At 43.4% G+C, this 141,395-nt stretch overlaps 5 protein-coding genes and 2 long non-coding RNA genes across 14 annotated transcripts in view; 4 read left to right on the forward strand and 3 right to left on the reverse strand.

The window, feature by feature from the left end:
• Nucleotides 1–537: 537 nt before the first annotated feature.
• On the reverse strand, nt 538–33,315 carry CFAP91 (cilia and flagella associated protein 91). Its single transcript, XM_051779961.1, has 18 exons — nt 33,226–33,315; nt 32,483–32,554; nt 30,230–30,381; nt 27,291–27,374; nt 25,967–26,029; nt 24,856–25,037; nt 23,981–24,158; nt 23,478–23,635; nt 23,053–23,238; nt 22,741–22,883; nt 15,886–16,002; nt 12,749–12,820; nt 11,115–11,261; nt 7,808–8,029; nt 6,456–6,604; nt 5,155–5,246; nt 1,713–1,978; nt 538–1,633 (listed from the first exon to the last, which is right to left on the reverse strand). The coding sequence occupies exons 3-17, from the start codon at nt 30,355–30,357 to the stop codon at nt 1,731–1,733; spliced, it is 2,169 nt and encodes a 722-aa protein (XP_051635921.1). The 5' UTR covers nt 30,358–30,381; nt 32,483–32,554; nt 33,226–33,315; the 3' UTR covers nt 538–1,633; nt 1,713–1,730.
• A 10,540-nt stretch (nt 33,316–43,855) lies between these two features.
• Nucleotides 43,856–47,770, reverse strand: LOC127467724 (uncharacterized). The gene is made up of 2 exons (XR_007903270.1): nt 47,655–47,770; nt 43,856–44,844 (listed from the first exon to the last, which is right to left on the reverse strand). It is a non-coding gene; the product is annotated as an uncharacterized LOC127467724 (long non-coding RNA).
• Nucleotides 47,771–47,858: 88 nt separating this feature from the next.
• Nucleotides 47,859–50,235, forward strand: LOC127467722 (cytochrome c oxidase copper chaperone). The gene is made up of 3 exons (XM_051779979.1): nt 47,859–48,001; nt 49,544–49,654; nt 50,027–50,235. The coding sequence occupies exons 1-2, from the start codon at nt 47,883–47,885 to the stop codon at nt 49,626–49,628; spliced, it is 204 nt and encodes a 67-aa protein (XP_051635939.1). The 5' UTR covers nt 47,859–47,882; the 3' UTR covers nt 49,629–49,654; nt 50,027–50,235.
• A 5,173-nt stretch (nt 50,236–55,408) lies between these two features.
• On the forward strand, nt 55,409–66,829 carry POPDC2 (popeye domain containing 2). 2 transcript variants are annotated; one of them, XM_051779973.1, is made up of 4 exons: nt 55,409–56,436; nt 58,756–58,864; nt 62,157–62,661; nt 66,416–66,829. In XM_051779973.1, the coding sequence occupies exons 1-3, from the start codon at nt 55,946–55,948 to the stop codon at nt 62,613–62,615; spliced, it is 1,059 nt and encodes a 352-aa protein (XP_051635933.1). In that variant the 5' UTR covers nt 55,409–55,945; the 3' UTR covers nt 62,616–62,661; nt 66,416–66,829. The 2 variants fall into 2 exon arrangements, with proteins under 2 accessions (XP_051635933.1, XP_051635934.1); XM_051779974.1 differs by having other exon boundaries at nt 55,413–56,436; nt 62,157–62,523.
• A 2,120-nt stretch (nt 66,830–68,949) lies between these two features.
• On the reverse strand, nt 68,950–85,562 carry PLA1A (phospholipase A1 member A). Of its 2 annotated transcripts, none has more exons than XM_051779962.1 (11): nt 85,213–85,562; nt 83,444–83,645; nt 81,992–82,169; nt 81,256–81,364; nt 77,805–77,906; nt 76,946–77,035; nt 75,947–76,126; nt 74,841–74,930; nt 74,275–74,383; nt 70,737–70,901; nt 68,950–69,413 (listed from the first exon to the last, which is right to left on the reverse strand). In XM_051779962.1, the coding sequence occupies exons 1-11, from the start codon at nt 85,283–85,285 to the stop codon at nt 69,329–69,331; spliced, it is 1,383 nt and encodes a 460-aa protein (XP_051635922.1). In that variant the 5' UTR covers nt 85,286–85,562; the 3' UTR covers nt 68,950–69,328. The 2 variants fall into 2 exon arrangements, with proteins under 2 accessions (XP_051635922.1, XP_051635923.1); XM_051779963.1 differs by having other exon boundaries at nt 68,952–69,413; nt 75,947–76,114; nt 85,213–85,561.
• Nucleotides 85,563–90,601: 5,039 nt separating this feature from the next.
• On the forward strand, nt 90,602–119,385 carry LOC127467238 (SLAM family member 5-like). Of its 4 annotated transcripts, XR_007903023.1 has the most exons (12): nt 90,602–90,720; nt 99,420–99,716; nt 100,341–100,595; nt 102,626–102,725; nt 104,508–104,563; nt 104,751–104,807; nt 107,399–107,446; nt 109,061–109,132; nt 112,514–112,582; nt 113,166–113,228; nt 114,988–115,651; nt 116,990–119,385. XR_007903023.1 is itself a non-coding variant. In XM_051778956.1 (11 exons), the coding sequence occupies exons 1-10, from the start codon at nt 90,663–90,665 to the stop codon at nt 113,222–113,224; spliced, it is 1,071 nt and encodes a 356-aa protein (XP_051634916.1). In that variant the 5' UTR covers nt 90,602–90,662; the 3' UTR covers nt 113,225–113,228; nt 116,990–119,385. The 4 variants fall into 4 exon arrangements, 2 of the variants coding, with proteins under 2 accessions (XP_051634916.1, XP_051634917.1); XM_051778956.1 differs by lacking the exon at nt 114,988–115,651; XR_007903024.1 differs by lacking the exons at nt 113,166–113,228; nt 114,988–115,651; nt 116,990–119,385 and adding an exon at nt 105,836–105,902.
• A 7,861-nt stretch (nt 119,386–127,246) lies between these two features.
• LOC127467576 (uncharacterized) overlaps nt 127,247–141,395 on the forward strand; it is a 22,857-nt gene continuing 8,708 nt past the window's right edge. The window contains exons 1-3 of one of the 3 annotated variants that reach the window (XR_007903187.1): nt 127,247–127,329; nt 130,239–136,404; nt 136,944–141,395. The exon at nt 136,944–141,395 is cut by the window's right edge and continues 3,852 nt beyond it. This is a non-coding gene — a long non-coding RNA (uncharacterized LOC127467576). Of the gene's footprint in view, nt 127,330–127,370; nt 127,723–129,841; nt 136,405–136,943 lie in introns of those variants that run through there. The other 2 variants (XR_007903186.1, XR_007903188.1) reach the window with 2 other exon arrangements.

Genomic DNA, 141,395 nt, shown 5'->3' on the forward strand with positions numbered 1-141,395 from the left:
CTAAATTTGTCCAAGGTGGCCTGAGGCAACAGAGCCGATCCCTGCACAGCTTCTCCTCCCACACTGTGGAGTGTTTTGTTCTATATTTTTGCATTTGCAACCTTCCCTTTTACTGACTACCTGTGTGTGCCATGAGAATTGTTCCAAATCCACAGTCCCTAATGGGATGACCCTTACAGAATCCTAACCAAAACTTATCACCCATCTCTGACTCCTGCCAGAAGTTGGAATACTTACAGAGGCTGCCTGACCTCACCAGCCCCTTGGTGTCCCTGGTTCAGTGACTTGAAGACCAGCAATGCTTTGGTGCAGCTCTGAGTTTCCTCTCTCCAGCTGTTATTTACAGCCCAGTGTAATACAGGGTATTCTCTCCCCTCCCTGTAATTCCTTTCCCTGTACTCTGCCCCAGCCCAATCCACAAAACAAAAACCTGATGCAAAATTTTTTCAGGAATGCACTAATGAGCCTGAATTTTTGACCAGCTGCTGGTTTGTGTTTTGTAGGAGCAGCACCATGGTCAGGATTAGCTGGAGCCCACCTGAACTTTACAGACCCAGCACAAGGATCCATCACTGAGAAATGATGGAAGCAGGGAGAGATGAGCCAGTTATCCCATTAGCAGTGAGGGCTAATACTGCCGTTAGTTGTGTAAGCTGTGGCTATCAATGAGTAAGCATTTTGGGTGTGGTGCCTGCTCCTCCAAAACGTGCATCTGACACTGGTATTGGTGCAAATGTACCTCTCAGGTGCTAAAGCCACAGACCTCGAGAATTTTGACAGGTGAGTGCTGAAGAGCTCAGCGAGCCCTGAGAGCTCTCTGACCAGATGCACCGTGCCTGTCTGCAGCCTGCTGCTTTCTGACATACTCAGCTGGAGCACCCCCGTGCTTGCAAACACGGCAAAGCCTGAGCATCCTTTCTGTGTGGCCCCCTGGAGCTGGAAAGCCAGAGTGACTAATACTGTTCTAAGAAAAATAAGATTCTTTCAAGAATTGTTCTCCTTCGGGATGATAAAAAGCAAGAGGTCAGTCCAAAGAATACTATTTCTGGAAAATACATCAGCCCCTCTATGCCCATGTCATTCAGCTATCACCTAGCCTTAACTGTTAGTACCAGACACTGCCTGCTTGGCAGGAACCACTCTGCTGAGGTCAAAGGCACTTTATGGAAGGACTAATTATGTGAAAAGATGATGCAAAATCTGACCGTTTTCATTCACCTCCAATGCTTTATCAGTAGCTGTGCTAATGCAGGAAGCCACGTGGCCCGACACCACTAAGGAAATCAGTGGGACATGCTTGACTGTGTATGGTCTCAACTGAAAATTTCCCACTGATGGAGTATTTTTTCATTTAATGTTATTGAGGCAAGGAAGTACCATCAAAAGCCCAGGTGCAGATTTTTATTGGTCTGTGCCAGGAAAACAAACAAAGAGTGCTAACACTGCTTTCTCAGTCAAGCTTCTCTTAATAATCAGAAGAGGAAAATGAGCTAATGAAGTCCAAAGCAAGCTGGGGAGGGAGTGGAGGGAGCTGCCACACCAAAATGTATACAGAGTGGCTCCGGGACAACATTGCTGGCAGGCATCAGGAAGGAAAGCCCAAAGGAGAGAGAGGATTTCCATTCTGGGTGCTCTGAAAAAGTAGATATAATGTGCTTCCCTCACCTTCAGCATGCTCTGAGCTCAAATCATGGAGGGGAAGAGAAACTCACCTCACGCATCTTCTATCTCTAGGAGGCTGGGGGATCCTTGCTCTCTTTGCACAGAAGTTTATCTACTTCACGTGCAACTGTGGCAGCTGCCCCTGGTCCAGCAGCTGTACCACTCGCAGCAGTGCTGGCTGTCCCAGCAGGAGGATCTCCCTCTATCCTGCTGGCAGATGTCTCCTGATGCAGTGCTGGATCAGCCAAAACCCTCTCTGTGCCCCCATGGATGATCTGATGAGCAGCGTAGATGTGTTTTCTTTGGGACTGCCTCACTGCACATAAAAAGAGGTAAGGCTTTTACTTGGAATTGTACAGCCAAGTGTTCTCTGCAGGGGAGAAGGGAGGGATAGTTTTAGCAATCCTGCAGCTGTGGAAAAGTCTATCTCAGGAAAAAAATCACGCCCTTCTAACTTTGGCTGAAAGTGTTCTACTGCCACCTAATAGCAGCAACCAACTTTGCATTTCCCTTTGAAGACTAGCCCCCACAGTGGGAAGCACAGCCCAAGTGTTTTCCTTTCCACCTTTGGGCACAACTGCCCAGGATATATATATTATGCGGCTTTAAAATAACTTCTCCTTCAGTGTCTCCTAATTGCAGCAGGCCTCTGGAAGACTCCAGCTGAAATCTGCCTTCTCCTGTGCTATGATTTGGCCTGCACTGAGAAACTGTTACTGAGTTCAAAGTAAGACTCAAGACACTAAGTCACCCACCTTATCATCTCCCCTCAGCTACTGCAGGATTGGTCCTTACTTTTTTCATCCAAAGTCATTTATATGTGTTTCCAAACCTCCTCCTGGGAAGTAATTACCCAAGCCTAAGTATTCACCCTACAGTTCTCTTCACTGTTCTTTGGTCCCTCTTTCTCTCTTTATTTCAGTCATGGGGATTGAAATACTGCCTGTTTTTAGGAGAGTGTGGGGAATGTTGCAGGAACAAGCTGTGGTTCTCATTGTTCACTTCCCTGTGAAAGTCCAAGACTTGCTTTGGTCTGTTGTAAAGCTGAGCTGTACTTTGTGAATTTGAAGCACTGGTGGCCTGCATGCTGTCATACAGTTCTGCATGCTGTCCCTGTTTCCGTCACTACATATTACTAACCCACCCTGTTTATGTTTATCCATCTCCCAGGTCCATTTTGTCAACAATGAATGCAACCAGATCTCACTTGCATTTGAACAGCTGACCTTCACCAGCCAGCTCTCAGTTCCCAAGAGAGGTTTCTCTACCCAAGGCATTTTGGCTTGAATCATATTTGCTTGAACTGCATCAGCTATACTGGCAATACTCTCCTGGTATTGCTGCAGTCCCTTCCTCCATCCCCAGTGAATTCCATCTAAAAGAAAACAGGCTCAAACTGGTGAGTTTGTTCCTTTCAAAGCAAGCTTTTTCGTATCAGCACAGCAACTTCTACTTCCAGTGAGGTAGGGTTCAGAAGAGGGGTGTAGAGGGGTATAAGGATGAGCCAAATATTGGATAATCTCTGCTTTTACACATCAAAATGTGACAAAAAGAGGAGGAAAAAACTGCCTAACAAGTAGGTAATGGCAAAATAGAGATATTTAAGGGGAAGCTAAAGTGTAGGCAAAGACTGAACTTGCAGGCCCTCAAATCTTTGTTCTAAAAATGGATTTGCTCTTTTGACAGCCCAGACAACTGTGCTCTCAGATCACTTCCTGATAGTTTCAAAGAAGGTGAATACTCAAGCATGGGCCAGGTTGCTAAAACAGCTTCCTAATAAATAATTTGGCTCACTGCAGGGAAAGCTTTAAAAGCCACCACAGAAATGCATCTTACACGATCTAATGCCATTCTTTGATACTATTTCCTCTGTATTTACATGGAATAGTTGATGATTCTGCTTCCCTGAAAGTATCGCTGTGCAGGGGGTTTACAGCAGGGTGTGTTCATCAGAGTGTACATCTGATAGAATTCAACTGTCTCTTAAGTGTATGGAGTCCCCTCTACCCCATGAAGCAATAGCAGGAGAGAGTATTAGCCAGGTCTCTTCCTGATATTTGATTTCTACTGTCACAAGAGTATTGTGACAAATTTCACCTGATCACAGTTAAAGGAACTCTTGTGCTTTATCGCCTATTGCTCTAGTCCACCAGAATCCACCTTAATTTTTGTCTGGGTCTAGCTCTGCTTTCCAGGCAAACCGACTGTAGCTCTCACAGATTTTGAAGATTCTTTTTGTCTGTTGCTTGGGAGTGCTTTTGAGGTGCTTTGTTCATTAACTGCTGTTGCATTTAAGCTCAGTACATATTTTGTTCCTTGATGTATGTCCTCTGTGTGTTGAGAATCCTAGGCCATCTCCAGGTCTTCTTTATCTTCTCCTTTCTGAGACAGGCTAACCTGCATGTGTTAGTGCCTCAGCTGCAGGCTTCACTGACTAACATTACATCACCTGCTTCGGAAGGCTGGCAGAAGCAGTGCTAAAGAGAAGGGAGCTGATTTAAGCTTATGCAGAATTGCTGAACAGGTACTGCTGCTGAGGCAAACACATGAATTAGGGAGAAGGAAGTCTGCACAATTCAGAGGCCACAAAATGCGTGTTCGGGGTTTGTGTTTTCATTCACAAAGCAGCAAAAAAGGCAGTGAAGAAGTGCCTTTGTTCTCAAGTCAGAGAAGTGCACTGCGGCAAGGACCACGTCAGGCTCTATTGTGATATCATTGCTTTCCGTAGGTCGTACCCACTTGCTATGGGTGACCGTTTAGTCACGGTCTTCTGAGTGTGCTGGTCAGTGGAAACATCCCAGTTAAGATTTATTCATTATAATTACTGTAAGACACAGGTTTCCAGGGTCTTCCCCCCTGTATTTTGATGCTATTCCATTTTTGTTAAATAGAAGCATCCTTTACAACTGCAAGATTATCTGCTTACCAACCCTAAAACTTTATCTTTGCTTCTAGTTCTCAACCAACTGGGGAGGAGGGGGAAGCACAGGAGTATATAACTCCTATTATAGTGTATAACCCTCCTTCCACATATGGCATATATTTGAGTATCTCGTGTTAAAGATGTCCACAGTTTTCAGAAACTGCCATAAAATAGACAATTCACAGTCATGCCACTTAAAAACTTCTTCCAGTTTGTTTTTGAAGGTGCAATGGGCTGCTTCTTTTCATGCAGTTTTATTGTTGCAGATACCTCAAATTTATAATAGAATAACAGGGGGAAGGGACCTCAAGGATCATCTGTCCCAACCTTTCTTGGCAAAAGCACAGTCCAGATCTTACAGCAGGTCTGAATTCTGGTCACCATTTAAAAAGACTAAAGCTTATGAGAAATTGGTGAAAAAAGAGTCAAAGGGCTTAACTTTCTACCTGCATAATGGAAAAAGAGAATCTCAGAGACCTGAGACAACTCTTGGCACCGCATCTTTCACAGAGCTAGAATGAGGAGAGTGAACCAGTTCACAAAGAGAATAAAGCTACTAGACTCCTTACCTCTTTCTCTCATAGCACTTTTCGCAGCTTCTGGAATCAGGAAATCATAAACCAGCTCTGCTACAATCTCTTCGGACTGTAGGTGAGTTCGACTACAAAACAGATGCACAATGGTATTAGTATTTTAATCTTCTCTCCAGATCACCTCTGCAAACACAAGACTCCCTTGAAAACATTCTCACTATTTCCAAGGGAGTGCATTGTCCTGGCAGTAACTGTCACCTGGGTCTCTCTTTATCCTACAAATAGGTGACAGTGTGACTATTCCCCTTCACACTGCACTGCCAGTGTGTTCAATACTGCACTGGAAAGCAGGAAGAGGATCACCCTAGACTCCCTATCCTCAAAGGTATCTAGAAGCCCCATTTTCACTGATGACAAACAAAGTTAGACACACAGATACCTCTGAACATTTCTGTCTTTGTCAGTTTAGTCTTTGGCCCATTGCTGAGTTTGCTAAATTCTTCCCTTTTGTGACTCTGCACTTGGCTGGTCCCCATGCTCTTTTCCATGCCAGTGTTTGTTGGGCTTCCAGTTGGCCCAGGGGCTGCATGCATTATCTACGCTTCATTCTCCCCAAGGATTCCAACATTCTGGTTGTATTCATCTAGATACAAAATACACAGCTGCTGTACCATAGGAGAGTCACTGTGTCATTGGGATTTTTATGGCTCAATTCCAAAAAAAGAGCATAGAAACTGAACTGGAGGTTTGGCAAGTCCTAAAAAGTATTCACTGCTGATGCCCCAGCCAAACACAAGACTGTGGTGTTTTCAACAACTTACTTTACTCAAAGTGCCTTGTCAGGCAGCCATCAATATGACTGACCTCCACGGAAATTGGCAGTTTCTTAAAGAACAGCCATCCCAGAATGAAAGGCTGTTGTATAGCTGTATCTTTTAGCATCTCTTTCAAATGGATTTTCTGTAGTAGTATAAATAAAGGAAAAGATCGGTATGAATGGGTATTGCTTTAGGCAGTTCCCAGATTCACTTAAAGCTCAGTCACAGCCTCCCATTGGCATGGAGAAATCTAAAAAGGGTGATTCACAGATTGCACAAGCGATTTGCAAAGGGAATCTGGCACATGCTGTATGGAAATAAGGCTTTGATGGATTTATATGCGTGTACCAGGTAGTAACAGTGTGGTTCCCATACAGCAGCCACAGTAATGAAGCGACCATGAACAGTACTGCTCTGCCCTTCCCATGTCTTGGATGATACACATAACCACAGATGCAGATGGTCAGGCAGTTTCTAAACTGCTGTGAAGAGCCTCTAATGTGCCATTTAATAACATACCGACTTTCCAGCTCATAAGCAATGTCATTGATTTCTACAGCCCTTCTCTGAACCTCTTCCCTGGCTTGTTCTTCAGCTGCCCTCTGCATGCTACTCAGGATAATGTCTTCCAAGTAGGTATCAATGGTTCTGTGCTGCACCTTCACCACCTGGAACAAAACACCAAAATATTGTTCCACTGCCTATTGCTGTGCCAGGAACGTAGTGGAAGAAGATTTCCAGAGAAGCACAAACAATAGACTTAATTTCAGGCAGACTAGCCTGGGATTTGTTTTCAGAGATGTTTTCTGTAAAAATTTATTTCCTAGTAATGTTTTCTGAGAACTAATAGCACAGAAACAAGTGCAGGAAAGAACCAGAGGTGGAAGAAAAACTTATCCGCAGCAGGTTAGTTCTGTGAAGGCAATGGTAGTTGCTTCCTCAGTTCTCACGGTCCCCTGAGCAACAATTGCCAAATAATAATCAGTGGTATTGACTTCAGTAAATTAATCAGCTTTCATTCAAGCAAACCCTGAAGGAAAGGGTTCCATCAAACCAGTCAAAAACCAAGACAGAATTATTGGTTTACTTATGAGAACTGTAGAATAGAGATTCTAGAAACGGGTGTTTTCCTTCTGCTAATCTGAAGGGCATAAGCTTATGGCACTTTGACCCTACCTGCTTCCCACTCAGAAATAGAGAAAAGATAAGACGACAGGCTAAAATTAAAAAAAAAATAAACATGATGCCAGACTCTCTTGGTATTAACCACCTCCCACAAAGTTTGAAAATTACTGGTTTAGTCAATTAGACTCCCACTCATGCCTTTCAACCAGGAGAAATATGCTCCATGCAGTCAAGAGCTAGAGAATAGGACTATAGAAGAATTATGGAATATGGTAATTCAGTATTTTTTCTGAATTTCAAGGTTATGTTATCCATTATCATAACTTCAAACTCTTTATTTGCAGTCCATTTGGTGTGTGTGTGTTGCAAAATCTTTCCAAACCTTTACTTAAAGGCATCCTTCCTGGGAAAGCACCTAATAGTTCTGCTGGGCAGATCAAGTGCTCCCAAAACATTATTTCTAAAGATGATCTAGGTACATCTAGGTACATCTGTTTTCCACAGGTGTTTGTTGTAGAAATTTAGAAACTACCTCCATTCATGACATGTCTAACAGGACTGTCTGTAGCAGTACTCAGATCATCATTTCATGGGCGTGACTCTTAGAAAGAAATCACCCTCTCTTCACTAAGCCTTTAAAATTAGCCATCACCAAAGTCCAAGCTAAAGCAGCTCCCATTCATCTGGACCTCCCCACGAGGAGGCAGCTCCTACAAACTGCCCACAGTCCCACCAGCTTCACTTGCCTGTTTGAAAATCTCATCTTCCTCCTGACGCCGCCTCTCTTCCACCTGACGACGTCCGCTCTCCTCTGCTTCCCGCATCCGCCTCTGCCTCTCAGCCAGCATGACCAAAGCATGGATCTTCCGTTCTTGTTGCAGCCTCACCAGCTCTTTGGACAGAAAATCAAGTATGTTCGCCAGTGTCCTTCCTTCTACCGTGGCCAAGTCCTTTTCCATTGATGACAGCTTTTAAGAGAAAAATGCAAAGAATTGTGTTACAACTCCCAGGAGCGTTGTACCAAGTCTCAGGACTACCACAGGCATGTGAAACAGCTCTGCAGCACCCACTCAGACCAGCCATGGGAGAACCCTAGGAGTCTGGCATTCTTCATGCATTCTTCATTCTACATGCACTGGCTGGTTTCTGCACAATGCAATGTTCCTGTGTATAGGCTCTGATGGCACAAAGAGGCTAAAAGACGGCAAAATGAGCCAGGGCAGGAATAGCCCTGATACTGTCACACTAGGACAAGCAGCCCTTATGCTTGGATGGGTGAGAGGAGATAAAGCAGTAGACATGCTGTATTCCAGATGTTATGAACCACTTTTGTGGCTATGAGTATGGCCAGAATAGTTGCTGAGGTGACCTGTTTGTTACTGGGTAACACTCCACTGCCCAGACCAAGAGAGGGGAGGGAGACAAGTGACAATGAAATCACTTCAGCTGCATACCTCCATCTTTCTGTGCTAAGCTTAGTCAGACCAGAACAGAAAAACAGGATCAAAAGCTGCAAATGAAGCTTCTTTCTACCATGTGGAAAGTAAACCCCAATCTTTATGAGTAGAAGCTTGAGTAGAGCTTTAGGAAACTGGAACTGTGAGTAATACCACACTTCTATTCGCTCCTAAGGGTACAAAATGTTACAGTTCAAAGGCCTCTCAGTGAAATGATACTTTCATTGCATCCTAATGTCCAGCCAAAGATGTAATTCAACTGGCTGAGATAATAAAGCAACCATGAGTCCTTACAGCTTTAGGTACTGTAATATTACTAAAACTGTACAAGTTTCTAACTGTTGCAAAATTCCAATTGACGGTAATTATATTAAGTTTGCAGAAGTGCAGATGAGACCTCAAAAGTACATGGAATGGAAAATCAGAAAGCCTGTGACAGAGCTGAGACTAGATTCCAGGTGTTCAGCATTGCCATTCACTTCTTGTTCCAAGCACATCCTGTTTTATGGGTATATGTGATTGCACTTCAGAAAGGGATAAGATCTATGGTACATTTATTATCTCCAATATGGACTATGAAGCCATAGCTCTTGGCAGGAGGGAATGTCTGGAACTGGCTGGGATGCTGTGTTTCTGTTGGAATAAACAGGCACTAACAGAATAGACCTAAACAGAAAACTCAAAATGGAGATGAAATATCCCAAACAAATAATAATAAATCAACTTTCTTATACTCCTGTGCCATTTGCTCATGCAGTCTTCCAAAGCAAGTGGGATTGCCAGTGTTGTACACATGTAGAAGAGACAGCACTCAGCCCATGGGTGTTTCAGATGGAGGACTGCAATGCAGTAACTGCACCACCCCACAGGGAGGGATAACATAGAACTAATGTGCTCCTTCCTCTTCACTGCTCCAGATGCCACGTCTAAAACTGGTGTGAAATGGAGGAAAACAACTGAGGAACATTCTTAGATTTTTGTTATAAACAAATTGGAAAATTTTAACTCCTTATCTTTGACCATTTTATCTGGAGTTTCCATCCTCTTTCTGCAGGAAGCATTTCTTTTTATACTGGAAAGGTCAAAAACCTATAACCTATATAATATATATATTTTTTGACCTATAAAAGCTCAAAAACTAAAACCACCAAAACCTATAGAACTGTGAGTCATCAGTGACTTTCTAAAATAGCCACACACATAGAAAACTCCTGCACTTGCATTCCAGAGAGTTTTACAGTTCTGAATGTTTGAAGACCTGAGCATTGGTCTATGTGCCTTCAGAGAAATAGTAAAAATAAAAAAGCGAGAGTAGAGGAGGTTGATACCAGCAGAGGGGGATAGTGGCTCTCCCAAAAGGAAATTCTGAATTTAGAGGTCAACATCTTTACCATTTGCTCTCTCTCCCTCTCTGTGAACGTCATTATGGTGTCTGAACTACTCTCTCCCTCACTCACACCTGGGCCTTCAATAGAACAGGAGCATTGCAAGTTTCCAATGTCTAGAGCTTTTATTTTTCTCTTAATTCCTCAGGAGAAAAATTCAGTCTTCCTGCACCTGGGCTCCCTGTACATGAGGGAGCATCTGGAAATGCTAAACAGTAAAACACTGTCACCTGTCTCAATTTTTACTGACATCTGAAGGGAAATTTCATTGCTTTCCACCCAGCAGGAAGCAGTGGACTGGCTTCCTCTCCACCAGGTCAACTAACAGCGGATGCAATTATCATAATATGGAAGCTGCAGGATTGCCTCACAGCTGGTCACTGAAAAAACAGGAGAGTAGTAAAAACTTGCAGGAATGTGAGAGATACTGTATATCTGAGATGCAGTGAACTCTGGACAAAGTCTCTTTATGATCCATTCCAGACCAGCATCTGCCATTTTATTCACTTTGCCCTGGAAGGTTGTGGCCCTGCAAGGAAATAGGATGGGAATTCACATTCCTGGCTCTCACTAGATCCTCCGTAAAGGATTTCTCTGCTCTGCATAACAGTGGCAGGTACAACAACTGTGACACCATTGCTGAGGTTCTAGAAGTCTTGAGCCCAGCAGGATTTACAAAGTAAGTTGGATTTGGCTTCCTTTGTGATGTTTTATGCCTGAGGAGTAGCCTGAGAGGGTGCCAAGCTAGAAAAGGATCAGAGAAATGACAGAGCAGTAACAAACACTCAGTAGAACATCTGACAGATGTGAGTGACAAGTATGTATTGTGATGCCAGGCCGCAGTACCAGTCAAATGGATTGAAATGTGGGAAAACTGAGGTTCATCTGACACTGCAGTTTGTTCAAAGCCTTGTAAATGTAAATAATTGCTCTGTCTGCAAACAAAGCAACCGCAGCCCACATAGCAGCTGCGGTCAGGGTGCCTCTGGTTCTGAGATTCCCCAGAGCAGCGAGAGAGCAATTTTAGCCCCCCAGGCACTCAATGCTTGGCCTGTGCTAGGACAGCATTATTGTTATTGGGGTGCCTTCTGTGCTGTGGATAATAGAAAACATAAAGAAATTAAATGCGAGAGTGTTGGTGGTACTGTAAAAAACAGAGTGCTTGGTCAGGACAGAGTGGTGAATCAACCTTCCCATCTATACAGGCAAACCTTGTGCATTTGTGACTCATGCTGTTGCTGTAGAGCCAGGATCCTTTGCTCCTCTGCCTTCAAGAGCAGCTGCCCATCCTCCTGGAGTGCGTGAGTGGTGCGCAGCTCTTGGATCAGATCCATTCGCTTCTTCTTCCCTTCAAACATCTTTAAAATAAAGGTAAACAAGTGAGCATATTAAATGGAGAATATATATCAACATGTTTGCCAGCAGAGCACACCCTTTTTCTCCAAGTTGCAAGGTCAGCTGTTTCGAAGGCCTAGTTCTCTCTAACAAAATTGTGGCTGTATTTAGGCAAACACTACAGCTGTCAAGTAAATCTTGCCTAAACCCTCCTGCACAGAAGATGAAAGTTGGAATATAGATAATCCCTTACTACTTTTATTTGTTTGTTCATTTGTTTGTTTATTGTTCTCTTTGGCCTTACCCAGAAATCAAACCACTGGAATGTGGAACAACACCACCAATGTCAAGTGAAAAGGGCAATAGCCTTCTGGATACTCTGTTATATCAGTCTCAATGTCAAAGCTTCACAGTGTTTCAACATCTACTATTCTCTGACCTTCATTTTGAGGGAGACCAGCAACAGCTCATAGCAATAAATTGATGGGGAGGTTTCTGAAAGTGCTGTCATCCCTGTTATGGGGTTATGTGGCCCAGTCCTCACTGACAGTGTTTTATTTCCAGTCCCCCTCTCTTCCAACAGCAACAAAAGATCTCTCAACCCTGCTCACATCATTCTCCAACTGAGTCATTTATTTCTGATCCAGCAGTATCTGGAAGGAGATTCCTAAAACGATGGGACATTTCATACTGTGAAAGTCAATAGTCCTTCAATGGCATCAAACTCCTTCTCACAGATCACCATAGAACTGGAGAAGACTTGGGAAGTCTACATTCCACCTCAAGCCACTTTCACAACATTACATTGTTTGCTAAAGTTCAGGTCAGCATCCCACATGGGAACACTTCACAAACATCAAATACTTACTGCAAGAGAGAATATCAATTATACTCCCTGCATGCATAAAAACAAACCTTCTGGACTGGTCTGATCAAAAGTGATAGGCTTGCTTAATATAATGCCCACAAGGCACGGCTACTCAATTTTTACTTAGACTCCGTTCTGCTCCACTGAAAGCAGACTGATGGGTCCTGCACTTGCTGGAAATCACACTGGTATGCTTCAGTTCCTCCTCATCTGTGGTTCAGCTCACCACCACAGGAAACTGGAAAGATGGTATGAAATACAAGCTGCCCTGCTGGGATGTGGGAGGTTCTTGTGCCTGGCATCTTGGCATAATCATGGCAAAATGTGCTCATGGTCCAGATCTAGTCTAGGATTTGCCATTTGAGTAATTCTGCTATGAAGCATCTAAATAAACAGCTGAGTGCAGGGAACGGCAAGAATGGGGGAACATTCACAGACGTGTGTAGGAACCTAGAAGTTCCTGTAAGAAATTTGGGCTGAAGAGCAAAGACTTCAGCCTTGAAGGACTCCAGATAACGTACAGGAGGATATGCTGCAGAATTCTCATTACCCCTGATTAGTGCTGTGAAAGAAAGACTGCAAACACCCTTTCAGTCATTCCCACTATCATTCTGAAGACAGATATAAACAGACACAGAATACCATGTTCTGAATAGCCCTCCCTCGGAGCAACTTCTGCAGACAGATCACCGCCAGTTCTGTTTCCTCTTCCTCCTGCCAAAACACAAATATCCACACAATAATTAATTATGTCTTTGGAGACTGAGATTTCTGTAGATTATCCATCTAAATATTAAATAGTCTAACTCACATCCTGCCTTTTCTTGGTTGCTTCAGAACACCATTCTTCTAATTTTTAGGGAAGGAAGGTGAGTCAGAATAACAAGTACTTCCATGTTTTGCAAGGGATGGGGAAGAAAGGCCATACAATTATTCTATTTCAGATTTTAAAGGGTCTTTAGAGATGAGAACCTAGTGATAAGGAGATGTTGAGGGAGAATATTACTCTATGCATTAGAAGTACCATTTGTAGCTTGACTGCATCTGAGTTTGCAAAATGAGCGCCAGCTACATTAATTTAACAGGTCAAGACACTAAGGGGACAGAATTATTATCAAAGGAGATTCAAGAGAGATGTTAACCATAAATAAAGGGATTAAATTAAAAGGGAACATATACAATTTTTCTTCTGATATTTGTTACAGCAGTGACCTTTATTAGAGTAAATGAGTAAATTTAAGACTTAGAAAGTGACAGTTTGGAAGTAAAATTACCTACATTCTGTTGTGATTTGTCTCTTTGAGAACTTTACTGGCCTGGCATTGTGTGATTGATACCAACTTGGAAGAATCAGGGAGCATAGTGGAAGAAGGAACATGACCACAAGAAAAAAAAAAAAGGGGGGGGCTTATTTTAAATAGAGGAAGTACAGAAAGCATAGATGGCAGCATTCTTTCTAGATGAGAGGTCTTCTAGTCTGGAGTTGACAGTAGCAGAAGGAAAGAGTCCATAAGGTGCCTGGGAAAGATAAAAAGAAATCTAAAAATTGGAAGTAAGTTTTTTTTTAATAAAGAACCTATAAGGTCTGCATTGAAATGTGGTATTTAAGAAGTGTCGGAAAAACATAGAAGAGTGTGGGATGAGAGAAGTTGTGTGGGCTTGAATCTTAGTTATCTGTTTTTTCTTAGGTGTTGAAGACTGAGTTTTCCAAATGCAAAAGGAAGCATTCCTGCCTTTCTACACTAGCACTCAGGAGAAGCAAAACAGAACTAGCCAAAGGACTGCCTTATGATTTGGTATGTTCTTTTTCTCTGGAAAGAAGGGATGATTTTCCAGTCCTAGAGAGCTACACTGTACCACATCACTTGGCTACAAGTGTGAAATCGCTCCAGGACAGAGTTTTGGAAATGGTGATGGCACATACACTGGTAAGCCAAACTGCTTGCTCTGATTTAAACTAAGATTTGGTTTAAATTTTTGTGAGAAGCATTTTTCTGTACTTCTGCTGTTCAATGCTGCAAATGATGCCTTAGCAAGTGTAATCATCAGCTTGTCCATCTGCATGATATACACCAGCAGGAAAGAATGAAGGGGGATGAAAATCCTATCATACCCTGCAGAAAAAAAAAAAAAGGAAAAATAAGGATATAGAAGGATGTAGGAGATGGCTGCAAATTAGAGGGGACTGGAAGAAAGTCAAAAACTAATGAAGGAATTCAGATGTGCTCTGTGAGCTTGTTGTGGCTAGTAAGTCCACTAGAAATGCCTGGGGGAGAGAAGCTGAGGAATCCTGCAGTAGTGCCTCGATTCTCTCAAATTTTTTTTATATCCCTTGTTGTCCACATCACCTGACTGTCACTCCATCAGTTTCTTTTTGAGATCCCCAACTCCAGTGGGAAGCACTTAGCTGTTGTTACTCGTATATGTGTAGGGCAGGAAGAGAAGTATTAACAACAGAGAAGATTCTTGCTTTCAGTGCTCCTTGCAGCCATCTGGTAAGAGAAACCTCACTTGGATTCAGCAAGGCAGGAGATGTTAGTGCTGCTCTTTGGTGGCTCAAGTGACCTGATTTTATAGGTGGAGTTTCACTGGAGATCTCCATATTTAATGCGTTTGCACATAATGATACTTGAAAATAAACCAAATGTTGACAAAATTCATGTAGGTGGAATTAAACTGTATTGGAATTCTTGAAAAAGAAAACCATAAGCTGTAAACACTCTCAAGAATTACTATAACTGGGAGATAAATTTTTCTGATTTCTTTCCATGTTACCTCAAAGTACTTAAAAATCTGCTAAACTGGTAAACCTAAATAGTACAAATCTACCACTGCAATACAATATCTCATACCTAGGAGTTGGTAAAGCTGTGGAAAGCTCTTCCCAAAGAGATAAGAGATTCTTGTTTCAGTCTTAAAATAGACTGTATAAAACATAAAATATCATACTGCACAAAGGAAGACAGCAGCATGGATGATCCAATAAGACTTTCTCTCACTTTCGTGGTTGTGTGACTCTCTTAAATTCAAAGTTTAAATGGTAACTGCGTCTGATTCTTAGTACATCATGAAAATGGTGTTAATAAGAAGATAAAGCAACCCAGTGGGGCAACCACCTCTTAAGTACGTTACTTTAGGAAAGGAAAAAAAGTTGCAGCTCCCCTAAAAGTCTTTTTTTTCCTACAGCATATCACAACCCCCATGACACATCATTACTGCTATTTCAATCTCTGCAGGAGAATCATTATCTGTGAACTGGAGCATGCTCATCAAACACTGCATCCTGCATGATGACAAGAGCTTCACTCCAGCAAATTAATGAAGTGCATGCTCAGTGCTAAGCAGCCAAGGTCTCACTGACTTCAATGAGACTAAAGTTAATTGCCTCACTGGATTATGATAGTGTTGTCAGATCAGAAGGTTGGAACTACTAAATAACAACAACAATAATAATAATAATATGATGATGATGATGATGCCTTCTTATTCCTCAAGAACAAGGGAATTACATGTCTATTAATTTATGTCTTTATAAAATAAAGTTTACTTAAGGATTTGGACAACAGATATTGTAAAATATTTTCAATTCTTTGGCTGCTAGTATCTTTATAAAATAGAGACTAGGAGAGTCTTAAGAAATAATGATGGCTATTTTTAACATGAATGCACACAAAAAAGACAAAACTCCCTTCTTTCCTTCTCTGGGCATCCCTTTAACAACTGTGTAGGAAGCAATGAGGGATCAACAGGGAAAAAAGTGCTAAAACCAGCTGACTTACAATTGATGGTTTTTCCAGAATTAGAGTGGGTGGCTTAGGAATAGGCTCTTCTACTTTTTCAGGGCCACGGATGGGCTTCTTTGGCTCTTCGACTTTATCCTTCTTCTCCAGTAGTGCCTGGAATAGACATACAATTTAATCAGAACATGGCCAGATAGAAGAACATAATAAGGATGCTGATTGTTGCTGATCACACTGACTACAGGGAGCTGAGAGCTGAGAGCTGAGAGCTGAGGCTTGTGGCTTCCACTTCTTACTGCACATCAACTGAAAAACTGAATATGGTGAGTAGATGAGGCTATTGCCTGGTCAGAAGATACTGATGGGAACGTCAAAATCATACGTTAGAAGGAAGAAGGAGTTATTTTACTGTATTTACTAGTAAGTCATCAGCAATTGCTTAGGGTGAGTTACCTAATATAATCTAAAATTGGCATGAACTTAATTTCTAACTCTCTAATAATTAATTCTCTAAGAATGCTTATAACTCTTTGCCTTTAACTATAGCTATAATGCTTGTTACTGTGGCTTAGAAACACTATGTATTCAGGAGATTTTATGAAGGGGTCACTTGAAGAGTGTATTGTCACTGTTCTGTGGCCCTTCCTCAGTGAAATGCCTTTGTACAATAGGCTATTACTGTTGAACCAAATGACCCTGGTCCCCTTCCTTGCAAAATATGTTTTGAAACTCTTCTCTGCTCATCTAAAACGGCCCAGCAGCCCAGTGGCACACACAGTAACTGTACAAGTGGACCAGGGACAAAAGGGAAACTAACTTGTCCAAGAACCTTTTTCTACCATGAAAACCCAAAGGCCCATTAAGAGCGGGGTTTATCTTGCTTGCGTCTCATCTTGCATCTGTTTGGTGGCAGATGCCACACCTCGTCAGCTAAAGCAGACTAGGAGTGGAAGTGCCATCACAGCCTCAGCTCTTCCAAGACCTTTTCAAACTGTTCAAAGAGCCAAAGCCCTGACAACTTCCCAACACAAGCCACTAAGAACTAGATATTTAGATAATTATTTCCAGCTGCACAACAGTGCTTGCCTGCTGCAGGACAGCACACTTCAGCTCACAAAAAAAGGGAAAAGAGTGCGTACATTTAAAGCTCCTTCAAAATTATAATCCTACTACTGTATGGGTTGGATCTGTACTCCTTATTATAGAAAGAACAGACATATTCCAGCATGGGAAAGTGTGCTTTTTCCTTTTTATTGCTTTCTCTCTCTCAAATGTTCAAATACAGTATTTCACTAGGGAAGGAAACAAAAAAAAAAGCTTTGGAAAAAAATTCAATGCTGAATTTCTCTCTCCTGTAATAGGAAATTGATGGCACTTAATTTAATTGTGAAATTAATCAAGTTTTGAAACTCCAGTGGCCATTGTACAAAACTCTTCTTACATATTGGATCTGATCTTTCAGGTCAGGATAATGAATTGCTCCAGAAAAGGAGAGAGGTTTCTAGGTGGAGGGGATAAAATGCTTGATTATGGAAAGCTTCTTAAATGGCCCATGCTAATAATACAAGAATCAAAGCCTATAAACTGCTTTTAAGCCATGTGAAATGGTTATAGCTCAAAAATGTTGGGAGATTTTCTGAGCTGTTTTTTGTATGTGATGACCTTACGGCTCTCTGGTATGAGGATTATAACAGTGCTTGCTATGACTAATAAGGTGATTTGCATGACAGGGTGAGGGAAACAGAAAGAAAAAAGCTGCTGTAATTCTTCTGAAAACAATGGCTCCTATGTTTATTAGTACAATCTTGCATTCATAAGAATTTTTCTAATAAAACTGTAGCCTCCAAAAATGTTTCTTGCTAAGCAGAATAACAAAATACAAGCAGCATAACAACTTTTAAAGACAGAAAAATCTATGAGCTCTTCTGACAAGAAAGAATTCTTATTAATGTAGATTCAAGATATATTGCAGTTCCCAGAAGTGGTTTATGTTTTCATGTCAGCACAGTCTAATGTCTGCTTTGCTTTCTTTACTAAGTCAAAAATGTTTACCATTTGCTTTCTCTAATCTAAGGTTTTAAGATATATTACGACTTTAACGTATGAAAAGAAAAATAAAGTATGGGTTTTTTGCATAACTGGTTCTGCTTAACTTAGCAAGTTATGATTTTTCAAAAAAAAAGAAGTGAGACCCCAAGAATCACTGTAAAATACTTGGTTTAAAAAGATAAAAGTGCTAAATTTCTGAACAACATACTCCAAACATTACTGCCTATATATTACTCTAATTTTTCTGAGATAGACTACATTACTTTTTTCAGGTAGTGGGTTCAGAGTCAATGTATAATCTGGTTGGATTGGACAGTGAAGGACTATGAAATTCACGTCCTTTTAATTTTCTTGGCAAATGCAGTGAACAGCAAATGGCACTCATGCTTTTGGCCATACACCTCAGCTTCTTAGCAGCTCCTGAGAGAACTCTTGACAGAACAGTGGCTTAAGAAAAAACTCTCTGTTCAAAGAAATCATTCTTTAGATTCCTCCCTTATCTTCTCTGTGATCCTCTTCTTGTCACAGACACCAGGTATGTTTGATTTTCACATACAGCACAGAGTATACAGTCATGTTTCTCCTTCTTCCTTTTTGCACGCAAACACCGAAGGTGGGATCTCAGAATCCCAGAATCATTATCATCATCATGGCTGGGCTTCGCGAACGAAGATTTGGGAAGGACTCTACCCACATTTGCTGCAAGTGCACTGGTGGCTAAAAAGGCCAATGCGAGATAGACAAGTCCAGTTGCAAAAGGCACAGCAGAAAGACTCCTTAGGTGGTATCAACCAGACATGGTTCTTTCTGCATTGTCTTTTCTCCTCAAGAGTGATCCTGCGTGCGTTCTCAAAAGCATCAGCAGCGTTATGGATCGTGTGTCTCCAGACCTCCCAATTGGAGGCCAGAGTAGACCAGTTATGTTGATCAATATGGCCAAGGCTGAGATGTTGTTTCAGGGAGTCCTTGTATCTCCTCTTTGGGGCTCCTCTCTTGCGGCAGCCAGTGGCAAGTTCACCACAGAGCACAATTTTAGGGAGGCGGTGGTCCTTCATCCTGGAGACGTGCCCTGCCCAGCACAGCTGTGTTCTCAGCAACATGGCCTCAATGCTTGTAACTGCTGCCTGTTCTAGAACAAACGTATTAGTCACATAACCTGACTAGTGGATGTTTAGGATTGTACGGAGGCAGAGGAATCCCAAAATCAATCAGGTTGGAAAAGACCTCTGAGATCATCGAGTCCAACCTACAACCAAATACCACCATGTCAACTAGACCATGGCACTGAGTGCCACATCCAGTCTTTCCTTAAACACCTCCAGGGACGGTGACTCCACCACCTGCCTGGGCAGTCCATTCCAATGTTTAATTACCCTTCCTGTGAAGAAATTCCTTCCAATGTCCAACCTAACCTCCCCTGGTGCAGCTTGAGGCTATGTCCTCTCATCCTGTCACTGGTTGCCTGGGAGAAGAGACTGACCTCTACCTGGCTAGAACCTCCTTTCAGGTAGGATCATCAAGGAGTGCAGCGTGGCTGCTGTATCTTGGCTGATCAAGACTGACATAATAGCTCTTAGAGCTTGTCTGAGCATGAGCCAACTAACACTGTGCTGGAGATCTGTTCTTGAAGAAATAACTGCTTAAACAAGCTTTCCTACACTTGGAAGTTGGCAGAGATTTTCTCCAGAGGCATTCTTGGTCCCTCTACACCTCTATCTCCTGCCAGCAACCAGATAAAGGAAAACAGATGTGGTGAGAGACGCACTTCATGCTGAGGTGAGAGGGTTTTTTGTTCAGGTCTCATCTTGATCCAACACTTTGAAACCACCTGACACTTCACCTTTTTTGAGTCACCACAGCATAGAGGGTCAGCCTAAAGTCATGTATTGTTCTGAACTAAGATGTCTTCTAGTATCCCCTCCATGCCTTGGTGTATTCACTTGCTAGTTGCATTTATTTCCTATAGTAGTTAGCTGTATTGGTATGTTATCTCTTTTAATGCCTTGGATTTTCACAAAAGGCTGTCTATATTATGGTTCACTGACATTCCTCTAAAGCACTGTTATCTGTGCTGGCTAGGAACTAGCTTTCCTTATCCTTTTACAGATCTGGCTTAGGATACAGATCGTTGTTTTTACTGTGAATCTTGGGTCACTCCTGTTTCTGCCATGTTTTCTTGGAGAATTATTCAAAAACTACTGAGTGCACATAATACTTATGCAAAAGGTTTCAGGATGGTCCTCAAAAAGTCTGCTTCTAAAATCACTTATTTTTTGCTTAGTTTCATGTCTGGAAGAAGCTGTTCTTATTCTCAGGAGGACACATATCCTTTTTGTAGTTCCCTGGAAAACTGCTTATCCCTTAAAAGCTTTAAGCTTAGGAATACTGTCAATATGTCAAACAAAAAGGAACATAATAAGGATGACTAGTCTTTCCACTTGTTTGGCCAGAGAAGCAAGCTTTGGAAACTTCTTTTATTAAAACTAAATCCTTCTGAGCCCAAAACCTAACATTCCTCTATTTGCTACTTGCTTCCACAGATTATCCAGGGAAAATGAAAGAAACTCATTCTGGAGCTAGATCACCATGTACTCTCTGAACTTTCTGGAGTTTCACTTTGTTTCTAGGATTATGGAATAAAAAATAGAGATTAAGTGTGCTAGAAGAGCACTAAAATAAAGCTTTCGAATAGAAAACTGGTTTGGCTGCTCAGCTATAGAAACAAGGCAAAGCAACACAGTGCCCTTCTAAGATGATCCCTAATTGCCTGCTTTAAACTTCTTTCTTACTGTGTGTGATGGAGGTTTGTTGGCACAATTGGGACTGCTTAATCCAAGAGGTCAGAGAGCTGTCCTCTCAGGGAGGATCCTCCTAAATTCTGTTAATGCAAGTACTCTGCACCTTCTGCTGCTCTGGTTTTGACAGCTCCCGTAGCTCGTGAGATGGACCTGTGTCAGGGAGGCTTTGCTTAGCCAGGACATGCTACAGCCACCAAACTTAAGAAGAAAAAGCCTGTGATGAGAGAAGTGACCAGTAACAGCACCACAGAGCTGAAGTGCTAATTAGGGCAGTAATATCTTATTGCTCTGAACAGAAACTTTATTTAAATTTAATGGTTGCTGAGGCAGTCTGGGTGTTTCACAGTGTCAGGACCAACACAGCTGTTTGTCTGGACCAACCAGTCTGGTGTCTACTTCTGTGTATCCAAAAGCAGCAGTTAAATTTTGCAAAATGGATTTATTTTATCACTTTTGCCTGCAAAGGAAATGGTTTGTGATTTTAAAACAATATACATTTTGCCATTTTGTGGTGGGGAACTGAGTATTTGTTATGTTAGCCTCTCAGTTGCTACAAATCAATGTAGACCAAGTGATCTACACAGATTTAAGAAAGAAAATGTGCAGAATTGTCTGCATTTGTTCTGCATTCCATCTTCCTTTGGCCACCAGTTTTTCTTTGAAGAGACATTATTGTGTGAGCAGCCAGCATTAGGGCATACTTCTTCTCTGTGACTACAGTTTAGACACTTCGCCGTAGTCTTTCAATGAGAAGTATTTTGAACAAACAGAATATAATTACTGTAATTGGAATTAGACTCTGAAAGCTTGGACTAACATTCTGCTGCCTATGAGAACCATGTTATGATCCATGTTATACAGTCACTTCCTGAATTTTATGCAAAATGCACTCAAACTCTAACCCCTTCAATACTACCGTGTCCATAAAACTATGAATTTTGTCCATAGTTCTTAAACAATTCCTGTGGCAATCAAGATTTTCTTTGAAAATTTTCCTTCTGGATAATAATGAGATGCAACATTTCATCTTTTACAAGATCCGGCACAATATAAATTTGAGAGAATATAACTGATTTTTCAGAACAAGATTTCAATTTAAAATTCATTAGTAGCAGGTTACTGTCTGCTTTCAAATCATTATTAAATTACACTAAACCAAAAGAGCTATACATACATGTGTGTGTGTGTGTGTGAAACTTGCCAAGCTTTACAAATGAGAATCACTATTTTTCAGGGATACAGCAGCCAGCCAAGAATATCCCTGATTTTTCAAAAAGGTAACCCTCGACAGCATCACAAGAAGTGTACTTAAAAGTACATGTAATTTACAAATATTGTGATTGCAGATGCAAATGAGGTACTTCTTTCCTCAGTGGTTAATTGCATATATGGACGCCTCATCTGCATGAACAATTGGGATAAATTAAGATATGCAAAGCACTAATAGCATGTTTGCAAATCAGATGCTGTTCTTAGGGAACAACAGTGATGTGCATCCACCATTCTGATCTGATTTTAAGAGTGGGGTCATTTTAATAATGCTTTGCTGAAGGTGTTTTTACAATAGGTATTTAAAATGTAAATTTTTAAAAACACACAGAATTTTTAGAATATGAATCCAGATTTGCCTTCTTTAATTATGAGTAGTTTGACAGTGTAGATAATAGGTTTACCACTTGTGTATCATAAAAGTAAGGGTGAAATAAGAATGAGAAAATGGCAGGTGAGAATTTCAAACTGGCATAACACATTCCAATCCAAATACCTGATCTGCAGGAAGACAGAAGCTGCCATGCTGGTTTCTATAAGATTGAAGCAAAAGCACAAATATTAGGGAGCAAGAGTATTGACAGACTGAGTTCCAGAGCAGTACTGGTCATACCTACAACAGTCCACATGTTTGGTCCATTCTGTCCTTGAAGTTGTCTTACAGAAAATAAGAATTTAGCACAAAAAATTGGGAAAAAGCTTACACGTCTTCCCAATTGCATTTATGAGCAGTTCAAATCTAAGAGAAATTGATATGCTGCTGGATGCAGCTCCATACCTGGTGAACCTGTGCCAGCTCTGCCTCTAGCCTTGCTGACCTTCTAATAAAGCCAGTCTTAGTGATAATGCACTTAGGTTTTGGAGCTTTAATCTTGAGCTGGATAACAGAATCTGGGAGAGATGCTTCCAGTTCACACAATCCTAAGATTATAATACAAACAAAGATTATAATACATTCAAAGATTATAATACATTCAAAGATTATAATACAATCAGTGATTAAGTAATGGAGTGTTGAGGAGAGACATTTGAGTTTTGTTAATATCTCAATTAAATATCTCACACAATTAAGTGTTCCAAAATGCCTTACCTGCAAAGGTGTTAAGATAGAAGTTTTTCACCACATAGCAGTCAGAAAAATTGTTGTCTGGGAAAAACCCAATTCTAGACAAAGGTGCGTATGTTTCTGATGAAAAGTCAGTATATTCTTTGATGATATCTCGTCTATCCAGCTTTCCCATCATATTCTTCCTGTTAGCTATCAGTTTCCTGAGCACTGAAAAGGAAATAGTAATGTGAGAAGGTTCATACAAATAGTTCTGTAAAAGCCATATCTTTGGAAATTCACGAGAGCTTTTGCTAGATAATACAAAGACGTGACAGACCAAATGCTGGCCATGCATATCAATATTGTGGATGCAATCTGTTTCATTTTGAACAGACTACAACCTCGTGAAAATAGAAATGTCTGAAAACTAAGTCTCATACCCCTCTCTCTCTGTCTTTCGAACTTACTCAATGCACAGTTGTGCCGAATCTTTTTTATTTTCTCTTCTCTAGCCCTCTGGCGATTTTGCCAGTAGTCACACAAGCGCTTGGCATCCACCTTATTCTGATTCTCCTCTCGCCTCCGCAGCATCCTCTTTAAGACTTCCAGTCGAACCTTCTGCAACCTGTAAGAAAAGAAAAGGTCAGGTATTATCTACTGTACTCTGCACTGGGCTGTGCAACACTGTCATCATCAAATCCTACACACCAACGGACTACTTCACAAATAGTTCATAGTGCACATCTCATATTCAGTCTTTCATTTTAAAAAGTGAGTTAAGCATTGGCGAAATGTAAGGCAGTAGCAGTCTCTTAGATTAAGTTTAACGAAAATATCCCTTCCCAAAATCAGGGATTTTCACAGAAATATAAGGCTTGTTGTACCCTTCAGCCAATCCCCTAAACCTCCTTGCTCCTTTTCTATTCAGCCAAAAATTAAAAGAAATAAAAGAGTATAATTGGACTCCTACTTTTCTATTTCCTGTTCTCTAAAGGCCCACTCCTTCCTTTCCATTTCCTCCATCATTTTCAACCTCTTCGCGGTGTTTGAGGGACTGTCCATGGGTGGAAGAGATGCTTCCCATGCACGTTTTTCCCGGGCGCGGTCGATTATCTCCATCTCTTCTAGTCCTGCTGGTAGCCCCCGGCCTTGCAGGGACAAGAATCATTAGCTCTTTAGGAGAATGGTAAATCCCACAAGTAGCCACCACCAAAAAGTATTAGAGGGTGGATGGGCACAAGCCCTTGTGTTAAACACAAGAAGAACTGCCAAAAGCCAGAAGTAAATACTTCTAAGGCTGGTAAAATTTACAGCATGAGGAATGGTAGGGCCTGCAGTTGCCATAGTTCAGTTGACATCAACACTGGCACTTCATTCCTCTACTGCAGGTTGCAAAGGAAGAAAACCTTCCCGAGGAAGACACTTTCTTTGGCATGTCCAGTGTCCATCATCATTGCAGGTGAGACACTGGGAGCTGAGAATCACAGGTATATTCTGGGGCAGCAGTCCTTATACTGTTTTAGGGGAGTTTTTTACTGATATTCAACTCAGAGCAGCTGAAGAACAGTAGGTAAACAGAAAAACTGCTCCTAGTTTGTATTTGTAAAACATGACCTTTTTACACTGAGTGTTCTCAAAACTGTTCATGGAATGCCCCAGAACGGCGCCATTAAGCAGGAAAATATCATACATATTTTAGAAATAGATAAAATAATTGCCTCAAAGGAACACAACAAAGGACTGCCAAAGCTGGCAATAGACTTGAAACCTGACACTGAAAAGAGAAGAACCTCCTCCTAAAGAGGTGACATGATAATTATAATTTATTTTAATTTCACAACTCACCCCAAGTGAGTGTAGCAAGAGTCAGAAGTTCGGGGACTGAGCCACCGTGAACTATATATTCAGGAGAATAGGGATCCGTCTGGGCTTCACCATCCCTGTAATCTGTTTGAGTACCCAAAGTTCGGAACATGGGGCCAAAGACGTGGCTGTCTTTTGTAGCTGAATGAACATATGGCTCTGTCCTAAAAAGAGATGCAAGAAGGAAGAACCTTTGTCATATTAATTAAAAAACAAGCGAACAAACAAACCCAAAAAAACCCAAGACAAAACAAAACAAAGATAAACTAAAACAGAAACACAACAGTCAGCCATAGGGAGGATATCCAAATGTGTTTTCTTTTATCTTAACATTGCTCCCATTGATGTTAACTCCATTATCTTTAGTAAAAGCAGACTGAGGCTTCACCGTGTCCTCTGAAACACCCTCCCTAGGTAAACAATCCAGAAATCTTCTGGTTTCAGTGCTCACAATTATTACATATAAATCTTTCCTATGTATCCATTCTAAAGCATTCCCTTTAATGGACACAAAAAGTAACTAATGGTTGACTGTAACATGAAGGACTACTTCAATTTAGCTTACATATTTTTCTTTCCAACAATTCCAGAATAGAAATTTAATTCTGATATAAGCATGTGCAATTTCCATTGACTCTACTAGGAACTGAATTTTCTTATGTGACCTCAAAATTTGATACCCACATTATACTACTTCATGGATGCTCTACACACTGAACAGTATTGTATCTATCACACAGATTGTAATAAAATACCAGATTTTCCAACAATATTGCTGTGCTGGAGAATCTTCTTTGCAACCGTATCTCTTCTAAGATTCAGAGACACTTAGCTTAGGCCTCATAAGCATAAAACACTTGAGGCACATGTCCTTTACTCACAAAACACTCTTTATATACTACAAGCAAATTCTGAAAAAGTCTATCGCCTGTTTCCTCAATAATTCTCAATGGTGAACAGACCCCCACCTCTTAAGAAGTTTTTCCCCTTGGTTCATTATGAAAAATACTGGTCACCAGCTAAATAGTTGCCTAATCTTTTTCTGGTGAGATGTGACCCATTCCAACAGTAATGTCCAGAAGTCACTACTTACTTTGTTATTTCATAAGCAACATCTAAGGGAACATTTAGTGGAAGCGGCTTATCAGAGAGAGTGCTGAAAAAAACAGAATGAATGTAAGAGATGAGTGTAAAAGATCATTATGGTTTAGAAAAACTGCAGTCCACTAATTCCAGTGGAGTTACACTGATTTTACAGGTTCTGTATTTGCATGTTTACGAATTGTACCTGAATATTAAGTAATTCTTTCATAGCTAAGGAATAACAGACTAGGATTAAGAATAAGATTCACTAGTAGGATTAAGTGTTACTGTTATGTTAAAGCAGAAAGTAGAACTGCAAAACAAGATAATAATTAAAATCAGTTTTGAGTGTGCTCACAATATTTTGTTCATGTTTCACTAATTAGTTTACTTTTTTCACTTTGAGTTTTTGAGAGGGCAGTTTCGGGTTTTTTAATAACTGCTTGAAACGCTGAAATGAATTCCTACGATTAGCTGATAAGGTAAACTGTTTTGGACTTATCTAATTTGATAGTTTCCTTTTTTGCAATATTTTATGAGGTATTTTGAAAGTGATGGGGCTCAATTAAATATTGATAATTCCTTCACAAGCATTCTTATAGTTTGCATATTGCAGTTCACTATCGATGCCTTTTGGAGACTTTAAAGCTTAATTTCAAATTGCAGAAGATAACATTGTTCTTTTTTTAATTGTTGTTAAAGGAGCCATAAAGGACTTCAATTTATTAAACTTGGCAATTTTTTTATATTTAAAGTGGACATAGTAGCCAATAGGTGCTGACTAAAATAGTGAATGTAATTCAAAGTGTATATGACTAAGTCAAGAATGTTTATATGCTAGCTGTTGGTTCAGATCTTGAGTCCATTCCTGACCTGCAGCATCATTCTGGAAGGAGCAGAGCAGTCCTGCAGTAGAGGACACTGATGAAAAGTTAATCACCCATTGCTGTTCCTGGCAGAAACTAGGAGTTAAAAGGTTCCTTCTTAAGAAGACAACTTTCTAGGGGTCTGGAGAACCACAATGGCTTTGTAAGTATCCTCCTTTGCACAGGAGGACCTACAGTCCAAATCTTTCTACAAATAATTATTAAGTACAGAATGTCTGGTATATCTGCCTATCTGGTAAATCAATGGCTGAAAATTTTGGCATAATGTAAATTTAAAAAAGATCTTGTGATTTAAGATTTGGTTACTATTTAAATTTTCTATATCAGTGATCAAAGAACTGACAGAAAATACAGAAAAAATATTAAAGGCTCTGGTCTTTTCTTAGGTGCTCTTTAAACTGCACAGAAGCAAGCTTCTGAACTGTTTTAAACCAGTTCATTCCTTACTGTACAAAATATTTGTAGCGATTCCTTCCATCAACTTCAGGATCTTCATACACAATCTGAGGTATCTGAAGAGAAGACTGAGCTCTGAAAGCCAAAATACAGGATATAATTAAAGAAGTACATTCAGAGTATTTCTGACCTTTTTTCTTTGTGCCCTTTTTTAAAATTTTCTCTCTCTCATCTGGTTGCACAATCCAACATGCATCACACTATTGCCCAAAATCCCCACACTTATATAAGCAATTATATTTTGCTTTTTTTCATACTGATCTATGTAACAAAACAGTTTGACACTTTATGTATATTGCCCACTATGTATTGTCCAGAAATGGTTATTTGCTGCCTTTATTAAAACTTTCTTATGCCCTTGTTATGGAAGGGATTGGCCACTTGTACGCGCTTGACTTTGTAAAGTAAAACTACTTTTATTGGGAGTAGAGGGAGTAACCTCATTTCCTTAAGAGTTAAATGCTTCCCATGACAGAAAACATGTGTAAAGGAGTAGAATGAGCAAAGGAGAGGACTACCACTTTCTACCTTTGAAAAACAGCTAAATGGATTTTGAGCAAATGTTGAAAATTTTAGAATCAGTACTTTCAATTTGAATTCTCCAATGAAGGAGAAAAATTAGGAATGACAATGTGAATGTTTCAAAACCTATGCTGGAACAACCATATCTTTTGCAAGAATCCTCTTTCTTCATTTTTTTCCCACCATTTTGAAATTCAAATAGGCAGACTTTAATTTTTTCACTATAACACCCTGAAGAGTTTTCTTTAAGGCTTTGGAAGACCATGAGGAAGACCTCATTAAGGCAGTCCGTGAGAGAATGGGAAGAATTGAGTAATTTGAAAGCTATACATGAAGATTGCTATTTGATTTTACAACCACTGCATACTCCTCTTAACCTGCAAGGTGGTTAAAGACAAAAAACAGAAGTTCTTCCCAGAGAAGCTGTGGATATCCCATCCCTGGAAGTGTTTAAGGCCAGGTTGGATGGAGCTCTGAGCAACCTGGTCTAGTGAAAGGTGTCCCTGTCCATGGCAGGGGGATTAGATGATCTTTAAGGTCCCTTCCAACCCAGGCCACTGGCAATCCTGAAGGATGGGTTTTTCCTAAGACCACTTTTGGCAACTTGTAAGACTTCTGACATTTAGATGTATGGGATTGTGGATGCTGGAGTTGGTTGCTGATGCCTAATTTTATGTACAAAGGTATATTTACAGAGATGCAATTGACAGTACATAACATTGCTTGACAGCTGGGATCAAAACAGAGGATTGCATGCTGAGATCAGGCATTGCATTGCATGCTTTTCAAAGACCTCATCTAAGTCCTGCAAACTGTGCTGTGGAATTTGGGGAGCCACAGTACGGTTACCTGCTACAGGAAAGCCTAGAGAGAGATACTTCATTAACCTCCCGTGACACACAATTTACTGCCAAGGTAAGTTTAAAGTCATCTCTTCCCAGGGCTTTCAGTCATATCACATAACGAAAGAGAGGGGAGTATTTTGAGATGCAGTGTGGTAACCTGACATACTTGCTCAGCACTAATCAAACTATTATTGTGAAGTTGCGTTTGTAATTCAAATGAGTTAATTGAGCTGATGGCTAGTTTCACTAGCTGACTCTTTAAATATCAGACTGTTGCTCCATCCAGATGGATTTGTGTTTCATTCAGCACAGGTGGGCACTTATTCTTATGATCTAACTTTATTAGCATAAGCTGTTCATCCTATTATGGTATAGTACAGGCACAATGGGAACCCAGGGAAATAGCCCCTTTTATTCCACAGATCCTGCCTCTTGCATGTCCTTGACTTATTCTTGCTGACTTGGCTGAAATAAATGAGCATTTATTCCTGGTAACCTTGCAGAGGCAATGCAACTACTGAGAAGACAGCTGGGAAATATTCTGTCTTCTGTATCAGCAGCGCTGTCAATCAGTGCAGGTTGAAACAGAGGGGATGTATTTCTCATTTTTTTTGTTAATTGCAAGACATTTTGCAAATACATGTTGTTGAAATGTAAATCAATTTTAAAGTAGCACAGATGCCAAATAAGTTGTTACAGAATAACAGGCAAAATATAAGAAGCCACTGAGGTTTCCATGTGCTGGGGACAGTTTGAAATACTGAAAACAGAAGTAAGGAAAAAATACTCTAAAAATACTTTATTATGTAAATAAGAAAAATATGCTTTTGAAACTGAACAAAACCAGGTATGAAATCCACTGTATCACTCTTAAAGATCTCTGATTACCATCTGGTATGTGGTAGAACTCAGTTACCAGCAACCCCAGAGCATGCATCATCTGAAAAGCCCATGGTCTAAAGTTAGTTTGTTAAAGCAGAAAAAAAACTTTGAAAACAACTACCTAGGCTGATGCCTGCAGTCTTTAATACAGCTGTATGAGGACTTAAAAAAATCATGTGGTGCAGCAAAACATATAAATGTTTTTTTAAATATTTGCTGAATCAGAAGCCCAAATGGTGATGCCAGGAGAAAGTTCAACTAAAAAACCCCTGCACCCAGCATGTGGTGCCCTGATTCAGACCCCAAAGACTCTTGAACAAACAGCAAAAACAACCTAACCAGCTGCAATTGCACGGGACTAAAATGAAACAGCTCCCACTGAAGTAACACACGTGAGTCACTGAAATCTTCATAACTCATCTGATCTATAAGAGATAGAAATAACTCTCTTTTCTTTCACAGCAACCACTGCAAAGTAGATAGCACAGGGATGAAGGAATGTGCAACATCCACCCTGTAGGAAACAGATGGGTAACCATACTCCACAACAGCTGCAATCTCTTAATTTCGAGGGAAATATAAGTAGGAGCAAATTGCAGTCATCTCCACTTCAGTGTGCACGGGCTTTTGTTGGTTTTGTTTGTATGTTCATTTTAAATTATCCAACCATAGAACACTTACACAGCAAGCTGCTGAAGAGCCTCCAGGCCCTGCTGAGCCCTCCATCTTCGAGCAATAAATGCAGGCACTGGATCTTTGCCCTTCAGACACAAACTGCAGGCTGGAAAATGAATCAATCCAGTAGCCATACTTCTGAATATAGGTGCTTTTACCTAGTGTTTGTGTGGACACAAAGAAGAGAGGCAGTAATTTAGCTATTTCAAACAGCACTAAAGAGATCAGAATTTCATCCTTCTGTGATTTACAGGACATTTGGGATGGGAAAAGAAGGCAGCATACGTATGCTAATGATGTCAGCTGGTTAGATGGTACTTCTCAAGATGTGGAGCATACCAGACTAGCAGCAGATGCACAGATTTGTCTTCCGGCTGTTTTCCAGTGCTAAACTTATACTTAAAATTGAAAGGTCTAACGCTTTGTTACATAAAGAAGTTAGTGTGCAGTAACTGTGAATGTGCAGCAATGTGAACTTCTAGCACATTACCCCATGTAACTCCCTTCTATTTCTAGTGCTCCAGAAATTAAGTAACATATCCCACTTACAGAGTAAAGTTACATTATTTTATGCTGTAACAATTTTAGCATTTGTTAAAAATATCTCAATGGAAGCTAGCACACAAAAAATGATCACATTAAAAATCTACACCCTTCCATTTAAGCACTAATTTCCCTGGGTAGATATGCCTTAAATCACTAAATTTACGGCTGCCAATAAATCTTTGCAATCGTGACTCAAGTGTAAGTGATGTAGCTATATTGGCTTGAGCTTCTGTAAAGACTGAAATAAGAATTGAATCATGAATTGCCCCTTTCATTTCAGTAGGTGCTAACTCAGATGCATATAGGGTAGTGGTGACTTCAAGTGCACCAACCCATTGGAGTCTAAGACAGTATTAGTTGATGAAGATATAGGCACCCTACCATGAGTAGCTGCTTGTTCTGCATGAGACTGCATTTTGTTTTATTTCTCTTCAAAGGGAGTCCAACTTTCAAGAGTTTGGAATACCCCATCAACTCCTACTACAACCTCTGCCCATCCCATTTTGTGAAGCTATAGATAAAGGTTGAGGTGTTTTGAATTGCGAATTATGCACTTGCTGATTCATTTTAAAACATGATTTATACAAGTTGGAGTCTACCACCATACCCATCCACACCATTACACCTATGAGATGACAACTTCAGTGACAGTATGCCTGCTTACTTTGTCTGGCCTGAACTTTATCACAGCCATACTGTAGCAAGGGTCTCTCTGATGACAGGTAGTGTTCCCAGCTCCACGTGCATGTCTCTCCACAGAGAGGCAGACAAATACGTGGGTTTCTTCAGGCAGATATAAAAAAGAGTCTGAGATAATGGAGTAAGAGACATCCAAAAACATTCTTCAAAAACACATTCCTTGACTCCAGTATTGGAAAGCTGTTCAGGGATTTTCTCCTTGCTGTACAGCAATGGAGTTTGAGTTCAGAATATCTGCCCTCGCAGCCCCAGTCAAATGCATAGCTTCAGGAGGACTCTTTGTTTGAAATCCAGTTCATTGTGCAGTTGTACCAAGCCTGTTTTCCTTTGGCACTCTATGTCAATCACTGCTGCCTAAAGGGCAACTGCAACTCCCACAGACATGCCCTGGCTGGTTTTAAACCAGCCAGGGGGCAATACTGATAGCAGAGGAGCAACTGAAGTAGAGAGCTAAGCATGGGCTATCTAGATAAGGGCTTAGCTAGAAGTTAAACTGTGCTAAACCAGTATGAAGAATCAGGATGGATTTGCAGTCTTTATAGGCTGCTTAGCTGTTGCTACCTATTTCATTTTAGTCCAAGTACACAATGTTGATCTGTAGTGTAAGTATATCCCCAGGTAAGTGAGGAGGCACCGTGTGAAATAACACATTTTAACAGCTCTGCTCAGACAACAGCCCAACAACTGTCCAGCTATTTTATTAATCTAAATAATATATACAAGCTATACTTAACAGCATTTGGAGATGGTCTATTAAAAATACTGACAAACAATTTAGGAAATTACTCAGAACGTGAAACTGGGTATTTCTAGGCTCCTGTTACTGAGTCACCCTAGGCCAGCAATCATGGTTACTCTCTCTGTTGTCTTGTTTTATTTAAAACTGCTTCCTTTGCTTTGTGTTTTGCTGTATTAAGGGAGCAGCTCAGGACTGAGACAGAGTTTCTATCCATGTGTATGCACACACAGAAAAATACAAGGTGCACATGTGAGCTGTCTTTGGCCAACACCTACCACTTTATCACCAAGCTGAGTGTGGACATTGACTTTGAATGGTCCTTCTCACTTGACAGTGTGTACAGAGGTCTGAAACGTAAGTGAACAAATGAAAGTAGTTACATATTTGAAGAATCAGCACAAATCGTCAGGCTATGCTTCCCTCTTTCGAAGTCTGGCCATACGACGGTATAAAACAAACTAGGAAAGAAAAAACTGACGTACGTATCTCTACATCAAAAAAATTCCACCATCACACAAATGAGGCTCAGAGCTGAAGTACCAGTGTTCAGTAGAACACGCACTACTAGAAAAATCTACTGTTTTTGGAAGCCCTGCCAACCTAAACAGAAAACGTGAAGACATGAAGCATTAAAAGGTGCACTGGTAATCAATGGAAGTACCATACTCTACATGATGCTCTCCTCTGGGACACAAAGCTGGCTTTGCTTCAAGCCCGCAAATGTTTCATCGCCCCGAGCCTCCCCCGGTAACTTCGCTACTACTGCCGCCAGCTCTACCCCCTTCCCGCTCCCAGGGTGGCACCCACCCGCCCGGTCCCAGCCCTAACTCCCTGCCGAGCTCAGCGACAGCCCCTCGGCCCCTCCGGCAGGGGAGGCCCGGGCAGAGGCGGGAGGTCCGCCCGGGCAGCACAACCGCTTCCCGGCCCGCGCCGCCCAGCCCCGGCCCAGCCCCGGCCCCGCCTGACGCGGCCCCGCTCCCGCAGAGGGTGTCGGGCGTGGCCGCGCCGCTCCCGGTACCGTAGCGGCAGCCGGAGGTCCGGCCGGGAGCCCGTCCCCGCGGAGCGGGGCTCGCACGGCTGCCGTTCCCATGGCCACGGCCGGCGGGCGGGGCCGGGAATGTCCTGCCCTCCCGGGACGTTGCTGCGGGAGGGCCGCTCCTGGTCCCTGTGGGCCGCGGTGGTGACTCTTTGAGGAGGCGGCGTGGCCCCTCGGGGCTTTCCCCCGCCGCGCTGCTGCTCCCGCTCCCTCGCCCGCTCCCTGTCCCTCCAGCCCCCCGTGCCGCGGGCTGGCGTTCCTGCTTCCCGCTGAGCCCTCCCGCCTCCATCTTGTGCCGCCGCCGGGGGAGCGGCGCTGGCGCGGGGATCGGGCTGTACATTGAGGAGGATGGGGCGCGCTCGAGGGGGGCGGGGAAAGGAAGGACATACATATTTTAGCTTTTTAACAGCTACTGCTGAAGTTGTTTTATGTGATGCTCCCCAGTCCCCCTGGACTCTCGCTTAGTGCTTAAGAAATCTGGTTTAGCAGTTATAGTTAGGGACAGGATTCAAGCGTGGGTATTCTTATTCCTGGCTTTGCTTGTTATCACTTAGGACTTCTGCAGCCATAACGTGGTGAAAGCGAGTCCAGAGAAGGGCAACGAAGCCGGTGAAGGGTCTGGATCACAAATCGGCTGGGGAGCTGAAGTTGTTTACCCTGGGGAAAAGCAGGCTCAGGGGGGACCTTAGCACTGTCCACTACCTGGAAGGAGGTTGTAGCCAAATGAGAGTCAGTTCCTTCTCCCAGGCAACTAGCGACAGGATGAGAGGACATAGTCTTAAGCTGCACCACGGGAGGTTTGGGTTGGATATTAGGAGGAATCTCTTCACAGAAAGGGTAATTAAACATTGGAATGGACTACCCAGTGAGGTGTGGTCACCATCCCTGGAGGCGTAAAAGAAAAGACTGGACATAGCACTCACTGCCCTGGTCTAGTTGAGCTGGTGGTATCCGGTCATGGGTTGGACTCAATGACCTCCGACATCTTTTCCAACCTAATTGACTCTGTGATTCGGTGAAAATAGGCTTGGTATTTACTGCCCAGAGGGGCTGCATGTATTTTTGCATCTGTAAAGCATCTGAAGAGGCCTGTGCAAAGCATTACAAATAAATATTGCCTTTTGCAAAACACTGCTGTTTTCATAAGGAGGAGGCCATCCCCTTCTATGAGAAACAAAGTTGGAAGCTTCTTCATGCTGCATGTTAAAAACAGAAAGGGCTAATGCTTTTGTGAACATAAGGAGATTTGCAGGCAATGCTACCTTGGAATAGGACATAAAAAGCAGTGAAACTGCAAATGTGTCCTGTCCTCTGCCTATAATCTTGAAGCAAGTCCCCTATGTTAGCTATGTATAAAACTGTATAGCAAAGGGTTATTCACAGCTCGCCATGTCTGACAGAATTTTGGCCCCTCGGTATCTCATCACAGGAGAGCAATGTTAGGACTGTGGTTCCAAATTCCTTGGCTCTGGGAATTTACTTGTAGACAATTCAACTTTGAATGCTGGTTTACTTTCTTAAAGGCCCATCACTTGCTGGGAGCAACAACTTTGTTAAGTTATTTGGTCAAAATGGGTAAATTGAAGCTGTGGGTCTGAACTAAGAAATGCTGTTGCAACTTGAGGTTTTCTGACAGACATATGTAGGATGCGACTTCCCATGATGGATTGATCCATGCCCTGAAGATATCCAGCAGGTTGTAAAGGCCCTCATTTTACTAAAGAGCTTTACAGTGTGACACCTTATTGTAATTATTGACACAGGCAGCAAAAGTCACTTTTTAGTAGTTGCCCAGCATTTCTTGTGATCGAGTTCAATTTTCCTTTCTTGTATCTCATTTCATTGAAACTCCATGACTCCTTGCTGAAATTTTTCCATTCTGAACATCTGCCTTGAGGTAATGAGGTGTGTAAACTGTACTTTGGCCAAAAAAATATTCTTTGTTGGCTCCACCCTCTCACATTTTTCCACTTTAAGGTTTTCAGAGATGACTGGATACAGGTGGCCTGGACTTCTTTTTTTTTTTTCTGATGGGGAAAGAAACCAGATGGAAACCAAGTTGAGAAGGAACAATGGAACAATTAAATGCATTCTTGAGAGTACTACAAAATGCCAGGGGGTAGCCTAACAGATAAGTGCTCTCTGGAGTTGTGGAAAACTAAAAAGCTGCATTCCCACTATTTAACTGCATTAAATTGGGTTAAATGTAAGATGTTGCTCCCTTTTTCCTTGTTCACCATCAGCTGCCTGGCCCCGCTGCTTCTGATCTGTCAGTGTTGGCAGCTGAAAGACCATGTAGCGAACCAATTCAGGAGACTGATGTGCCTGAAAACTAATCTGTCAGAAAATAAAAGTTTTCAGGTCACTGCATAGCTGCCTGAAGACTAGTACTCACTCATGGGAGGTGACAGGTATATGTGTCTGGCTGAGCCAAAAAGCTCAAGGTTCAGGTTCATGGAACTTGCTTAGAGTGTGTGCATGTAAAATATTGGCTAATTTTTAACTAGTATTTCCAAGAAATCTCTGTGAACTACAGGTGTGGAGAGTGGACAGCCTTACAAGTGTTGAAAGTTGCGTTGATTGTTACTATTGCAAATGTTCTTTGCCTGAAATCATATTCCTGTGGACCTGAAGCTGTGTCAAACCTGGCCAGGGCCCCTGGCACACTGGTGTGTGCTGTGGAATATACTGCCATGGCAAAGTGGGGAGGTTTGGTCTGAATCATTCTTTATTTATTTATTTATTTTTAATGTAGATCAACCATGTCCAAAGGAAAAGATCACAAAACACAAAAGACTGTGAGAATGTTTGATCCCAAGCATTAAACTTTGGCAACCTAGTCTCTGACCAGCACTTTGGAAAAGGGGCTCAAAGCTTATCTGGCAGGTTAGTCTGTCTGTGTCAGGGACATATCCTGTTGCTCTGGTGAAAGTGAGCTGAAGGCAACTAAACTGTAAGCAATCAAAAAAGATTCCTGTTTCCTACAAAAGAACTTGATTGATGGGCTTTCTCCTCAAACTTGTGGGCCATAGAGTTGGGTTGGTTTTGGTTTTTTGTTTTACTTTTTCATTAATTACTTTTCCAGAGCAAGACTGTGTAGCTGAGCTGAGGTGCTGTCTAGCTGATTATTTTTTTTAATAGCCACTTGGCTCTAGGGGACACCAGGTGCTCAGATGTATGAGTAAAACTGTCCACACCCTTGTGAGTTACTGCTGGATTAACTTTGCCAGTGCATAGCATGTTGCAAAACTGCAGAAAAGTGCACTACTTTAGCTGCCTGTGACAGAGGCTGAGCCAAGTGCATTTTACCTCACATTAACCTTGAGATAAGGTGGTGTAATTTGCTGCAAGGTGAATTACTGCTACTCTGTTGACGGACTTGTTATGCTGTGATGACTTGCTGATGTGTTCGAACTGTAAAATCAGACAAAGGGAAGTAGAAAATTTAGGCAAGGAAGGTAGGATTAGGCACTAGGTGAGAGCAAATAGTAGCTGGACAAAGAAAATATGGATTGGACATGAAAGTGTAATTTTAGAGGAGAAACCTGACTGGCTGAGCAAAGAAAAATTAGTAGGAGGGTGGGGTGGTAGAGAACCAGTGTGCAGGGGGTGGAGGGAGAGACAAGGTGAGCAACCAGTAGAGCAGAACTGAAGTGGTCGGGACAAGAAAATGGGAGACCTAGGTGAGGAGCTGAAAATGTGGGGAACGGTGTGGAAAGACAGGATTACAGAGGATATGGCAAAGAAGTTGAGCTAAACAGATGATGAGTCTCTCTACTCTGTTTTTCTTCTGTCCTCTAAAACCTGGGAGGGAACTGGGTTTCTTGTACGTAAATTTTACCCTGCAGTCCACGAGGATTTGTGAGACCCTGGCAAGATGTCACCCATCTGGCTTTAAACTTCATTACATAGATGGTCCTCATCTGCTGTTAGCAGGTGTCAAATGACAGCACTGTTGTGCTGCTGGGTGCATGTGATGCTTCGTGGTGGCATTTTTCTAGTTATTAAAAAAAAAAAATCTAAGTTACAGGCAACAAGGTTATAGCATTAAAAGCACTGTTGAGGCTTTGATGGCAGGAAATCCCCAAAGTAATTATTTAAAATTAGTAACCGTTAGTGTGTCATTTCCCATTTTTGCCACAAGATGTCACAATTCCTCCGTGTATGGTCCGGTCCATCCCAGGCTCTAGCCTGGGCGCCGCCAGTTCAGCTCTTGTATTTGAATGTGAGAGGATATAAAATGAATTCGGCGGTTGGACGCATCCAAGGTAATCGCTGATTTCCATTCCCTGTCCGATCTGCATATGATTTACTAACTGTAAATAATAAACACCTTTTTCCAGGTGTGTGGTTCAAAAGAAGCAGGAAAGCAGCAGCAGCAGCACAAGGATGCAGTCATCGTGGTTGCTAGATTTTTAATCCAGAAGAAGGGAGCCTTCCTTCCAGCTCACCAGAAAAGATCGTGTAGGAGAGTGAAGAAGAAGGGAAGAGGAGGAAGATGTGGTCACTATTCCCAACAGAAAACAGAGGTAACTCTCAAAAAGATGTGAGAAGACAGATGCTGTGACAGACTATGTTGTGGATTGAGACCTTGTCTCTGTGCTGACCTTTGGCTGTAGTAGGGCATTATATCCACTATGGAATACCTCACTTGTAATTTATAACATCCTTTGTAAAAATGGCCTCAGTTTACTGATGGTGGTAAATGGAACTTTGCAAAGGGGAAGTCTGTGGTTAATTTGTGCCATTTTTACTAAGAGCCATGCTAAGAGAGGCATCTTCTGGTACAACTGCTGAAATGGTAAAGAAAAAGTAAATGAAAGTCTTTATAGGAGACTTGTTCTCTCTTGCCTTCTTTTTCTTAGTATGATTGTTGGCACATTTCCTGTAGTAAAAGCAATATACAGATGAGGAGAGCTTAAAAAGTCAAAGTTCAAAAAAAATGAAGTAGTAGTACTTTATGATCACCGTTAAAAGATTCACTTCAAAGCCTGCTGAAAGACTTCTGTAATGGTTTTGATTAACATTTAAAAAATGAAAAAAAGATGGTGGAATTAAGGCAATTTCCAGCCTATGGTTCAGACAAGTCCAATCCGTGGCAAAACCTCAATTTTACCAATATTTCAGGCATTCTCTGAAGGACATTCATATACATAATTTCACTTGGATGGATCAGCTTTGGATGAGATTCTTAAAGAACAGAGATGACATCTGGATGATTTGCTGGGCTGTAGTCAGGCATGTCAGGGAAATAGTGTCATGTCATGTAGTCAGGCTGCCCAGGGAAGTAAAAAAAAAATCTCCATCCCTGGAGATTTTTAAAAAGAGACTGGATGTGGCACTTAGTGCCGTGGTCTAGTAACCGCAGTGGTAGTGGATCAAGGGTTGGACTTGATGATCTTGGAGGTCCCTTCCAACCCAGCTGATTCTATGAGTCTATGATTCTATGTTGTTTCACCTCAGCAGGAAAAGGATCTTGGATTGAACTCCTTAGGAAACCAATGAATTCATGGTGTTCTTACTCCTTTCATGTAATACTCAGTGGAATAAATGTCAATACCATCATGTTTGCTTGCAGGTTTCAAGTTTCAGTGTGTTAAGACACTTTTCTGGGGAGTGAATGTTTGTGCTTGTCTGATCTGAATGGAGCATCAGGGACTCTTGATTTCCTATGATTACTTTAGCCACTCCCTTCGTGGAAATTAAATATCTGGACAGAAGTGCTATGGAGATTAATTTCAGCTTGTTCTTACCATACATATACTTCCATACACTACACTCATATTTACTCTTAAACAATTATTGCACATAATCTTAATCTCATCTATTAAAGCTTTCAAAAAACCCCATTTACTTATCATCCTTTAATTGGAATCCACCTAATGGAGGTCAGGTGAGGGCTGGCACACATCCAAGGGCCCAGGGGTGGCCTATCAGAAGTAAAAAGGTGAGAAAGCAGTGACAGGACACTCAGGCCATTGGAAGAAAAGAGCTAGAATTGGATGGGGGCTCAACACAGCCCTTTGAAGGACTGGGGAAGGATGCAGAAGTATCACTTCCCTCATGTAAGAAAACAGAGTCTGTGGACTCTTCTTGAAAGTTCCCCTGTCTTTCCCCTCTGTCTTTGCCTGCACCCACATAGTCCTTTCCACATCACTTCCCAGTCTCAAATGGTGGAGACTGAACAGAACACAGTACAGGATCTAGAGCATATCACTGGTGTCTTGATATACCAATGGTGAGAACATGATAAGAGCTCACTGTGTAGCATGTTCATCTGGAAACATCCCTTCTTTGATCCTAAGTCTTTGGATGGACCCCCAGGAGAACCAGACCTTGAAGAATCCATTCTGGGTTTTAAATAAGGGACTGGAGTAGTTAATGATGTGCCTAGTCCAGACAGGGTGCATTGAGTAAAATTTATTGTTGCACAGAGTTAAGTACCAAGCCAAGACAGCTAGGTACCAAGTTTGGATAAAATACTGCACAGCATATTGAAAACCAGGGCAAAATAGTCGGGATATGGGCTTGAGCTGAATGTTTAGATGAAATTTTCTTCCATGTAGATGAAGTGTGTTCCCATGTCACTTTTAAAGAAGCAATTGTACTCCAGATACAGATTGTACTGCAGATATCTAGGAAGATGTCAGTGTAAATAGGCTTTCTTGAGAATCCCTGCATATGGAGATGCCCTAATGCTTTTTAAAATTTGACAATTAAGCACTTTATAGTCAAGTCCCATTGATTTTTGGTGGGCACAAGGATTCTAAAGATCTTGAGAAGGAGATCAGCAAGAAGAAAAGCAGAAGAAAACAAGTGCAAATCAATTAGGTGTTCAAAATTGAAACCTACTGTGATGACTGATGTCAAAGAAATGGCTTGAAAGTGAATGAATTTTCTACATTATTTAATAACTTTGTGAAAAACAGCTGTGGGGAGTCTAAATGGATTCAGAAGATGTGTGATGTTGCAGCTCTTTACAAGCAACTTGCAGTACTGCACAGCATATGTCTTGATGCAATATTTAAAAGGAGTGAGGTTCTGGAATGTGAGTACATAGAAGTATGAGGCTGCAATCAGTGACATCTCAAATATGGAATGACTCATGTATTTGTAAATACTAACGATTCCTTCCCAACTTCCAGTTAGCTCTCGCAGTTCATTGAGAATGTTAAACTATTTTCTATGTTGGAGCTTCACATTTCATAAAATTAGATCATGAGAGATTTGGATAGATTCAAACAAGCCAGATTTGTCACTGACACAGGCATTGAAATGGCATCCCACCAAGCAGAATGAAATTTTTAACAGCAGCAACACTTAGGGGAAAAAAAGGACTAATGGAATGTGTGCACTGGAAGAGAAGTGGACCTACAGTATTGCTGCTTCTCAGTTGATTGACAGTTTAACACCATGCACAAGAGTTGCAGAACACTGCCTGTTTTGCAGCAGAACTGATCAAGGTTAGAAGTTTGTATTATGGAGGATTTTACAGAACTACAATGAGATGTTTTTCTTCAGTACACAGGCAAGTGGGCTTGGGTTCTAAATGATGTTTCCTGTGGTGTGTAAGCACAGACCTTAGGCAGCATTTGATTTTTGTGGGGTGACTAAGTGGAGATCATCTTTGCACAGATGTGGTGGTACATATTAACAGTGGCTCAGCTGTCTGATTCTGATCAGTTCTGACAATTCATATAGGTCTTTTTGTGGAAATGTGGAAGTCTTACTCTTTCAAGTCATGAGAAGTGAGAATGGAAGAGGTTTCCTCTTTGGAAAGAACTATATAGGCAACTACCTTGGTTAATTGCAATGCAGGAAAAAAATCTGTAGCAAAACTTACCCTGGCTGATTAGAGTGTGTCTGCTTCATGCCTAAGCACTTTTAATCCTGGGCTACTTTTTTTCTGATTTTTACCTGAAAACAGAGAGTCTGACTGCGATATAGGGACAGACCTTTGCAGATTCATGTGGAGGATTAGTGGAGGATTAGTGATGTTATTTCCCAAATGCAGGTTAGAGTTTTCTGAGTTACTAAATGTAGAGACTGTCAGAAAATACACAGTTGTCTTCTTCAGCCATGCTCTTTTGTTGTGTTGGTAATACATGCAGCCATTGGAGTGCAAACACTTGACCTTTCCTTCCCACCAATCTGTGCAATGGGATTTATTCCACAGTGCTTGGATTTTCACGGGTGTTCCCTCCACAAAACGGAGCAGCTGATCAGTCATGCCAGCAAGCACTGAAGTAAGCCTGACCAGGCCTGCAGTGCACATCCAACATCAGCTGCTGCATATCTGCATTTGGAAGAGCTTCTGTATGTCCATGTTCAGTGTCTAAAGGCTCGTAGTTCCTGCTTGCAGTGCATGTGGAACAGGCAGGTTACTTTGAGGCATGGTACAGAATGCCAGCTTCCTTCTTTTGCTGTGTTACCAGGGAGATTGCACACTGAATTTGCTGATCTGGATTTTGCAGTGTTGCATGCATGGCAAATTCCTAGTCTTTACTTGTATGTTTGGATATGCTTTCCATGGACAGTGACAAGAAGGAGCATAACACGAAAATGATGATAGTCATAATCTTAGCACAAACTGAGGAAAGCTGTGCAGGAAACAATGTGAGAAAGGCATCAATATCCTCTAAGTTTATACCAAAGCCTGTAGGAGGGTCACTTTCCTCTTAACTGTGGAGGGCTAGGCCAGAGTCCTGGTCCCAGCATGAGACCCCAGAATTTCTGGGATGCTGTGGGCTGAGTCCTGCAATGTCAGAGACAGCAGTTCTCATTTTAAGTGGAAAGTGACTGCAATCTTGCAAACTACCTTCCACCTCTAGACTCTGATGCTCTGAAGATTTTGCTGAATTTCTGGCAAGAGATGCTCTGTTGCAGTACTAGCTTGTAGGGCATTCAAAGAGACAGAAAGGCCTTAAAAGTAATCTTGATTCTGCTCTTGTTTCTCTAAGGGCTTGCTTGCCAGTATGGAGGGAGACTTTCTCCATACTGCCTTCCAAGGTGGTCTCTCAGGAGGGGATGGTTCAGTCCTGTGGTACAGAATACCTGCATACAGAATTCATGCCATAGTCCTGAAACATGGGATTGGCCTCTTCAGTCTGGGGAGGGACTGGCACATTGCCTCTTGAGGTGATTTTAGCCCAGTGAACCCCTTGCCTTTACCTAAAGATGGAGTTTGAAGCTTAGAGTCTCTTCCATTGCACTAGACAAGAGCAAAAGTCCTTCTATCCTAGCATTCATTCTCTCTCTGGTCACACTGCTGAGCTGGTAGGATTTGGTAGTTGCAGGTCTGCAACTCTGATCAAAAAGAGAAACTCTATCCTGTACTTGGGCAGTTAATATAAGAGGCAGCAGGGCCCTGACAAGTCATCTTGCTCAGAGGTTTGAAGTCCTTTTTTTTTCACGTAATCTAAGCATTGACCTAAAACACAGGCAACTTCTTTGACAATCAAACACTGTGTATGGTTCACTGGGCTGCTGGAGCAGTGGCTGTCTCATGTTTATACCGAGTCAAAGACAAAAATATTTCTCTAGATCATATTGAATAAGTTTCTTTTTTCAAGATGATAGTGGTTCCCAGAATAGGCACTACATGGAAAATACCAAAATACCTTCAGCTCAGTTTCACCATACAAATTTTCCACAGCTTAATTTACCTTCTATCATGTCTATCGGAAGTGTGGGAAATCTGGAAAACCCCAGACTACCCCAGACTGTTACTTTCAACTGACATTGATGGGGCTTACCCTACCTAGTAGTAACAATGAATGTAAATACATTTTTGAGGTTCCTTGAAAAGCCTGTCTGTTTGAGTCTCTCTAACAGACAAGTACTTTTATTTTTGACAACCATTCTTTTAGTGGGCTGAAACTGAAGACACAAGAAGCCAACGGGAATGACTGCAGTGATGTTCTTCAATTCTGATAAAGGGCTGTACAGGGGAAATAATTTGGAAACCCTTGACAACTGTGCTGTCTCCCCCTATTTCACCCATTAGTCCTCTAAATCCAGAGCTGTAAATGTCCAGTGCTACCTGATGTCCTTGTACTCTCACATGTGGCACCAGGCTGCCAAATTACATGGCAGATTGAGGGAGGGTCTTTTCTCATTATCTCTTTCAGAGACTGAGATTTTCATTGAATCTCCCCTCCAGGGTACTGGATCTGACAGTTTTCCAGCAGTCTCATCTCAGTAACCTGCCCTTAGCTATTCCTCTTTGACTGGCACTGATAAATCTGGAAGAGATAAATCTGTTCATTCTGACACATAACTCTCTGACATAATTCTTCTGCCACTGTCAGCAGGCAGAGGAAAAATGGAAAACAGAAAGCACCAAGTTAACAATCAATTCTTATGAACAATGTAATGTCAGAAGAGAAATGGCTGTGATCTCCTCTCTGCACTGCACTCCAAATTGGTGCAGTCAGTATCAAAATGTGTTAAGTATGCTTTAATGGCACGTCCCTTCCTTCTCCTCTCTCAGCTGCTGCCCTCTCATCCCAAAAAGAAATGATTCCTTTTTCCAGGGCAATTCTGTTACAAACTATTGCCATGCAGGGAGCACAGCCAAAATAGCAGTGTTCCTCCTTAATCTATTTGGAAGAGTGGAGTGCTGCTTGCAGAGATGTTTGGTCTTCACAGGTCAAACCTTTGTGCAAACCCATTTGAAGTTGTCTCTCAAGAGGACTAAATTTTAACCTTCCTCTGCCCTTGTTATTCTGCAACAGGCAAGAGTATAAACTGTATTTTGTTTGGTCTTTTCCTGGTTTCTGCAGGCCAAATCAGTGTCTTTCAAACTTTTTTTTTTTTTTTTAATAGAAGATGTTAAATAAAAGATACTGTTCAATTGCAGACTTTGAGGTTTTATCACAGGCTTTCCCTCAGAGTTTGTGTTGCTATCGCCAGTTCTATCTAGGTCTTTGGGCAGTGGCCAGCAGATAAAGCTTTAGGAAGAAAAGACAAAACTAGTTAATTTGAAAGGAAAACATGCTTAATATGTTTTAAAAACTAGGAACAAGGCACTGCTTTGGAGAGCTGATGTTTGGTTCTGATAGGTGTTTCAGTGTCGGCTCATACCTCGCAGCATGTTTGTGTGGATTTGGAAAAATCATATTCTGGTCAACAAATGCATCCTGTATATCTTCCAGTTCATCATTCCTGGCTGCATGGCCTCCCATCATGTGTGTTTAACCAGGAGGCTGTGTGGGCACAGGTCACCTGGACAACCTTCCCAGCCAACTAGGATAGCGGGGAACAGGCTACTGAGCTGAGATCCATGGATAATTAAGTAGGTGGCTGATTAGGTCGAGTGAGTGTTACATGACACCATTCCAGAGGAAGGATGGCAGCACACTGGCTTTCTCCTCAGGAGCCTGCATTTGGAGAAGTCACATTGTCAGGGTGTCAGAGGTGCCTCAAGGGTGAAAACAGGAGAGCCATGTGATGAAACTGTGGAGCTTTGGACTTCTGGAAGAGATAGGTTCTACTTCTCATCTCTCTTTGTGAGAATGAGGGGATCAAAAAAGAATCCTCTCCTGTCATTTACTCATCCAGGTAGCACAAGTCAGTGGTGGTGGCATTCACCTTGGTGATCTAGAGAAACAGAAGAGCAAAATATCTCAACAGAGAATGATCTCACTTCTGACCTGACTTATTGGAAGGGTAAATACTGAAAATGACATAATTCTGTCTTGCCCAGGGCTCTTGAAAACAATAGGGTTGCTTGATACTTCATGCCTTGTATAGGGTAGGACCATTTTCAGTCTTTTACCTTGGTGGAGTATTCAGATCCCTAGCAGGTATTTTGAGCTCCCCAGTTTTGCTGAGACTGGGAACATGTAACCTGTTTTATTAGGCACTACTGATATTTACTTTTCATCATAGATCAGAATAAATACCTCTGTGATTGACAAGTATGGGATAATCTGCCCCAAATGTAAAAACCTCATTCTAAAAGTCTAATTAAATACACAAAACACAGGTTTTCTACCACTCCAAATGTTCTTGACAGTGTTCCTACAATTTTAGATCCCCTTAGTACATGATATAAACTGCCAGTTCTTTGACTCTTGCTACACCCCATTAAAAGGCACAGCAGCTGCATCCCAGTGGGCATATTCTTCTTTTCCCCTTTCAAGGTCTCAGCAGTATCACATCCACTAGTGCCCTGCCCTTCCCACATTACCTCTGTAGAGTGTCCCTTTACTCTGCAATGTGCCTGCAAGTCTATACATGTGCAAGTATCACTAGTCATCATGAGGGCTGGTGGCAGGGAAAAGTGTAGCATAGGAATTGCCACGCTGTGGCCAAAGAACCAAGCTGTGGCGTGTATGTGACAGAGACCTGGAAGGTGAGAGTGGCTGCCGATGCAAGGTTTGCGCCAAACTACAAAGGAAGAGCAGCTCTATATCTTTTTGCTTATTGCCCGTGCTGTTGTCCACAAAAATCAGATTCATTACGCAGTGTGCAACAAGCCAACGATTACACACTTGAGTGAGACATTTATTATTTATTTCAGAGTTGTGCAAGCCTGGGTGCTCAGTGGAATTCCACACGCACACCAACTATCAAAACTTTTTGCTGTTTGCACATTTTAGCAAACAAAGGAATCAATGTTCATTGGCTACAAGTTACATAGTTCTCTTGTTAATTAGTATTGGTTAATGATTCTCTCGCTTCTCATGCTAATTAGTCCACATGCTCAGTCTTTCACTTCTTTTGAGTGGGTGCGTTTTTTGGGTCAGTGGTCCATAAGTTGGTGGTCATGAACTGCCTCTGCTGGAATTACCTTTTACCCAATTGGAGCTGATTTCAGCACAGTTGCTGAGTTGGCTTTATTAGTTTCTTCCTTATTTTGTGAGTTCTATCAGATGTCCTTGTGGCCTGTAAATTCTTCATTTTTTGTGTCCACAATCAGTGGTACATCCTTCTTCCCAATCTTTGTTAACATCTCTCTAGGTCTGAGATCACTGAAGCATGTCAAGCCCTAAACCTTAACAAGGCAATTCTACCAACAAGTAATTTATCTTTTTAACACCTGGACGTCACCTATAGATTGTTAGATGCTATTGGTTTCACAGATTAAATCTCCTTTCTTGTTATGTAAGCTTGAAAGTATACAAAGATCAAACATCAAAAACCATAATTTCTTAAGATAATTTTACATATTCCCCATTTTGCAACAATGCCAGGGACCAGCCTGGCTGGCCCCCAACCACAAAACAGCAACATGAATGTTCCCAGTGGTGATGACTGTGCTCATGTGTGCTGTACCTGCGTTGCTACGCGTTCTTCACTCTGGCTGTTGCAAAATGTGGAATATGTAAAAATTTCCATAAGAAAGGATGTTCTTTGATGTTTGATCTTTGTGTACTTTCAAGCCTAATCAACAGAAGGGGGATGCTGTTGTGAAACAGCAGCTAACAAGCAAGCTGTGATAACAAGTGGTGCCCATGTGTTAGAAAAAACAAATTAGTTGTTGTTAGAATTGCCTTGTTAAAGTTTAGGGCTTACATGTTTAATGATCTCAGACCTAGGGGGATGTTAACAATCTTGAGGGAAAAGATATGATAGTGGACATAAAGATATGATAGTGGACATAAAGATATGATAGTGGACATAAAGAATGCAGAATTTATGGGACATCAGCATTGGGACACTGAACCAAGAAACTCATTGACCCAAAAGAAGAGAAAGACTGGGCATGTGGACTAATTAGCGTGAGAGAGAATCATTAACCAACAGAAGATGGATTGTTAATTAATAAGAAAACTATGTAACCTATAGCCAATGAACATTAATTCCTTTGTTTGCCAAAATGTATAAACAGTAAAAAGTTTTGATGGTTGGTGTGCTTGATTTGTGGAATTCCACTGAGCACCCAGGCTTGCACAACTCTGAAATAAGTATCTCTCTCAAGTGTGTATTCTTTTACATTCATGCTATTTGATAGGTCCTATGATCGTAACTAAACCTGTAATTACAAATGCAGCTATAAAAGTCACTGTCAAATTTTGCACTTCCATGAGAAATGTCATCCTCTGATACCTAAAAAACAAAGCATTTTTCTTTATTTTAAAGAGAACATAATTTATAATCAACTGATTTGCAAAGCAAAAGTTATTGGCTTGTTGCACACCAGGTAACAAATCCGACTTTTGCAGACAACACCACAAAGAACTGAGCCTCTGTTTTCCCCACTGATTGAATAGGAAAAAAGAGTCTTAGGTGGCTGGCCACAACTTTCACCGTGGAGCCTGATGTTGGCAGAACCAAAGTCCTAATCCTGTCCCTTGCTGCTCTTGCTAAAACTGCAGCGGGTGCCGGGTCCACTCGGCCGCTGACACCATTTGTCACCCTGCTGTCCTCCCTCCCTTCCCCGTTCTTTCTGGCTCGTTCAGAACCGAGTGCCCCTGCAGATTGTCACTTCGGACCTGTCGGTGTGTGTCGCCACAGGGGTGACGGCCTAGGGAACAGGGAGGGGCGGGAGGAGGGCTCCGAACTCCATCTCCCACCACGCCGCGGGCCGGGAAGGGGCGGGCGGCGCGGAAGGTTTCCCGGAAGCAGCGGGTCCCCGGCGGCCGGCACTGCCCCCATCTCCCCGCAGGCCGAGGGTGCCGGAGCCGCCCGCCATGTCGACGGTCGCCGCCGCCAGCTGCGACAGCAAGGGCGCGGAGGAGGCGCGGGGGGACAAGAAGCCGCTGAAGCCCTGCTGTGCCTGCCCCGAGACCAAGAAGGCGCGGGACGCCTGGTGAGCCTGGCCAGGGCTCCGCGGGGAGGGGAGATTCGGGAGCCCTGCCTAGCCAGCACACTGGTGCAGGAGCATCCCAGGGAGGAGGGACAGTGCGGGAGAGGAGGTGGAGAAAATGCCTTGAAAGGATAGTTTGGAATTGAAGAGGTTAATATCCCGTAGCCCCGGTTTAAAACAGGTTTCGGAGATCAGCTTTTAACGATGCTGGTAAATTTTCGCTGCTGTTGACTGACCGAAGCAACAAGTAGCAGCAGGTGGTAACGTCCTTATTGCTCAGTTGAATATAAATTATGTTCTGTTTTAAACAAAGCAAAATGCTTTGTTTTTTAGGTCTCAGAGGGTGACATTTCACACGGAAGTGCAAAATTTGGCAATGGCGTTTATAGCTGCATTTGTAATTATAGGCTTAGTCACGATCATAGGACCTGTCAAATAGCGTGAAATGCACCCGCAAAATGGAGCTCCTTTGTCTATGGCAGTGAATCTTTAAAGTTTTAAGAACTTTAATCTGGTGACCAAGTTGGAGGTTTTTGGGGCATTTTTACCTCACAGGTGATACAGATGGTGTTCAGCAGGTGACATAATACTGAACATGGTATTTTTGCTAAAGTTAGGGGTGCATGTCTACTTACATGGTAGGGTGAAGGTGAATCCAGGGCCCTCTCAGAAAAGGGTGGTAAGGATGCATGTTTCTGGTCAGATGAGTCGCCTTGGGCAAGCAGCAGACATGTCCATGCTCATTGTAATAAAACCCAAGAAGAAAATTAAAGATTAAGAAAATCAGGTGTTTTAGTTATTCACCATTTGGTAGTTTCTTCCTTTGTCAGCAAGAGTAGCATAAAGTGGCAGATGAGGGTTGATCAGACCTGTGATCAGCACTCTGCAGAGCAGTGGGATCTCCATCTCTGGGATCAGGAAGTGCTCTGCCAGTCAATCAAAAAGCAAGTCTGAAGTGCTTTTGTGGTATACATGATGTACCAATGATGGTAGGCTCTTACTTGGAGGGATGAGTAACATCAAAAGTTACCATATGTCATAAATAAACAGTAGCTGGGTAGGTGTTTTTTGTCTGCTTCAGGTTCCCTGAATACCAACTGAAGTTGAACTAAAACATCATTTACTGCTCAGCTCATCATTTACTGTGTTGTTTCTTACTGGAGAAATTTTGTTGCTTCCCTGCTGAATGATTTGAAAGTGGTTACTGACAAGCTCAGCACACTTAATGAAGTGATGTGACATCCCTGTGTTGTATAACAAATCCCCATCTAGACCTGCCCAGAATAGACCCTAGCTGTTAATAGGAAATTCTGTAACACCTATTATCAGAGTTTTAAGTGCACAGCTCCAGACTTGGGTAACTTTTTAAGATAGTTTTATACTTTCCAAAACAGCGCTATCCTGGACAGGATGGACAAAAAGATCTCTGGAGCCTAATAGGGATTTTTGATGTCCCCAACAGATTTGTGGGGTAAATTCTATGGCTTTGACTAACAGTAAGTAAACATTTTGTTGCTGAACCTTGGAAATCTTTTTCTTTTGCAGCATCATTGAGAAGGGGGAAGAAAATTGTGGGCACCTAATTGAAGCTCACAAAGAGTGTATGAGAGCTCTGGGCTTCAAAATATGAGTGAGATGACCAGGACTGTGATTGTGGTGAGTACATCCTTCAGAACCTCTGCCTCTGAAGAGCCCTGGCACCTCATCTGCTGCCACTGGAAGGCCCAGAGTACTGTTTGTGATGGTAAAGATGTCATCCTTAAGAGAGGGAGGGCAGAGTAATCCTCACTGACACTAGAGTAAGCACTGCTCTCTTTGTGAGGGTGGTGAAGTCTTTGGCAGTAGAGAATGGTGCTGCCTCTGTTGTCTTCTAATAGATCCAAACCTCAATTTAGCTTTCTGATGCTGGGGCAGTGTGGGGGTTGAGTATTGTGGGTTTGTGCTGGGGTTTTTTTGTTGATTGCTGAATTATCCCTCAATGTCGAGTGGAAATCCATGTTTTGTGAAGTTGTGTTTCCTCTCTTCTAGATGATATCTGTGGTGTGACTTCATTCTGGAAAGCTGCAAAATAAATTATTTCTGCAAGTTACTTCAAAGAACAAATATAAACAAAGCATCTATTTATAAAGAATCTCTAATGATAGACCATGCATCACGTCTGAAGCTTTTCCACTGTTAACTCTTGACCTCTGCTATAGAAAATATATTTTTTCCTGTTAATAAAAGTCTGAAAATGACCAACGTTCTTGACTTCTGTTTCTTTTTACATAAAGAAATGACAGTGCTCTCCTTATTGAAAACAGTGTGCTGCAGGAAAGGAGAGAATGAGAAAAGCTTGCCTTGATCATTAACATAAGAACATTGATTATTGTGGTGTTGTGGTTGAACAGAGAGGACTTTGGTGGGTTTTCCCACTGATGGAAATTGTGAAATTGTGCCAGTAACACTGCTATCTTACTGCTTTCAGCAAAGTCATGCTGAAGCTTGTAATGCAGTTTGTGACAGTAGTTGTAACTATATTTGTACAAAGACGACCACGGTCTTACAAAATGAACTTTCCTCACAGTCAAAACTATATTTGTTTTCCCATTAGAATTCGTCCAATGTTTTTTGAATAGCTTTACCCAAGGGTTCAAGCTTCACTCTTTATAATGAAAAATTAAGTACTTCCCATATCAAACTCACTTGAGCTGGTAGTTCTTCAAGGGAAAGGGAGCAGAGGACTGCTCCTGTTACTGCGAGTGACTTGTATGTACAGGTCACTTGCCTGGAAGAAAAGCTTTTTTTTTTTTTTTATGCAACCGTTTGTGTTGTGTTGGTCTTGTGCTAGGCACACATGGGCTTTTGTTTTCTGGCTTCTTTTTTTCACCTCTGTGGCATGACAGTGGGAGGGTAGTTGTGGCCTTTGATTTCTTCTTACAATCTAGAAACTAAAAAGGTGCAGTTGGTAGCTTGTTACACATATGTGACTTTTGGCTTCATACTATGCGATTGTGCAACCCTACCATTGTTGTCCTTCCTGTGGTGATTTGACTGCTGAAGGCAGTATCAGTAATTACTTCCTCTCCTGATGAGTTTTCAGAAACTGAAGATACAAGTTCTGTGCTTTGTCTTGATTCTTGTCTTGGCTTTGATCCTGCTGGAGGGGTGGGTGCAGTCACCCACCACTGTCGTTTTTCTGCCAGCTGTGTCCTGCATATCCTGAGCTAGCAGTGAATAGGCCTTGAACATTCAGTATGTGAAGTTTGGTGCTGCCCCTGCTGAGACTCACAAGTTGCATGAGGAGAGTTTAGACTCGCCTCCAGGAATGTTTTGTGAAGGTCCTGTCCTGAGGCAAGAGTTGTGCCCATGTTGGCTCTCAGCCTCAGAGAAGGGACACAGGTGTAGCTCTGGCAGAAAGCATTCAAAGCTGCCTGTGGCACTGTAGCTGTCTGAGCAGCAGGACCTGGTGCTTCTCTTGGTGTTTATTGTTGTCCTGAGGTAGAAACTTGAATAAGGTCATTTATTGTTGAACCATTGCATGTCAGAGCTTAAACTGAGGAGAATATTAAAAGGTGCATGAGCACCAGCGTTGTGGTGGCATGTCCAGTCTGGGTAAACTGTGAAAATGGTGCCGCAGAATAGAGCAGGGCAGCGGTCAAGTGAGAATGGCAATGCTGTTTATATCAGGTCAAGAAAAGAAAAAAATGGACTCCTGCACAATTTTACACAAATTCTGTAAATGTAAGAAATGGGATGTCTGGGCCTCCATGAGGGTCAAAGCATGGTAGGTATTTTAGAAAATTTTTGGAAGGAAGATGATGACTGGGATGCTGATGTACCTGTGTGCAGCAGGTACAGAAAGGATACTGGACAAATCTATATTTAAAGGAACAATGGAAAAACCTCATAGTCAAACCACATTTCTTGCTGAGTGGCTTCATTTCTTACAACAGTATTCCTGTGGAGCGGATTCAGGGCTCGATTCAAGGAGTGGGAGTTACTGTCCCTGTGTTACTACTTACCAACAGTGCTGGTGACAAGCACTGCCCTGCACAGCGTGTTTGGTGTACCTGTGAGGGTGTGAAACATGACAGTAGTAGGAAACTTGACTAAACTATACAGCAGTACAACTAGATACAGTACATCTTTCAACCTTTGCGACTCATTGTGAGCTTGTCTGGAGCAGGCTTGAGACCTTTCCCAACAGCTGTAAATTGAACGCATGTATTTTGGAGCTACAGGGTTTACTAGTGTGTAAGTAACAGTTCTGCAGACTAGTGCCAACTATGCAATATATAATACATCAAAAAGGAGATGTCTGATTATGCCCTCTCTGACTTTATGCCACCCAAGGTCTTAGTGTCCTCAGCACAGGCAATCGAACTAGTTTTCAGCTTATGGGATCTGTAGTGAATCTGTAGACTTCCTGAGGATGGGCAAAATAGCCAGTCATTCAGCTGCTGTGAGATTTGGGACTGATAATCTCTGTGTTGTGTGGTTCTCAAGGACAGAGGATTTATTTGCCAAATATAGTGCAGGCTGCATCTGGGTTGCATCATCACTTGCAGCTAAATACTGCTGCTGATTGAATTCATTTTAAGTGGGGAAATCAGTGGAGTACCTATTTACACACTGCCCATTTCAGTGCTGAAATGCTTGACATGTCTATTTTTCTTCTTCACAGAGTCATTTTGTTAACAGTGTTTATGTGTCTTCTTCCAGGGAAGGTCTTAATGCTGCTCAGGTGTTTTCTATGCACTTGCTGTCTTGATTCCAAATTGTTTTGACTTTGGTATCTCCCTTTTAATACTTGTGTGGCTTTCCCATTGAATCCGTATTGGCTTTTTGGACACTCCTCTTGGATGAACCAGCATCCCTGGATGAAAGGCATATATTCTAATTCAAGGCAAGGCATGAACATAAAATGTCTGTTTGGCAATAAGAGGTTTTTTAACTGTTGCTATGTGGAAAACTCAAAGTGGTGTGAAAATGATCTGTATGGCCATGGCAACTGTCAAAGGAGAAAGAAAGATTTGAGCCTTGGTGGCTCAATGACTTTACAAATCTTCCTTTTAAAAAACTGGGTCTAAAAACACGTAAATTAATCTCTAGTGTGCGCTAAGAGATCTACCTTTTAAAAGGCTGTATCATTCTCTGTGCAATGTCACATTGAGACCCAGCAGAAAAGTTGCATAGTTTCTAGTGAGAGCTTTGTTTATATCAGGTCAAGAAAAGAAAAAAATGGACTCCTGCACAATTTTACACAAATTCTGTAAATGTAAGAAGTGGGATGTCTGGGCCTCCATGAGGGTCAAAGCATGGCAGGTATTTTAGAAAGTTTTTGGAAGGAAGATGATGAGTGGGATGCTGATGTACCTGTGTGCAGCAGGTACGAAAAGGATACTGGACAACTCTATATAGCTGTTACTGCTGTTGGTTGAAAGCTTCCTGTTTGTCTTCTACAAGGGAGCCACAGCAGGTCATCCTCACCTACCGTGGTGTCTCCAGTATCACTGCTACACCACTGTTTATGCTCTAGAAGATGCCAGAGGAAGGACCTTCTTTGTTATAATAAATCATTGGCATTGTGTTCCAGAGTATTTTCTAGCTCAGGAATTTACCTAACTGAAGAGTGAAATTAATAACTTCCTTTTTTCCACTTTCTTTAATGTCGCTGCAAAAGTTTTTTTGGTAGTACAGAAAGGTAGGAGAAATTGCAGTGGTGCTTTTGAGAATGCTTCCTCTAATGTAGTTCTACATTTCATAGCAGTTCAGTTTTGTCTCACAGATCTTACATAAAGTATCTTTCTCTTAAGTGTTCCCAATCTTGATATCCCAAATCCTGATTTTATCAAATATCAGCTTATCTTGGAGAAAGGGGCCTTTATAATATGGATTGTTTTGCAGAGGCCTAAAGGTAGACAAGTTGTTGTTGTTGGGATCATCTAGCAAGTATATGGCAATGGTATGAAAAACAGAACCTGAATCCCAAGGTTTTTATTGAAGTGCTTTGGCTATAAGATCATTCTTCCCTCTTTGCAGAGAAGGTCAAGAGACAGAAAGTTTTTAGTTTCCCCATAACTCTTGCAGATGAATTTTGTTCTGCTTCAGTCAGTAGGATTTATTTCTTCACTTAATTAAGGCGCCACTGGAGACCCAGTTCTGTGTTTCACTTCACCCTTAACAGAAAGCATCTTTCTGAGTGGATCACACTCACCCTGTGCAAAGCTTGACTTGTCTTATCTCCTTCCCACATGGCAACCTGTCAAGATGGTACAGCTCTTAGGCGCTGTACAGCTCTCTATTGCACCTGGCCTAATCATTGCACAGATAAGATTGTACTGTCCAAGACCATGATGAGTTCTTTAAGGTTGCCATAAAGCATTGCTTCATCCTTGCCATGGAGACAGTGTTATTCCAGAGCACTATTAGTAGAAGAGGTGATTAGTGTGTCTTTAAGTGAATGGTACCAATGGGAATGGTATGTTAGGCAGGGCAGCTGCAAGCTTGGCCTGAAACACGACTACCCCTCGAAACCCTATCTCTACTCCACTGACCCGTGCAGGCTGACCTCATACTGTGTTGAGTGACCACGTGGGTTGCGTCAATGCCTGAAATGTGACTGCTTCCTGGCAGCAGGGCAGATCCTGCCTCTGTGACTGATAACGTGTTACTTGAAGCAGGGGAGAAATTGCATTTATGCATCTTTTCTGTAGCTGACCGTGGAGGACTGAACTCGAAGGCTCCCTCTTATGCTCCCTCTTTTGTTCTGGGTTATCTGAGTTGAAAGTGTCTGCTTTCGTCTTTGTGCTAAATGAAGGTCTGAAGGGGGGGTTCCAAGTAGCTATTAAAAAAATTAAAATGTAAGATGATGTTTCCCAAGGATGCTTCCCAACAGAACATGTTATTTCTGGGGTGCCAGAATCCTCCCTCAACTAGGATTTCCCCACAAAACATGCTTCCAAGTGTTATACTCACAAAGCTTTTGGCAGGGTAGTCTCCTCTTAATGATAGATGAAACTGGGTGCCAGAAGCTTGTTTACTCTGCTTTTATCCCTTCCAATCACAGTTGTCTGGCTGTGCAGAGCTTTACCTCGTGCCCCTTGATCTAAAACATCCCATGGGACAGAGCTCCCTGGAGTAAGGGAAGGCTGTGTGCAGCGCCTGGAAAGCATTAACTGAGAGCCAGTCTCTCTTCTTTTGCTAAGTCCCTGCCACTGCTATGAGCCACAGTGGGAGAAGGGGGTGACCTTTTTTCCTTTTTTGTGCCGGCTGAAAGTCATTCTCTTGCAGGAGTGCAGTGTGATGAAGAGCCCCATGTGTGGCTGGAGCTCGCCGCGATAAGCTGGTTGTTTTCCCTTCTCCTTTCCCCTCCTCACGCTGCGCTGGGCTTATCTGGACGCCTGAGTTATGTTAAGTAGCGGGTGCATGCTTGCTCTCTGTTCTCCTCTCTGCTTTTGCTCCTTGGATTTCAATTCCAAACATGGTTATCCATTTGGGGTCTCTCTCCATTCCACTGCCAAGAGATACACATTCCACACTCAACACCAGCTCCCTCTGCTGCTCTCTCACAGTCGCTATTCCATTTGCCGGAGCGCAGGCGAGACAGGCAGTGCAACGAGATCTCTGTCCTGTCTGTGAGTTTTCCAGCTAATGGCCTCTACTCTTTTCTCGACTGAGCTCTTTTGGCCTCACATTTGCCAGCTTCTTTTCTCACTGTTGTGGCTAAGAAGAGGACCAGCCGACGGTTTGTGAGCCTCAAGGAGGAGAAACGAGCCCTTTTGGAATTTTTTGGGTGCATAAACATTCGGCAGCACTTTAACATGTCGCTCTGAAGCGCTGCTGTGGGACCAGAGGAGGAGGAGGAACAGCTACCCAGCAGCTCTGGTTTCAGACCTCTGCAACACCCTTTGTGTATGACAATTCATTTTGAGCACAGGACGGCTGGGGAGGGAGTGGGGAAGGATGAGCACAACCAGCCTCTCTTGGGACCAGGCTGTCCTCCAGCCTCCGGTGTGTGATGCCTGGAAGGAGATTATGGAGGAAGCAGCCTACCAGCTGGCCAGCTGCATCGTCCTCCTGGGTTACATGGGGGGAAGTGGCATCTTTGGGTCCCTCTATATCTTTGGCCTCCTGGCCCCGGGCTACTTCTGCTATGCTCTGTGGGGCTGGCTGAGTGCTTGTGGGCTGGATATCTTCATCTGGAACATGCTGCTCGTCCTCATCTGCTTGCTTCAGCTGGCTCACCTGGCTTACCGACTCCGCAGAAACACCATCCCAGAAGAGTTTGACCTCCTCTACAAGACCATGTACCTGCCCTTGCAGGTGCCCCTGGAAGTCTACAAAGAAATCGTGAAGTGCTGTGAAGAGCATGTCCAGTCACTAGTCAGAGACCAGAACTACGCGGTAGAGGGCAAGACGCCCATTGACCGCCTCTCGTTGCTGCTGTCTGGCAGGTAAAGGCTCCCCTGTTTCTGAACAAAGTCTGACAGTAGAGCGCCTTTGGCTTATTGTTTTATTTTTACCCCTGTAGAAACTGGGGTGAGAATTGTTTTCTTCCTCTGAAAGGGATTTGAGATATGCATCAGTTTGTTGGGGAAGGGGGAAATTTGCTTTTGGGGGTTGTTTAAACTTTCTTTTATTTTTTCTAAATTAAGAGTATTTCAGAAAATGGTTTGCAGGTTCAAGTTGTGTGCAATGAAGTGGCTAGATCAGCCTTGCCTGTGATACTGTTGGGGAATCCTTATCTTTTTCTCCATCACTTTGAAGTGATCTTATTTCTGATGAGAACAGGCTGGCTGTGTGAAAGTGTTTCTCAAGGCAGGAGGGCAGTATGGCTGGACCTGTGGTCTCTGAGGGTACCAGACACACTTCTGTGATATGAACTGCTGTGCACTGAGTATGCTGAGTCCTCAGTTCACCTGCTCCCCCTGGCCAGCAGTGTTCAGGGAGAGGTTCCATCCCTGTTTCTAACACCCCAACCCTCAGGGCTTTGACATTTTTCACTTTGAGGGTCATTTCATCAAAAGAGAGAGTACTCTCCTGTGGTGGATCCTGCCTCTTTCTTTCCCTGTGATGTCATGCATTCGTGATGTTCCTTCCTCTGGACCACCAAGGAGAACCTTGGGGACCTCTAGACAGTCAGACTGGAGATTTGATTGAGCGAACTGTGCTGATCAAGTACTGGCATTTGTTCACCTGAGATGCTGTGTCATCAGCATATACACTTAATGATCTGCAAAATCCAGATGCATACAAATGGTAATGGTGTTGGCTTCCCAGCTGCTGTCAGGCATTTGGCATTAATGTTAAATGAGAGTGGGAAAGGAAGAAGATCTGTAAATGTGAGCAGTGCTGAACCACAGGAGGTATGTCTCACAAGGATTTTCCTCTGGGAAGACAAACCCAGCAGCACCTGGGGCTCAGGTTTTACTGCAGTGGCCCATCCTCTCTGGTGAGGGAATGTGCAAAGAAGGGCAGACCTTGCTTTTTTTGATGTTACTCCCTTTTCTAGAATGTGTTGAGAGCATCCTGGGACTATCAGGATGCTGAATGGCAAAACAGTGGAAGGAAATTTGTGTTTCTATTAGTGTTTTTCCATCTCTGCTGAGCAACTTGCTCTGAAGTTTACTGTATCTGCAGATAATGTTACTGAGGAAGAATCTCTGCTGTCTTGACATACACTGGATAATCCAGTGCTGCTCTGTGGGCACAGAAGTGCTGCAACAGACAGTATGGTCGGGTAGTTGTTCTGCTCTGTTTTGCAGTGGGAAGTATGCATCTTGGCTGGTATACGATGCTCCATGGAGATGGGCCTGGATTTGCATTTCCCAGTACTCACTCTATTGCCCTGTGAGGTCCTTGCTGACCCAGCAGAGCAACTGCTACTATTATGGTGCTTCCTCTTAAACTGAACAAGTGGGGTCTTGGAAATGCAGAATATGCCTGGATCAGGAAATATGCCTTGCAGCCACAACCCTTCCAGGCAACATTCCCAGCTTTCTGAAAGCCAACAGTGAGCTGAGCCTTGTAACTCCTGAAAGCAAGAATTGACTTCTTGCATCATACAGTGGGGGTGCATGATGACAGGGAGGCAAGAGCCCCCAAATCTGGCGATGCAGAACTATGAACAGAACTCCAAAGTGCCCTGCCATTGCCCTTGCCTCAGGCCTGTGTCTTTCTCTACTCCCACATCAGAGCTGAGCGCATGCTTGACCTTGGCACTAGCAAGCAATTGTAGCAAAAGTAGGGGAAAGGGATACTTAGGAGGCCAAGAGAAACTGAGAGGTAATGTGCAGCAAACTATGAGCTCACAGAGTGATCTGTCAATAATGATGGCCAGCACAATTTTGGGGGTTTCTGGGTGTAACAGCTTCCCAACATCGAGATAGGGAATGCCCACATGCAACCCTGGGGGCAGGAAGAAGATGCAAGTACAAAGAGCCACAAGCTGACTAAGAAGTACCTAGAAAGCAGCAGTAGTCTTGTGGGCTGAGAAGTCCTGGTTTAGGACCAAGCATTACACCTGTGAGGGCTGTCTTTGTAGCAAGAAACAGAAAACGGAGTATGGGGAAGTGGCAGCAAATAGTTTCCCACAGAGAAAGGAGAGACAAGCCCCATGACTGGAGCACCCGCAGCTGTCCCAGGAGGTATGAGACATGTGTGAGACAAGAATTTATTTCCTCCCTGGTGGGACAGACTGTGTAAGCTGAACAGGTTTTGGTGACATCTGTTTTCTGGCCTAAGCCCATGTACCTCACCTGTCCCCTCTGCAGGATCCGAGTGTGCCAGGATGGACAATTCCTTCACTACGTCTTTCCTTACCAGTTCCTGGACTCTCCAGAATGGGAGTCGCTGCGACCCTCTGAGGAAGGAACTTTCCAGGTAATCCCCTTGCATCCCCACAGCAGCCCAGCTTCGCTACTTGCTGGTTCATTGTGTGTCTGAGAAGGGGATGGAGCAGCCTCATTATGCCATTCAAAACAAACTGGGAATACTTCCTTCCCTTTACTAGTGGTTTATCCAGCACAGAATGGTGTGATCAGCTGTGTTACATTTTTTTCTACCTTCCTCTGAAGACCTCAGTGTGTATTCCCAGTATCAGCTGATAGCAAGGAGAGCGAAGCATGGTGCTTCTTCCAGTTTAGCAGGGAGTCGAGGTATCGGATTGCTGGCTCTCTTCCATTGTAGCATTCCCTGGTACCTGTATTGATGCATTTGCTCTGCACACTGCCAGCAGGATGCGTCGTCCTAGCATCAGCTGTGGCGATGTGCAGCAGTGATGCAAATCCATAAATATCCTGTTCCTCACAGAAGTTTCTGATGGTCATGTGTTTGGGGTGGAGAAGCAGAAAGGATGATTCACACCCGAATATGGTCCTTTCTGAGCAAAAGAATCCCTTGCTGAGAGGCCAGAGCAATTCTTACTTGCAGCAACTAAAAGGATTTTGGTCTTGCTGTCAACACCCCACAGTGTTTGTTTGGCTTTCCTTCTGGAGAATATTACTTAGGTCTACATCCCTCTGACCTTAACTCACATCCCAGGACAGCTTGATACCTGTCAGGATGTCAATCTAGTTTATGTCAATCAGTGCATATGAGGAGGGATTTTGCTAATCTCTTGGGAGCATGGGACAGTCACGAGGGCCTGATGATGCTTTCTCATGAGGGCAGCCACAAGCAGACTTGGTTAAACCAGCACAGCTCTCCAAATCTGCTTTCCTAGCGTCTGAATTTGTTTCATGTGTGAAGGAGTCATGGTGATCACTCCTGAAAGCTGTGCCATCACCAGTGGATACGGTCTTGCAAGAAGAAAAGTTGCAGGAAATGGCTGACTGTGTCTGTGGCACAGGGCTACAGTTTGTGAGCAGAAATAGGGATGTCATGCCAAGGCAGTGAGGTAAAGAAAACAACAACAGCATGGTGGTGCTAGGGATGATGGTATCTCATGTTTTGCATGGGTCTTCAGTCTGGCAGCAGACTGCTGCTAGCTGCTGGGCTGTATTTGCCTAAGAGTCCAGCAGAGAGAATGATGGCTGCCCGGTGCTCCAGGCAGGGAAATGGCTGTCTGGATGGCATGCAACTGGCAAAGACATCTGCAGCATTTTCTGAGCTAATTTCTGTGGAACTGAATGTTCCCAGACCTCCTGAGGGTCTTTATCTGTGTGTGTGAGACAGCTTTGGAGCAAGCTGGTGCCCGGCTGCACCAGCCCTGCCAGCACCACGCCCTTGGCACCTCTTGCCAAGAGGCAAGACAGGGCTGGTCAGGGAGGTCAGCCGTGCCTGGCACCAGGATGGGGGTAGAGTCTTAGGTGGGGAAGGGCTGCAACCATATGCTGGAAATGCCTAAAACCTACATCTGCTTACTGAGGATCATGAAGAAGTAGCAGCCTGTGTGAGGTCAGCATTCAGCAGGTGAGACTTGACTAGTCCATGTACCTGGCAGGACTTTACTCTTGGTGGCCATGCTTAGCCATGGTGGTGTGCTGCTTTTGGCAGCTGTTAAACCCACTAGTTCCTCTTACCTGAGTAGTTACTCTGTGGCTTATCTCAACCTTATTCCTAGCATCACAATATTTCTGTTAAAAAGTGCATATTTGGCTCTGGGACTTTGCTGGAGGAAGGCATGGAAAGTTTTTCTTGCCCACGTTTTTCCCATTGCTCTCTGGAGTTTCAATCCTGAGCCCACTAAAAACTGGCAGAAGCATGACTTGGTCTACAAGGGGAGCTGGTTTTCTTAAGCTTTCTGCTTTGGCTGTGTCTTCTTCCTGCAGGGGTGCTGAGTCCCAGTACCTGAAGGAGTTGGGTTTCAGGGCTGGCACTTTCCCCCAGAAGGCTAAATTACAGGCTCTGCTGATGCTGGAGCACTTGTGTCAGGAGGGATTCATAAGTGAAATCTGTCTTACTGTCCTGGGTAGGTGGCAGGTTTGCTTATTATATCTCACTTAATCCCTCACAAGAAGCAGAGGCTTTTGATTGCTGTGCCAGAAGTTGGTTAGGAAAATGAGATTCTGGTCATTTCAATTTCCATATGACCCTTCCTCTTGCTTGCCTGGCTTGGGAAAGTTCTCAGGTTTTATCTCCTATATTTCTTTCATAAGGCAGCTGTTTGCATGGCAATGGCATTAAATATCAAACCCAAGGACACACACATGCAGCCAAGCTGTGTTCAGCTTCCCAGTGGCCCTCTGCCATGGCGGCTGACCAAGGAGACCCCTGGATACAGAGTGAAAGGGAGCCCCCAGGATATTTTGGCTCTGGCGCTTGTTCACATGCCAGTGTCTCCATTACACTCGGATGTTCTTCTTTCACCCGAGGCAGTTTGACCCTTCCTGCATTTCTTGTCTTTATTATTATTATTTATTGTAATATACACTCACATATTATATAATGTTTTTTATTGGAATTAGTCTGGGCCTACAACTAGAGGGGAAAAGCTCTCTGTTTACACTGGCAAAACCCAAAGCAAAATGAAATGTTCTCTAAAATCAACTCAGTAAAACCTCTTGAGTTCTCTGCATAGACACAAACACAATAAAACCTTTTTACTTTCTCTCTCACTGAGTAGTGCTGCAATGTCCTTCAAGGCCATTCAGCCCTACAGAGTCCAGCAGAGCTGGTGAGACAGGATGTCCTTCTGACAGAGGGTGACCAGGCAAGCCTTCCAGGTGGCCCTTCCAGCACCCAGGGCCTTCTTGGAGCAGGGGCTGTGCAACCCAGCAGCAGGATGTGTCAGCAGCCTGCCACAGGGCTACTCGCTGGCAACTTGAACTGTCTGGGCATGCAAAAACATCCCCTCTGTAGCGCGTCTGTAAAGGTATAAAGATGTCTGTGCTACCCTGTTCATTTCAGCTACATCGCTCAGATGTCAAACGGGGGGCAGCATCAGAAGGCAAAAGGGTGAAACATAGCCAGCCACATGACTAGGTTAAACAAGGACATGGTACTAATTGCATTGGAAAATGGGTTCTTTGGCTCCCTGGGGAGAGGAAACATCAGCAGGTAAGGATTTATCTAATTGTTCAGCTTGGATGATCTGGCTCTCCAGCCCTGCCATCAACAGGGAGAACAGGCATCAAAAGGGCAGAGGGCCTTTCCTGGAGTGAGGCACATGGCCCCAAGGTTTGTGACTGCTACCGAGGTCTGGGACTTAGTCCACTCTCTCCCTGCCCCACAGGTCACGCTGACAGCTGAGACCGATTGCAGCTTCATCACCTGGCCGAGGAAGAAGCTGTATCTCCTGCTGAGGAAGGACCGCTACATTGCCCGGCTCTTCTCCTCCCACCTGGGCTATGACATCTCGGAGAAGCTCTACTCCCTCAACGAGAAGCTCTTCTCCAAGTTTGGCCTGCGCTTTGACATCCGCTTGCCCAGCCTCTACCACGTCCTTGGGCCAGCTTCCTCTGAGGGGGAGTCGGAGGACTGCGAGGAGCTGCTGCCTGCCTCTGGCCAGGCCAGTGTCTCTGAGCCCCCTCCGCAGCCGCCACCACCACCACCACCGGCCCCGCGCCCCCGGGCATCCCGGCCTGACAGTGAGCTGCTGGGTGAGGACTCCACCAGTCTTGTCTTGGAAGATTTTGCTGAGTTGCCAGGGTCTTTTATGGACTATGTGAGCGAAGGGGAGTATATGAAGTGAGGGCACTCCTGGTACGGGCACACCTCACCCTGTGTGGGACCCTCGCGTAAGTACCCACTTGCGGAAGCAAGTCTTTCCCGTGATGCAACTGCCTGGGCAGAGCAGTGGCCCCCAGTCTCTCGCCCTCATTTGCCATGGGTTTGCTCCTCCGCAGTGTTTGCTTGCCTGCTGCCACAAGGAATCCCAGAAGGTGGGCTCCAGCTGTGTGATTTTCTTAAGGAAAAGCAGCAGGGTAAAGTCTTGACACCAGGCACCAGCTGTACTCTGGGGAGAGGGGTCAGTAACCTGGCTGTAGGAAGCTCTTGCCTGGCCAGTTCTCTCCCCATCCCTCAGGAGAGGCAGAGAAACTGAAATGTGTCCAGGCTGGCAGGTGGTACATGAGTGTTTGCAGAGAACCCAGAGGGCTCAGCCTACTCACTGTGAGGTAGAGCTGTGCCAGGAGATACTCCAGTATTGATCTAAGAAACAACCTCTGCAGGTGAGAGAACAGACATCCCAGGAGATGCTAATGGGGATAGAAACAGCTTTAAGGTTTACGGCAGATTGATATTGAGAAGTTGCTGTACACCCTGCAAGTGCTCAATCTGGGCAGATGGAGAAAGCTCAGAGTCCTTCTTCTCCCTGCCCACCACTCTCATCCTAGCATTTGCTCCATCCTCCTTGTTTTGATTGAACTTCATCTCTGCCAGATCAGTAAGGAATTGAAAAGTCTGCCCTGTGTGGTGTAAGTCTTGCCTCCAGTCACCCTGGGTGGACTGACAGGCTAAACATTGTTTGAACATGCCTCAAAGTCTGCTTTCTGGTGAGTGGGAATGAGATGCTCTTTTCCAACATGCCAGCTCCTTACTCCACAAGGGAAAAAAACTTCCTGTGCCTGGTGGATGTTGGGGCAGAGGAGCAGTGCAGGCAAACAAAAATAGACAGGAGAGTGGCTCATGTTTGAAATTCAGATCCAAGTGGCCAAGAGAGAAATTCCACACTGAGCTACTTTTAGCGAGCCACTGCATGCCAGCTGCTACACACCAGCTGCAGACCCCAAAACGTGCATTCCTGCTGCCACCCCATAATAATCCAGCTGACAGACACCAAGCTTGGGACTGAGATTTTTGTCCTAGAAGGGAGCACTCCACAGGTCCCAGTTGGGTCTGCATGGCAAGACTGGGCTGCAGCTGGGGAGACTGTCTTCCACCAGGCAGCCTTGAACACAGTGCACCCTTGCACCCTGGTCTTCTCTGCACCCGTTTGGGTCTACTTCTGTCTGGGCTGTGGACTCAGTGTCAGGGAGCACAAAGCAGGGCACACTGACCCCTGGTACAACCCCTGACAAGTCTGCAGAATTCTTGGTGTTCTGCATGGAGTGTCTGTCCAGATCAGACAGCACTTGCTATTTGCAGTAGGCTTCTGGTGGAAGAGGCCTTTTTTTGCTGTTTCATCCAGTAGCTCTTCTTAGTTTTGAAAACAGTGGAACTGTAGGATTTCTCTGTTTTGTACAGTTCTGCTTTGAGTTCAGTCACATGCCAGTTCCTCTACTGCTTCCATGACTCCAAACTTAAAATCTGGTATATAAAGAAAGTGGCCAGGGAAAGAACAAGTATATTTGATTTTGCCTCAATCAGGTAAAGAGTCAGCAAGAGTTTTGTTTAAGGTTTTGTTGTCGGGATTGTTTGTTTATTTGTTTTGTGCAGTTGATTGTCTTTTAAGGAGGCACAGAGAGAAAAATTTTAAAAATCCACATTTTTCCTAGGAATGTGAAATCTCTGGTTTTGCTGGTAGGCTACTGGAGATATGAATTTGCAGCTTTTTCAGTCCTTCCCTGGAGAGGCAGGAACACTGAATCCCTTATGAGACAGCCACCCTCCTAGGTGTCAGGAGTGTCTGTTGAATACATGCAATCACAAATGAATGCAGATAGTGTTATAAATGTGAAGTCATTTTGCCTGTGCTTTGCTTGTATTTTGCCTTCTCAGAAGAGGGATATCCTTTCACAGGTAATTGGTAGAATTCTCCTAGTTGATCAAACTCAATAAAACCAGAATTTCAAATGCAATTAAAAAAGGAAAGAGGCAAGGAACACCATAGCTTTTCATGAAAAAAAAAAAGAGTCAATTCTATGAACTCAAAAAATGAGTCAATACTATGAACATGCACACGAGAGGTGTGTGTGTTGGGGAAAGCTTGTGCAACACAGCACAAAGCTATTTTTCCTTCACACAATCCTTTTAGAACATGCTGTAAGCTGGAAGCTTTTGTCTTTCTAGATCTTGTGACTAAGACAGTATCAAGGAGTGCTGATATTTGCAGTAGAGACCTGCAATAAAAGAGCAGATGTTTAGAGGGTGGTATTTGGTGTGTGAGGGAAGGATGATCTTCCTTGCCCGTCAGTCTGGAGACAATAGCCAGTGTGGTATTTTAATTTTTAAGGTAATTAGACAAGGAAAGAGAAATGCCATTTAGTGTGTTCATAATGGTGGAATGAGCACTTTCCTGTTACCCTGCTCACCAGTGGTGTATCCTACTCGCATCACATCCCAGTAGCACAACAGCTATTGTCACATCTGGACAGTATTCCACAGTGACTCAAGCACCTCACCACAAAAACTAGTGATACAGTGGGGCTGCAGTTTTTCCTTCTGGCCAGACACTTCTCACAGCTCAGCAAATAATCCGAGCAGGTCGGACATGGCTCAGAGAAAGCACTTTCATAACTTTCCCCTTGGAAGTGGTAAAAACATCCATAATAAACAGGAATATTCCCTGCAGTGTCACTGTTCAAAGTAAGCAATAGCTACAGTTCCTGATGCCAGAGCTCCCCTGGGGCTTTCCCCTGGTCTGTGCTTTCATTTCCTTCTCCAGCAACTTCCAACATGGCAAATCACCTCCCAGCTCTCTAAATTCCCCATACTGAAGTGCTTCTATGGGTCATGTTCCTTTTCTGTCATTACAATAGCCACCTTGCAATACCACAGTGCAGGAGGGAAATTCTTGAATGCCCAAAGCGCTACCAAGGTCATACAGAAGAAAATATTCCTGGGAGATATATTAGCCTACTATTCTTATCATCTAGTTCCTTGAAAGAGTTTCTAGTTTGCTTAAGAGTAAGACAGACTGTAATATCCCACTGATGAACACATTCTTTCTCTGAGGAGGAAGCTGCCTGTTTAAAGGAGGCAGTTTCCAAGGTTCTATTCAAAACTTGCTTTAACAGTGTACTGGTGTATAGCTCAATGCTACAGAGCAAACAAAGCTTTATTTCTTGCATGGAAATTCAAACAACCAAAACGCTCTTGATTTTTCTCCTCTTCATATTGCATTTGTTTGAGTTTGCTGCTTGCAAGATATGTAGATGTTGCTACCTGGTTTTATACAATTACATCCTGGGGCTTCCTTTCTATTTGGTGGATAAGGTGGATGGATGGATGCTTGATGGCCTGTAGCTTGGTATCTAAGTTAGTAGGAAACATTTTATACCTACTTTGAGAGCAAAATCAAAGGAGCTGCGGACTTTGTTTCACTGATGTCACAGAAGGTGCTTTGGAGGGGTTTGTTTTTGCCATCTCAGAATGGGTGCCTAACCCCATTTTCTGGTTTATCACATGCTGAAGAATTACATACTTTTGCATGCTCATTCAGGAGGGGAGGGGGGAAGGACAGATAACAGTGTGTTCTGTGAGGTTTGTTTGGAAAAGTTTGGAAGTAAGATTTATTCCCGTAATAGTAATGGTGTTCTCTTTCTCTCTCTCTCCCCTCCCTCACCTCTCTGTTCTCATTTTCCTTCCTCCTCCTCTGCTTTCCTTCTGCAGCCTCTGGAAACCTTCTCCGGAGTTCTCCTCACCCTCTCTGCAAAGGACGAGCCCCTCTGGCTCCCACTCAGACTCCTGAACTCTAGGGAACAACAGGCTGTTTTGATCCCGAAGCCTCTGCAAGGGCACAGATGCTCACACAGGTTTTTGACCAGAGACACACTCTTTAGCACGCAGAGATGTCTGCCAGCAGACATTTACACTCAGGAGCACGTGAAGCACATGCTTAAGACTGCAGTGTGACACTCCAGCACCTCCCACCCCATGGTTGTTCACCAGAGCTGCCTTCCCCAGTGTGCTTCCATGGTTTGTTTTTTAGCCCTCCCTCTCTGAGGTGTGTCGGCAGCTCTGCTACCAAGGTGCAGAATCTGTGTTCCCTTTGATTAATGATTCCCATTAAAGTCAGAAATGAAACTACTGGTGTTTGAAGATTTGAAGAGGGAGGCAACAGTGGGAGGGAGGATTTGAAGAGAAAGATCCCTTGAGGTGATCTCAAGGCACTGAGTGGAAAGGGCAAGGGGAAATTGGCTGCCTGGTGGCTTTGTTAATGTGCTTGCAATGGAGAGTTTGATGATATGTATCTCACTGGGAATCCACTCTTGTAAGACCAGAAATTACTTTTCCAGGAGTTGGGATTTATCATTTATGAAAAGCGCCACTTCTCAAAGAAGTTGGTGAAAAAAGGAAAGGTTGTTTGTTTGCCTTAAATCATTTGGAATAAGAAAGGGGAGGAATTGGGACTGGGAACAGGTGTAGGCAAGAAGGAGAGCAGGAACCCTTTTTTTTTTTTTGTGCTCAAAGGGGAATCACCTCCGGTTGCACACATACCAAGTGAAGAAACGAATGAATATAAAATATCTGTGGGGAGAACAACCACTGGTAGGAAGTACAATATCTTAATGAAAATTGTGTGGAGATGGAAGGCCTCTTCCAAGTCCAGCTGCAACAGGATTTGTATGATGAGCTTCCCCAGCCATTTCCTCAGTCAGGGAATTGGAGATGGAAGTATGGGTGGAGGACCAAGGTGCAACCAAGCTGTGCAGTGAGGAGCCTCTCCAGGGCAGATATTCAGGGAAAGAGCAAGGAGCATCCACCCATCCCTCCCTCAGCACAGGGCAGGGCATTCTTCAGTGCCTCTTGGCACAGACATGCAGGGACACAGCCATTCTGCCTGTGGGGCTGGCTTTGTGTTAGCCCTGGGCTGGTGGAGGCAGCCCCACCCACCTTGCCCTGCTCACACAGGGCCCAGAGGCCACAGATGCGTGGGATCCATGGTGTACACAGCTCCTTGCACTGCTCGCCTTTGCTGTCACACCAGGGCAGAGGAATGGGGCTGCACCAGACCAGGGAATCATCCTGCTGATGGTTGTCCCCATGCTCTGTTGATACATTTGTGTTCAGCCTGACCCCACTGCCCTTCACAGCTAGGAAGTGTCTCTGGCAGATTGATATGAGAGCTGCTGGGGTCTCTTCTGCAAAGGAACTGAAATGCACAATGAAACTGGGGCCACCTGTCGTGGTGCTTTATACACTTGCCTGAAGCAGTGGACCGGAATTAGACACTGCCCTTCACAGCTGCCTGCTGAGCTTATATTCCAGTCTTCAACAAGAAGCTCCCTGGAAACTCTTCAATCATGGAACCAGCTAACATGGATCTCTATCAGGTTGGCAGAGCCCAGCTCTATCCCTCTCCCGAGTGTGTGTTGGAGATGGTGTTTGCTAGCTGGCCTTCCAAACAGCCACATGCCAGGGCCCAAAAGCTTGGACGCGAGCTGAAAGCAGGAGCTAACCCTGCTGTGACACTGTCTAGTGAAGCAGTACTGACAGCTCACGACAAATGACTTGAGGCTTCTTCATGGCAGAAATGCCTTTAGCATGACCCTCTCTCCTGATCATGGAGTTCCTGATGCACTTTTCTATCACCCAGTGAAGCCAGTACAGGGAACCAGAGAAAATGGTTAATAGAAGGTGTGATTTGTTGGCAGAAGTGATGAAAGACTTGTCACCTCTTTAATTTGCATACATATCATGGTGGTGGAAAAGGTGTGGGTGGGTGAGGGCTCTTCCTATGGTCGTGTATCTGATTGAAATCTTTCACCAATTATTTCCAGACCTCAACTACTTTTGCAGGTCTGAAAGGCTGTGCTGAGTTCCTGGGACTAATTTGTGTTAGGTGGCCCCACAGCTACTCCATTCTCCTCTTACCTTCTATTCTGGGCGGATGGTCAAAGCAGTGCAAAATTGGATGTGAGAGCACTGTGGTGCTCCTGGTGTCTGCTTCACTTCATGTGAGCTTCAGGGAGAACAAGCCAACTACCAAAAGAGTTGCTCCAGTCTTGTCAGGTAAGGAGATGCATTCTGATTACTTACTGAAGCACTAACATAAAATCAATAGGGTCTCACTCTGAAAGGGTCTTATAGATGGGACTAGTGAGTTTCCCATTGGAGTGCTGGGTAAGAATGACTCCTTCCTGTGCCAAACTTAAACCCCACCTTTTTTCTCTTGCTGAGGAAAAATACTACCTCTCACCTTTAGTATGAAGATTTCAGGACATTTTCTTATAAAACACAAATGAATCATACCAATACTCCCACTGTACAAAGAGTATATTATCTCCTCCTTCTTTCACATAGATACAAACATTGAGATAAATGACTTGCCTGTCTCACTTTCAGAGCTGGCTACAGAACCTGGGAGATAAAAGTTCAATCCAGTCTTTTAACTGAGAGGTTTTGCTGTAACCAGTTAACCTTGTACTTGCTAACATTCCACACACTTCTTTTTCTTGATATCCTGTCCCCATGCAGGGAGCAAGAAACCCATCCAGATTTATGGTGAAAGTATCACCTGTGAGCAGAGAGCAGCAATAGGTTTAGGACTCCTTTCTGGTTTTCTGTATCCCAAAGGCAGTGCTAGGCACAAGCAGTGGGTAGGTCATAGGAGATGTCTGTTTTGCTGGGGAGAGTGAGGTTCCAGGGCAGGCATGACATTGTCCGGCTGTGAGAAGAGCACAAAGAAGTCAGGCTGGGCATCAGCAGGTGGAGGTTGCTATCCTAACACAGAACCAAGCAAGGTGCTGGTGGACCTGGTTCTGCTTTGCAAGGATATAGTGAACAGGGTGCTGTGTCCTGCCTGGGATAAATTGGCTGGAAGGGTACATATGAGGTTGTGTCCTTCACCTTTCTGCCGCCCCCTCCTAGCAGCACCATTGTTGCTCTGAGTGCTTCCAGTTTAGTGATGGGAGCACAGTTTAAACCTGTGCAACTCTACAGCTTTCTACCTCTGTCAAAGCAGTGCTTCCAGGGCTGCAGGTTAGCACATCCTTAAGGCAATATGGCTTGCTGTCCCATTAATAAGTGATAAAAGCCATGTATCTGCACATCCATCCCAACTCTGGGGTGCAAAACATGCTAGTAAGGAATAGTCTTTATACTCAAGGAAGTGCCTTGTATTTACATAGGAATGCTTTTTTCCCCCTGGGCCTACTGGATGTATTTTTACTGCCGAGACCTTGAGGCTCCTTACTGCCCATCAAAACAGAATTTGAATGTGAGCCCAATTTGCCTTCTGGTTTTCCCTGCTTTGAAGTACCCAGTAGCTTGCTTCAGCCTGGAGTCAGCATCTCAGAAGCAATGTGGACAGAGTTTAATGTGTCAGTATTGACCCAGCTATTTTGTCCTGCCTGCAAGAACTTTGGACCTGCAAAATGCCTAGCAAGAATACTATATTATGGAGAAGACCATTATCTCTCTCAGGATGAGAAGGACTTGGCTGCATTTACTCCAGAAAGGGTAACTGTAGCTGAAGGTATATACTCTACAATGTCTGGCCTAGAAGATGCCAAAAAGGTTGTCTATAGCCTTAGGGCTTTAAAACCTTCCTGTATAAGAAGTAGAAATATATTACTGGTCTTCTGTTGTCTCATCCTGAAAAATGTTCACCTGTCATGTTTCAGATGGGGGCCCATTTTAGACAGGGGAAGATGGAGAGGGCAAAGAAGGACAAAAGGAATAAATTCTAGTTAGTACAAGCTTTTGCCATGGTTTGTGACTTAAGTAGCTTCAAGGTGATGTGAGCTGCAGCCATTTTCCTTCCATGGCACAATGCTTTTATCCTGGGGGAAGAATTTTAGAAAACTAGAAAACTAGCTCGGTAGCTTTTCTCTTTCACAGACAGAAAACGAGTTACATAGGGACACAGAGGTGATGGGAGAAACCTCTTTACTTGTTTATCCAAAAGGGAGAAAGAATGCATTGTTTCAAACCACAGGCTGCATCCATAAGGCTTAGTGTCTCTCCGTAAGATATTCCTCTGACTCACCTACTATTGAGAGGCAGCGGCGCCACACAGAACTTGCCAACAATGGATGGCTCATCCCTTCTCCAAAACCGTTTTTTTGGGATATACTTCAGTGTCACACTGTTTATTTGGCAGAGGGGAACTTGGTGGGCCAGCAGCCGTTTGCCCATGTCCTGGTACGCAGGTCTGCAAGGAGGGGTGAGAGATGTGAGGGAAAACGTTCAATCAACCTGCAGATGCAAGCCACGTGCAGATCCATGGAAACACTGGAGGAACCTGCAGTGTTATTGTGAAGCACTCACATAATAAAATGGAGTGAGAAGACTCATCTGTCAAAACAGGGCATTGCATGAGCATTTTACTGGCTGTCTCTCCATGTTTTATCTTTGTATGTATAGAAATATTTCTAGATAAATATCCTTCCTTCCATCACACAATTACAACCACTCTTCTAGCTGTTGCATGTAGATTGAAACATTGCTCAGCTTGCTACAGAGAGGTAAGTGCTACATAGATCAACATCCATGAAATGTGAATGGCATGGATGGGGGCCAGTTGTTCACCATTTCTTCCAATACACGAACTAAGGGTCATCAAAGAAAGCTAAGAAGTGGCAGGCTCAGAAAGACTGCACACAGCAGAGTACAATTTCAGCTGTTAAAATCCTTGCTGTAGGACGTTATGAATGCTAGAAAGTTTACGTGGCTGTACAAGTCATGGGAGGGGGACTGGACAAGTTGTGGAAGACAAAAGCTAGTAACGATAAAGATCTCACCTTTTGCTCTGAAAGTCCCTGAGATGTAGTGAGACAACAGGAAACTCTTTGGTGAAGTATTGCTACCTGCTTACACTGACATTTTTTATACTCTTCTCTAGGTATTTGCTTTTGATCATGTTGAAGGTGGGATGCTTGGTAGAGGGACCTTTGTCTGTTCCTATGCTCTTACCGAGGTAATGTGAACTGAGCAGTGACAGAGGCTTGGTGAACAGGCAATGATCAGACCCCAGTTGGTCATGTGTTACAGAAGTGTGCTGCCCAGACATTTTAAGTCCCTTCTGTGGAGTCCATCCAATGGGCCTTACACTTGATCTGCCTGGGACCTCTGAGAGCCTGGAGATAATTGATTTCCCTGTGCTCATGAAGAATATGTGTGTAGCTGACTTGGCACGATCCCAGAAGCACCTGGGTGGCTGCCTGATGGTACGGAAAGGGGAGAGATGACGAAAGGGTCAGGAAGAGCCTACAATTCTGCTACCCAAAGTAGCTCCCGGGAGTGGGCTGACAGCTGCACTCACAGCGTCCTCCAGCCAACCCACACCAGTTCATCCAGTCCCTCCCTTAGACTGCAGCAGTAGTTGCTGCAGGTTTTGTGTCTGACTGTGTCTGCCTTGAAGCTGCTTAAAATAGGAAGCATCATAAAATTGTTATGGTTATAAAAGTGAAAAATGGATAGCAAACGGATAGCAAAAGGAGGCCATCTCTCTACTGTGTACTATCCATGGGCAGGACCCAGCCCTGCCCTAGGGCAGAGGAACACAGTACAGCTAAGCAAGTTGAAGAAGTCACTCTCAGGACTGACACTTGGTCCAACCCTGCAAAACCTTTGGATGGATGTAGGAGTCTTGGCTGGCTTCAGAAGTATGTTTTCTTGGATATAGGGGATAATGTCATATGATGTGTAAGAAAATAGCAAATGCAGTTGAGAAGTGTTCTGTGTTACAAGCTCCTTACTCATCAGCCCTGTGTCAGCTATTGAAGCTTGAGGACATGTCTCTTGGGGCACTCTGTGCAATGTGTGGGGTAACAGCATCCTGAAGAGTGAGATTGGAATTGATATTTGGGAGAGGAGAAGAGCAATGTGAGGAAAGTCACAACCATGTGAGTTGTTGAAGATTTGAGACTAGCTGTAAGTCCCTCTGCACTTCTAGGAAACAGCAGGATGATATACGTCAGATTATCTGAAATAAGTCAGTGATCGATCAGTGTCTGAACTGCAGTGTGAGGATCTATGTTTAGGTGCCCATTTGATACTCTGAGCTTGACTGCACTGGAAGACTGAGCTTTGCCTAGGGTGGGGAAATTTGCCCTTTGCTACTAGTGGGAATTAAAATTTTATACTCTCAAATCGGCAGGTTTATTGATGTAAGCAAATTTTTCAGTTTAGCCATGTGCTTCTTAGGAAGGCATTTAAATGAAACAGAGCTACTCTTCCCCCAGGGTTTCTCTGGATAGTTTACCCTCCTAAACTCCACTGCCTCATTAAAACCGGAGGGTACAGCAAAGCCTCGGGATTGCCTGCCTGGCTCACTTCCTCGGGCAGCCTTTCCCTCCAGCGCTCCCATGCCTCCTGCTGGACACACACACCAAACCCTGTGTCTGATAACTGCAGAAGTGCTGTACGGATCCTGACCTAACCTAGGTGTTAGTATTTCCTCCCTCCTGCATCTGTAGAAAAGGCAGATTTGGCTTCCAAGCAGGGAGGAGTTGAACAGACTGAGCTCCACCAGGCTGGAGTACAAACTCCATATTGCAGTGCCTGAATGGAAATCTGTGACCAAGCTCACACTGGAGAGTGCCCTAGAGCGTTGCTTCTCCTTCCCCATTTCTCATCCCTACATCCTGGTGCTCCAGGACTGATGCTGGGGCAATTGGCTTCAGGTCACAATGTTTTGGCTTAGCAGTAAGGACTGTGTGGGAGTCAGCATTGGAACCCCTCTGATCCCAGGAGAGATGGCTGAGGCTCTTTAACAGGCTGCTTTCCTGCTTCCTGAGGCAGCCAGCAGCGTCAGCTGCATTGTGGTTCCCAGTCCACAGTAGTGGGCAGGAAGGTGTAGGAAGAAGCGAAGAAGACTTCTAGGGAGTTTCTCTGTGGTGGGGAGAACCCCCTGTGGTAAGAGCTGTGGAACAGGAGTCTGGTCCTTTAATTCAGATACAGTTTGGAGAAGGATAGTGCTTTCAAGAGAGATTTTTCTGCCTACGCAGGTCCCCTGCCCCCGGACTTTTCCCTGCAACAGGAGCCTCAGAGCATCGCTGCATCACTGCAGAGGCAACAAGCTACTGAAGACATTTCTGCAGAAATGCACTTTCCTCTTTGCAACTTCTGTCCTATCAGGTGTCAAGAGAAATGTCTAAGCCACCAAGTTCATCAATCTGGATGCTCAGGTGGATGCGTCTTGCTGTAGTCCTCTCTGTCAGGCAGAATAGGGTTAATAACTATGTGACAGTGACTGGGGTTAAAATTGGCACCAGGTAAGGGTATGGTGTAGAAAAGGAACCTGCATAGCCACACAGAAGTATACAAATCTGGGGATCCCAGAGTATTCCTACTGCTTTGTGCAGTCAGGGAAGGCGTGGACCTAGTCAAGGTTACTGAGTAATGGTAGCACGTGCCTGATTCTTGAGGGCATTTAAGGTAAATGTGTAGGGTCTCAAGAAGAAAGATTGTGGTTCATCACTCAGGGAAATATGCTGTTATTGTGCCTTTCCTGGACCAGGATGAATATCCTTACACATAGAGCCAGGAAAAAACAGGCCAGAGAAGCATGCACTGTCACTCACATGGTGATCTTTGCTGTGTCCTTGGTGCTGTTGCTGAAGAAAGTGATCTCAATGCTGGTGACTGTGCTTCTTTTCTTCTGCAAGTGGAACTCAACCAGGCTGTGATAGACTGAGCAAAAAGCAAAGTGTGTGGGAGTGAGGGCAGGTACTACCACTTGGACCTACCCATGCCAAAAGAGGGGCTCTAGCACTCATTTCCCTGGCCCCACCAGCAGAAAGAAGGTTCAACAGACATAATAAGGAATCTAGTCTCTGTGCTATGTGAGGCACAGGGGGCATGTCTGTGTAGTCCGGTGTGAACAGACAGGTATTTTCAATCCCCTTTATTTTACTCCTGAAGCCATGTGGCTGTGTTAGCCCAGGGCTGTGCCCACTTAATAAATCTGTTGAAAAGGCTTTATGGGGGAGATATGCAAGGTTATTGCTCTTCAGCTGTGTGTCTCAGACTCTCTGGGCCACAGCAGCTGACTGATGGAGATAGTGTGTTGTAACTACCTGGGCTCCCCAGAGGATCTGCCTTATTTGGTCAACACCCTTCCGACTAATTTTTTTCTCATTCTACTTACCGCAGAATGGGGCTGAAGGACCGGTCATTAAATAAACTGTCACTTCCTTGGGCAGCTTACTCATGTTGACACCTGCCTGCTCCAGCAGGCCTGTAGGAAGAATTAAAGCCAGTGCAGGAAAAGCCATGAATGACACAGAACAGAAATATAATCTATAAATCCACTCACCCTGTCTTGGGGAATGGATCCCTTTTTCATACCAGTGCAAATCAGAGCTAGTACAAGATTGTGGTGTCTGTTTGACAGATTCCCGCAGAAAACCTATTCTGTCTACCCCTGTAATCATCACCGGAGAACCTCTTGGTGGCTTTTTTTCATTATATTCTGCTAACAAACTGTGCTATCAGTTGCATCTGTGCAAAATTAGCAGGACTAAAGACTACCAAGTCAGGAAACTTAGTGCAGATGTAAATGACAGTGCAAACAGCAAGGTGTGGGGAAATTTAATTTCTTGGTCAAGTGAGAAGACCACCATAACTTGAGGCCTGCACCACTGGCTAGCTGGCAATATGGCTTGGTGAGGTGGGGAAAGGGTGGCTGATATGAGGGAATTTATTCCAAAAGAGGCCTCTCTTTGTGTTCCTCTAGTACCATGCTGTAAATAGCACCAGAGGACACTTTCTGCCCTCATTCCACAGTCCAGTTTCAGAAGCCTAAAAGAGGCATCTATTACCTTCTCCCAGTCCAGGGAGCTCATCTTTGGGGTAACCATGGCAGAAATTTATGAAAAGGAGGTGGCTCAGCAACGAGTGGTGTAGAAGAATGGGACTTCAGGCTTGAGCTAAAATTTCCAGCTGCTTCTCTAAACAAGACATTTTTTTGAGGTAATTGCCCACTTATTAGGCAGGTGATTCTGGAAACTCTTTTTTAACTCATCTGTGGGGCCTATGAAATGTTCAAGATTTTGGTGTTCTACCTCAGGCAATATATGAGCTTTTATAATGTCTCTATAGAAGCCTGAAAATGAAACAGCTTCTCACTCTTTCCAAAGAGATCCAAAGCAAATCCTGCTCAGAGAAATCTGAACTGCAGACTGTGCTCTGCACTGATACCCATCAGGAATGCATTGTCATCTGCTCCAAGAAAGTCTCATGCTATTACTGTACCTATTCTGGGACAGGAGGACAGGAAGCGTTCTGCACAGTCCAGGCAATGACCATTTAAAAACTCTTGATGACTTGCACAGGGAAACCCCACAATTGGACAGGAATGTTTCAAAGCGCTGATATAGAGATGTACAGCCCGCATGTGATCACAGATCAGGTAGTTATAGCCTGCAAGGAAAACTTCAATCAGAGAGAAGCAGCCATGAGCCTTTCTGATGGCTTCAGTCTTTTTGCACATTCCCAAGGAACTGAGAGACGAGGAACACTCTTACTGATTGTGTAGTGATCCCTTTCCATTAATAAAATTTTGCAGAGCATCTCTGACTACAAGCCCAGATCCCACTGCAAGTGAAGTTATGCAGGAAGTTAGAAGGGCACCTCCCAGATTAACAGAGTCCCTCTGAAGAGGAGGACCACAGGGCTGCCATGTCTCCATCAGTGTACCATCGATGAGCTCCCAAGCTCTCTGCAAAGCAGTAAAGTAGCTTTGATTCCCACCTGCACTGGAACCCCAGCTATGGGAAGTGAGGTACCATAGATGTCCCATGTAAACTGACCCTCAGTGCAGCTGACTCATACAGAACACATTTGAATGTTGAATGAATCCACACCATTTACTACGTAAAGTCCTATTCTCTAGAAGGAGAGGGCAGTAATTGTACAAGCTGCCCAAGAACTGACACAGCTTGCAGCATGAAAACAAAAAGCTTTTTCTAGTGGTACCTAACAGCCTTTCTAACTAAAGTGTCATCTCTACTGATGCCAGGGTTTTGGCTTAGAGAAGTGTCACTAAAATCACATCTCTTTACAGAGGTGCTGCCAAGATGCTTGATCTGTATGTGATTTTAATTTCAGCTGCTTCTTGTACTGCTGAGATGTGGGCCATGAATACGTTTCTCTCGCTTTGCTGTCTGCCCTGGCTGTAGCAGGAGCTGCTTGCCAAACAGCATTTTCACAGTGTGCTAAATGGCCTTTTGCTTGGCTAGAGAATGTTCTCACCTGCAGAGATGAATCGGGGGCATCCTGGCTGATCTTTGCCTCCATTGACAAAATAATCGATGTGGCCTACAGGAATCCGGATCCCGAAATCTGAAAGGAGGTGAAATGCCACTTCATTCTCAGACTTGGCTCTTCTGTAGGCTTTACCCTACATGTTTATGACAGGTCCCAATAATTGGTTGAACATTAGTAGTGCTTCTGCATGCCTACACTGCACAGGTTTGCTGCATGGAGCAGAGAGTGCTCCAGCCCCTGCCATTAAATGACTGGGAACAGTGGCTTAACCACCACCTCAGCTACTCTGGTTCTTGATTCTATGTAAAGGAGAACAAAACTGACCACAACCTTAATGTGGGATTATGAAGCGTAATTGAGAGTTATGTTGGTAGAGGTTTCCCTGATCTCCAGACAAAAGGCGTGACTAAAAGACACCACATTATTCTTCAGCACAGGTTCTGCCTACGAAGACCTTAAGTGCTTTAGAGAAGCTACTTTGCTGTTGCACCAGCTGCTGGTTTGGCTCTGTTACTTTCTGATAAGCACTCTCCGTGGTACCTCTTTTACATCAGGTGGGAAAAGGCAGAGTAAGACTAGATATATAAATTCCTGCCAGGTGGTAGAAGTCATGCCAAACCAGTTCTGCATAAACTGACTGCTGCAGCAATCTCCACTTGTCTGTTGGTTGAAGTGCTCTGGGGTATAAATTCATCTTAAGCCTATCTAAACAAGAAATTTCCTCATAGTGAACCTGAACTCATGGTAGTCCAGCAAAAAAGGGACAATGACCTACAGACTCCTTAGCAATAATGATGTCAGGAGGAACAGAAGCCCAGGCTGAAGAAGATGGAAGCCAGCTTACTGTCAGCATCGGTATGAATGGCTTCCACAAAGAGGGCATCCCCAGGATCCAGGCGTTCCTCAGGGCTGGCTCTGGTGTACTTAGGGCCTGCAGGATCCAGGGCTGTAACAAAATCAAACATCTCAACAACAAGTACTCTTCAGCCCCCTCTTTCTTGTTTCTGGACCAGTTATTTTATCCAAAATGTTAAAGATGTTGCTAGGCAGCAGTAATAAATTATTCCCAGGTCACACTAATTACTGAATCATATACTATTAAGGGGTTGGAATGGACCTTAAAGATCATTTAATCCCAACTCCCCCATGCTCCAAAATAGTATCTGCCATCTCTAACTTCCATTGCAGCTTCATTTCCTTGTCATGCAGTATTCCACACCCCTTTAGCAGTGTTGTGTCTCAAGTTTCTAGGCTATAAAGCCAGGACTGAGCTTCAAATACCTCTGTCAGAGTGAGTGCATGGTGTTTTTTTGATTTTTGATGAAAGAGAATCAAACTTTTAATACCTTCCCTAATTGTAATGTCATCTGTATTAGCACTACTGTCTGAGAAATGTCACTGAAGATCAGCAGTTAGGTGATAAATTCAGCACCCCAGGCATTAGCCAACCCAAGCACTACCAAAGTTTCATACTATCAAACAATTTTAAAACAGAGGCTTCTGAGCCCTCTCCCCACAAATAAAATTGAGTCTTTAGCAATCATCTACGTTTCTGCCTAAAGCTTGCTCCTAGAGCAACTTCTAGGGATTCAAAGAAATACAGTTAAAATTATCCTTGGCAATACCAAGGAACAGGTTAAAGGTAATTTTTTCTGAGGTTTATCCTATTCACTTTTTACAGAAAAGTAACCTCACAAGATTTTTTTTTTCCCTCCCCAGGCAACAACAGTTCAAGAAGCAGCTCTGCTCCACATGCCACTTAGCCTCAGAGATGGTTGGTTTCACTGCTTTGACTCAGTCCCCTTAATTGTCTATGGAGAAGGCAATATCAACAATATCCAAACTGATGTCTCTGTGTTTCTGAAGGCAGAGGGAAGGAGGAAAAGGAAAAGAAGGAAAAAACATTATTTCCTATTCTTTCTATAAATAATAGCTAACAATGGATCTTTAATGTTCTTTAATCTTGATACATACTAAAAGCTGAGAGGTTCCCCACCCATTTCTACATAACAAGTTGCACTTAAAAGCTTTCAAAGATACTGAAAAATGTTATTTGGTATAGCCTAAATTTCTTCCTGAAGAGGGAGAAATGCCTAATATGAGCACCAGTCAATTCCAACAGACCTCCAGGGTAAGCACCTTTCTATCCTCTATTCTCCATCCCTACCTCCTCCAAGCACATGCACAAACTCCATTGAGATGTACATCCTCAGCAGCTAAAAAAACTATTCACTGGAGCTAAACAGTATGCAAACAAATTCCTTTGGGCTTTTTCATTTCCTCTGCGAGTATTGAAACAAATTGCTCTTTTCTGAGTGCTTGCTTTTGGATAAGGGCCATTCATTCCACCTCCTATATAATTTGCTTTCTTGCACACAGAGATATGCACTAGAACAGGCATGTGTTAAAGAAACTCACTTCGCAAAAATAAAGTCTGTGGTCTAATCCCCAAGACTTGCTCTGGTTTTGCTCCACACAGCATTTCTTACGTGACTGAAAATACATCAGCAAATTGTGGCTCTGGGATCACATTCCCCTGTGAGTGTATGCATGTGTATGAAGAGGCAGGAGATGAGATCACACATATCTTGGATCTAATCCCACCTATCTTCAGGTTCTTAAATCTGAATTGGAATCTGCAATGCTCAGTGTGCCTGTGAAATCATAGGACAAACAGAAATGAGGAAAAGGGATTGTATTCTAGTAGAGTTAAAAATGAATGGAATAAATAAATTTACAGAGCTTTTATTACATTAGACAACATAAAGGGAAAAAGTCCTTAACTTTGAAGTTAATTACCATGGTCTCGTGGGAATGTGTCTGCTTCTGCTCATCTGAAGATGTTGCTGATCATAAAATCCTGGTGCAGGACAGTGGCTACTCCAATTTCCTCCTAATGTAAACTTTGATTCACAGCTTAAAAAAGGGCCCAACACGAAACTCAAGTCCTCTTAAGAAATGCCTGTATTTCATACAGTGTGGGTAGTTATGACACGTGAAGGCTGAGCCAATATTTCCTTGGACTGCCCTGCCAAGTGTGCAGTGAGATCCTTCTTGAGGATACCTCTGTGAGACAGACTAGCAAGGGCTGAGGCAGACTGGGAGCTGTAGTCACACTACTGCAGACTTTATGTCTGCTCCTTCTTGGTGGCATTTTCCCTCCTATCAAAATGAATCTCTGTCCTTTGGGATTCCTAGAATTTAACAAAACCCTAGGCAACCCGATATGACTTACAAGGCAGCCACGCTTTGAGAAGGAGGGAGGGGTGGTGGTGATGGTGTGTGGACTAGAGACCTTTCAAGGTCACTTCTTACCTAAATAATTCTGTGAGTCAATTTATGTTTTATAACTAAAGGCTGACAAGGCCCTGAGTGGATCAAAAACTCTAAATGGCAGGATCAGCCTATAACCACCTTGCTCTGTAATTTCCCCGCTTCAACCTCTTCCTCACACCCAGGAGTCTGGCTCTCTGTGTTTAAAGTCAGCTCTGACTTGGTACAGCTGTGTGGCCTTAGACCAGCCTACTGTGAAAACAGCTGACTTGTGGGAGAGAACAGCAAGGAGCCTCATCGGGGTCCTCCCAACATTGGCTCAGGCTCTTGACTGTGTTCCTTGACTGAGCTGTGTTGTAGGGATGCCATGCCCAGCCCTGTCTCCTGCTGGTCCTGCTTTTATCTTGCTCACTTGACTTCCCAGCTTGACCTTGGGCTTGTCTTATCACTACAAACTTGCCTAGTGATCACTGGACTGTGGGTGGCCCTGGCTCCTGTCACTGGACCTGCTCAGCTCTTCTTGCCTAGACATGGTAGGACTGTGTCCCTTGGCAGTGAGGCCACTGCCACTGCCTACCTTGCTGTCCCCTTGGCTCTCAGCTCACGTTTTCCTGCAGAGTGGCTCACTCTTGCTGCTTCCCCCACAATGAATTGCATTGTGGGCTTTAATTTTAAGAATCATACAGGTATACATGCTATAATTTGGAAGCAAGGCATGTGCGTGTTGTGGGTTTTCACTGGTCATGAGACCTCATATTCTTCTAAGCTGTCACCAATTTGAAGAGTGGAGCAGAGTTTGAAGGAACCTCTTGCAAATACATGCATTCTTCTGGCATTGTGGAGGGGACTGATGACTGGAAAGTCACTGTTAGACTCTTCTGGAGCTGGGAAGAAGCCCATAAGCTCGAATCTAATGAGTCCTTATGTAATTAAAAGACCACTCTGAATGACCCCCCTTTCCTCGCTCTTTCATTCTCCCTCTTGAAGAGCATGTGAGGATCCAAGACTCAGTTTTATGATACCTGTTATCCGTCCCAGCTGACCGCCATGGAAGTGCCCCACCAGGCCCCCAACGTGCGCACCAAGGCTTACCCCAATGATGTGGATAGATGTCCTCGAGACCCCCAGGGCCTGCAGATTTACAAAAATACAAATAATTGTTTCTGTAGCAGAAAGGTGAAATACCCTGTCCCAGCCCACACAGCAGCTCTGTAATTCTTCTAATGTAGAATTACTTTTGAGCTGTACAATGGAAAACCAAATAGGTAAGGGTTAACACAAAGATTTATCACCCTCACTGCAGAAGTGTTGTTCAGCCATGCTGTGCAGGAACAAACTGGGTGGGGCACATCTGGGTATTTCCAGCTGCTGGGGGGTCTATCTGAAGCCCAAAGCAAATATAATACAGCCTCAAATCTCATTCCCTCCAGCTTTCTAGACAAAATCTCTGAGCAGAAGACTGCTCAGTGAAGTATGGATCTGAGAAAACCCAAGGCATGCTTTAGGTTTGTCTTGGGCTGGAGAGGCAGCTGACAACTGGGATTTTTTCCAGCAAATGTCAGAACTCAAGAGAAAGAAGAAAAAGGGTGTCATGCTCAAGCCTGGACTAAGAGAGGGGAAAAAAAGAAAACTCCAGAATAAAAAGCCCACTTGGCCAGCTCCTGGAGACAGCAGACTGGGAGCAGTTCTCTGGATTGCTGGCATGAATGATGTCCTCCGACCATGAACCCACACACTGGAAATGCGTAGTAGCCTTACCAGGAGCTTGCTGATGAATTGTGAGATGGAGAGGGCCAGCTGTGTGACATTTTCCACTGCAGAGGGATAGGCTCCCGTAGACCCATAAACCCAGTCTACTGCGATCACGTTCACCCAGCTTGTGTCCAGTATGGCTTGGACAAGCCCTTCAATCCAGGAGGGCTTGGTACCCAAAGCCCTGTGGAAACATCAGAAACAAGTATGTTAGGTGTTTCCAAAGAAGGGCACTTGCCAGTATGTTGTTCACTGGTGCTGGATCTTCACATGTCTCAGAAGAGGCTGCCAGACAGTTGCTGAAAGTTATTTCTGGTGTTAGACTCCCCATCTGGAATTTTTTTTTTGTGGTGGTGTAATAACACTTTCCAGAATGCACTGATTCAGGAGGTAACCAGATATTTTAATGAATGATATAACATTTGCAGGGCTCAGGCTGAGATCTCAGTCTTGCTGTGGTGCTTCATTCAGCCACCACAGAGCCCACCTGGAGTAAGTGAGCTGACCAGAAACACCTGGATCCTTCTCTGATACCAACTCGCAGGAAGTCCTTGGCCAAATCACCTAGTCTTTCACTGCTATGTTTTGTCATCTCTAGACAGTTTAAAAAAATAATCTATAATCAAGAATTCAAGGCCAACTGAGGAGGCTATGTTCTACCCACTTTTCCTCATACCATCTGGTGAAGTGTGCGGTATGTCATGTGGAGGCAACAGCTGGTTTTCTGAGAAGACCCTGCAACATCTGCTGTGGTTTCATCCTGGTCTTTTATGCACTTTATATTTAGGCATTTGCATTTCAAAACAAATAATGTTATATGGCCACATGTGAGTGAAAAATGGCACAGTAAAATAAGATTGCAAAAATGATGACAGTTTCAAGAATAGAAGTATAATGTATCTGCCGGGGCTTTTAAGTGGCTCATTAATCCAAGCTGTTGGACATGAACTCCAAGAACACAATTTAAAGGGGCAAGAATCTTGAATAAAAGAGTTTTTAATTAAAAAGGTTGAGAAAAGGAAAAAAATAGGAAAAGGTAAAGAAACAGACAGTGAGAGAATGAGAGAGTGAGACAGCAGGAGAAAATAAGAAAGAGATTGATTCTAATTTCTAACTTTTTTTAGGCCCCAAAAAATGCGAAGCACACACAAAATAGGCAACTGATCACAAACTAAAGGACTTCAAATGGTGTTGTAATGAGGGGTGCCAGGAGCACGTTCCATGCCTTTGGCCCCAGCCCACCAGTAGCCTCCCAGACAATTCCCAAGTCCAATTGGGGCTGAGCACCCCAGCTTCTGTTCTTAGCAGGTGTTCCACATGCAGCCACTCTGCTGAGAAAACGAAGACGGTGATACAAACAGGAGAGTTCCATGCCAGGCCCACCCAGTGCTTGGGAATGCCCCAGCAGTGTTTAATTTTCCAGTAAAAATTTAGACACAGTGCTCTTCTTCCTCTCACCTGAAGCCATGGATTATGATCTTGGTTTCTGAGCTGCTATTGAAGCTGCCATTCTTGATACCATCATCAGCTAAAATCAGCTCTCCACAGCTGGGGCTTGAGGAGGTGAACAGAAGAAACTGGACCTTAAGTTTACTGCCCTGTAGGAAATTTGCTGTCTGGAAGTCAGTGCAGTGATGTTCTGAGAGTCTGTCTGTATTCCCTGCAAGAAGAGGGAGTGAGTAAAACATTTAGCCTGTGTTCTGTGTAATGGAAAAAAAAACCCCTCATTCTAATTCATTAGGAAAATGAAGGTAACAATTTCACCTCTATTGATGAAGATTAAAAAGTTAGAACATAAATTAAAATGAGCCTATTTTGGAAATTTTACCTGACTGACAAGTTGTTTCTTTGTTCCTTAATGGAATTCTGGCACTGGCTGGAGAAGATAACCATGGATCTCATAGTAGCTTTGACTTCTGAGACTTGTTTTACCAAAAGGTGAATAACATCCTGTTGAGTTTTTTTAGCAAATTGGCCACACAGACCAGGCACTAATTACATTTTTGAAGTGGCTATTAGATCTTTAAAAAAATGGTTGCCAACAGGTAGGCACCACTGAATGGGGATATTTCTATTCAAATTCAGGTAGGCTTAGTAGAAGGTACAAGTCTAACTGACAGTTGTTTCAAAAATCCAGAAATAAATATGAAAATGCCAATGAAAAAAAAAGTGTCAATGATAATTTCCAGACTGATTCATTTACTGGATTAAAATGCTTTATGAGAAGGAGAAGGCAGCTGCTGGAAGACACTTTATTCTAGATGGAAAAAATCTCAGACCTGTAGCTAGTAAAAATCTGAGTAAATTTAGGCTAGAAAGCAAACATAGAAGTTTAGCAGTATGTATGACTAGCAGTATGTGTGTTACTTTATGAACTGGCCTAGTTACATCCTTCTGCAATACAATGCATCACCTTCCCTTTTCTGGACTGGAGGAAGTGAAACAGCCTTGAATCAGCACATACAATAAAACATTTTATTTTTTTAAAATCAAACAACCAGCTCTTCCTAATTTCTCTTAGAAGATACTTTATACCAGCTAGGCAGAACATGGCCTAAGGTGCAGCACAAAGGGGTGAGATTCACTGTGGGACATGACTATTCCTTACTGTTGTTTACTTTGGTCTTCCTGTGTACTGAAGGCAAGGGAGAAAGAGGCATTCTTAAAAAACAGCTTGAAAAAGATGAAAGTCGTGAGCCAGTTTAACTAGCAAAGGCAGGTTTAGTGCAAGCACAGGGTGTGTCAGAACAGTGTAGGATGAGGGGGACAATGAGCAAAGGTAAGGCAGGGGGTGCATTGCAGTGAAGCTGAAGGTGATGTGGCACTGTAGTGGTGATCACAAAAGCAGTTTAACTGACAGTACAATTAAAGAAAGAAATGGAAGCCTGGTGTTTGTTTATTTCCTCCCAGCTACTGCAGATTACACTTGCTAAGCTTTCAAAGCAGGAGATGCCAGTGCCAGAGGTCAAATGGTCCCTTTTCTGCTTCCTTATACTTCAGGTAAACCTGGATCATTCTTGTAAATCAGGTTAGTGGAATCAAATCACTGAGACTGATTGATTGAAAGCATAGGAGAAGAAAGGACTATTCTTGCATTGCCTGTTCCCTGGCACCTAACAAGATTATTTCAAGGACCTCTTGACACACAGGTTGTTTAGGGAGAATTGAATTCAGATCCTTCTATGTAGAACCTTCAATCCCTTGCCAGAGAGTCATGTTTTTCTTACCTGCTTGTGCTGAGCTGAGCAGCCAGAGGACAGCAAGAACAACAAGCAGTAGCCTCTTCAGATCCTCAACCATCTTCCTGGTAATTAACTACAAGTACAAGGATTGTACAGGGGAAAAACAGCTATGGTGGGTTGCTCGATCAGCTTGACTCTGTTAATGATCAACCAGCCTGTGATCTTTTGGGAAAAAAGCAAAGGGACAACTACCTCTGCTCTTACTTGACCATAAGCCAAAGTGTGAAGCAGAGGTTTCACTGACTTTTTGGTTAAAAAGGATGCTGACACTCCTTTCCTTCCTTGAGGCAAAATTCCTCCTTCAGGAATTAGCTAGTGAAACCAGTCGGAGCAAGTGATAGAGTTACAGTGCTTTGTCAGACTTTTCTGCCAAATTCTGACTAGGGATGCTGGTTTTTCAGAGGGCTTTACAGTCAGTCCATGTCAGGAAGATTCATACCAGCCTTGCATCTGTGTTTTTTCCTTTTGCATTGCTCTCTCTCTGCTGTATTTCTACTTTTGGTCACATACCCATAATAGACAAAAGAAGGCAAAGCAGTGGACTACTTCTGAAAAGTGAGGGGGAAGATGGTCTAAAATGTCACTGGTGGCCATATCACCATAATAAGCCCAGACTGTACATTTCTTAGGGCAGGGACAGCCTTCACTTTTCCTTTGGTTTGCATTTCAGGTACTAAAGGAAATAAAAAGATGATCTCAGTAATGCACCAGTATCATAAACACGCAAACACTTTAAAAAGACCTTTGAATAAAAAAATTTACTGCTTTGATGTATACAGATGGAGAAGCATAAGTGCACAACCAAACATGTAACCAGGAGTCTGTCACATGACACTCATGATATGGTGTTACCATCTCCCTGGCTGTGAAGGATTTTAAGCTGAGGACACACCTGTTTCTTAAATCTCATCAATGTGTGTTGGTCCATCTCGCTGAACAAGGCAGCTTTGCCCCTGAGTGTGTTAAATGGCAGGAGGGGTAATGAGCGAAGGAACATTCCCTGTCCAGGCACTATTCTACAACGACTTTATCTGAACAACAAAATGAAGAAATTGCTTCAGTCTGATCAGAAGAATGGCCAAAGACATTTCAAAAAGCATCTGACATTACTTTACAGTTATTAGTGATAGCAGTAATTTCCTTATCCCAGTTTGCTCCAGCTGAAGGCTTTGGGACTGTTTTACGCAGAAGATAATGTTATTTCCAAGTCTCCTGAGATAAATTTCTTCAGTGTTCACTGTGAAGTTAGGGAGCATCAGCTGCCTGCCCTGGAGGAATACTGAAGCCCTGCCCCACCTGCATCCTCCCAGAGATAAGTATACAGGTACATTCTGATCCTGAAATACTTGCCCCCAGGCTCAAACTGGCTTATTGTCACAGAAGTAGGTTCTAAGTGTCCTTTGTCAATCACTATTATCTGATTGAGTTTGCCAGCTCAATAAATTTTCCAAGATTGAAAGCTGCAATATGAATAGCCAGTGCCTGGCTTCCAGCCCACTCTTCATCTACCCATCCCCAGCACTAGACTCAAGTTGATTCACAGACTGTAAGATAAAAGCATGTGGACTGCAATGGGCCCACTCCTTTTCATTACACCCAGAAATTCCACTGATCTGATTCCACTTTTCTAAAGAAAGAAAGAAAGAAATTTGTGAAATCATACCATTAGGCAGTGACATGTCCATGCAGGCCTTCAGACCAACAGTGTCACTGTGAAAATGACAAATTTCTTAAAATAAAAAAAACAAATTGGAGCACATAAAGAAAACAAGCAAATCCTTCTTTCCATTTTTTTAAATTTAAAATTATGGCAATAAGCACTACTCTTTGTAGCAGGATGCAAATATTACTCTTTGTCAAGTCCTATGGAAATTATGAAATATCTTATAATATAAGGCATTATGATTTATTTTAATTACATTACATAAGGCATTATAATTATTATAATTAGAGCCCTAGAGTAAAACAAAACTATGGCCAAGATGTGCAGCTCTGGCTTAGTTTTGTGTATTTACAGAGCTGTTAAACAGCATTCTGGTATTTAACAACTCTGCAAATATACAAACCCGGTGGTTTTTAAAAAGGAAATGTCTTCATGAAATTGAAAATTCTGTTTCCTGAGCAGGTTTTTTTCTGTGATCTCAGATTTAGTAATCCCAGGATTTTTTTTTTATTATATTGGCATACCGTGGTGGTTCCTTATGCAAACAGCAAAAGCCATTCAGTTTCTCTGTGCTTAAAACGCTGTTACCAGGAAAACTATTTTGGTACGAAGGGTTTTCTTTTTAATGCTTGTGAACCTAATTACTGAGTAATTACAGTTATATTAATTCAGAAATTTAATGCCACTTATTTTACTTTCCAATGGGAGTGATTATAATGGCAATAGGATCATTGTTGCAAAGACTTTCAAACCACTTTAGATTTCTTTTAACAGTCCATTACAGTGTACAATCATAAAGCACAGTGTGATTCTCTTGAGAATGAATGAGGGATAATGAAAACAAACAAATATGATTCTATGCACAAATTATTTTAATTAAAAAAAAATAAAAATTGTGCTGTCTGCACATTCAAGCAAATGCTGAAAGTGCCCAACTCAGCTGAAAATGTTGTCTCCCCACCCACAAAACAAGAACTGGCAGAGGAACATAAGCACTGCAAATACCCAGGAGTCAAGTGGAAATCTGATCACAGGAAAATTCACTTAGACTGGAAAACTGGTTTTTGATACTGGAAACAATGCAATTGGGGTAGCAGTGTGGGACCTTGGGGGAAGCCAAGTGTGAGTTAAACAAATGATGACTATTTAAAACCTCTCCCTGGGGCCTTTGCGTTTGAGGGAGGGTGTGAAATACACACAGAGCTTAGCTCACTATCCATTAAGGCCTGGATCCACCTTTACTGCTGGAATACTTGGTCTTACAGCTCCTGTATTTTCTGTCCTTTCTCCGTGGAGTAGGAATCATGGCTCTGTGTTAAGTGTGTAGGCTCCTGTGTATTGTTCCCAGGATTGAGAGAGGAATTGTGTTTAGCTCTCACCTCAACAAAAAGAAATTCAAACTCCTGACTTTCAGAAGAGTGTTATAACTATGACAGAGCAGGAAGAAAACATTAAAGATAATCTGGGCAACTGAGGAAGGGAAAACTGATTGGGTACTCAGTCAGGAAAGGAGGAAAACCAGCCATTTTCTTGTGTCTTTTCTTGAGTACTTTATGGATCTTCTATCTGGTAGGACTGTATACATAGGCAAAAGAAGGGAGAATACACCCTTGCCACGTATTTCTGTAGCTTCCCAAAGGTAGAGGAGCCTAGGTGAGGGCACCAGCCACCAGGTTCAAGTTTCTCTCACTTTCTCTGCCCTGTGAAGCCCTAATCATCCTCTACAACACAGAGCAACTCAGTAGGAAAAACTTAGGCCTGCCTTAAATGCACGTGAGGAACCTCCCGTGGTTCCTTCCACCCTAAAATAACCTGTTTCAAAGTGAAAGTGTCTGTCTGCTTCAGATTTTTCTCTCCTAACCCCAAAGATTTCATAACCTACAGGCAAGCTGCAGTGTGCAAGCATCCTCCCAGCAACAAGATTCAATCCAAAGTCTCTGACATTTTCAGAGGACATTTTACCTTACAAGAGGACTAGTCAGCAGCAGAGAACATGTGCTCCTGCCATGAGGATACTGCAGAAAGATGGCCATGTTACATTTCTGTAATATGTAAATGCTGTGACTTGGAGCCTTTACAGGGTAAGGAGTTCCCTTTAACACTTGACAGAGATTGAGAACAGAGGGGTAAAGGGAACAGAGAGACAGAAAAGCTTGGTGTGAGTTTCTATCACTGAGCAAAAGGAATTTATAGGATGGGCCTGACTCCACTGGTGAGTTATGCGTCATGGCATTCAAACATAGCTATGGAAAATGGGTCAGTATTATTCTATTTTTGTAAGAACTGAATGAGACAGCATTGCTCAGCCCAGGGTGCAGTGTCATTCTAGCTCATGCTGCAGCCTTCAGTGATGAGTTAAGGGAGCTTACGGTGATTCCTAGAAGAAGGGGGGAAAAAAAAAATCACTTGGCATTGGAACATATTCAGTGTTCATTTTGGAAGGTCCTCTGGTTAGAGATCTCCATGGCTGCCAATTTTTTTTTCTGAATCTGTTGTGTGAAGAAAAAAGCTGAGGTCACTCAAAGTGGGGGTGAATAGTCCAACACAGCTGCTCATCAGTGAGTGTGTGGGCCACATGCACTGCGGAGAGCCAAGTGAGGGAAAAACCTGCAGCAAGAGCATCCCTGGATGACACTAGTGCTGTGCTGGTGCCTCCCAGACAGGCAGTCAAGGTCCTGGGAGCTGAGCATGCTTTGAGGCTGTAAGGTCTGCAGCTGGACTCTCCTCAGCCAGGCTAATGCACTGTGAGCGGGATGCAGACGAAGGAGGTTGCAGTATTCACTTGCAGCAGCTCACTGCCCTGGGAGGAAAGCTGACTCCCAGCTGCCACTGGAGTATTTTGCAGAGTAGCATTTTTTCAGCAGCTGCTGAGTACTTATGTTTCCCAAACTGTTGCGCATTTTCCTCAAAAACACTTCATAGGGCCAAGAGGCCAATCATCCTCATAAAACAGAATCTAAATGTGTTTTAGTTTTGTGAATGGGCTTCTGAGCAGCTGGTGTCAAAGGAAACCCCTAGAAGTCAGTTAGTTTCTATTACATTTCTCTTGCTTCACTCAGGCAGAAGGGGCAGCTCCACAGAGACCAACCTTGCCTTGGGGGAAAGAGGTGAGCACGGCCAGGCTTAGCCTGAAGCCCACTCCTCAAAATGAGATGTTGGCAGGTGTCACTCAAAGAGAGAAGTGGACATTTTTGGGAGCATAGGTGTCAAACACCAGGCTCCAGGGAATACTAGGAGTGGAAGGTGTCCCTGCCCATGGCAGAGGGGTTGAAACTGGGATGGTCTTTAAGATCCCTTCTGACCCGAACCATTCCGTGGTCATTTTCTGAGGCAGCGAGCTGCGTGCTACCTGCTGAAATTCCTTCTTCCCCTAACCTGTGCAGCTTTCACTCCACATTAAATTGATTTAATTTCAGTTTTTCAATTAGTAGAGCTGATAACTCCCTTCTGTAAGAGCAACACGACAGTTCTGTCGACAGAAATATAACAGAAACTCCCTCCTGGACTTGCGCCCCATGAACCAGAAACTCCCTTCGCAGCATCACCCAGCACCCCAAACCCCTTTCCGGCAGCCGCGACCCCACCAGAGCACAGCGGAGGCGGCCACCGCGTCTAAAAACCCCCTTCCCTAACAGGGGCTTGGAGTTTCCAGAGGAAGCTGGTAAATCCGACTCACGGAGAACCTCCTCCCGCCGAGAGCGGGGCGGGGCCGCAGGGCAGGACGAACCGCCCGTAGCAAGGCCGGCGTGAGCGGGTTTCGCTGTGACTTCCGATGGGGCGGGCGGCGATGAGGCTGCTGGCATGGCTCCTGTGCTTCGCGTCCCTCTGGGGTAAGCCGTGAGGGGCACGGTGGGGACCCTTCCCGAGCCCTTCGCCTTTCTCCCTCACTCCTTGCCGTCCGGGATATCGTGGGCGGCGGGAGCGGGGCATCCTTGTCCTCTGCTCCCCACGCGGCTGGACGGGCTTGTTCCGCCCCGGGGAGCGGCGTGGACAGGACTGCGCAGCCTGCTGCTGGAATTTCGGCGGGCTCTGGCAGTGGGTTGCGGCCTGGGAAGCTGCTCCAGGGGGGCGGCTGCTTCTCCAGGGGGCCGTGACCGCCCCGGACTCCTGGCCCGGTCCCAGCGCGGCGACCGCGTCTCCCTGCGCGGGGCTGGGCGGGAGCGGTCCTGCCGCCTGCTCCCTGTCCTTCCAAGGCATAGCGGGCAGAAGCAGGCGGCTGCGTGCCTCCCTCGTCTAACTCTAGAATTTCATGCCAGCGGTCAGCACTTTTAGGAACTCCCCACCCTGTTCTTCTGGCTCGTTTCTCTCAAACTTGTGTAAAGGAAGGTTATGGTAGGAAGTGGGTGTGATATTATGGCACCCGCCTACGGTGAGATAATTCCCCCCTGTTCCTGAGGTGTTAAGGAGCTCAGAAAGCAAGCTTTTATTGTAGAAATATTCTTGTCACCCCTGTATATGAAAGTGCTATTTATATTGTGTTCTGTGTTCCCTGTTGCTCAAGGAAAACCCATCAAAGTTGTCAAAGGTTTTGTGTTGGTTTTTTTGTTTTGTTTTGTTTTGTTTTTAATTATTGTGGTTTTTTTCTTTCTTTTTTTTTTCCCCCGTAGAAGTAAATTATTGCTATTAACTTCTGGTGAAATACTAATCAAAGGCCTTCTTAGTCCAAGTTCCACGTGTGTGTCTGAGGAGCAATACCCTCACACCCATAACCCTTGCCCTGGGCTATGAACGTGAGAAGTATAAAAAAAAAACTGCTCATTTTTTGAAATTGAAGATGTATGTACAAACGTTCTTGTTGTCAATAGAGGTAGCTGCTATTGCTAGATGGGCCAGTGGGACAAGGAGCATGGTTAAATCTATGAAAATCTTATTCTTCTAGTCTAAGGGATTTCTTGGTGACTTTTTTTTTTTTTTTTTTTTTTTGCTTTGGGAGTTTCCTGGATATGCCTAAAATAGGAGCTATTGTATCCCCTGTTTAAAAAATTAACAGTCTCCTCTTGCTTTTCCTGAAGGCTTTAAGCAGCTGGTTCTGCTACTGAGTGTTCAGAGCAACTCCCTCGAATTTCCTCCTCATACTATTCTAGAAGTCTTCGGCTTGTTTTGTTTAATTTAGAGATATTGTTCTCTAAGAGAGCATTGAGGGTCTTTGATTCTGAAGTGGTTGATTAGGGCAGGAGATGAGGACTGCAAATTCTTTACTGTTGTTCACTAAACTAAATAGGCAAGCTTTCACACCATGTTTTTGTTTGTATGCTTGCATTATTGCTATTATGTGTGTTGACTACGCGTAAATGTTTCATGTTAATTTTAACAAGGTAAAATAATCTATCATTTCTGTATGAGAAAATCAAGACCCTGAAAGCCAGACTGATCTGCCCAAGTGCATAAAGTAGACCAGTACCAGTTTGACTTGGCATGCAAGTTTCTAGCCTTGCAAATACCTGTTGTAAACACCAGGATGCTGTTGGTAGATTCTCATCCTCCTTCAGTCTTCCCATTCTGAATCCCTGCCTTCTCCATCCAAATTCAAAGCACTGCACTTATCCCAGTTGTGTTGCTGAACATCTGGAATGGGGTGGGAGATGTGCTTCTCCATTCTCTTGTGGGAGCCTGTGACACACAGAAGCTGCAGTGTAGCTTTGGCGTCTTCAGAATTCCTACTTGACAAATAGGGATTCCAGCTCTTCACAGTGCTCTGCTGGGTCAGGTTCTTGTCTGATAAAACCTCAGACTTGCAAATTAGAATGCAAAGTCTCACCGTGAGGCTATGGAAGGACTTTGAGACATACCAAGAGCATGTTCCTTCAGTCCTTGGAAATTCAAGGCAAAACTGTGCTCAGATTTGAGATCCTGGAGATTGTATGTGGGTGGAAAAAAAAAGTCAGTGTGTTATCTGTGGCCAAGTTTATTGAAGGAACCCACAGAGAAGTCTTTGCATCCTCCCTGGATGAGATGAATAAATAATACCACACCAGCAGGACGTCACAGTGCAAGCTACACCAGTAGGGATGTTCTGCTCCATTGCAGACAGCAGCCAAACTTCTAGTAACTTTAGCAGAGCCAGGACTTCACCCCAAAAGCAGAGGGGATATGGGAATTAAGCTGAATATGGGAAGTAGAACACCTAGAAGCATTCTGCATCCGTAGTGCGGCTCATATGAAAGCCAGGCAACGCTTTCAATGTTCTGAGCATCAAATCAATTTTATGCAGTATTTTGGCCTTCTGGGTTCCTTAATGCTTCATTTACCAATTCAGCTTATTTATAAAAATTGAGTTAAGCGGAGAAGACTTATTTGATCTAAAAGCAGAGGTTATCATGTACAGTATTGAGCATAGACTGACAAATAATTTTTAGCATCTCTCAGGTTTTTTTTCAAACTTCTTCTGAATCTCCAGCATAGAAACTAAACATACCTCAGTGTGGCTTTTTGTTACTTTCTCATTAGGCCATTTGACAGGTTTGGGCTGGCTTTTGTTTTTATTTTAAAATTTTCTGTCTTTTTTTCTCTACACACAGAAATATATGCTCTTTTCTACATTTTTGATCACAAAAACACTGATATTGCTCAGTGTTTTCTCCTGTGTCTCTCCACTCCATGGGAAATGTTATGAGAACTACATTACAAGGCATTGGGATGAATGGTGGAAAATCTGTACTCCTAAAAAATTCAGGTTGCTTGTAGAATGTGGTTAGTTCATAGGCTGCTAATAGAAATATTAAACAGTTTTTAATGATACGAATGGAAAAATCAGTCATCAGCTTTATGAAGCTGACAGGCGCTTTTGTTGTCCTTTAGCCTTACTCTTGAATCTTCCTGAATAAACAGAGGAAGGTAGGAATGTCTCACAAAGGAAAAAAAAAAATCAAACCAAACATCTGCCCCCTGCTTAAAAACTCTTGATAAGAGCTGAGGCTGTTATATTATATTAAAACCAAAAAGAAATAAAAATTTTTTTGCCATTGCTATTTAACACTGCAGGATGGAAGTATGAACACAGAGTGAAAAATGTCACTGATAGTTTCTTGGCTTAATGTAATTAATGGTCTTAGACCTTAGAAAGCCAGGATCATCAATATTCTGCAGCACACACTGGCCCTCCCTAATAGTTCACCACTGCTAAAAGTGGTGATTTCCAGTCTTCCCCCTCCCTCCCTCGCCTTATGCTGGGAGGCCATATGTTGGCCTGGGCATTCACTGGATTTAGCTAATTGCATTAGTTGTCAAAAACCTCCAACTGTATAAATTTAATAAAGAGTGTTGGCTCAGTCCAACAGAGCAGGAGGGCAAAAGCAGGTGGAGGGGAGGGAAAGTGGGATGTCCATGCACACCTACCCATGTGTGGGATCTGGTGTTTGCTTAATTGCCCTGAGCTAATCAGTTGTCTGAGGCAGGGGGCACAAGATTCTTAGAATAGGAGTTCTCATATTGCAACTCTCTCCTGAAGGGAAGGTTTCGTTGTTTAAGTTCTTGACAAGAGAACTAGATAAACCTAGGTTGCCTCAAAGTACAGGCAATAATAGTTTAGTACATAAACCCTTCTGAAGCTGAAGTGTTAAGGTTATCCTAAATTTGTCTGTGTTATGGAACATACAGGTGTGGTTTTGCATGTTCTCTTCCCATCAATGTCCCATATAGTGCCTCCACAGCAAAGAAGATTTGGATACTATGGTCCTGCAGTAACTCCCTCTCTGTGTGTTGAGTTCCCTGTTGTACTGGCCTGGTAGTTCAGACTGCCCTGATAGACTCAGGCTGCCACAGAATAGACGAAGTTTCCCCACTGTAGAACCAAGTAAGAAAGACTCTTGTAAGGCAGGGATCAATCTTTCTTCTATAATAAGACCGGTTAAATCAATAATTAAATCAGAATAATTTGTGACTGAATAATTATTAATAAAGTCATAATGCTGCTCAGAGGTAATTTCTGGGGACTCAGGCAGTAGAAGGAATATACAAAGCTAAAGTACTAGGATTTTAAGGCTACATTGATATGTGAATGATAGGAGTGATGGAAACTCAAATTTGTGCTACATGGGTAGTAAGAAGCAGCCTAACAAACTGCATGTGGTTTGCTTAGCAAAAGTGAAAACTCTGCTTCAACCAGGGTGATGATGAGAGCTGTGAGTAGGCAATGTTTGCTAATAATGTTGTGTGTATCTAGACCGTTACATCAGAAATTTCCTCTTGCTTCTGATGGAGGAGTAATTTTGTGAAGCTTTTTCTCTTGCTGCTACCTTTAGTGTGGCCCTTGTGACACTGTACACACACCTTTATCCTGGTGTATGAACAGGCAGACTTGCTAGAGATGGAATATTTTTGTTGATGTTTGGTTACTATGGGATGAATAGACTTACCTGAAACTAACCTAAAGCAATGCTTTGGAAAAAGGAAAACACCCAAATCAAGAAGGTGCCACAAAAATAAGAACCCATGTATTTACATTCAGAAAAAGGAATATTCTTTCCAACTTGGAAATACAGCCCAGTGGGTACTTCTAACATTAAGTTTATTTACAGTCATCTCCTCAGAGTTGCTTTTGTATCAAGAGTCAAAGTTTTAAAGGTTAAGAAGCCAGAGCTGCACAATCAGTATCCATGTTGAGACGTTTTGAGGGTTAGGAGGGAACATAACTGTCTGCTGCTTACAGTTGCTGGGGGAATTCACAGTTTTAAAAAAGCCTAGAAAAGGGGTAGTTGGGAAGTTACAAAAAATAAAACAAACATCCACTATTTAAAAAGCCCATCTCCTGAGGCAAACAGTTCCTTGCTATAAGTTAACAGGTAAGGACTTTTCCACTCAGCTTTAGCAGGTGGAATGTTAGTGTCTTAATGGTAATAGGAGAGTCTAACTGCTGCTTTTGTAGACCTAATATAGACATATATGCATTTCAAATAGGTACTTGAAACCCAAAAAAATAATGATAGTATTAAAAATAAAAAGGGAATTAGCTTACCGATGTTTCTCCAAAGTAACTAAACCTTACATCAGCTCCAAGAAAACTAGTGAAGAAAGTCAAGCCAGGTAGACAAATATAGTAATGAAGTATTTATTGCTGATAAATGGAGTACTAAATTCTACTTAGTCTGAGCACAACATGGATACCTTTAGCCTGCTTAAGTGCTCAGAGTCAGAATTAGTCAGGTGAATATTAAGACTCAAGTACAGCACACTGGGTTGCATGGGTCTGGCTGCTGGAGAAGTGGGAGCAGAAGATGATGTAGACAAGATGAGGTGATGGGTTTGCAGAAAAGGCTTTGCCCACACAATGTTACCTTCTCTTTATCTGTGACACTTTCATCATGGGATTTGTTTGGAAGGGAAGAACAAAAAGGCTTGGCATAAGAAGGAATTTGGAGTGGGTTTTAGGAGATAGAGGAGCAGGTTGTCTGATGGTTTCTGTAGAGGCTACTGAAGGCCTTAACACCCCACTACTTTGTTGTGTAAACTTTATGTTGGAATAACAGGCTACAATAAGGAGAGAGGGAGAAAGCAAAGAAACATGATTCTTATTTCTAGCCTTCCAAAAAGATTGTATGAGAGAGTGTTTGGCTGTCATTTCTCCCTCTTTGCTCACACTAGAGAAGCAAACTGCTGTGAAATGTATTTCCATATAAAATTACGTAGAAAAGAGGGGGAAGGGTTCCTTGGAAATTTAGAAAACATATCATGACACATGCTTTCTTCAGAAGCTCAAAGAGACGTGGTTGTGACCTTATGCAACATTTCTGTATGATTTCCTTGAAAAAAAGGAAGCTGACAGATTGAGTGGGAGATTTCTTCACATTTTCACTAGACCAATAAAACAGGGAAATAAAACAAATATAAATAAAACCAAAATGTCCAATAAAGTTTGGACATTTTTAGATGGCAGGAGATGACGGTTATCCGAAGAGTAAACTTTTCGTTGTTCTGCTGCTGGAAGCCTCGAGTTTCCTTAGGCAGGAACTCTTCAGCTCCTTGCTGTGAAACCTTCGTTTCATCAGTGAGCAAGAGGAGAGTGTGCTGAAGAGAGCAGTGCTCCCCTGTGCCAAGCAGAACCTATGGAGAGAAAATGTGTTTTCTTTTCAACTCTGCTTTCTCATTTCTTTCTCACTTCTGGGCTTGAAGGAGCAACAGGTTTTCCCTTATACCTTCAACCTAGCTCTTATGACTAACTTAAAGGGAGTAAAGATGTGGAGAGTTTACCTGGATCGACCCCCAAGCTTAGGAAGTTATTAGCGGTTGGCTGAGCAGTGGTGGCTGTCCTTGCTTGTGTTCTTAGTCCCCAGCAAATGGCTGCTTCCTTTCCTTCAGGAAGTCATGTCACCTTGCTCTTGTCAGCAGCCACCACAGCTTGGCTTATGCATGCTGATATTAAGCCACCACAGCTTGTTTGTGTCCGTGAGCTGAAGATACCGAGAGGCAGAATTTTGCAGTGGGTAGAGCAGGGAGTTTTCCTCCATGCTAGGAGTACTATAGATCCTTAGGCAGTGAGAGATGACTTGTTGAGAAATAAATGGTCCTAGAAATAGTCTTTATGAAACAAAAGTCTCTAACAAGACTTCAAGCTTCATCAGATCAAAACAGTGTTCCACCCTGCCCAGCATCTTGCTTTCCTGTGGTCTTCACACAAGTGTTGGAGCTTCCCTGTGTTTTCTTTTCTGGAAATCGTTAATTGAGATGAGTGGAAAGAGATGCTCCTACTGGGGCAGTGGGAGCAAGTGAGATGTTTAAATCTGCCTGAACAGGATAGAAGACAAAGAAAGCACGTAGGTTGTGTTGAAAAGATGTGGGAGTGAGAGCTTACCCTGTTTGCTTTTACATTTCCTGTGCCTGGAAAAGACCTCCAGTGCAGACATCAAGAAGTAGCACCTGTAATGGCACAAGAAGAGTACTTCCATGGGTAAACTGCAAACAAATTGGATATTCCATAAAAAGTAAGGCATGGAGAAGACCTGTGTGCTTGGGTAGAGAACTGCACACACACAGAAGTGTGTTTCTCATTGCTTCAGTATCCTGTCTGAGAAAGTCCTTGATTCTCTGGTCTGGCAGCAAGCAGAGGAGCTGCTGACACAGTACACTGACTAGCACTGTTCTTTGCTGATGGGAAAGGACCTTCTGTCTGCTTTCATATGGAAAGGAGATAGGACGTGGAGCAAGATGGCTTATAGTTTGTTTTCTGGACTTGTACACAGTGAAGGGAAGTGACTTGGTGTGATAAAGCTGTAGTATCCACACTGATTTGTGAACAGTAGTAATGATGTAACATTGAGGTAACAATGATGGCACCAGAAGCAAGGGAAGTCTGGAATGATACAAGAATTGGTGGGTTCTTAACTTGATGCCTTTGATGAACAAATAAATAAAAAAATCAAAACCAAAACAAACTCAAAATAGTAGCTGTCACTTGCAACCGGTTGGCTTGAGGAGTAGAAGTATTTCTGTTTCATCATGCACAGTTACTATTTAAAGGGAAGTTTTACATGGTGTGTATTGGGAATCTCGCCTTAATATGAGACCTCATTTATAACTTAATCATGCCCTTCCTTCAACTTAGTAGTAAAAAATTACCAGCTACCAGCTGTAGTCTCTGGAATAGAGTCTTTAATGCAAGTGTAACTTGAACTCGGTACCAACATGTTTTTGTCTATGTCCACATAAATGTCTGCCGTGGCAGTAATCTTGTGGTTGTTTTAGAGCTATTTGGAAATTGATTCCTGAAGACAGAAGCAGGGATGCAGAGATGCTAATGGTTTACAGTATCCCCTCCCCACAGCAAAATTTTGTCTGTTACATCAGTAGATTTTTTTTTATTATAAATGTAACTGTTTTTAATAAAAATTAGGGAAAATCTCTTATTCCTCTTCTGTTCTTATGTGTTTAATTACATTGAATATCTGGGCCTTTTTAGCAGTTCAGGTTTCTGGACAGCTCCATTTCTTGCTGACAACTCTGCTAGATCTCAGAGGTTTGGATGTTATTTCACATATGTTGTCTGTGAAATAAGCTTGTTTAAGTGACATTTCCAAGGGAAATCCCTAATACCTCCATGATTTCAGAGCAGGTGCTTTGAACTGAGTAGCAATTTTATGTCAGAAGTGTGCTTTTTAATAACTGTGAATATTCATGCTGGAAAAATTTGTTTATTTACTCCTAGGGAACTTCAGTCTGGGTGTTCTGCAACAAGATGCTAAAATAGATTTTACTGGCGACAGTTTCATCTTTTTCACCAGACCATGGGTAGGAGACCCATTTCAGGTGAACAGAGGGAAAGTACTGAGGATAGAGGGTCTTAGGATAGGGAAGAAGATCAGGACAATGATTCTACCTGGGACCAGAATGTGGAAATTGGATCCCTTTGTAGTGCCTGTCATATGATTGTGCTGACAACCTTGTTTGGGTAATTCTAAACTAACACATGCCTTAGTTTGCAACATTGTGATGTGATTTTAATCTAAATTTGAATGTGTCTTATACTGCATACAGTGTTAGTCAAGCAGTATTTTATAAAACAATTGTTAAAGTAACTTGTTTTTTTTTTCTCTTGTAGCGCTCATCTACGCTGAGGATGTGTTGTCTGGCATTGTGGGAGAAAATTTTACTTTTCCAGTAGACATAAAGCAAAGAATAGAGGATATTACTTGGAACAAAAACAAGGATATAGTGGCTGAATGGGATGGGCAAAACCCACCGACATATTTAACTCATCTCCGAGGCAGGAGTGTGCTTAAGGAGAATGGGAATTTGACTATATTTAACTTGGAGAAGAGTGATGCTGGCACATATGAGTTAGTCTACCAGACTTCTGGGAAAGATGGTTTTTTAGAATTCATTCTTGAGGTATTAGGTAAGTAGAGGAAGAACTGCATAAAGAACGTGCACCACTTCATTCACTTTAAAAAATCTAGAAAGAGGATTGTTTATTTCTCAACAAAGCAAATAGAAACAATGGGGGGCTGTTCTTTGGCTCTGGTGTTAAGTTGCTTAGGCACTTTGAACATATTTTCAAAGGTGGCATCTAATTTGTGTGCCAATCATTACTCACCATGGAATGACTGTTAGTGTGCGTAGATGGCACGCAGTACTTCCAGGTAGACAACCAAACCCTTTGAGCAAGCTGACCATGTTATCCCAGGCATGTGCTTGAATATCTGTGGCATCATCCTGTGCCCATCTACTCATCTTCACTAGCACTCTTTGGCAAATATGTTTGACCAGTGGGTATATTAGTCCTATTGACAGTGAGCCATGAGAAGGCTTGAACTAGGCATCAAAGAACCCCAAGGAGGTGGTTTACAGGTTCCTTTTAGAAACACATTTCTCTCGTGCTCATGTGTGCATGTGCACACACAAACCTTACATGAACACTTTTGTCTCTGCACTCTTCTGCTGCTTTTGTTGCTCCAACCCTTGTACTGTGCTAAAATTCAAGGCAGTTTATAACTAAACTCAATGTCTTCTCTCCTTTTAGATCCCCCTTCAGAACCTAAAATAAATTACAGCATCAAGGGTGATAACCTTGTGTTAAACTGTACATCAGATTTCCAGAGGCCTGTGAATTACACTTGGAAGCTCAGTAACGATCCACGCAGCCATTGGAGCCAGGAATTTTCCATCCCTATAAAGAATATTGATGCTACCAAGAACGCTACGTGTTTCATTACATTCTCACAAACAGAAAGAAGCTCTGAAATCTCTTTGATTCAGTGCATTTCAGATGAAGAAGGTAATGAATGTGTCAGGTTGCAAACACAGGTCTGAGAGGCTTGGATGGGAAGCAGCATGAACTTTGTAAGATTTCTCCTGACTTCTAGGGGAGTTGGATTTAAAGAGTAAAAAGCATCAGAAGTGATTTGTCTGCTAAAAGTGTGTATAAGGTTGATGGAAGGTATGAGATTGACAGTTTGATCCCCACCAATAACTGGACTGAGTAATAACAGAAGGAGACCAACTTAAAAGATCTCTTTTGAACCTTCTGGTCTCCTGTAACTAATGCTGATGACTTGTGCTCTGTGTACTACTCTCCATGAATTGGAGTGAAACTGTTCAGTCATTTCAAGTGAGTTATCTAGCAGCATTAGATAAAATAATGTCTCATCTAGCATCATCTGCATGAATCAATGAACATACTTCTTTCCCCCTTCACAGAGAGATATCAAAATTAGAAGAAAGAGTTTTCCTCCTGTTGCTTATAGCTTTGGGAAAACCTTCAACTTGAGGCTTGTGTTTTTTTCTTTTTTAAACAGAGTTAGAACATGTTTGGAATCATCTCTTTTGTAGGGTGTGTAAAGCAGTCCCTAACTGACACAGTTTCTCATTTCTGTGCAAAAGTAATTTTCGTGGTTTACTGGTGTAGAATTCTTCTTCCTTCACTGGAGTTCTGTGTTAGAAACTTGTTAGAAATGAGACATGTGGTGGGTTGACCTTGGTTGGCTGCCAGGTGCCCTTCAGGCTGCTCTGTCACTCCCTCTCCTCTGCAGGAAGGGGGGGAAAAGTAGGACAAAAGCCTCATGGGTTGAGGTAAGGACAGGGAGAGATCATTCAGCCATTACTGTCACAGGCAAAACAGACTCAACTTTGGAAAAATTAATTTATTTATTGTCAATCAAAATCAGAGTAGGATAATGGAAAAACAAGAACAAGTCTAAAACACTTCCCCCAAACCCCTCCCTTATTCCCAGACTCAGTTTCACTCCCAATATCTCTACCTTCCCACCCTGAGCTGCGCAGGGGGATGGGAGTTGCAGTCAGCTCATCACACGTTGTCTCTGCTGCTCCTTCCTCCTCAGGGGAAGAACTCCTCACACTCTTCCCCTGCTCCAATGTGGCATCCCTCTCACGGGAGACAGTCCTCCCTGAACTTTTCCAATGTGAGTCCTTCCCAAGGGCTACAGTTCTTCACAAATTGCTCCTGTGTGGATCCCCCACAGGGTCACAAGTCCTGCCAGCAAAAATGCTCCAGTGTGGGCTCCTCTCTCCATGGGGCCACAGGTTCTGCGAGGAGCCTGCTCCAGCATGGGCTTCCCATGGGGTCACAGCATCCTTCAGGCATCCACCCATTCCAATGTGGAGTCCTCCATGGGCTGCAGGTAGATCTCTGCTTCCCTGTGGACCTCCAAGGGCTGAAGGGGGACAACCTGCCTCACTATGGGGCATCATGGGCTACAGGGGAATCTCTGCTCCGGCGACTGGAGCACCTCCTACCCCTCCTCCACTGACCCTGATGTCTGCAGGGCTGTTTCTATCACATATTCTCAGTCCTCTTTCCCTGCTGCTATTGTCTAGCAGTTTTCCCCCTTTCTTAGATGTGTTATCCCAGAGACACTACCACGGTCACTGGTGGGCTCTGCCTTGACCAGCAACAGATCCATCTTGGAGCCAGCCGGCATTGGCTCCATCCAGCATGGGGGCAGCTTCTGGCATCTAATCACAGAAGCCATCAAAACCTTGCCACACAAACCAAATACAAGATATTTGCTGAAATTTCATTTGGCTGAAATCTGGCTCTGACTTTCATATGCCAAAAAATGGAATAGCCATTGCCTTTCAAGGGGTGATGTGCCTTCACTGAACTGAGGTACTTAACACATAACTGTGCTGGAGTTGGCTTAGGGTTTTGCTACTAACTGACTCTTGTGCATTAATTTATTGAGGCTACTTTTTAAAAAACGTACTTTTTATAAAACGTACTCAGGGTTGTGTTTCTACTGAACTGTTGCTTTATAAATAACCAATCATTTTTATTTTTTTTTAAAGGATATGGCTCTCACAAAAGAAACAGAATTATTCTTATTGTACTTTTTTCCCTCTTTATGCTGCTTCTGGGAATCCTAGTATTCCTACGCACAAGAGGTATGTAGAGCATTTCCTATTTGAGTTTTACGTGCTTCAAGATTATGCTCATCTAAGGAACTGTGGAACATATGAAAGTTTCTAACCACGGGATATTTTGTAAAAACAGTAATAGAAACAAGTACAGTGTAGGCAAAGGCTAGTAGATTTGAAGGAAATGATGTACTGAACTTCCTTGCATTTGGGCGCTGGGCTCTGAGTGCTGGGAAACACTGCAGTTTGCATTTGCATATTTCTCCTTCAGACTGGGTGTTTCATTTACTGTTTGTTTCTACTTACCAAGTGTTTGCAGCCTCTCCTGTTCCTACCTGAGTGTCTTTTGACAGCCCTTTTTGAGCGCATCGTAAAGCTGCCCTCAAGATCAGATTTATTGTTAGGACAGGCTTATACCATGGCCTGTTGAATCTGACAACTCAGTGTGATCAGCTGATAAATGGGGACTTCTGTGCCTCCTGTCAGCCTGTGTTGTATTGATGGAGGGGTATGGACAGATGCTCACAGATCATTATGATCAGCAAAATGTCCGCTTTATTAGAAGAAAGACATCTTATATACTGCTTATGACACTCAGACATGTGTTTCTTGTTCACACAAGATTGGATACATAAGGAAAACATACTTTGTTGTACAGTGCTAATTGGATAACAACAGGTGTCCATAGGAGATGAGAAAACTTGTTCACCTGCCAAAAACTCCTCCTTGACTTTGGCAGAAAGCCTCTTTTGTTCGAGCCTCAAGGCTGAAGCCATTTTAAGTAACGCAGTTAGTTTTACTGTTCACACCCAAATATGCCAAGGCAATACTCATGGAAATGCAGTGGAAGTTGTTCACACAATTTCAATACACCAACAGTGTTGCCATCATCTTGGAGTTCCGTATCTCCTGCTGCCACCTTTTTGGGTTAATGTGTCAGATTGTCTTCTGGTTTGAAAAAGAGGTACACACCTCTTTGTGTTTGAGAGGGTTGCAAACAGGAATACATTTCTTCATCCTATGCATGCTCTGCATGGAAAATTCCTGTTGGCTTCCAGATGGGGTGGCTGTAGGGTGAGGAGTGTGGGGAAGGACTAATTGATGATATTCTTGAGGAAGGCTCTGATCAGAACTTAAAGAGATATATATGTTGTATGTGGGCCTTATGTTTTCCTGCTCATTCTCCATTTAGTTGGCATGGAATCATAAACTAGGTTGGAAGATATCTCTGGAAATTTCATCCAACTTGCTGCTCAAAGCACGACTAACTTCAAAGCTAGATCAGGTTGCTTAAGGCCTCGCCCAGGCAAACTTTGAATAGTTCCAAGGATGCAAATTCCCCAGTCTCTTTCAGCATGCGTTTAATTGCTTGTAACTGGCCATCAGATAGAATCAAAACAATTCTGTTGAAACAATGAAGGTTTGAATATGCTAGAAAAGAAACTTGTTATACCTTGGTAGGATAAACAGTGCACAGGTAACAGCAAAAGAGATTTGCTGATTTAAGTACAAGACTCAGAATCATAAATTAAGCTCTACCTTAGATTTGATTAGATGTGTTCTGACTTCTTGTTGCAAGAGGCCCATTCTATTTATCTTTCACTAATTGTCTTTGCCCCAAAACTATATTTCATTCTTTGTTCTTTGTCCAAGTCAAGTATTCAGTTGCATGTTCTCAGTGAATTTTTTTTTTCTTTTTTTGGTTTGGGGATAGGGGAGGGGATGGAATGAATGGAGGCTGTCAATGAGTTTCCAAAGAAACTTTATTTCTGAGTCATTTCTCCAGATGTTCTGTTTGTTTGGGTGCGGGTAGAGATAAATTCGAAAGAGGAAGAGTAGCTCAGAAGAACAGTCCAGTGCATGGCTCAGGTAAGACAGTGTCACAGATGTCTGGAAATCAGATCATTGCTTTCGTTTGGTCTAGGCTTGTCAGTTTTTATTCTGTGTCAGTATAGTCTTTCATTGAGAGAGGTAAAGGAGTAAGTTTTCTTAGAGTATACTTATTTTTTTCTAGTGACTAGTACATACTTTCTAAAAGAAATAAATTTCATTATAGGAGAATGTGAGCAACTTTTCTCTATGGACAGCCAGGAACAGCATAACTCAGACAGAGGTAAGAAACCTGTATTGCTGTATTAATGTTTTTGGACATCTGCTATTGTTTGGAGCAGGGACTCTGATTTGCTCTTTACTTTTTTGCAGGATCTAAGCTTTTGAATTGATTTTCAGTGTGGGCACATGTAGACTCAAAGTCTCAGCTGAGGTCCAATATGGGATAATTATAGGAACCTGCACTTAGTGAATGTGTTAGTGGGGCTGGCAGTTACAGACAGTGAATCACCTCAGATTTCCCTGGTCAGCAGCTGTCTTTGGAGATGAATTCCCTCTCAAACAGTGAAGAACTGGGGCTGATTTACATGCTGAAATGAGGTTAATATTATCTGTCTCTTTTATTCTTGCATGCTTGTGCAGTCTACAACTTCCTCGTGAGGGGAAGAGGAGGGACAGACACTGATCTCTTCTCTGTGGTGACCAGTGACAAGGCCTGAGGGAATGGCCTGAAGTTGTGTCAGGGGAGGTTTAGGTTGGATATTAGAAAAGAGTTCTTCACCCAGAGGGTGTTTGGGCACTGGAACAGGTTCCCCAGGGAAGTGGTCATAGCACCAAGCCTGACAGAGTTCAAGAAGTGTTTGGATGATACTCTCAGACTTTTGGGGATGGTTCTGTGCAGGGCTAAGGGTTGGACTCAATCATCTTTGTGGGTCCCTTCCAACTCAGCATATTCTGTGATACAAAATTCTTTGAGAAATTTGGTTAATTATTTTCCTAAACTTTTCTAAGTATTCATATCAAGTGTTTAGGGCTGAATATGAATGTGATGCATTGCTTATTCCCAGTGTTCCCCATGGAAATTTCTTATCAAATAAGACTAGCAGGAGTTTGCTGTTAATTTAGCTTGGCACGTTGTTAGTCTGGTGTGCAGAACTATGGTCCTTGCTTTTGGTGTGTGATTCTGGAGCATGCTTGCACCCATCGGGTCAAGCTGCAGTTGTCTCCTTTGCCTTCTCTAACCCGTTGTAGTTGTTTCAGAAAAAAAATCTTTTAGCAGTATGTTTGATTGACTCTTACTCCATTTTGCAGGCCTGCCTTCTTCTTGTAACAGCCAGATGAGGGAAGGAGACAGTCAGTGGAGGAACTTCTCACCTCTGTTAGTTGCCAGTCTGTTCCCCAGGCAGTACAGAGTCTCAGTGGTCTGCATTCCTGTCTTCCTGCCCAGATCTTCACTTGAGCTTCTGCTGTCCATTCTAACCTGCATTGGGTTTTTTTGTTTGTTTTTTTTCTTGGTGTTTTGTTTGGGTGTTTTTGTTTGTTTGTTTGTTTGTTTTATGTTTGTTTTTTATTTCTCTTATTATTTGCTGCAATATTATTCTGTTCTCTGGCTTCTGGGTCTATGTGTTGGAGTATGGAAATTGCTCCATACGGTGAGCAGAGAAGGAAGGGGACAACTCCTTTAGTCTGTGCTCCTTTCACAAGGGTGAATTTGGCTAACGTGTTCCAGCTTTAACCTGTATGATTCTTGTTGCCAGAACCTGTGGTCTGTTTTTAGGAACTAAACTAAATTAAACCCCAAAACAGTTAAGCAGATTAGGGAGAACAGGGGAAGACTATTGAAAAACACTTTATTACAAGACCAAACACTGTTTCAGTGGGGAATAGTCAAAGCTCCCACCATCAGGTGCAGGGTCAAGTGCCCTGTTGGAGTGTTCTGGTGTTGAATTTACAGTGTCTTCATGTGGGATACTCGGTCTGGTATCTCACATGAGCTGCTGCAGTCCTGGAGCAGGATGTTTCTTGAATTGCAAACTACTGTGTCGCTTTGCAGAGATTTTCTTTATATTTGATTTAATTTCTTGATTTGTTCTTTAATTTAATTTCCGAAGTTTCTTAATGCTTTTATAGTTTGGAGATTTAAAAAATGTGATGGTGAAGAGCCTGGAAAAGCTACTACAGGTAGAGAGGTAGCACTATGAAAGCAAGGGCTTGGATTTTTTTTGTCGTTGGGTTTGTTTGGGATTTTGTCCTCCCTTTCTACCTCCCTTATGAGCTGTTTAGCAGAATTTTTAGTAAAAAAACTTCATTTGATATTCTCAAACATTTGTTAAAGCTGTGGTTCTAGCCCATGGTTCAGAGATCACTAAAGTCTAGAGACTACGGGTGAATCTGAAGGTTAAAAAAGAAAAACCCAAGCCCCCCAAACTCCCTCATTTTGGTACTGCACTTAAATTTGCTTTAGAATGTTCCTATTAGAGGTTCTTTAAGTTCTACAGAGAGAAAGAGTTTAAAGTCACAGCGTTAGTGCAACACATAAATGAAGTAAAAAAGCAAATGCATATTCTCTTCTCTCTGGCTTTTTATGGCAAATCTGCAGCTTTATCACCTTAAGTAAACTGACTTGAGAAAGATTTTGTAAAGCTGTAGGCATAAGTAAAGACAATGTTGGTCATGGTCTGGGACCTTAAGTGGTTGCTGGAGGAAAGTTGAAATTAATTGTGAGTCCTTTAGGTGGCATAACATACTGGTTCTCAGAAGTATCTGCTAAAAGTGTTATAATGAAGTTTTTGCTTTAAGACTGAGTTGCACGTTTTGCAGACTACTGTGCTGTCTCCATACATATTTCTAAAAAGGATTTCTGTTTCCTTGCAGCTATATTTTCACAGCCTGTTCATTGTGAGAATGAAAGACCTGAAGCAGGTAACAAGTGAGATGATGCCCTAAAAAAAGGAGAACTTGGAGGGAGGAAATAATTTTGTACATGGACTTTTGCAGTCCTAAACATATTAGCATGTTCTCAGTATAGAGTTTACCATTCCCCTGTTGGCCTAGAAGGACCTGTTGTCTTAGGAACAGTAAATGTGGATGGGTAGATCACTAGATGAGAAGTCAAAAAGACCTGGAACCTTGTGTTTGGTAAACAGCACAAAGCAAATACTTTCTTGGGGCTTCACCTTCCCTTTTGATACGATGAGACTGATGCTGCATGCTGTGTTTGGAAACCACCTCACCACTTCCACTGTGGGAAGAACTAAGCGTATATGAGAGAACCCCTTTTTATAGTAAATAAGCAAATTACCCTTTTGTCTAATGTCACCTTTTATTTGCAGGCAAAAGAGTGCAAGGGTATTTTCATAGGATATCATGATGAGTAGGTGGGCTTTGCTTTCTGATGGAAAGAAACCCTCAAACAGGACCCGAGACAATAAAATGCTCCGGCTTCAAAGCTTTGTGTTGATGGCAAATAGATCAGCACACCAATTTAGAGATGGGATGCTTCCAAACTTGCAAAATTCTTATTTGGGATTTACAGCAGGCTTCTTTCCTTAGAGAAGCACCATTTTTAGATGCAGTATCTTCCACTTGCTTTTTTATGCTCTAGGACAGTCTTTTGACTTCATTCATCTGGCAGTTAAGCAAAACTCCAGTTTTGTTTTCTTAATACAGTCAGTGTAAATTTCAAGGAAATTTGGGGACCTGTATTTTTTCTAAAAGTTCTTTTTACTCAAAAAGGTTAGGGAAATTGATCATTATTGCTCAAGTCAGAAAAAAAAATGCGGGTGTTTTCCCAGTCTGTTGCACTACTGATTCATTCACTCACTAACTCTTCCACCATTTTCCACAAGTAGCTGATAATAAGGGGGTTGGAGAAGGCAGAATTTTTTCCTATTAATGAAAAAATCCCTAATGCTGACAGTAAGGAAAAGGAAACCCAGAACCCCCTGGGTTTTGCTGCTTATTCTCCCTGCATGAGTTGTAATGGGTGTAGAACAGCTTTCTTCATATGAAGAAACAGGGATTGTGTAGCTGATGGTGAAGGTGTGGTGCACTGTGGGATTGTCTTATCACTTGTGTAACTTTTTCTACATACATAGACGTGGATATAGGAGGTTTATTTTATGCCTGTCTTAAAGTAGAAAGGAGGGAAACATACAGTTCAGGCAAAAGAGAATCAGATCCATAGATCCATAGATAAAGGTTGTCAGTTTGGACACTAGAGGAATTAAAGAAAATAAAATACTTTATTTTGTAGCACTATATAGTGGGAACATCATGAAGGAGAGTTAGTGCACCTCTGCACAGGACACCCTGCAGCACTTAAGTAACAGGCAGTCACTGCTCTACTGATGGGAAATAGTAGGCAAGGCTATGATGTTCTCTGAAGTGTGTGTACAAAGAAATTTTAAACAGACCTTCTGCTGATAGCAGCTGCTGAGCCCTGGGCAGCACAGGGCAGTGACCTGTGCTGGTGAGGGGGAAAAGCAATGGAGTGTGCTCCTGAGGGACTGAAGCTATACTCTGATCTCTTTTCAGACAGAGAATTGAACAAGGAGGACAGCGCCCTGAAAAACGAGCAGACAGTTAACAATGGTGTAAATAAGGAAGGTAAGTGCCTGTTCTATGGAGCAGTCAGTGATACTGACCCAGTAGGCAGAGAGGCCAGGATCCCATCATAGAATCACAGAATATACTGATTTGGAAGGGACCCATCAGGATCATGGAGTCCAACTCCTGGCCCTGCACAGGACACCCCAAGAGTCGCACCAAGTGCCTGAGAGCATTCTCCTTAACCCTAGCCCTAACCCTCCCTGCCCTTGAGGAGTTGACAGCTCCTCCCAGTTTGGTATTTGTTGTCAGCTTGGAGTTGAAGGCTCAGAGTGACTTCTATATAATGCTTCCTAGTGGAAGTATTGGGTGGGATTGTGCCATGAACACTGTGTAGTTTCAGGAGAAGAGTTAACCAGCTTTCAGGCTGTAGTTAAGGTCAGAGTGACTCCTGTATTTTTATCACCTTTAGAAATAACCCTAGCAGAGCATAAGGACTTGAAGGGTGTATACTTGGGAGATGATTGAGATTTAAAAAAAGAAATAAAAAAAAATAGTCCCAGTCAGAGTGAGATGAGAATACAGATCAAGTGACAGTCCCTGCTAAGGGCTGGCTTCTGTTTAATGCTGCCTGTTGGGAGTTCTCTGCAAGGAGGCCCTCATTTCTCCAGTGTGTGCACATGAAGCACTTAAGTGAGGAACAGGAATTGATGTAACCAAGAGGAAGGTTTGCCAAGGGGAAGCTTGATTTGGAGAGATTCTTTATGAAATGTAGTCAGACTGTCCTTCATTGTGTCTGGTGGAAAACAGTACTCTCTGTGTCTGTCTGTCTTCAACCTCCCTGACATCTGCTGGAAAGGCAACACAACAATTCAAGCTGTCAGGAAGATTTCTGGGCAGCATCAGGGACAACTTCACACAGGATACTGCATGTGCTAGCAAGGGGTGGGGTACAGCTGTATCTGCTACTCATTTGCAGAGAAGGATTGGATGGGGATTGGTCACAAATGGCTGCCTTGGCTGTAGTGACCAAGAAACAGCTCCAGATACTGAGAGGAGTGGAGAAAGTGAACATCAGAGTACAGACCCTGTGCTTACAGAGAGCAGATTTCCACTTATTCAGGAAGAGAGTAGGCAGGATCTTGTGGGAGACAGTTCTGAAGAGCAAAGGAGCTCAAGAGAGCTATCAAGCCTTTAAGGAGGACTTTCTCCAAGCATGAGCACAGGCCATGCTGATGGTCAGGAAAACAGGAAAATCAGAAAATCATCTTGGCTAATCAGGGAGCTCCTGACAGGGTTCCAGTGCAAAAATTGCTTATGCTCAATGTGAAGGCAGGGACAGACTACAGTGGAGGAATTTAGGAAGAGACTACCTAGGCAGGTAAGCAGGATATTAGGAATGCCAGAGCTCAGGGACGCTTGAAACCACTATGGAATGTCCACTATAATGACAACATCTGCTGTTAAGTTGTCTTTAAAAGAATAAACAACAAAAATGTGGGCCTTTGTTGACCAGGAGATTGATTTAGAGCTCTCTAATGCTGATGAAGTATAGGCTAGGTGAGCAGACAGTGAGTTGGACTGAAAACTGGCTGGGTTGCTGAGTTCAGAGGGATGTGATCACTGGTATGAAGTCTAGTTGGAGGCCATTATATAGTAGTGTGCTTCAGAGGTCCATACTGGGTCCAGTCCTCTTTAACATCTTCATTAATGATGAAGGTCAGTCAGGCTCACTTTCGTCCCTGGGAGAATCCTGGGACAAGTTTTCTTGCAATGTGTTTCTGGTCAGAGAAGAAAGCTGGAGATTGGGGAGTACATGTAAACTGCAGATGTCCAAGTTGTCAGCCTTTTGTGGATGAAATTACTAGATTTGCAGATGAGGGAAGAACAGTGGGTGTCATATACCTTGACTTTAGCAAGGCTTTTTATGCAGTGTCCCCAGCATTGTTGGAGTCCTAAGCTGGGATATCCTAGTCTGAAGTGACGTCTGTCTACATGGGTAGAAAAATTGCCAGCTTCTCAAGCCTGCAGGTCATGGTTAATGGTTTGTACTCTACATGGATGCCAGTGGCAAGTGGAATACTGCAGAAGTCTGTATATTTTGGTGATCTGGACAAGGGAGAGAAAACAGTGTCATGGAGTTTATAGATGACAGCAAAGTGTGAAGTGCAGTCAATCAGTATAAGGGCAGAGTAAAGGGCTGTGTAAACCTTACGAAATTCTGCAGGAGCCACGCAAAGTCCTGCACTTGGATGGACCAACACCCTACACTCGTGCAGGCTGAGGAGCAGCTCTGCTGAAAGGTACCTGTGAGTCCTAATGGACAGTACACAATGAGTCAACAGTGCTCCCTGGAAGCAGAGAAGGCTGAGAGCATCCTAGGCTGTTCTACAGAGTGCCAGTGGATTGAAGAAAGTGGTTATTTTCACTTGTCACTTGTTAAATGGCACGTGAAGTATTGCATCTAGTTTTTGGCCCACCCAGTGCTGGAAGAGTGCCACCAGTCTGGAGCACAATTCCTCCTCTGAGAGGAGGCTGAAGAAATTGAGCTTGTTCAACCCCAGAGAAGAGCAGGCTTTCAGGCTACTTAACAGCACTGCCAATACCTATGGGGATGTTGATAAGAAGGCTGAGCCACCGTGTTTACTAAAGTGTATTAAGCAGGGTATCAAGGTGATGGTCCAAAATTGAAGCAGTAGAGATTCTGTGTGGATATGATGAAAAAGATTTCTGTCTCTAAGTATAACTAATCACTAGGACAGTCTACACAGGGTCATCATGGAGTTTCTACCACTGAAGGTTTTTAAGACCTGATTGGAGAAGGTCTTGAGCGGCCTGTCTGTTTGTCCTATGAGTTGTTTGTCTTATGAGTTGTACCTGGTGACTCATCTCTGGCACGGTCCGAGGGGGAGGGCTGTGGGACCGTGACACTGCACAAAGAGGTCCAAGCGAGGTAGAAGGTGCAATGGCAGTGAAAGTGTGCGGGGTTTTTATAAGCTCTGGCGGAGAAAGGGCCAGAAAATGCGGTGGAGCATGAGACGGACAACCAGGGAAACGAATAGGAGTAGGGACTCAGGAGAAGAGGGAGGAACTGGGGAGGAACTGGGAAGAAAGGACGAATGGTAGCTCTCTCCTCACTGCAGCTTCTTCAGCCGATCAGAGGGAGAAGCAGGGAAGCAGGGAGAGGCATGTCTGGGCACTCCTGGGCAGTTACAACTGCAGGGGTAACATACAATGCACATGTTTAAAACCACATAATAACTGTAAAGTCCATATAATAAAGTCCTTTTTCAATTGCTGTATATCTTTTTCCACGCCTGGAACCGTTCCCACTCTGATTCTTGCTCCTCCACACATCTCTAAGCAATGACTGACACCACTGTGAAGTTAAGCAGTGAGATACTCCTGAGAGCTGTAACTCTACTGTGATCTCTTTTTCAGAACTGTCTGCCATGCAGAGCAGCACCCTGAGATCCAAGTGTGCAGTTGATGATGGTGTAACTGGGGAAGGTGAGTGCCTGTTCAGAGATGGGAAGCTGTCCTGGGGGGAAGTGTTGGTTTTTGGTGTTAGCTGATGATGTTGGCAATATGTTGAGTTGTAACTAGCAACTCAGTCTTAGGCAATAGAGTCATAGCTTGAAGCTGAGCAAGGCAGGGGACTGTAGTTGTCTTCTGATCTCTGTGCATACGTCTTTAATGAGAACATTAGCATGCTGGCCTACCATGCAGATGGCTATAGCATAAATGAAGGCAGTAAGTGGCTGTACTGTGGAACAGTCTTTGTTCATTGTGACTTTTGCCTAATGCTTCCTGATGTGCAGTTATGGGTGGCACCATGGGTGCTGAGTGCCTCCCATGCTTGGCTTTCGCAGGATCTGTAAAGGATCATGAAGACAGTGCAGAGTCAAGTATGGAGGTGAGAGGGGAGGTGTTGAATGGTGGTCCCATGGGGATGGGGCATGTTGGCCAGGGTTATTATTCATGCCAAATGAATGTCCCAGATCTCAATCAGATTATCCTTGATCCATCTGGGCCAGAGAGGCAGAGTGTTGTGAGGGCCAGAATTGTCTGAGTATTGCCTTTGTGCTTGCAGAACTGACGCAGGTTGCAGAAGGTGGAAATGAGGAGCACCTGAACAACACTCACAGCTAAGAAGGTATGTGAGAGTGAAGCTTCCTGTGTCTTGGAAGAGTGTTCTGACTGGCACAGAGGTTGGGAGTGGCAATGCTGGGTCAGGCTGTGTGTGACTCTCTGACCCCTTTATACTCAGGTAGAAAACAAGAGTGAGAATTGGTAGGAGGGAAGTGGCGTGTGTGTGGTGGGCATGTCCCTGTGTGATAGGGAATCCGATGTTTGTGATGGAAGTGTACAGAAGACTGGCCAATTTAGCCAGTTTAGAATCACAGAATGGTTTGGTTTGGAAGGGGCCTTTAAGATCGTCTAGTGCCAGCCCCCTTGCCTTGAGCAGGGAACATTCCACTAGATGGATTACTCAGAGCCCCATCCAGCCTGGCCTTGGACACCTTCAGGAATGGGGCATCCACAGCCCCTCTGATCAACCTGTTCCAGTGCCTCATCACCCTCATAGTAAAGAATTTCTTCCTAATATCTAATCTAAACCTACCCTCTTTGAGCTTAAGGCCATTCCCCCTTGTCCTATCACTCCATGCCTTTGTGAAAAGTCCTTCTCCGGCCTTTTGTAAGCTGGAAGATACTGGAATGCTTCTACAAGGTCTCCCCAGAGACTTCCCTTCTCCAGGCTGAACAACCCCAACTCCCTCAGCCTGTCTTCATAGGAGAGGTGTTCCAGCCCTTTGATCATCTTTGTGGCCCTCCTCTGGACTTGTTCCAACAAGTCCAGGTTTTTTCTTGTTGGGGGGCCCAGAGCAGGACACAGTTTAAAAATGCAGGATTGACTGTTGCTGATATTCATTAATAACTCACCTCTTGCTCATGCTTGCACTTTGACTTTATTCCATGCCTTAACAAGTGATAAAGGCTTATAGTCTGAGGAGTCAGTAAGGCAGTATGTTTATTGCCCTCAACAGATGGATTCAAAGTCCAGCAATGGTTCTTAGTACCATCTTAGTCCATGTAAGCTTTGCAGACACACCAGCAGTGAGAAAGTTCTATTACATATTTATGCACAGTTTTGCTTAGAATCACAGAATGGTTTGGTTTGGACTTCTGAAAAAATCTTACACAACTGCAGTGAAATTACTTCTAAGCAGATCACGCACTTCAACTGTACCCTTGGGAAATTGAGACATTCACAGTTATTGATGGCAGATGATTTCACTTCTCCATGGTACCACTGAATCTACCAGGTTGAGGAAATTACTTCTATGTTTACCACCTGGCTGTCACAAGGATCAAAGACTTTGAGATCTAGCACCATGCTATAGCTTCAACTCAACTTTCTGTTTCACAGATAGGAATTTTGGATTTTTTACAGATAAGTCTTCAGTGTGATTTTCTGCTACGCTACCAGGTGCTTTGGAAGCCAAAATTAGAGTGTAGTCATTGCTCTCTTAGTCATGTGGTTTAGTTTTAGGTAGTCCCAAGAGAAGCAGGGAGTTGGACTTCATGATCCTTACAGATGCCTTCCAACTTGAGACTGGTTTTGTCTCCAAGCTGATTAACTGAGACACCAGAAACTTCTTCTTTTGAAATTTTTTTTATCTGACTTAAATGTTGAAAAAGAAAATGTAAGAAGTTTTTAAAAAATGTGTACTATAAGCTAGTGTGTATCAAAGCATTTTTATTTGTTAAGAAATTAAGTTTGCGGATTGACTGTGAATGATTTTTCTTTCCTGGAAGGAAAAGGAAAGATGTTGTTTTATCTGTCATACAGTCCTTATTTGAATGGTATAACTATGAGTATCTCATACTGGTTTCTGCTTTTTGTGTTGTAGATCAATGTCCCCAAACTTTTTTGATGGTGCACCACATCAATAAAATACTTTGAACATATACACACAATTTATACATATTTATTTATAAATTATATATGATTACTACCATAATTATTATATACATTCTAAAATATGCACAAAAATTTAAAAATTATAGGGATGAAATAAGCAGTGTTTTTAATTTTTAAATTTTATTAATGGTGCAAAAATATTTTTTTTCTGCACCACAATGGATTGCCTTGTACACACCCACTTTGGAGCCTGCTGATGCAGATAATCCATTTAAAGATTCTCAAAAGGCACAGTGATGTGGAAGCAAGTGGCACCTTACTACTGCAAAGTTTTTTGTTCTGCCAAGTTTGATACCTCTGTTGAATTACCAGCCAAGCAATCACATTCTGATATTTGCTGAAAACAATGCTGTAAAGAGAAAAAAATCTCTGAATGTGAAGAAACATGGACAAGTGGAAGGGTGGGAGGCAGTTAGGACTAAGTATAAGAAACCTGACTCTGTGATGTGGACAAAGCTGCTGATGAAACCGTCCTGAAACAAGGAAGCAGACTTGAAACAGGGCTGTACAACTGTAGAGGAAGCTGTGACGTCTCCTAATAACTGAGTCATATCCTGTTAGTTACCAAGGAGTAATACTGAACACCAAATGAAGTAAGTCAGTGTATTATTCCTGGCCTGTGTGATGTGCTGCTTTGCACAGGCTGTGTACTTGGCTGAACTGTGCCCCTATGTCACACTTAAAGGTTTAACATATGAAATGGTTTTGTTGTTACATCGTGCCAAGACGTCAGATATAGCTGTGCCTGCTTTAGTGCTGTTTGCGAGCCATGTGAGAACAGAACATTTTGCGTGGTTTGTGGGAAGTATGAAACCTGATGCTTAAGACCACAACTGTAAAATGAGAGAACCCTTTTTCATGTTTAGACCCTCTCACTGCATAGACACAAGGAAGTATTTCACACACCCCCACATCTGCCCCAGCTGGCATTTGGTCATGTTCTTTAGTCTTGTCATCAAGCTGGCATAAGTCAACTGAAGGTAAAGCAGTAAACCTGCTTGGATTTTAAACATAGAAATCACAAAAATACTTCAGGCTGATCTAGGAACACTGTGAGGACCAGACTAGGGACATCTTTTTTTTCCTCTTTGTCTACAGAGGTAAGTATCATATGTTACCATTATCTTATCCTAGGTTGGAGTGATGCTGAGCTAGAGTGAGAGGGGCAGATAGTGCTATCAAAATAGAAGCAAAAACTGAAGGGCATAGTGCCTTGGCACATCCAGGTGGTTGCTCTTATGGAGTTACTGTGTGTGCACCAAGGTGGAAACACCGATGTAAGCGGGCTTGTGTGTGCTTCATTGGAAATCAGCCTGGTTAGAGGTTGATGCATGTTGCGTGTGGTGAGTTAGGTTGGGCACGTAGTATTGGACTTGCTGGATGCTAACTTCCTGTACTGTAACTTCCCTTTGCCTTCAGTTTCCTCCTTGTCAAATAAGAGCTGTATTTGCAATTGTCAAAAGAGAAAACTCCAAAAGCACTTGGCATATACTGTGTGGAAGAAATAGCAGCAGCATCACGTGCATGTGTGATGCATGACTGATACTGACATTACAGGCATAAAACCTTTACATAGAAGTGGTCTTAATTGCCTGGTTGTGTGATCCAAAGTCACCAAATCAGAACAGCTTCACAGATTACCAGCTTAGCAGGTGGCCAGCAGTAAGTAATAAATGTTCTTAACATGTTCCAGTTGCAGAGGAACATGTCTAATCATAAACAGATAATTTGGGTAAAATATCTAGTGGCTATCAGATACCATGGGTCACATGGCTGCTCTAATTGGGTTATTGTAAGTCACGTGACAGTGTCTTAATTCATCTTCACACTTTAATAGTATTTAAAGTTTGCAGTATTCTCATATAATTCCTTAAATTTCTAGAAGAAAAGACAGTAATTTACCTGTGTACTTTCTTATTCTTTTGTTTCAGATCTTAAATCATGAGCAAATAATTGCTTTTTGGAGCAAAGAAAGATGGAAGAGAAGCTGTAAAATTCAGTGGCGAAGAAGCTGCTACCTCTTCCCTTGAAGGTCTTCCACATACAATGAAGTTATCAGAGCTTTATAAAGAACCACTTTGAAGACTAGTCAAGCAGTTTCCAGTGCCTATTTTTTTTTTCTCAAAGGGGACAGCCTCATTTTCTAGTGTTACTGTGTGAAGATAAATAGACTGAATCATGGAAAAAGTCTTTTGGGTTGTTTTGTATGGAGTTTTTAGTGCTCTACTAACACAGAATGTAAGAGCTAAGGCCTAACTGCTCAGCTTTCTATGCAATTTTTGATCAGTACCTTTTTATAGTCAGAAGAAAGACAGCTCATCCTTCAGCAGACCCAGATGGATGGAAGTTGTATTTTCTAGTCTTGGTTATGTAACAGGAACTCAGTGCTCCAGACAAAGCTGTGTCCTGGAGTTGGCAGAAGCCTGGCAAACTGATCATCTCATGGCAGTGGTTCACATTGTGATTAAACTACATTTCAGTTTGTTGTTGCACTGGAACAGAGTTGCATTACTATTAGCAGTGGTTTATTTTTTATCTAAAGCTTTTTATAATTTTTGCATGACGTTACCTTTCATCTTTCTCCTTGTTCCAACTTATGCCCATTATCTTCCATTCTCCCAACTGGAACTACTGTCTCCATCTTCTTGATGATCAGTTTAATGATCAGTAAGTATGGGAAGGATGCTGCTAGGTACCTTCCTAAAGCTTACTCTTCTCCAGACTTGAACAAGTACAGTGCCTTCAGCTTCTCCTTCTTTGCAGGACAAGTGCTCTGACCATCTTGGTAGCCCTTCACTGAACTTACTCCAATTTAATTGATCTCTGCCTTCTTGAAGGGCTCCAATGCAGTATTCTAAATGCAGTCTAATCAATGTGTGCTGAGTAGAGGAGGATAATCTCTACTCTCAATCTACTGGCTGAGCTCCTGTTAATACAGACCAGGATATTGTTGTCTGCCTTTGCTGCCAGGGAACACTGCTGGCTCATGTTCTACTTGCTGCTTATTGATGTCCCTCTGCTTCTTTTCAACAGAACTGCTCCCCTGCCAGCCACATCCTGGCTTGTATTATTACAAGTGGTTCCTCTTTCCAAGAGCTTTACATTTGTCCTTTTTTAATTTTAACCTGTCTAGGTCTCTCTGTCGGGCAGTCCTTTAGTATGGTGAGGCACTGGTGAGGCCACACCTGGAGTACCATGTCCAGTTCTGGGCCTCTCAGTTCAGGAAGGATACTGAGGTCCTGGAGCAGGTCCAGAGGAGGGCAGCTAGGCTGGTGAAGGGACTCAAGCACAAGACCTATGAGGAGAGGCTGAGGGAGCTGGGGCTGTTCAGCCTGGAGAAGAGAAGGCTCAGGGGAGACCTCATCACTCTCTACATCTCCCTGAAAGGAGGTTGTAGCCAGGTGGGGGTTGGTCTCTTTTCCCAGGCAACTATCAGCAAGACAAGAGGGCATGGTCTCAAGTTGTGCCAGGGAAGGTTTAGGTTAGATATTAGAAAGAATTTACAGAGAGGGTGATCAGACACTGGAATGGGCTGCCCAGGGAAGTAGTGGAGATCTACGTCCCTGGAGATTTTTAAAAAGTGACTGGATGTGGCACTTAATGCCGTGGCCTAGTAACCGCAGCGGTAGTGGATCAAGGGTTGGACTTGATGATCTCAGAGGTCTCTTCCAACCCAGCTGATTCTATGATTCTGTGTTGACTGACTGTCCACAATTTGGTGTCATCTGCAAACTTGACTTAAAGATTATCTAGTGCCATTGACAAGGATGTCATTCAGTAGACCAGGTTGCTGAAAACCCCATCCAACTTGACCTTGAACGCTGCCAGTGATGGGGCATCCACAACTGCTTAGCCAAGCTGAATCTTCTGATTTACCTGCGTATTTTCCTGACTATCAGCATGGCCTGATAGTCTCCAAGCTCATTTAGTTCTGTGAATTCGTGGAAGACTAAAATTCTACCTCCTTGCTTTCTACACTGCATGCATTTGTGCATTTATCTTCTGGCCCCTTCTGCCAATTTTTTTCTTTCTGAGGTCTGTTTTGTTTCTATGACCCTGTACCCTTCAGACCTCTATCCTCTATGTCTTAACTAACAGTATGAGAAGGATCACAGGTAACTTGTGCCCTTACCATGTCCTATGGTAAGAAGTACAGACTCTACAGAAAATGAACTTTTTGCTTATTACTACACATACCATTTAAGCATTTTACAGGAACTGCACTGCATTTCATATGATCTTTTTGTAGGGCTAGATACCTTACCTCTACTGTTGTCTGTAAATATTTGTTTGTAATTTATTAAAAAAATACTTAAGATGTCAAAAACTTTTGTCTTTTTTGTGATATACACATACGCTTTTTATTTAACCTTAGAAGTCAGCATCTGATCCCAAATATATATATATATATATATAAAAAAAATCAATTCAGATTAAGATTATTTTGAAGTCACTGTTCCTAAGCCAACTGTCCTCAATTGTTCCATCAATGCGTTTATCAGGATAATGCTGTCTGCTTCTTAGTAACTTTTTAACAAGTCTCCAGAGAAAGACGTCCTTTAGCATGTGTATTGTGGTAAGAGTAAACCTGTAGCTTGTTTTCCTGTTTGGACAAAGGCTTGTTTTTTGATATTAATGTGAGAAATAATGGTAAAAAAATGATTGTCTGGAGGAACAGTCTGAAATTGCTCCCAGAAACTATACTGGTCCACTTAATGGTCTCTCCATTCATCCCATGCAATTTAATGTTAAACAGCAAGCAGAAGTCTCACATAGAGTGTGGTTTTGAAAATTCCTTGACACCTGATACCATTGACATTGTTTTCAAAGCAAAAAACAATGGCCTCAAAAGTAGTAAGCAGTTAATTAAGTAGTAAGCAGTTAAGTAAGCTGTGGTTAATTAACCACAGCTGCTGGAAGTCTTCAGCATAGTTCACAGAATTTTGGAGCTTTATCAGAAGTAGAAAACCCCACTTTTATATCAGGCTGACATAAGACCAAGAACTACAGGCTCTACAGTCTCTCACTGCCTGCTTGCACCCATTCACTTTGCAGTGTCTTCTGTACATGAGAAATTTCTGGTAGAAGTGTAGACTTTGCAGGTTTCAAAGCAACAGTGAAGGGTTATTGTTGTTCCTTTGATTTTTATTAGGGGTAGATTTGGGGTTTTTTTTCTATAGGGATGTGAAGTCAGACATTTAGGAGACTTGACTTCCTGTTGGTTTTGGTGATAGCATTTGCAGTGCCATTCCCCGTGTTCCTCTCTCCAAATGTCTCCTGAACAATAAATAACTGAAGCAGAAGAAACATTTTTTTTCTGCGAAAAGCTTGTGTCCAGTCTTATCTTGCAGTGAATGCAAAAATAGGCCATTTTCAATAGCAGAAGCTCACTCAAGATGCAAAGAGTTATTTCTGGCCTGTGTACGACTTGAATCCAGGAAATGCTGACTGTAATCCAGGAAGTGAGCCTGCCCCCTGACATCCCTGAGTCCCAGCACATGCTGATGTTGAGACCACATTTTTGCCAGTAAGAGAAACTCACAGGGAGTAGAAGCTGTTGCTAAGTGCTTGTTGCAGTCCAAAATTTGAATACCAACAGGAAAGGAACTGCTAGGATTAAACAGGAAACCTTGGACCACAGGGGCTGGGAAAAAAACGTTGTCTAAAAGACCAGACAAGATCCATTGACATTCATTTCATGTGGATTGTCCTGATCTCCCCCAGCAGGAAGTAGAAAGACTTTGCATGATGCTATCAGCTATCTCATTGTTTTCTCCCTCCCTGTGTAAATTCTTATTTCAGGAGAAGCTGACCACCCTTCCCCAGTATAATCTTGCTTTTTCCCCAAATGTAAATACTGGATCTGAGAAATGTAAATCCATATTTCCCCTTATGTCACCCCCATTATTCTAATGGATTGTGGAAACCCCTGTTTGGAATAAACCTGCCTCCTCATTAGCATGTTAAGCCCCCAGGACCCTTAAATAGCATTCGTGTGTTCAATAAATCATTCCATTTTTTGCTCCCATAGCTGGGATTGTGAATAGCTTTATTAGACCCTTACAAGTGCTTGTGCTCACAAGACACATCCTGATTAATTTCTTGGTCCTGAATCTCTTTTCTCTATACTAGCTTTACCTACAAAAGCAGTGCCTGCAGGAGATGTTGCTCTTCATTAATCCCAGAATAAGTGGGATCAGAGCTCGATTATACTGTAGAACTGATTGTATGAATTTAGGGCATCAAACTCAAACCACAGTTGTTCAGGCAGCTTTGTGTTGTGCTGACATGCTCAGGCTAGCTTTCAGTTGTTTGCAAGCACCCTGTGCTGGATTTAGCAGTGCTGGTTGAAAAGTTGCACTTTCCACGCTTAATCATTGGCTGTGCAATTGTTGGGAATGATCTCTAACAGATTACAGTGTGAAAGCAGTCCTGTGAGTTGTAAGAGCCTTCATCAGTGCCCAAGAGCTAACTTCATGTGGAGCTACACAGGCAGAGTTGTGAGGACTGGCTTCCAGGAGCAGAAAGCTAGGGACAGCAGGAACACCAACAGGCAATATCTTGTCTTTTGAGCAGACTTAGCTGTGCCTTAAAAGAAGGTATTGATTACGCCTGGCAGTCTGCAGGAAGTTGACACACACCCTGTGTGTCATGCTGCTGCTGCAACCTAGGTTTGCACGCTCTTCAAGCAGTAGCAGGTCAATTTACTGACACCTGAAGCAGCATGGGGGACGTGAACTTGTTTGCTTGACTACCTCTGGGTGCAGTTTGCACTGTGGTGTAGTTACAAGGACATGAAACATTTCTGTGCACCCTAATGAGAATATGAACAAAATTTGGAGGAACTTTGCTATACAGTTGACCTCAAGAGAACTTTCCTCCTTAAAAGATGACGGGTGGACTTGACTGTGGGGCACCATGTTGACCACTGTGGCTTAACTAGTGCAGCCATGGGAAAAATCAGTGCATCTTGTGCCCAAGGATTCATCCAGGTTTCTACTCAGTCACGTATAAAACTTGGGTCAAAACTTGAATATAATGCAGCTTCTTCTTCATTCCTGTTGGGTATCTGAGGATATGCCTGTGATCCCAAAACATGTCAATTTTTTCTAGCAGCTGTGCCTCGCTATCTAGAAAAAATAATTCCTAGCCTTATAAATTGCAAGTTTCTTTCCCATTTAGAATGTGTTTTGTCTTCTATCATGTGCAGTTGTGTTTGTTTACCATTCCTCTTCACTGGGGAGAATAAGGATGCTTTGAATATGCATTTTGGATACTTGTTTGGTTCCTGGGGAAGAGGGGGGAAAGAGAGTGTAAAGGTGGACAGAATGGAGGGAAACTGAGTGATGAATGGTAGGTGGATAAGGGCAAAGAAGGTGCAGAAATTCTGTGCAGAGTACTGCAAAACAGACTATTTTAGGGTTACCAGGATAAATTAATACCAGAACAATCTTTTGAAATGCTTGCCTTATGCAGTAGGTTGTGTCTTGCAGTCCTGGCAACAGAGGAGCCGTGCCTTTCCATTGATATCAGCATTTCCCTGCTAGATCTGGTTGAGAAATACATTTTCAGAGGTTTCACTTCCAGTTGCAAGTTCTTAGTTTTAAGTGAGTGTTAAGCTAAACTAAATAACTAATTTAACTAAACTAATAAAAAAGAAGTCCTTGGCAATGATGGTACCTGCCATTTAAGCTGGAGGACTGTCTTAGGGAGACAATACTTAAAAGAGGCAAGGAGCTTTAGATGTCCAAATGGCAGCCTGAAACTCTGTGTGTCTGGGTGGTATTGCTCTGCTGGGGCAGGACTTAGATCCAGCAGTGCAGGGAATTACTCCCAGGTTCTTTCTGCTGTGTGGAGTGGGAGGTTTTCCAAGGAAGGAGAGGGAGAGAAAAAGGCTCCTGAAGGTGAATCACCTATGGATTAGCTGTTTTGCATTTTTTGCATTAGGAGCTGTTGGAGGCAGGTTGCTACCCACTTACTCAGACAAAGGGAATTTGGGGAGTGTGAGAGTGACTTGCACTGTGGATTGGTTTGTTGTAGATGCTTTCAAGGGCCAATATTTTTTTTTCCTAAAGAAATTAGAAATTGGCTAAGGCATGCAACATTTTATCATATCTTTAGGACATTATAAACAGGAGCCTGGACCCTTGGGGGAAAAGATCTCAGCAATCATTATGATTTAGGGTAATGCAAAGCCAGCAGGCAGGATGGGCCAAAATTTGGATTTAATAAGAAAACTATAAGTAAGTGGCAGTGGGACTTTGAGGTTGAAGGCTTTCATGGCTGAGGACCAGCCCATGGGGGTGGGGTACTTGTTACCTGTAAAAAGATGCTGTGACTCAGGGATGCTGTGGATCACATTTCCCTTTACACACAGACTGATGGTGTCCTGTGCTTCTGTGCTGGGCTCTGAGGACCCTTCTGTTTCCCATCTCCACTGCTTTTCTTTTCCTCCTCAAGAGCAGGAAGAGAAAATCTTTACCAGGGCACCACAATTTTGCCACTGAGGAGTTGAGCAGGTTCCATGCAGCGCTTTATTGCTCAATGTCCTTTCACAGTTGATAAATTACATCTACTCTGAAGCATGCCAGCATCCTGAGAAAAGTTTTGCTGGCTTCCAATGGTGTGGACCTGGTTGGTTCCTGTGGCCAACCTAGCAGGCAAGAAGGTCATGGAAAATAATACCTAATTTGGGACCACTGTTATATGATCCCCAGATAAATCAGTGCATGGAATGCAGCCTGACTACTGTTCTTAGGTTCCGTCATGGCTCTGAATCACGAGTTTTGCTCAACAGCGCTGGTTAAATAAGAAAGTCCTCTGGTCAACTCTGCCATATATTAACCAGAACTCATTTAATATGCTTCTTCTAGTCAGTATAGTACCACAGTGGTAACTACGGTTATTATCTGGTTATTTTTCAATTCCTTCTTTCTGAAGCCAAATAAATTATGGCAGAAGTTCTTTGTAGCAGCAAAATCAAACAATGAAAGACTAGAGATTGCTGAATTCAATACTTTCTGCACAGTCTTCCCTTATTCCCCCATTCTCAAAATAAGACTTTCCAGCAGATCCTGTAACTGGTAGTAAATAGTTTCTGCTTCAACATTTTTTTTTTTATTTTTTTGCATTAACTTTGTGTAGCCCCCTGGCGTTCTCTTTTGAGTATAACCTGAGATTTACTTTTGAATAATTCACTTTCTTTCAGATGTTATAATGTCCACACCATAGCATCTGACCATTTCCCAGACAAATTTTCTGTGGCCTAAGGCAGGCAGTGGTACTATCCCCTTCTCACAGATGGGCAAACTGGTGCACAGTGAGGTTATGGCCAAGTCTGTCAGATGTATTCACTGATTAGGGAGTATTCATGACTGAGCCTTGGCTTTCCCACATGTTTGTGTAGTCCTGGGGCCTTCATATGGCTAAGGTAGAGCTCTGTTCACCTTCAGTTGCAGCTGCAAGCTTCTAGCAAGATCTTTCATTGCACACATGGAGAAACAGGGAATGCACAAACTTGCTTCAATATGACATTCCATGTATGAATTCTGTCTGGGGGAAACTCCATGTGTTTAGACAGCACAGAAAACAGAGTTCCCTGTGCTCTTGTTCTCCCCTTCTGCTAGAAACAGTGCATTCAGGAGAAAAGCAACTTATAAATGAGCAGTACAAGATGGTGCTTTGACTTGTTAGATGAAGGCCAATGATGTCTGGAAATCACGTTCTTTGCGTGTGTGCAAATGTTTCTGTTCTGTGTATGTGCATGAATGGGTGTGTGCATCTCTGTATCATGGGCTGCTCATACAGGGGAGGGAAGTACACTGAAGAAAGAGATTGTTAGCCTCTTAGTGTGCAGGAGCTTTTAGAGTAGAAATGGCTGAAGTTACTACAATATTTGCCAGGAGAATAGTCCTTGTGCTGGGCTGTGAACTTCTTGGGGTCTATTTTCCCTAGATGTAGCAGTCTCCAGTGAGTTGTGCTGGAGTGGATGTGGGGAGAGGCATCCTCTCATCTGCTGAAACTGTAGGATGGTTAAAATCTGTGTGGCTGCTGGTTCAACAGACATTTGGCTGGTGTCTACCTTAAATACATATTCAGCTGAATGTTTTGGTTTATGTACAGCATGGGGGAGCTCAAACAGCTTTACAGATAACATTCAGTTTTTCAGAAAGGCATTTAACAGCTTTACCATTGTTTCTGTCTGCCTGCCCACCTCCCACCTAAATCTGCCTTGTTTATGCTGAGGATGTAAAATGTCAGCCTGACAGTTCAAATGTGGCAAAATACCAAAAAAATGTGAATAATGGGAAATCTCTATCTGAGGCTGCCTAACATGGCACCACCTTCCATCACTGAGAAAATATGGATCCAAAAGAGACTTTAGTGTACTGTTTCAGCCTCTGGAAGACCCATGACAATGGATGCAACCCTTTGCCATTACCAGTCTTAGCCATTTTAAACTCTTGCCTTAGAATCAGGGCTGTGTGTATGTGTTTGTACATAGATAAGTGTGTGTTGTTACCTTGAAGAGCTGTGGGCTTGAGGGGACATAATTCCTATCTTCTTATAGAACTCTATTTTCTTTCACTCTGTAAATTCAGGCATACAAAATACACTACCTATTTTCTATTGTTCATATCTAAATTGTCTCCAGACCCTCAGGATGATGATGAATTCCAGTATAATACTTTGTTATACATCTGTGGTGATGACCTAAGAGTGCTACATTATATCTCTGAAGATAATTTCTTTGCGATTTCATCTTTTTTGTATTCATCAGCTTGTGAGCATGCAAGACACTGCCTCTGTGATGAGAACTGTTTCATCCATAGCATCATTTCTTTCTCTGGCACATCATAAGGACAGTAAAAGAACAGTGGTTTTAGCAGCCATTTCCCCCAGCCTGCACAACAGTGGCATTGTTAGAATTTCAAGCATGATGCTGTATGTCAAAAGTATGTAAAATGTCAGACTTTTCAAAAGTTCTAAGTGATTAGAGGTGCCTTATGTTCTTAGCATCCAACACTAGACATGTTAAGGATCTTGGTAGGAATACACTGTAAAGAAGCTTAACTTTCACAGGGAATTGCATTATCAAGACAGCATCAGTTATACCAAAGTAATAAAGTCATCAATTACCTTGAGGTTGGCTTAAAAATCATAAAACCTCAAAGAGTAAAGAAAGATGAGAAACAGCAGGGGGCTGGAGATTTGATAGAAATAAATACCAGACTGATTCACAAAATTAGGGCAGCTTGTTCGCAGTGGGTGGGAGCTTAGATGACAGCTCCCTGGCAGAAACATGGCAGAGCTGGACACACAGCTCTTCCCTCGAAATGTTTTCCTGAACTTAACTGGAACTTCAATGCCTGTGGAAATATTTCCAAGCGCTTATGATATGACCAGCCAGCAGGCACCGCTCTAGGATCAGCAATTGCTTGGCTGCTCTGGAATCTGACAAAGCTCCTTGCAGTCCCTTCCCACTCCCTTTTACGGAGGAATGGTGTTGTGATAGTTCAAGGCAACCTCAAGACACCAGTTTGGCCTAGAAAGTTCAGGCAAGGCCTCAGGGGGCTGTGAGCTGGGCAGTGTGTGTATTTACCTGCTTCCTGATGCAGGGAAGAGGTTGCCACAAGATTTAAGCTTGGTTACTGCAAGCAGTTCTTGGACTTCTGCTGGGTTTCAGGACACCCAGATATGGCAATGGAGCATTGCTGGCAGACAGTTTGACAGGAGGGAGGTAATTTTAATAGATTACTATTTAATCTTTAAAAAATTTAATCTTAACAGATTATTAATTAATCTCCAAGCTTGGTGCTTGGAGATTTCTGGAGGAGCTACCTCCTGAGAATTAGGAAAACAGATTTCCTGAGGAAAGGCTTTTGCTTACTGAATTGGATTTAGCCCTTGAAGTATCCAGCGACTTGCAACCCTTGTGCAAACATGGTTTGTGTACCCCTCAGCCACATGTAGACATGACCTGTTTGATTACATGTCTTTCAATATAGCTGCAACAACACCCTGACCCCCTGTCCCCCCCTCCCACTCCCTGTCACCCTTCCCTTCACCCTTCCCTCCACCTTCTCATCATACAGGTTTTGATCCCAGGCTATTAAGGCAGTGCAAAGCCTGCATATTGCAGTCTAGCTGTAATTAAACTTCCCAGTCACAGAATTAGTTTAAAGAGGTACAGCTGGAAATTACTGAATTTTTTCTTTACTGCCTTCTGGTCTTAAACCAGAGCAGGAGTCCTGCTGCCTCCCTGGAGCAGGTAGGAGAGGGAGCTGTAGGAAGAGGGCAGAGAAGGGACAATTTTGTCAGCTAGAAACTGACTGAGTGACCTTTCTGCTTTTTGGACTGAAGTGGGACCATTTCCTCTATGTGCTGACATTTGCTACAGCCTTGTCCTTCTGCTGCTTTCTTCACCTCTGCTTCACTTTGTAACTGCCTTTTGTTTTGTTGGTTTACTCCACCCCTCCCCATGCTTCTTCCCTTCAGCATCTCCTCTCCAGGGATTCCTCTGCATGAATCTGGCCAACTCAGGAGGCACAGAAAGAACAACTATTCGTCTGCTTTTGTTGCCTAGTCCTCCCCATTCCTGTAGGTTGAGTCTGTCTTATTTCAAATCTCATGCCACTTACGGCTTCTGTTTGAGAAGAAAAAGGTATGAGGATCTTTTTTTCTTTTCTTCTTCCTGTGCATATCTCCTGGGGTACTCAGAGTTTGACCTCTGTGGATTCTCACACCCTGGCTGGAGCTGGGGGAAAATCAGCTCTTGAATAGCACATAATTTCTTACTGATATTTTGTACGTTATTTTGTTACTGTGTTTATGCAGTTGTTGCTTGCAAACAGCACGTTGTGAGTTTGGCTCCATTTCCCCTCCCCTCTCCAGTCCTCCGCCGCCCTGTTCTTGCCCTCTTGTCTTTGTTTGGTCCTGGTTTTGTCATGATCTAGACAGACTGGAGACTTTTAGGCTCCTGAAGACCTGCATTTCTAATGTAAGAAAACAAGTGGAAAAATGCTTAATCTTTTTCCACTGAAATCCTACAGGTTCCTTAATCTAATACAAAGGCACATAGAGGGCATAAGTGGCACTTCTTTTCCTTTGACGGTCATCTTTAAGGGTGGTGAGAGGGGGAGCAGAAACAATTCAGTTGATAAATCAAGAAACCAAGAGGCAGGATTCATGATTTCTGCTCTTGAAAATCTTCTGCCACTTGTTGGTTGTCTCACTTGGAGCTTGTCACTTACATATTTTTGTCAAAGTTTACCTAACTGTTAAAGTATAGCTGTTGCACTTGCCTGCAGGAGGTGATTATGGAAAAGGTAACATTTCCCTTAATGGCTGAGCTGAAGTCGATTTAATTTGCAATTTGTTATGAAATGGTAGGTATTGTTTTACCTTCCTTCATCCCCAGGACGGGGGAACGGGTACAGTGAGTTCCAGAGATAAATGGTGAGCCAAATAATTACAGCCTGGCTCCTAGGAATGGTTTGAGGATTAATGGCTGTTTGTACAGCACTTCAGGATGCTTAGCTGAAATGTGCTTTGAACTCTGGGGCATTTCAGGCTGCAGGTGATGGGTACCCCCAGGGTCTGGCAGAGGTCAACGCTCAGAGGATATCAGATCTTTTGAAGCAGACATGCAGCTCCAGGAATGTGGATGGCCAGACTCTGGGGGAGGCTTATTTTAGACCTGAGAAATGCTCCTATGTAGAATGGGAAGGTGATTTGGAGAGCCTGTCCTTTCAGGCTCACTGCTTTTAAGCAGATGTGCCTGTTTGAAAGAGAGACCCAAGGAATAATACATCCCGTGAATGTTTCTCTAGCCATCTTTCTGGTTTTTCTGTTGATCAGCAGTGTCCCAGCTGGTAAGAAGTCCGTGCTCAGCTGTCACAGATGTAAGAAGAAAACAGCTTGAGCTGCCTTCTGATGCCAGCCAGAGTTTCCTCAGACTTTTCTCCTGAGGACCCCATTTGCATTAAGCCAGAGCACCACATTTCAGGTGTTTTGGGGTTAATATGCCATGAACGACCTCAGCTTCTCTGGGCTGGGACATTTGCTATCATTATCATGAGTGAGGAAACTTTTCTGTTGGGTGCCTGCAAAGTGTTGGAGTCCCAGCCTGGCTTTTACAGCTCTAGAAGGAAGTGCTGAATGTATTGTTTTCTAATCTTGCTGCAGAGATTTTTAGAGGGGAGGCTGTGCTCTGGGAGGCAGTGTAAGATACAGAAGGATCCAGCCAGCTTTCACTTGTCTGACTACACAAGCAGCCGTCAAGGGCCAGGCACTTGGGAAAAGTTCTCCCTGTCCCATGGGAGAAGCATGTGCATTTGTAATGATCCTTGAGTGCAGCAGCCACGAATGGTGCAGGAGGGAAGAATCTCTCTCTGGGTCACAGGAGTCCCTTGGAGTGGTGCAGGGAGCAGTTCAAGGCTCCCAGCATTGTCCAGAGCAGCAGGCTCTCCTGACACTGAGGACTGTCAGGGTACTGACTATGTTAGCAACTGCAGTGGCCATGGGAAAATGGAGGACATGTTATGCTGAGGGGTCTTAACTGAACAGATACAGCGAGTCTATCCCAAATCCTTTGCTATTCATACCAAATACTTTGCTACAGTGGGGGAAGGGAGCGCAGCATATCTCCTCTCTGCTGTACAAGGTTTCAGAACATCCAGCACCTCTACAGAACATCCTCTGGTCTTTTGTAATCTTCATGTAAAAGGCATGACCTAATCTTCCGTCTGCTCAGTTCTTAGCTGCACAGAAGGCTCTTTATCTGGTAGGAATGCATTCCTGGTGCTGAATGTCCCCTCAGTATTTTCAACCTTCCTTTAAGGTTAGGAGATGACACTAATCCATGCTAGTTCATATATTGCTGAATCAGTCCTCTTTGCAGTATGTCCAATATTTTCTTGCTAAAAAGTCTTTTAAATGACTACTGATAGTCAGGGACCTCAGTGTCAATATTGTCCATCTAGCTGGGGAGAATACATTGGGAAACAGACCTGTCATCTGATCTTTGACAACCCTTTTTTTGAAGCTTTGAGTCTTGGTTATGGTTAATGCAGATAAAAGTGTCCATTCCCACCATCCCTGTCTCTGGAGAGCAGCACACTGAAGAGGAATGAAGGGCCATTGGGAATACTAAGCATCATTTTATTATGACCTTTACAGAGACAGCGGGAGAATGGAGAAGGAACACAAGCAAGACAATATAAAACCACATGGAAAGTGCTTAAGGTGGAGAGTACAAACCCAAAGAGACTTCAGAGACAAACAGATGGGAGAAGAGGAAGAAAGATGGAAACAGGAGACTGAGCAAGACAGGCAAGGAACGGCAGAGCCATCTTCTTCCAGTTTATCCAGGGAGTGGCAAGAGCAGACCTGGGGCTCTCCATCCATGAAAAAACCCAGCCTTCTGCTCACCATTCTCCTATTTTCCTGAAATCTCTGCTTTTGCTCCTCCAGGCAACCATTAATCTAATATTAAGCCCCTTAACCTCTCTAATTGTTCTCTTTCAGTGTCAGCTGGTTTCCTATTAACCTTTCAATCTCTCAGTAATGCAGTTACTTCTGACTCCAGCCAGACCCGGCTCTAAAGCTTTACCTCCGGCAGTGAATTTTCCAAGCTTTCACTTTTTTTTCTCTTTCTTTTCGGTAATGATTATTACTGCTGTTAAGGAGCCAGTTTGAACCAGCCTCTAAGTGCACAGGGCTGAACCAGTTGGAGTCTATAAATAGCCCTTCGCTAACCTTGCGCCTTATTTCATTAAGTTGATTGGCTTCCCTCTCTCCACTTCACTGCATCTCTATCTCTCTCTCCCCTCTCCATTATTGATGCTGGTTCTTTTGTTGCTATCTGAGACACCTGCTTGTTGATAGCAGGGTAGATCAGGCCTAGGTTTTTCCCTCCTGAACAAAATAGTGTTGTTGCTGGGGAAGCATCTCTAGAGTTTCATAACAGGGGGAAAGCAGAGGGTGAGGCTGGTCTGAGACAGCAAGTAGGAAAACTTCCACACCATGCAATAGGAAATTGCGTCGCTGAGCACCAGTCACAGGAACAGAGTTTGCCACCCGTAGTCTGGGTTTCTCCTGTGACACTTACTGAGGTTATACTTGAATGCAGTCTCTTCTGCAAAGCTCGTTGTGCTATATCAAAGCCAAGGCATCTGTCCAAGGACAAATGGCACTGCTGTTCAAATCAAGCAGACATACAGTACCCGCAATGCAATGTGAACTGTCTGCTGTATCTGAGACCAGTCTTCTTTGACATCACTAAGCAATATACTACTTCTGCTTGACCCTGCAACTTAGTAGAGCATAGTTTGCTTCACTGACCATCACCATGCCTCAGCTCAACAGCATTTTCATGCTGTGTCTCTTCTAATTTACCCACTTCTTTTAGTGCTAATGCAGTTTTTGAGCTCTGCTCAACCCTGCTGCCTCTCTGCCTCTTCCCAGGGCCTGCACACTGGTCCTTTTTTTTTTTTCCAAAATACAATGAATGTTTGCAGCAAAGACTGAGTTGAGCAGTTGCATAAACTGACCTGAAATCTCTGAGGTCAGTGTAAATCACAAACCAGAACTCAACATCACAAGGCTGTGTCTGAGTGGCACTTGCAAACTGCTCATGTGCAGCAATGTAGTGGGGTAGAGCATCTGCCAGTGCCCACAAGTACTGGGGTGCTATTGCAGTAACATAACGGGATTTGTTTGGTGGATTCAGCAACAGCAGTGGCTTCTACAGGTAGAGAAACACCATCTTATTGTCGAAGAGCTGGGATTAGGGATCCAGTCATGCCTCTATTTTGCTCCCTGAGGAGGGGCAAGTTCTTTCCCCGTGAAGCCTTATTTTTCACCAAAGAGAGAGATTTAGAGGAAACTTCTCCAATATGTGCTTAGGCTGACGTTTATAGCCCTTTGCTTCAGCTCAAAAGGATTTGTGTGTCTAAAAGCTCTTCTGTTTTTTTTTCTAACCGTATCATTTGTCTAACACCAGCTGTTACCTTTCCCTGAGAGTCCTGCCTCAAAGTCAACAGCAACTTACCAAAATAATAGGAGCTATTCTCTTCTGCTATCTGTACAGCTCTGTGTGCCCCTACTTGCTCACTTACTGCTATTCCTTGTTGTTGGAAGGGCAGATTCTGGCACCAACAAGCCTTTGTCTTATTTTCTGGCAAACAACCTCAGTCTGCAACAATGCAGGAAAGACAAACAGTGAAGAAATGAGAGCTGGTAAAGCTGGGGTTAGAGGAGAAGGTTAACTTCTGGTGGCTTCTTTTTTTCACCGCTGAGTTTGACGTGAGAAAGGTTTTGTATAGGCACTGCATGTGTGGAAAGCACACTCCCTCCACCCCCTCGAGGGCAGGTGGCAGCTGGCATTCACAACCTGTTTAATAATACAGGTTCTCCAGAATGGCTGTGCGCTCATTTTCTGTCGCTCACAGCCTCCTTGCCTTCATGCTTATCCTTTTAAATCCTTGGGCCTCGCCTTTGCTCCCCAGGCACCCAGGTCTCAGTAGGACAAAGGAGCCTCCCTGGGTGCTGCAGTGGGACCCCAGGGTGGTCACTGGGCAGTGCCTCCCTCCTGCCTGCCCCTCAGCCCTCCCAGTGACCACTTTGGTTGCCGTGAGTTTTGTATGGAGCTCAGGAAACTTCACGTCCATGGCTCTGGTTGCCTCAGGGCGAGTGGGTTGGTGGCTGAGCCAGACTCTGGCCTTGCTTATGAAGGCTGGAATCCAGCCCAGGATATCGCCCATCATTTGTGGTAGGAAGAGGAGGTCCAGAGGACTCTCTGTCCCTGCTGAACGGGGACAAAGCTCCTGAGGCCAGTCAGCACCCTGCTAACAGAGCCCCAGCAGAATGAGGGGTGCAACTTGGCCATAGAGGAGAACTCAGGGTCTGCGTCAAGCTGAGTACTACTCCCACACACACCACTGTCACGGTTTGTTGGCTGCTCAGAACCCCTTCAAGGGAGGATTCCACGCTGCCTCTGGAAAAGTCAAAGCCCATGGAAAGCCCATCTGATTCACTGATGAGCATGCTGCCCTTCTGCAGTGGGCACTGTGTTGTCCCTAGCTGCTGGGAGACGGGAGCAGGACTGACCTGTGCCAGCAAAGCCTGGCAGAATGGTGGAAATGTGGTTGCAGAGTGACATGGTCTGCCTGCTAACAATGCTGCCTTTCAGTGAAGGTGATCCAGAATGCTGTGGAGCAGAACACATACTCAGAGGGGAAGCTGATGGGAGATACAAATTCCATTGCAAAACAACTCCTGCTTTTTTGATCTGTATTATGACAGGTGAATGGTATCAGACCCTGTGTTAGCCACATCCCAGTTGCCCATTTTCCCTGGCTTCTATGGTCCCATCTATTCCACTTCCCTTGGGAAGCTTCCTAAATATTTATCCCAGTGATCAATCATATGACCCTACTGTAGCAATGTGATACAGCTTTAGTTGTGCTAATCAGCTTAGCTTGGGCCCCTGACCCCTGTCATCTTATTTTAGGAGAAGACTTTACACAGTGCCTGGTAAGGGCTGTTCAGTCCAGAGGATTTAAATCCAAAGTGAGAAATAGCAACACAGACTTTTGCTTTTTTATTTTGTAGCCAGAACTCAGTTTACCATTATTCTGATTTGTCATTTCTCTAGGAGGAGTTGAGCTTTGAATAACAGGCAAAAGTTTCAATTGCATGGTAAAATATTTGACTCTTTCGACTCTTAACAAAAAACCACCCTAGACAGTAAATGATGAGTGCTTTGGCTGAAGAACTTAAGAGATGTTCAGTCATCCAAATGGACTTGGACACTGAATCACTTCCCTCTTTTCTCCTCTGAGCTCTAAATGAGGTCCTTTCAAGCAAAATGGGCTGTAGAGGAAAGAATAGTGTCTAGTGCAGGAGACTGGAAACATTTGTCTTGAACCTCTGGGGGTTTTGTGGGGGAGATATCAGAGGAAGTTGGATCTAAAGAGACGTATTCTTGGAGTGTTTTTTTCTCCACAGAGAGACATCTCTACTGCAAAGCACCAGGAAAAGTCAGAGATGAATGAGCAGCCACGAACAGCCAAGACCCCAACTCATCAGCTGGTCAACCACTCCTACTCGTGGTAGAAACTATGCTGATACCTGAGTGTATTCCAATGCTCAGGGAGTGCAGTGCAAGCCCTACAGACATTATATGAAAATATGAACTATATCATGCCTAGAGGAACTTGCTTTATTATAGACATGAGTACTAACAACATCACTCCATAATCTCTGAAGAGAACAGACTGGCTTTGTAAGGGAGAGACAGATGAAGGCAAATTAATCATACTGAGGGCAAATTAACTGTACTGGGGTAAAAGAACAACTGGAAATACGTTGTTGTGTAAGAGGAGGGTCTGACAGAAATTGAGCACTTTCTAAAGCCTGGGAGCTACTATCAGTGGTGAATTCTGTCATCAGCCCTGCCAGTGAATGCCCAGTGGGCTGCCAGGGCAGGGAACATCTCCAGACCTGCCTGAGGACTTGCCCAGCCTAGTTGCTGCAGCAGCCTCATCTCCTGAGTTTCTGAAGCACCATCTGGATGCAACAGGAAGATTTTCAAACTCTGTTTGCCACATCTCCAACCCTTCCCCCTCTCTGTGAAGCATGTCTTTGAGTCAGTTAACTATCCTGCTTTCTCAGCAGATGAAAAGATCCTTGTTTTTAGCATCCCAGGGAAGACATGGCAACTGCCCAGGTGTAGTAGCAGACTTTGAACATCCTCAAGGTTTTGAACTTGTGTTGTCCTCTTGACACCCATGACTTGAATATAGTCTGGAACTGATTAACTTGGTTCCTTCAATCTCTGGAAGGGAATGTTCTTTCTGCAGTTAAATATTTACTCATCACTGCGCATAGACCAGGCATTACAGAAGCCTGGGCAGCATTTGCATTTTCTTCCCATCAATTGAAATTAAAAGGATCATCCTCTAGTATTTTAGTGCTGCCACTTCCATCCTTGGTGGTAGTCCAGTCATGCCCTGTTCAACTTCGCTATCCTGTTAGCTTCAGCAACATTCCTAAACCATGAGATTTGTAGCCCACACCACGGGGAGCCCACATTGCACATCCAACAGATTCCTTGGTTCCAAAGGACATGGCATAAATCCCATTTCTGAAAATAATGTGTCCCTAGCACTTACAAATGCCTTTGCATGGCATTGCTTTGTGAGAGGTCGAGCTCCTCCCTCCCCAGTCTTCCACTGGCAGAAGGAGTTTTATGGTAAAAGTAATTTCTATCTTAGGTAGCACTGCAGTGAAGTGGTTGAAATGAGAAAATCTGAAACACTGATAGGAGCTTTTAGAAATACTGGGATATGCCTATCTTCCCACCAGTTCCTACCTGCTGTAAATGCTAGGGGGTGTACCTCTGACATGCCAATATACCCAACAGCTACATATCACCCCTCTCCACTGCTGCTCAGTGTCAGACTGCTCCATCCTGACCATGGCAGGCCAGAGAGAACTGTTTGCCAGCCCCAGCACTGGGTCTGGCCCCTGGGACACCAGTAGGTTGGCACTGCTGGATCTGTGGCGGGGAGTGAAGAGAAGCCAGGAGGTGTTTTGGCTCCATTCCAGGCTGAGTAAACACAACAGCTTTTTCCTGGGAATAGGTGTAGTCCCTGACTAGGGTATTGATGGCAATGATGTCCCTGTTGCTCCTCCTGGCAGAAGGAGTCTCCTGCTTCCTCTGGCTCAGGCAGGGGCTCCTTTTCTTTTTCTCTTCACCCCCATGGCACCCTGCTATTAGCTTACCATTTCAGTCACCAATGACAGCAACCAAAAATAATACTACTGTACTCAGTTAATCCATAGGAAAATCCCAAATCAGCACACAAAAGGTGGAGATGGTGCTCATGCATTTTCCCCCAAAGGCCTTAGGCAATGGAAATTTTCTCAAGCTCCATTCATTAACAAAATAGATGAGCAGTTATGTAAGGTCATGTGAGGAAAGTGGTTGGTCTTTGGTCAATGAAAGAGTTAGTCACACATCATTGAGCTGGATGGCCCTGGGAGGAAATGTGGAGCCACTCTTTGTGTGTTCAAGGACTGAAGAGGGAGAACTTTAGCTGTAATTCCTCACTACCCCCTGAGCTTCGGCACCCCCTTTACAGACTAGGCATTGCAGGAGGCATCTGGTGATGTTAACCAGAAAATAGGGAGTTGAAGTCTGTTGAGGTCCTCCCCACCTTCCTCTTCCCAAATTACTCAACCCTCCTCTGAAGGAATTAAGCAACCACCTGATGATTTTAGAGTGCAAATGTGCTGTTGTGCATCTCCCCAGCTCATCTGCTCTGGAAGCACTCAGAGGGTAAGTAAAAGAACATAATACAATTCAACAATGACAGGGAAGATAAAAATCTGTATTAGGGCTCTCGGGAACTACTAGAACGTTAGTAGGACATTCAGCTGGGGGAAGATTTTCAAGGATCCCTCCTGAAACTTGCCCATTACCAAAGTGGTTTGGACTGTTGTCTCTCCCACTTTGAATCAAAGATGATGCCATCATACAGAATTTCACTGGGACTGATTGTAGGAGAAAAGATAGGGCACTGATTGGGATCTGCACTTCAGTACTCAGTTAGATGTGGTCTGGAATAATATTCTCCCACTTCTCACTGGCTCTCATCCTCTCCCCCTGTAGCCCAATCAGGAGTCCTCCAGTCCCCTGAATCTGGGTTACCTTGGCCCCTTGGCTCTTCTCAGCTTCTGCTTTGGGGCTTGCAGATCTGACTTAGACAATGATGTCTTGCAGAAGACAATGAAATCAGCTTTGTTTGCTCTTGTTTGCTCTAATCCATGGATGCTGAATAACCAGCTTCAACCTGCTTGTGTACTTTCACCTTGCAGCCAATCTCTTGAAGGTCATTTCAGACCATTGGACTAGCAGGGCATCAAGGCTTGGCTGGCAGCCTCCACAGGACATGGAGCAGCAGTCATCTGGCACAAGCTATCAGTAGGACTCATGACCTGATGAGTGCAGAGGAGGCCTGGAAAGAAAACTCATGTGGGGCAGGTAGGGAGAATGTGGCTGTCAGGTTGTACCCAAATCATAGTTCAATGCCTGAGGGCTGGTGATAAGGCGTAATCCTGCAAACCAAAGTCCCTCCCACATTTGCTGGTCTTCCCCAGTGCTGAAATTGTGAAACCCTGGAAACCTGCTGTGGAGAGGACACCCTAACCCACCTGAAACCATGGAAACATGCTGCGAGGAGGACACCCTAACCCATTGGGGTGGTGCTGCGGTGCAGGGTACAGATTCAGTCCTCAGTAAAAGCTCAGCTGTCTCCCTGAGCAGATGGTTTCCAGGAAGAGCCACATTCCTGACTGTGAGGAGCTGAAAGGACTGTGTATGGGATATGCCTTAAAATAGACAGAGATATAGAAACAGACTTCAGGTCCAAGGCAGAGAGAACTTGATGGCATCTCAGTCGTTTGTTCAGGAAGGGAAGTGCTGCTAAAACTGCAACTGCCTCAGCCTTGGCTACAAGTGTCCCTGATAAACCTAGGGTTGTTTTCACTTAAGCAAAGGATTCTAGTTGAGATTTTTTTTTCCTGATAAATTCCTTTCTGTTTTAATGTTTTCTACCTCTCTAAAAAACAAGCTAAGGGAGTAATAGATTCCCCCTTTCCCAAAGATTTGAGATATTGTGGAAAGAGATGTATCTTGAATTTGGAGAAAAAGCTAGTCTCTAACTTTTCAAAGAATTGATATCTTGCTAGTGGGAAAAAAAAGCCCTTTTTGAAATATTTTTGAAATATTTTATTTCAGTAACCTTAAAATGATGTATTTAGAACCTTTTCAATATATCTAGCCTTCTGTATTTGAACGACTGAGTATTGTAAATTGTGGTGAAATTTTTTTCTTAAAAAAAAAGTCTAGATACTTAGAAAAGGGATGCCCTCAGCAGTATTTCAAGGTGACAAGTTCTTTGAAAGCATCTCTTCCCCAGAAATTATTTGATTGTGAGGAACAGGTATTAAAATTTGAGAAAAATTTGGCAAAAAGTTTCCAGCAAATTCTTCTAAAACCTGTAAAACAATTCCTGGCCATTTGCAAACCAAACAGTGATGGGTTGCAAGATGGAGCTTCTTGTTGGTAGCGGGAGAACTCAGATGAATTTTGGCTTCCATTCTCATTCTTGCTACATAGTTCAGGTTTGCTCTTTGAAATAGTTCCTATATGACCCCTGTCGAAATAATACACCACAGTGCCTGTTGTTTTGGTAAAATACTCAGAGCGTGCAGAGTCTGCAGCATTTGAAGAGCTGTTGGGACAGCACACCTCAGGTAAGAAGACCCCAGCACTAGTTAGGGCACAACATCAGTGAGCAGAAGGAGAAATCAGTTTTTCCTTACTGCCCACCTGCTGCTTAGCTCTCCAGCCAGCACAGCCTGACTGTCTTACAGTGTCTGCTGGAACGTGTGGCACCAGGAGAACATGTGAGTTAATTATTAAACAAAATGGAGTCATTATGCCCTGTGTCACTGCTGTTCCTCACATAAATCTCCTGCACGGTAGACAAATGATCCTGTGCAATGAGAACAAAGAAATGTTTTCAGGATGAACACATTTTCCTCTGCTGGAGAGCTGCTTCCACTTCACCTCCCTGGAGCTAGAAGAGTGATGCACTTGGCCTCCATAAAGGTGGGGGGTTTGGGAAAGACAAATGAAAGTGATACAGAGCCTCAGGGTACTGATTTCCATGAATAATCTCCCCAGCTGTTAGCCTAGGTTCGGAACCATTTCCTTTTAGAGAATACATTTCTACTAGCAACATTTCAGAGTCCGGAAGGAAATATTTTAAAGTTACCTTTGGCATTTCAAGGCTAGCACAATTTCCACCAAGCTTCCCTTGAATGTCTAGATAAAATATTAACTCCTGGACGAGGTGTAGAGGCCCTGCAGGCTGTCAAACAGTAACACAGTTAAGGAGACAGACTCTGGGACAGAGATGGTGAGATAACATCCAATACTTTAAAACCCATCTGTGATTAGTTTCACTTGACTGACACACAAGAAAAAACGAAGACTTAGAGGTAAGATCCACAGATGCCAACAGCCAGGGAAGGAGTCCTCTTAGCTGAAATAGCTGGTCACCTCAGCTCTGGAAGGGGATAGCAGAGAGCCATTCTGGTTTCTCTGCTGTGAAGCCTCTCTGAAACTCCTTCTATTACACAGTGGGGGAAGGGTCTCTCCTCTGTGGCTGCTAAGCCTGGCAGGCTTGGGAGACCTAGGAAGGGCATGTGCTGTGTTAAAAAGAGTGTAAGGTCTGAGTCTCCAGCAGACCTCCGATGTGTCCACAGGCTGCAGGAAGGCCCTGGTTGAGGGGTAGGAGTGGAGATGCTGACAGTGGGGTGGGTCAGGCCAAGGGACACAGGTGTATCTTAGATATTTGGCTTGTGTCCATAATGTGGTGTTCGGGTACTGTGTGGAGACAGAGGCCTGAGTGTCCACCTTTCACCACTTGGCATAATGGCCCTGTGGAGACAGAGCAGGGCAGGGTGGCTGGGAGGAAACACATGGGCAACACTGGCCATTTCCCTGGGAATTTAATTCCTGAGGATCTGTGCTCCAAGCACTTTTGCAGGCAGCCTCTGTACTTGACTCAAGGCATTGTGCTGTCCCTCTCTTCGCTGACCAGTGCCAAGCTGAGTTGGTCCTTTGCTGCTCTAGTCAAAACCAGTAGATGCTTTGGAAGGAGTCCTTCCCCTTTGCCACATGCTGTAATAGCAGGGAAACAGAAACACAGAGGTTCTGTGGCCTAGGCAAAGCCAAAAAGCAAAGGGACTGGCAAGGCTGACCATGGCAGCCAGGACTCCTGCCTCTTGGGAAACAGCCACTGGCTTACAATATTACTTCTCTGAATGTTGTTTAAAGGGACAACACAGAGCACACGCTTGCTCCTGCTGGGCTCAGTCAGCTGTGTTTGTGGTGGCTTTTGCTTTTCTTCAAGAGTTTACCTTGGCTCTTTCCCTACTGCTTCACTGGCACCCTGTGAAAGGACTGCAGTGACCCTTGTCCCCTGGATGCAGAAGGAGCGCCTGGAGTAGACTGAGGGGTCAAGAAATGTGCACGCTCCGGAACTGGCTAGCTGTGCTCGCAGGCCCGCTGATGCCCAGCCACGACTGGATGTGAGGCATGCAGTGAGGTCCTATCCCACTCCTTGCACATCTTGCACACTTTAGCAGTGCTGTGTCCAACTCCCTCATCTGTGATCCACGGGCTGCACATGGTGGCCCAGCTTGCCCGGTAACCTCTTGGCTGTGATGTTGTGCTTCATCCCCTGTGTGGTGCTGGCTGTTGCTGCGTGCCTGATGAGGCACCTGCTTCACTGACGGCTCTCACCTCCAGAGCCACCCAGCCGTACACTGCCTTTGCTTCAGGGATGCAGATGCTGTGTGAGAGCTCTGTAGTAACCTGAAAAGAATGTTCAGCAGGCTGCTGAGAAAAGGAAAGCTGGTGAGAAAAGGAGCTGACACCTGGCACTCCAGGGCTGTGTGGTCCATTTTATCACTGACTCTCCTTCACTCTGCTCTCCCGCCCCCTTCTCCAGACAGCATCACAGGGAGATGGCATGAAGAGACCCGTATCTGCAAAGACTGGGAAAAGCCTGGACGTGAATAAAAGGCACAGCTGAAAGTCTGGCCTGCTTCAGGGTCACTGTACTCTTTCATTCCTCCCTGAAGCAAGCAAGGGCATATCCCTTCACAGGAAGCAGGGGCAAAGCCCACTTCCTTGCCTGTGCTCTGAGTTGGCTGGATGTGAAATAGCTCCAGTTCAGGGGAGATATAGGTGCAAAAGACCTATGACTGAGCTGAACCCTGCCTCTTGGTTTCTGTAGTCCACTTGCTTTCTGATTCCCTATGTTTACTGTTAGCATGAGCCATAAAGGAGCTTTCGTCTCTTTTTCCTCTCTGTCTCCCTCTGAACAACACAGAGGCCATGTGTCACCAACCAGTTCTGGACAAGACCTAACTGCAAAACGTGTTAAATGAATGTTATTCCTCTATTTTCAAAATCGGCTGATCCAGAAAGCTGCAAGTACACACACAGGAAAATCCCCTCTAGTGCCTTCCCCACTGGGATTTCTTGGTAGTTCAGCTGGCTGAGGAGAGCAGGCTGGTCGCTCTCAGGTCATTCTGGACTGGTTCCCAGTGACCCTCTGAGCTGTGCCTCTCCCCTGCCTCCCTGCTCGTCGGAGTCTCAGTCTAACCCTTGCAGAGGGATAGACACCCCTTTGTAGCCAGACAGCCTGTCTTGACTACCTAGAACCAGGACCTCGCAACTCAGTGCATTGT

This window comes from Manacus candei, unplaced genomic scaffold (genome assembly GCF_025592945.1).
Source record: "Manacus candei isolate 608988 ecotype Guabito, Panama unplaced genomic scaffold, ASM2559294v1 h1tg000014l, whole genome shotgun sequence".
In the NCBI taxonomy this organism is placed as follows: Eukaryota; Metazoa; Chordata; class Aves; order Passeriformes; family Pipridae; genus Manacus; species Manacus candei.

Coding starts and splice junctions, on each gene's coding strand:
- LOC127467722 (XM_051779979.1), top strand. CDS start 47,883: ATGTCGACGGTCGCCGCCGCCAGCTGCGACAGCAAGGGCGCGGAGGAG. Junction 48,002..49,543: donor AAGAAGGCGCGGGACGCCTG/GTGAGCCTGGCC, acceptor TTTCTTTTGCAG/CATCATTGAGAAGGGGGAAG.
- LOC127467238 (XM_051778956.1), top strand. CDS start 90,663: ATGGGGCGGGCGGCGATGAGGCTGCTGGCATGGCTCCTGTGCTTCGCG. Junction 99,717..100,340: donor ATTCATTCTTGAGGTATTAG/GTAAGTAGAGGA, acceptor CTCTCCTTTTAG/ATCCCCCTTCAGAACCTAAA. Junction 104,564..104,750: donor CAGTCCAGTGCATGGCTCAG/GTAAGACAGTGT, acceptor ATTTCATTATAG/GAGAATGTGAGCAACTTTTC.
- POPDC2 (XM_051779973.1), top strand. CDS start 55,946: ATGAGCACAACCAGCCTCTCTTGGGACCAGGCTGTCCTCCAGCCTCCG. Junction 56,437..58,755: donor TCGTTGCTGCTGTCTGGCAG/GTAAAGGCTCCC, acceptor TCCCCTCTGCAG/GATCCGAGTGTGCCAGGATG. Junction 58,865..62,156: donor CTGAGGAAGGAACTTTCCAG/GTAATCCCCTTG, acceptor CCTGCCCCACAG/GTCACGCTGACAGCTGAGAC.
- CFAP91 (XM_051779961.1), bottom strand. CDS start 30,357: ATGGCTACTGGATTGATTCATTTTCCAGCCTGCAGTTTGTGTCTGAAG. Junction 24,159..24,855: donor TCTTGCTACACTCACTTGGG/GTGAGTTGTGAA, acceptor TGTCCCTGCAAG/GCCGGGGGCTACCAGCAGGA. Junction 1,979..5,154: donor AAGTGCTATGAGAGAAAGAG/GTAAGGAGTCTA, acceptor TTTTATGTGCAG/TGAGGCAGTCCCAAAGAAAA.
- PLA1A (XM_051779962.1), bottom strand. CDS start 85,285: ATGGTTGAGGATCTGAAGAGGCTACTGCTTGTTGTTCTTGCTGTCCTC. Junction 81,365..81,991: donor AATTCATCAGCAAGCTCCTG/GTAAGGCTACTA, acceptor GTAAATCTGCAG/GCCCTGGGGGTCTCGAGGAC. Junction 74,931..75,946: donor GTCCTCCTGTCCCAGAATAG/GTACAGTAATAG, acceptor TTCTTCCTACAG/GCCTGCTGGAGCAGGCAGGT.